The 144,179-nt window shown below is 39.8% G+C and overlaps 1 pseudogene; it reads right to left on the reverse strand.

Moving 5' to 3' along the window:
* Positions 1-7,437: 7,437 nt before the first annotated feature.
* Positions 7,438-107,810, reverse strand: LOC135464846 (cardioacceleratory peptide receptor-like; annotated as a pseudogene).
* Positions 107,811-144,179: the final 36,369 nt, after the last annotated feature.

Genomic DNA, 144,179 nt, shown 5'->3' on the forward strand with positions numbered 1-144,179 from the left:
ACTATATAACCTCGGGTCTGATAGGTGTCTGTATAGTATATAACATCGAGTCTTATAGGTGTATGTATACCATAAAACCTCGGGTCTGATAGGTCTGTAAACTGTATAACATGTGGTCTGATAGGTGTCTGTATACTATATAACATCGTGTCTGTACACCATATAACATCGGATCTGTATGCAATCTAACAACGGGTCTGATAGGTGTCTGTATAGCATATAACATCGGGCCTGAAAGGTGTCTGAATACCATATGACATCGGGTCTGTATGCAATCTAACAACGGGTCTGATAGGTGTCTGTATAGCATATAACATCGGGTCTGAAAGGTGTCTGAATACCACATAGCATCGGGTCTGTATGCAGTCTAACATCGGGCCTGATAGGTGTCTGTCTAGCATATAACATTGGGTCTGATAGGTGTCTGTATACCATATAACAACGGGTCTGAGAGGTGTCGGAATACCATATAATATCGTGTCTGTATGCAATCTAACAACGGGTCTGATAGGTGTCTGTATATCAAATAACATCGGGCCTGATAGGTGTCTGTATAGCACATAACATCGGGTCTGATAGGTGTGTGTATACCATATAGCATCGTGTCTGTATACCATAAAACATCGGGTCTGAAAGGTGTCTAAATACCATATAACATCGGGCCTGATAGGTGTCTATACCTTTTAACCCCGGGTGTTATGACTTTTAACATGTTGAATATACTAGTGATTGGACTGCTTTTGTAGGAAATCAGATAACCGTCTATCTACAGGGGCCTCCGTGACCGAGGTGGTTGGCGTGCCAACGCGGAGCAATAACCCAAAAGCCTCTCACCAATGCGATCGCTGTGAGTTCAAGACCAGGTCATGCTAGCTCTCCGACCGTATGCGGGAAAGTCTTGCAACGATGCGGATGGTCGTGGGTTTCCCGCTGTCCGGTTTTCTCCCACCATAATGCTGGCCGCCGTCGTATAAGTGAAATATTCTTGTGTTCGGCGTAAAACATCAAACAAATCAAATCGATCTGCAAATCGTCACTAATCCTATCCCCACAATATGACTGGGTGGGGTGTCATGCCCGGTGTCTTCAGCATGATACTTCAGTGACGGCAGCACTTTGGCGGCATGGACACACACCGAATAACTCCTGGTTGTCACGTGACTGAGACCTTGATAAGCATGATGAAAAAACCCAAGCATACAGATATACATACCGGTACCGAGATCCGAGGGTTACGCTAAAATCTTCCTGCCGGAAATTAACAATTAACAGAGATTGGGAGATGAATTACGAATGACGTGTCATTCGAAATGCACTATAGTGAAAGTACTTAAACATATGGCGCAACAACTGGGCGGTGGGCGATCGATGCTCCTAGACTATTTTGACGTCATGTTCATGATAAACCCGTATACAGATGTTTCTGCTGCTTGCCCTCATGCATATTGTTGTTGTTTTATCGTTTTTACTGTCCATCATTTACAAAATTAAGACAGTAAACGCACAGCTATATGCGAAGTGTCTGACGTGTGATAAAATGTAGATAACGAATTTAAAGATTTCGACAAAACGTATTTGTGTGATCGCGGCGTATGAAATTTAGCTTGATTTATTTTCATTCAACTGATCCAAAACGAGTTGACACGGCAACACGGCTGTAAAGGCAACGTTAATAGACAAGCTGTGCATGTACGGTATAGTGTGGCCTTGTAAAACCCCAAGAACCATAACTGCACTGTACATGTACTGTGCGCTGTTGTTCAATACTGTCTTAAGATTTTATACCAGATTTAATTTTAAGCCAGGTCTTCAGTTTTAATACTTGGCAAAAAATATAATTGTTTAACAGTATCTTAAATATTTTGAAAAATCCAGCCCTGACTGCGATACAAACACAGTTCACACTGTAATACGCAGCTGTGGCATGGTACTGCCCATGCAATTTTGGAACCTTTCCGACCAGTACCGCATGCACAGTTCAGAACAGTTCAGTTCCGTACAGTCACGGCTTTGTCGTACACTCGTAAAGTTCACCAGTACAACTCCTCACTCATATATAGCTTCAAGCAGCTAATTTCTTTTAATGAATAAAAATCAACATCTGGCATATGAATAGTGGCAAAATGTACATTTGTATACATATAATTTCTTATGCGAATCGCTACACACCTGACGACATTTCAGCAAGTTAGAGAAAATACGTACATACATAGATATAAAGTGTTTTACTCTGGCGTGAGCGGTTGCAGACATATTTGTAGAATCGATGGATGATGCACCGCAGAGTACATGTGAATATCTCGTTCTTGGCTGAAGATCAGTTTATAGAGGAGTAAAGTAATAAGACACTATGCAAGTTTTTTTATGCACTAAACAGATGATATTAATTTTTACATACGTTAAGATCTGTCATAATATGTTAATTTTCCACATCCCAATGATACCTAATAAAACTTATAATTATAATACGAAGGTCCGGTTTACCTGTGCATACAGTCATACTAAGGTCCCATACACTCGACTCTCCTTTTATTAACTAACCGCAATTGCTATTTGTCTTTTACTTAAACGTAGTATTTGTTGACACGCTTTATGGCAGAAGTCCTGGTCACGCCATCTGACAAAGTCCATTATAGTTACAAGCTTTCAAAAGGTTAGTCCAGTTTAATGTCTGAGTTCTCTAGTTTGAAGTAATGCTCTCACACCGATAGACCTTGGACCAAGTAGACAGCAGGTTTCACATTAAAAACTAGTCTGTTGAATTTATTATACATCAAATATGTAAGATATAATAGATCGTATCAATAACATAATAGATTCTATCGTCACTCCGAAAACATAGTATTCTATCACTAAAAAGATTAGTTTTTACAGTGTAGAATTCGCCTCTCGCTTATTTGGGTGCAACTTAAAATTAACGTCGGCCTGTAGAATAGGCCAAGTACTGTGGTCTGTTTCACACAACCATTTTCGGCTTAAACCTACAGCTTTAATCTGTCTTACAAAACCACAAAAATATTTTTTGCTGGATGTTCAAAATTGGCTTTGTACAACATATTCAACAAAAATACAAACACAGGAAGCAATTTTATATTGTTTTCCTCCCAGAATTAAATGCACTTGTTAACTCAACAAATTAGGGTAAGTATTCAAATGTGTCTACAATTTTCACCAAAAATTTAACATTTAAGGGCAATAAATAACACATTAATTAACGCGGGGAAAGCACAAAATCGCTTCGGGCGTTTATATTTTTGTTGAGTATACTTCCACAGCTTCGAAACATTAGTCAGATGTTTACTAATCGTAAGCTGAAGCCGGAAATGACCTTATGAATGGGGCACCAGGACGGCAACTTGTGTATCTAATGTCTTCGGCATGGCGTTCCAGTGATGCAGCAAGATGCATCAGTCGACACTGAGATCGATCCGCTACAATTATGATACACAGTTGATATTTGACCTAAATAACGTTACACGCATCGTTGAATCCAAACATTGTACAAAAGAAATTCCACTTCGTGACCCAAATGTAACCCAAGATAGTTCTCCTTGGTGGAGAAATATTGAAAGATGGGAATCTTGATGCTAGTGACGGAAAAAACTATATTTGATATGAAATCGTCACGTAGTGGTGATGATGTATGCAACTCTGAATCCGGACATCATAGAAAAGAAAAACCACTTTGTGGACGTTAGAACAACACGCCTTCCACAAGACAATGCCCAAACGTTTCTTCTCATAAACACGTGGAAAACACAGATTACAATTTCACAAATCAGACCACTAGCACATCAATCAACTTTGAACATTAAGGCGTTGCCAATTTTAAGTTTCAATGTAAATACTCCTTTCTTCCAAGCTTCGCACAATCATCAACCATAATTATGTTAAACCCTCAAAATAAATCGATTTCCATACCGGTGTCTTTAACAGCTATTTATTAAGTTCAACATAAATGTTTATAAGTGTGGTATTATAATCTGTTTCTTCTGGAGAGTAGCCTATATTCACCTGTCTGTAAAATCAGTCGCACTCGCTACCAAAATTGACTTAGTGTCACGTAAACAACCCAGGCTCTACACATTGATATGTTGGACGTCCATGTATTACAAAAGAAATTGCAGTTAGAATACTGTTTGAATTCTAATTCAAACTGTTAAACTCCAGAAGCTTAGTTTCGATACCAAGAACTCATTGCCTCGGGTGGGGTCATAATAATTCAAAAATAAGTTGCATGCTGGACAATGGGCGTGGAGGATAATTTGTTTAACAATGCACCAACAAGCGGTGGTGTTACGTGTCACTGACTGAAGGCAATTTTGGTATCGGGTATGAGGGATTTTACAGACAGATGAATATATGCGACTCTCTAAAAGAAAAAGACGATAGCTTACTAAAGGATCTTAAACGGTATGGTCAGGCTACAAACAATCTTCTACTTATAACTCAATTCATACATCAGAAATTGTTTGCTGGAAATCGGGCGATTTAACACGACATATTTCACACTGTTATATATACTTGTATTTGTCCAAAATACCAAGGTGAAGAAACTGCTTATGATGTACATCAGCAGTCACAATATTCAGGCACTTGGTCGATGGGTCCATGAAGAAGCTGGCAAAGCGTGAGCGATGGTCGTTCGTAAGCCACTTGAATCCTCAAATAAGCAACTAATCGAATATGGTTGAATGACGGTAAATACGGCAAATATTAATACCCCATCAGCGCAATATCCGTGGTTTAAGTTAAAAACATAAGCTTCCTTTTAATTATTATAATCCACCAACTGCAAGTCCCACTTAAACAAGCAACATTCACCAAATATCCGAACGTTGAAATATGGGCCGAGCAATTGTTTATTTTGATGAATCATATAAATAACCCGAGCAACGAACGCACACGAATTTGACCCTTTTCTCCCACTCGCAAACTTGTGTGTGTTGCCACACGCCAATCAAATTTCAATCCTCATGTATGCGAGCCCATCCCTTTGGGCGACAGGAGGATTTCATGTCATATTGCATGAGGACCAAATGTTAAAAGATAGGTCTAAAATTTGACCGACCGAACGATCGCTTGGTCGCAACTAAAACTTGACCCTTCGCTTAACTTATAATAGTTTGCTTATTCCGTAAAACACATGGTTATCAGGAATGACTCAAACTGAACAATATGCACAAATATGTGAATGCTCAGAAGCGTTGCTTAGGTAAAATTTCTGTCACATTATCGTCACAGTGTGGATTAATCTTTCTTAGCCAAACACTGTGCTGGTTCTTACATTTCCTTGCTCAAACCACCGTTAGCAAACACATACACCAATGTTGCACAAATATTTGCTTTCCAACAGAATATATAAGAAGATTGATAAACACCCTCTAACTCTCACGGCTCACCTTTGTATTCCGTAAAGTACCCGTATTGAATTTCCACAAGCAAGTCAAGGTCCAAAATCTTAAACTCACTAAAACTGGTCCAGGGGTGCTTGGAAAAAGACTTTCATCTGTTGATGTTGAAAGGGAACTGTTGATCCAACAGCCACGGAAAAGACAAGTGCACAATATAACACCTGTACGCTGCACAAAGCCTCCATTAATTCCGATCTGTCCAAAAATTGTAGTGTTCTATTGGACAGTCCGCCGTAATGGTTGACACGTACTCCAGTCTTTGTCAGCTGTCGACCATTAAGCATGTATCCGCTGATAACGCTGACATTTGTACTCTGTCAAATTAATTCCACGCTATCCAGTTTCCACATATCACCAGCAGCCGAACTGGGTTGGATAATCCTTGATACGGATTATTTGTGTACAACCCAAGCTTGAGTATGTTGCCTTCTGTCACACCATAGCTGTCCAGTAAAAGTTAATTCAATGTTCGAAGGCAGTGCCTCACACTCTCCGAGTGGGACACTTAACACTTTGGCAAACGGGAAACAATAGGTGTTTGGATAACTTCGTCGTTAGTTAATATGTACGCGTACCCAGGAAATCGTTCGCTACACACCTGATCGGAGAAGATGCCCCAATATTACCACACTGAAACCATCCACGTCACACTTGATATAGAGCTAAGATGGTACGCAATGTTACGTGTTGTACAGAACATGACGTTGTACGCAACGTTAGCCTTCGTATACAACGTCAAATTTGGTACCTAACGTTACACATGTTGCTCAACCTGACACATGGTACACAACGTCAACCTTGGTACGCAACACAACATATGATACTCAACGGGACATATAATATGCATCATTACATAGGTTCAGTAACGTTACTTTTGCACACTTTGGGCAAGGTTACTCTGAGGATTTAACGGCATATCTGGTACTTTACGATACATAACCGCATCACGTGCAGCTGACTTCGTACGATGCTTCTCAGTCACCTCTAAAACTCCTGTCTGGTTTTCGTTTTCAAGTCTCCGAGTGTCCAGGAACGTTGGATTTTAATGTTTTCAGCAAAATCTCGTTTTCTTTGTCAGAAAGACTGGTTCGAACAAAAGGCAAACCCGATGGACGACGATAATGGATCGATGATATCCGAATATTTTCAGCCTCTGTCATCGTACTGTATTCGGTAATTCCCGCATTGGAGGTCGGAAACTTCCGGAAATGTCCATCGTTACAACATGGGCAAATATGTACAGCGATCCAATTGAAGAAAGGCACTTTTCTGGAACCAAGGAAAGAAAAAAGGTAATGCCGCATAATCCAAAACAGAAAAGCCAAAAAAATACCTTCAATCAAGATCTAAAAATACAAAAAATGGGAAATTTTTTTCGTCGTAAGAGATATTCCAACTCACGCGAGGAAAACAATACTCAGACAAAAATCACTTTATTTATAATCAACTCCAGGCTATGATTTAATGCTGACGGGATGCTTACAACCCTTCGACGCAAATTAACTAAATTTCACTAATGCACGAGGCATGAAAATGGTCTCGGTGAAAAAGAGCGAAACGTGCTTCATTGGTATGAACCTTTGAAATGAAATCATGCCAAGTATGAAATCATAATTGTCAACATATTGAGTAGTAGTAGGAATGGTAATAGTTATCTAATTACCATTACTAGCTACAAGCAGTAATTAACATCCTTGGAGATTTATCGCACATGTAACTTTCCCTTTCACGGGCTTCACATGTTTTCTACTTCACATTCCTCATCATTTCGATTTGGCTTCTAAATGGACACAACAGCTCAGTGAATTTATTCGAAGAAGTGAAGGCCATTGTGAGATGTATTCTTTAAGAAAAAGTACTGACATAAAAATTAACCCTTACGGCTTATGATATAAACAGAAAGAGGAAGTAACTATTTGATAATGTCCCAGTGAAAGAAATAAACCGCGGTATTTCATTGGCTTCATTTCGTAATGACACATTTGCGTAAAGAATAAGGAAAGTGCTTCGCTGTTCACGTGACTCACCTTAAATAACGACATACCCGCGTGCTGAAGATGCCGTAAATGAGAGGATTGGCGGCGCTGTTCAAGGGGGCTAAACTTGAGATAAATGTCCCCAGAGCCACCATCTCTTTGGTACAGGGAACGCGGTTGTAGACTTGCAATAGGTTGAACACGAAGAAGGGACTCCAGCAAAAGATAAATACTGAAAAAAAACATAATAAATAATAAATATACGTAAATAAAATTGCGAGAAATTTAATATATTTTCGTTAGGTGGCCAAGGTGGTTAGCGTGCCTGCGCAGAGCAATAATCCAGGAGCCTCACACCAATGCAGTCGATGTGAGTTCAAGTTCAGCTCATGCTGGCTTCCTCTCCGGACGTACGTGGGAAGGTCTTCCAGCAACCTGCGGATGGTCGTGGGTTTCCAACGGTTTTCTCCCACCGTAATGCTGGTCGTCGTCGTAAAAGTGTAATATACTTTAGAACAGCGTAATACACTAATCACATAAATAAATAGTTTTGGTTATCATATTTAAGAAATCTGCATAAATTAACTTCAAGAATTTAGAGACACTTTGAAATGCAAAACTGAGAAAGTATATGATTTCTTGGGACATGTAGTACCGCAGGCCTAAATTGGTGTTGGATTAAGACTGGTATAAATGGTAAGCATCAGCTTTTTCTGGAGTCACTTAGTATAAATCCGGCAGTAAGGGTGTTTTTTGTTTTACCAAGAACCACATACAACTAAGAGAAGGTAGCTTGTGGACACTGCGGACAGCCATCTCGGCCACATTATAAACTTCCCGGGCCTTTTTTATTTAACTGTAAATATCACTATGACATCTATAGGTTCTTTATACGGTAAAGTTAATACTTGTCAGTTATCTTTCGATTGAGGGAACGTCATACCAAAAAACACATGTAGTTTCTCTACTGCAGGTACATAAAACATCTCTAGCCATAGTACTCTAACTATTTTCACAAATGACGTTTTCATGGCTAAAACGCCATAAGAGAACTTGATTGCGAAAAAAAGTTACCAGAAATATTTTTATTATGCATTCGTGTCAGATGAAGCCATTATTCTCAGCATATAGTGCAAAAATTCTACGCCAGTCTATCGTCTTGAAGACATGTTAAATAAACAAACAATGTATGGTACGCAATTAGGCGAGTACACCAGCCGATGTAAACTGTAATCTGGTTTGAGGGATGAGATTCGAAAAGCAAGCACATGCCGTGTAAAGACCGATAAATCAATCTGATTTAGGAGAGAACTTAGTCTCTTTGAGTAGGGAAAATCGATTTGGTTTCCGCGTTCACGCTAAGAACAGTGGGCACTGAGTGCTTAGCAGAAAGGTAGAACGGGCTCCATACTCACATTCATTATACACTCCAAATGGCTAGTATTTTATCAGAGTAAGAAACAAGCTTGAACTTATCGCAGGCTGACAGCCTCTTTTCCAGTAACCATGATATGGAAAGAAGACGTGAATACGAAGAGAAGCAATAAACGAACTGCATTTAAAAATACGTGTCACTGAACACGTATACGACTATTTTTTTTTGCGCTGAAAGACATCAGTCATATGTATGATTGTATGGTGTAATATCTGTGAACGATATTACTTACATATTATCGTTTGAAACTAAAATATGGTTACTAACCTAATACTATAACCAAGGTCATCTTGATGGTTTTGATCTTTGCCTGTGGGATAACGCCCCGGGAACTGGCGCGACTTGATCCACGCAGGTTCTCACTGCTGTTACCGTCGTAAAGGGATCCTGCAATTGAACATGATAACAATACGTAAACTGCGTTATAAACATTACAGCCGAATTGCATTAGGAATTAGCATGACTGGCTTCTTTAATTATTCCCCAATAACTATAATTAAACAAATTGACTTGGGCGTATCCATGTTGGGGAAGTACTGCCACTCCAGAAGTATCATGCCAGACATGACAAACCACAATCACATTATACTGTCATAAAGCCAATTCTCTTTCCTTGTTCTAACCTCTCAATGCTGATCGCCGAGCGAAGCAGGACGACGTGCCATTTTTATTGTCTTTGGTATGACTGGACCTGGGTTTGATTGCTAGTCTCCCGACTTGACGCGAACACTCTTGGGTAACTTAGTGGTTCAAATGGACCCAAGGTAGAACCTCGTCCTGCAGTATTTCACTTTATGAATCTTTGGCTCTGATTCGTTTGATTAACAGAATCATCATTGTAACGACATCACACCGCCCGTAGCTCCGACATACTGGCAGAATGTCATATACCTGTTTGTTTTCATCTTGGATATCCTGATCGGGGTACAATATTCTACCAACTGAGGATCTGAACTGGAATTTCCACTGGCTGATGCAAGAATATGGAGGTGGAAGCTTTTATGTATGTATTCATATATGTTTCAGGTTTAACGTCATATTTAACAATTTTCCAGTCTTATGACAAGGAGTGATATTGTGCCTTATTGTTTCAGGACGAGTCCATGTCGTAAAAGTTTTGCTGCCACTGAAGTATCATGCCGCTAGATACCAGACAGGAGACCCCAACCAGTCACATTATAATAACAATCAACCAGTCCTGTTTCCGTGTTGTAACCCTTCTGTGCTGAGCGCCCAGCGAGGCGGCGACAGGTACTATGTTCAAGGTCTTTGGTATTACCCGACACGGGTTTGATCCCAGATCTTCCGACTTCGCGGCGGACGCTCTAACCATTAGATCAACAAAGGGATTCAAATAAACACGAGATAAAAACTCGTCTTGTATTATTTCTCTCCATGTATCTTGGCTCTGGTTGGTTCGATTGATGAATCCACATTACGATCTTATACCTTTTCCTTCAAATCTGGTTTTCTTCTGGGATCTCCTGATTGGAGTCTAGTACTCTGCCATCTGAGGAGCTAATGTAAAATGACTACTGGCTGATTCAAGAACATGGAGTGGCAATCTGATACACGTGGTCCCATGGTATTTATCCCTTATATAAGGAAACGTCGCAGAGAAAATATAAAAGACTACAGATTCAAAACTAGAGCAACAACGATAGTGTTATAGCTGGCAAATAGTCGGGGGTAACCGGAAAAAAACCCCGCCTCTTTACCTTAACTTTACCGTAGCTTTACCTTAGCTAGACCCATATTCTAATTGTTCACGTAAATGCTAAAATGGTAACAAATTATACAGTCAGAGGCATCGGTGAATTAGCAGAATTAAAAAAAGTAAAAAAATAAGTTTCAGTGATATTTTGAACATCAGTTCAACATCGTCACTAATAAATCGTACCTGATATAAACTGACAAGAGGCCGGATTTCACCGGTTACCATTTGCTTTATTTGATTGGTGTTTTGTGCCGTACTCAAGACTAATTCACTTATACGGCGGCCAGCATTATGGTGGGAGACATTTCCAATTACGGCCGGAAAGGAAGCCAGAATGAATTTGACTTGAACTCACAGCGATTGCATTGATGAGAGGCTCCTAGACCAATGCGCCGCGCTGGCGTTCCAGACCCGCTCGGCCACAGAGGCCCATTTGGCTCATTTGGAAATGACATGTATCACACTCCTCTGCATGATTTTACTCTTCATGCTGTTGTTTTTCTATAGCTCCCCCTGTCTCAACTGGATCCTAGTGTCAGGAGATTTGACAAGATACCTGATTAGGTGCCATGTTTGCCTGGCATCTTTGTTTTTCACCCATAGCACTGACTATTCAAAACACATGAACAAACTCATTCAGCACTGAAACATCACACAAGGACTTTTCCATGTGACGTTTAGGTTTGTGTTTCTTCTTCAACATACATAATAGATCATTTTAATTCTTCATTTCTTCGTGGATGCATTTTGTCAGCAGATAGCATGAACTACCGGAGGGTTGTATTTTTTGTGAGTCTTTTTCCTGGAACTCAGTAAAAGGATTTTGTCCCGGCGCAAGAGTAAATCGCACATCTCCAACTAATCCTGATTAAATCTCGCTTAGACACATTGTGGAAGTTTGAAAAGGGTGCGCTGACAAAGCCTTGACTGGTTGTTAATATTTTATTAATGTATGAACAATCTAATGAATGGAACAAGCATTCACCTTGATCGGTTTATGACAAATCAGATTATCCAAAACAATTTACTGTTGCGCAATGTTTCCAGTTAATAATATAACGGTATACGTCAAGTACCTTCAAGTCACTTCACATGTAAAATCTTCCTAACATTGGACCTTTCACATATCTTCAATGTTAATCGTCAGTAAACAATAATGACAGCACATGACCTTCACATGACCTTATAAAACCAGTTGAAGGCGTGATATTTCTTAAACAATAACGTCAACCTGAGTTAAATCTAGACAAGTGGCGTCCATAAATTGTAGTTAACATCTTTTTTTACCTAATTCTGCTTAACCTATGGTGGGAGAGGCGTGCAAATTGTCCGTACTTTTGCATTTACATGAAAAGTTAGAATAAAACCCTGACTGCGGTAAGTTGGCAAGAGGCCGTATTTCACCGGTTACGTGTAACCATTTGCCAGCTATCACACTGTCGTCGATGATCTGCTCTTACTCTCTATGATGTACGTCTTTAATTACATAATTAAATTAAATTATAATTTTAATTTTTGCCTCTGTCGAGTACATTCATAACGGGCTTCATTCATCGCTTTAGTTCTCATCGTAAGTATTGTGGTAGTTTTACAAAAGATGCCAGTTTCTCTTTTACCACACAGTTTTTTTTGACGGCAAATGTCTTCCATATCCAGCATCAGACAGATTATAGCTGAAAAACTCTACTTTGTCTATATTCGAAGTTCTTTCCATACAACGTACTCAGTTCTTCAGGTATTTAACAGCGATGCTGGCGATGACGTTCTTTTGTGGGTAAAGGTTATTGTTTTAGTTCATGAAATATTGCCTACTTTATAATGTAATATGTTTATTTCTATTTTTATATAGCATTCCTCTCCGGCCGTAAGTGGGAAGGTCTGCCAACAACCGGATGGGCTCTGTCCGGTTTCCTAACACCGTAATGCTGGCCGCCGTCGTATAAGTGAAACATTCTTGAGTACAGCGTAAAACTCCAATCAAATAAATAAATAAATTATATATAGTATATTTATTAATTTAGGTCTTGTGCACAGTGTGGTGTTTACGCGATGTGGTGTTTCACGCCGCCTTTACGACAAAAGGGATAATTTCAATTTTGATATTGTAAATTATTCTTATTTGGATAGCAATATACCAAAGGATCCTGTATATGGCGTATCTCGCCTTGTAGAATTTGTGAGATCTTGCGTTAATTGTGATGACTGTAATCTGCGTCACAAGTTGCTAGTTCAAAAACTAGTTTATCAAGGATACTCCATCAAACGCCTTCTTTCTAAGTTTCTCAAATTTTACAATGAGTATAACACTCTCGTTGGCAGGTATGGACAGAGCGCTCGGAATCTCTGGCGATCTGCATTGTGATCAACTACATAGACCGCACTGTTATCCGTATATACATATCTATCACGTACATGTTATTTAACAATATAGATGGTGCTGGCGATCTGCATTGTGATCAACTACATAGACCGCGCTGTTATCCGCATATACATATCTATCACGTACATGTTATTTAACAATATAGATGGTGCTGGTTTGCCCAGTGTAACCGTCTAATTGTAGACAGCTTTTATACAGACCATGTAACATCATAGATGGCGCCTCTTGTAGTATGAGTTCTTTACATATTAATGGGAAATTTATTAATTTATTTATTTGATTGGGGTTTTACGCCGTACTCAAGAATATTTCACTTATACGACGGCGGCCAGCATTATGGTGGGTGGAAACCGGGCACAGCTCGCGGCCATCCGCAGGTTGCTGGAGACCTTCCCACGTATGGCCGGAGAGGAAGCCAGCATGAGCTTCTCTTGAACTCACAGCGACCGCTTTGGTGAGAGACTTCTGGGTCATCTCGCTGCGCTAACTCGCGAACCAACTGAGCCACGGAGACCCCCTACATATTAACGGGAAAGACGCCACCGCCCGTTACTTTTGAATCACAATCTGTTCGTTTAAGGTCAGTAACGCTCGTCGTTTCGAAGTGTATCTAATACCGCTTAATCCGGTGCTAGAGGCCGTAAAGGTAGCCATGCTCATTACATCTGCATAATGCCTGGAATATCCTCTGTCTGCCCGGCATCATTGAAAACTGATGACTGCTTCTCTCTTGTGTGTTACCGGCTTTATTTCTTATTTGTATGACTTCTTACATACCTTTGTCTTTTGGAGCTAGTGTTAAACGTTGTTTTGGAAATGGATTTTGCGATTATCGACTTGGAACGCCCTGTATGGACTACGAATGGTATATGATTGTCGGACATGACGCTTATATTTACAAAGATTTTTAAATATGTTTTATACAAAAAAAATTAGCCAATAGCGTTTTATTTTTTTTTATTTACTTGTTTGACGCCGTATTCCAGAATATTTCACGTGTTTGACGGTAGCCAGCATTATGATGGGAGGAAACCCATCACCATCCCAAAGGTTGATGACAGACATATGTTCGAGAGGCAGCCAGCATGAGCGGAACTTGAACCCATAGCGGCCGCATTGGTGGCAGGCAATTAGTAAGTCATTGTGCTGTGCGAGTACGCTAATCACTCAGTCACGCTATACTATTCTGTTTGTTTTTCTGGATGAATATGCATTCCTGAAATCTATGTCCACCAACATGTTGTTTAATGTTACATTCAGGTGGGTGGCCCTGTATACCATAAAGCGCTGTATAAAAGATATTCAAATGTTCTTTGTCGAATTTTAACTTATATTTGTCTAGAATTTGTCAAAATGATGTGTTGCCATCAGGTTTAACATACGATCACATTAAAAGCAAATGCCATGGCCCACATTTATCAAACATATTAAGAGTTGAGTCAAAAATTCTATCACAACTACAATTAAAATGTTTTGCTTTCAGATGTTTGAAATTTTCGTACTGATTCTTTACTGCTGAACAATATACTAACCACAATTTCAGTTCTTTCCTGTGCTGAGTTTTGCTTTTTAACCTCTTGTAATCTATTACTTGATAAATACCACAGCAGTGCTCTTTCGGCTCAGCTAATTTCCATCATTTATAAACTTAACCACGGTTGTGTAAGCGAAATATTTGTGAGTAAATGTACCATGGGTAATTTCAATCCAATAAATGGATAATTGGGCAGCGAATACTTTTTTTCCGACTGTTTCAGGCCAGGTGGAATTGCAGTGACGTAGGCCAACCGGTGAAGCACGGTGCCGGTTGTTTTGAGGGTAGTACCAAACATTTCCCTTAAACTCAGCTTATTTGTTGTAGCACTTGAAACATGAAATTTAACACAAACTTTCAACAACGATTACAGTAGCACCTCATAATACGGCCTCTTGCTCCACATGGAAGGCTGTTCTAATACATTAGCCCAAAGAATGAGGTAAAAGAAGAAGTGATTGATGTTACCTCCATTTTCCCGGGGTCGTCTTGAACTACGACTGCTCCTTTTTTTCGTAGGCTGTATCACCTTACTCTTGTTCCATACGATGAATATTATGACTGCGTAGCAACCACATATCATAATGGCGGGAATGATGAATACTGCCAGCGTTACCAAGGTCAGATACAGCTGTAAATACAAGATTGATTGATTTACTAATTATCCGATTATTACATTTATCCCATAATTTGCACGTGTCAGTGATGTAAATGTTTAATACTCCACGCGTTATTTAAAGAAGCCGCAGTTTTTATTTTGGTCATCTGCACTTTCATTGACAAGCTTATTCAATGAAAACTTACAACTGCATACCGGACTACTTCTGTTGTTCATTGCCGTGAGGAAATGACAGGCAGTCGATAACTTAGTACACTGTGACAGCGGTTTTTTTTTTTGCCAAAATGGTTTTTGGTACACTGGATACGAATAAAATTTATCTTCATGATATGTGAGAAATTGCTAAGGTTGCTGAAAAGAAATAAACCGCTTGACACAGTACGCCTAAAACAAGGCAGGTCTATTCACAAGCACAAGCTCAACCGTCACAGCGTCAGTTGTCAACGACATGAGGATGCCTCGGTATCAGATTTTCAAAAAATTAAACACCCACAAACCTATCTTACTAACTCCAAGGAGTTGTCTCGTGTGTATGAAATGGTGTGCAACTGATTTACCTCTAAGATTATTCTTAGATCTAGTTCATTCTATTTGCCACATGGAACAAGATAATTGGCGCTACTGTGACTTTTTGATTCAAGAACACATCTAGCGTTACACAGAAATCCCAAAACGGAACCAAAATAAAGCCTTTTGAAATATCGTAGACAGTGTTTTTTGTTGCTTTCTCCGTGATGGTTAATAAGACCAACAAATAAGTTTTGAGGTGAATTGATGGTGTTAAAAGCCTAAATTAGAATATTTCCTTCAGCATGATTTTGGAAATCACCGCTTCTCGCACCCTGCAAGTCATCGCGTGACGTCAGTTGTCACAGATATGTCACGCTTTTGGAGCCAGATGTTTCGATAAATGAGCCGTTATGAATGCTGATATTTTGGAAAGAAATTAAAGCTCGTCATCTTATCACACTAATGGACTGTGTTATGCTTTCTGTTCACAGAAATCACAGATTTCCTCAAAGTTTTCAAGAACTATGTTGTGGGAAATGTGTGGTACGGTCCCAACGGTTGCACATGCATCGATATAAATACGCATCTTATTTACGCACTTGTCAAAACAAAGAGACGCTGTCTTCTCTATCGACCAAATAAAACCGTTCAAAATAACTTATGGAATAACAAGGATATGCAATTCGTGACCTATTATATCAATTTTTTGTGTATCTTTCATGTACATATATACTACTTGACTGATTGGTACATATACATATCTACTTGCTGACTTCCTCTCCGGCCGCACGTGGGAAGCTCTTTCAGAGACCTGCGGATATTTGTAGGTTTGCCCCAAGCTCTGTCCGGTTTCAACCCACCATAATGCTGGCCGGCGTCGAATAAGTGAAATATTCTTAAGTACAGCATAAGGCAACAATCAAGTAAATAAATAAATAAATAAACAAATAAATAAATAAACATATCTACTAACTGACTGGTTAATACATATACATATCCACTAACTGACTTGCTAATATATGTATATTGTACATATCTACTAACTGGCTGATTGATACAGTGGTAAATCGACTTCATTCATTTGCTTTTCGACTGATACATCTAAATGGATGGTAATAAGCTGTTTGCGTAACTTTTATTAGACGGTGTCAGTCATTGAGTGAATATGTCAGATTTCAAATAAAAACATATTTATCAATGGAAAGATCGTTTATTTTATAAACTAATGGATGCAAAAAAAAGTGGTAAAATGAGACTTGTTCAGCGTAAAAGGCTGTTCATTATCAATAGCTTGAAAATTCTCTTAACTACACCAATCCTGAGGCGTAGGCCGTAAGAAGATAAGAAGATAATGTGATAATGCGGTCACTGTGAGTACATGCCCAGATTGTGCTGACTGTCCCTCCGGCCCTAGGTGGAAATGTCTCCAAACAACCTGCGGATGGTCGTAGGTTTCTCCCGGGCTCTACAAGGTTTCCCCCCACCATACTGCTGGTCGCCATTGAATAAGTAAAATATTCTTGTGAATGACAAATAAATAAGTAAATGAAGATAATTTGATATTCCTAAAATATTACATTGAGCTGATTTGCATGGAAATTGAACCACATTTTAAAAAGCCACAATCTCCTTGATTTGCACCCACCTGCCATTGCCACAGCTCCATGTTCATAGAGCAGGTTTTACCCTCTTCTTTGTACTGGACAAGGATCAACTTTGGCGTGGAGAAGACAAACGACAAAATCCAGGCAACAGTCACTAATATTCGGGCACGTAAGCCTGTGGGGAGAAGATTTACGGAGTGATGATTGATTGATTGATTAATTCAATCGTATTTAACGCCGTTCCCAAGGAGTGTTTCATTATATGACGGGTTGTCGGGTTTTATTCGCGATGGAATCTGAGTGCCCCGGTAGGCCAACGCCTTCGCCAGGTACTTGGCAAACCTGTTGACTTAAAGTCCCAACTGCAACAGCTGGAGCTGGACTGGAACACGGTACCAAAAGTCCACACACACCTATCCAGTGAGGAACAAACCAAGTACAAAAACTAGACAAGAAAATTGCCAGTACAAATTAACAGTGCTATTCTGCATCCACGCGTAGGGCTTCCGACGCAACCACGTCCATAAATCCGGACTTTAATGCTCGAGAAAGAAAAACAATCCAAGAGTTCAGGTCAAATTTATTAGCGCTCTTAAGACAGCCATCTCTGTTGATTTGGAAGGTTTGTTCAAAGAGAGAAGCGGCGCTGTTCTGCGACTTTCGCATGGTTAACGCCTCTCAGATCGCATCGATCAAACTTCCACAGCAACCTTATCTATGATTATGTTAACTCGTATTGCTGTCTAACAGGATAATAACTCAATTCCTTTGTCTGCAGCCAGATCAGAATACAAAACTGTCTTTAGGGAGCGTTCTCAAGTCTTTCATGTTATACCCTTGATTCTGTCTCGTTCACCTTAACCGATGCATGTGTGTACCGCCATAACACATGTATGACTTCTTTTATACTGATTATGTCAGTTTTTATTTCCTAATCCAGTTTCGTTTCGAAACAGACTTCTTAGCCTTCTGATCTCTGATGATGTTTCATGTCTGAATGATTGTGTGGGTAGATCAGCATCTGTTTGTTGAGAAGAGTGTGTACTTCACACACAGATTTGTCCTGAAACTTTCTTAATGACTATTTCCTTCATGGACTGATTAACTTAGTACTCATAATTTCTATTTGTTCAGCCCGTACAAGAATACTTTTACTTCAGTGATATCGGTTGGGCGTGCGGGCGGAGGAATTCTGTAGAGGGCATATTCTTGTTCAGACTGATCTGTATTAAAATGAAACGACTTACGAATAAGATATTTAATACTATAAAAGACGTACACCATAGAGAGTAAAACCAGAGCAGCGACAACAGTGTAATAGTTGGCAAGTGGTCACACAACCAGTGAAATACAGTCTCATGTCAGTTTACTGCAGATATAGGGTTTTATTCTAACTTTTCATGTCTACGCTTAAATACTGTCAAATTCCACCTCCCCTAGCATCGTGGCGTATTAAAACAGGATTAGGGAAAAAACATGCAGTGATGTTAATTGCAATGTATTATTATACAAGTATTTCCAACCTTTACTAGGAACGTGAGTCCATGTCCACGAAACTCTTTTGACGTCACGATCACGTAACGTCTAGACCACCAGTCATCGTAATAGTTATGTGCTTTTAACGCTTAGGGGGCTTCCTACAAAAGGACGTACGACCTCATTTCATCGGCATTGCATAATCTGTTTGCCTGTCACATACAATTATTAATATGACCTGCTTTAGGCCTCAATAACGGTTCCCTCTCAGCTAAAGCTGACTAGTAATTACGTGTTGATTGGCTTTTTATGGGCCCTATACAATCTCCATACTCACCACTGCCGCTGAAGCTCATGGGACGGGCGATGGCGTCTAGGCGGTCGATGCTCAGTGATACCAGGACGTAGTTAGAAGCGTAATAAACAACGTCCTACAAGACGTAAAATACAACGTGGCGTAACTGTGCATTGCCAGCAATCAAGTACATTGGATGATTCCCTATGTTGCACTACGTTCTACAAAGGTGACAGAAAAATGAGTAAAAATGTGCATTGCAGCCAGTATTAAAGAAATCCAGGCCCTATGACAGCAAAGTTGTCATACGCTTAGCCATATTCCTGAGATTAGATTTATTTATTTGATTGATTGGGATCTATTTGATTGATTGGGATCTATTTAATTGATTGGTATTTTACCCCGCGTGTAAGAACATATTACTTATAAGGCGGCAGCCAGAATCAAGGAGGTAGGAAACCAGGCAGACCTTGGGGAAATCCACGATTATTCGCAGGTGCCTGGCAAACCTTCTCTGGTATGACCAGAGAGAAAGTCAAACTGAACTGGACTTAGACTCACTGTGGATCCATTGGTGAGAAGTTCCTGGGTTGTTGTGCATCATGATCTTGGAGCCTCACATTAAAAAAAACTTCCCAAATCCAGGTATGTGCAAATTTTTGTCGTAAAATACGTTGTATTTGTTAGTACGCCGTAATGTGTATTGATGTTTGAGAAATGTTGCGCAAAATTTTATTCACGAAGTTTCGTGAACATGTAATACAAATAAATGTAATACACTGCGTGGTGAAAATGTAAAATACAAAATAAGTGTAATATAGAAAAGTAACACACAACGCGGTACAAAACATGAAAAAGATAATAGTTCCGCGATTTTTACACAGTATGTGAGAGCAAGAGGAGCTTAGCACACAACCTCCTGCAAAATGTAAATACGAAATTAGTTCTTCATGCAATTCATTGTCAACGGGCGATTCATATATGAGTTTTGCAAATCTTCAAACAGAATTGTGGATGTTGTGATTCAAACTATTAAAACTGCAAGACTATTTTACAAGAAGATGTCCCAGTGTGGAATAAGACCATTTTTTTTATAGTTGCTCATTTCCATGCACAAGTTAACGAGATAAATTAAAACACATGGTTACCTTTCAACACCGGCTTGATAAACCAGGCATTATATGAAAGTAACCACCACACGATGACTAAATTATAACATACATGTACCATCAAAAGGCGTTAAATCATAATCATTCATTCATTCATTCAACCAACAGACAACGTATTATATTCAACTAAGAATAATGTTGTGCAAAAGACTGAAAATACACGACGTGTTATAACATATTACACATATATACCTCTAAATATAGGACTATTTTACAAAGTACTGGTCCGCCTTCCCAGTGTACTGTAGTCTTCCAAATCAAGTCTGTCATAACGCCAATTAAACCGACTAAAATATCTGAAAAGAAAATCAATTTTTCATTCTATTTATTTATTTCATTGTTTTACTGGACAATAAGGAATGTATACAGTGGAGAAAAGCCAGATTGCCTTTGACAAGGTACTAGCAAACTTTCCCACGTATCACGCACAGATATGCACTCCATATTGGTCGTTAGATTGCACCAACGGACACACGGGCGTTGTCAACCGCTTAACACATTCTACTATCCCACTTTTCGGGACATAATTGTACGCTATAAAGTCTGATCTGGTCCCATTTAAAAGAGAGCTCTAATAAAATTCTGCTAGTACTTAGAAGTTGTTAGTAAAAACATGATTTCTGTGCGTCGATTGCTTTGTGTGTAAAGTTCCAGTATTTCATTAGAAAAATATTGAACTGAGACCAACGAATCTGCTCACTCCATCTGTGGGTCGAGGCAGATATTTGTACACCAACCGTCAACAAAATGGACGTTTGATGTTAAACACAAACCACCAGCCAACTAGGGAAGTATTTAAGGCAAGAAATTAGGATGGAATTAGAGTGAAATAATGACGTTATTGGGTCAGTATACGAATCGTCCTACAAATGTTCAAGTGCTGTGCAGTTTCTCTTTCCAAAGATGTGTTTCTTTCTTCGGGGCTAGAGTAGCGATGAATCTTTTGTTTACTTTTCCAGAGTTTGAACGCTGTATGCTTAGCACTCGGGCATTTGTGAAACACTCCTGACTATCAGTTGTGACCTCATAATGTCAGCCTCCAGTCAGTAAGTTAATCGGTTCCATCTGGTTTCAAAATACCGGAAACACGGCTCATTTTTAATGAGATTATTATATCCAAGTATGAAACTTTTTAATGGAGCTTCTCAATCTTGCAGAATGAGACTCGCCTTAAACAAGATTCACCTTATTTGGAGAGAAACATCCATGGGTTATGCAGTCCACCAGCCTAAAGTGGATCCTAAATTTGTATTTAAACAAGAGTAATTAGCTTAGGTAGAGAACCCGTAAGAAATGTACATTTGTGAATGTGAAAATGGCGTTTGACTTACCTGCGATGGCCAGCTGTATTATAAAGAATGTCATCCTGGAACGCCGCCCACCCCTTGAGAGCCCCACTGCCACCAGCACTATACTGTTTCCCGAGACGATGAAGAAGAGTATTATCCAAAGGAAGCCTCTTTGAAGTTCCTGGAGGTATAAGGAGACAGACTATTTACCTTTCTTGACGTATGTGCTTTTGTTTGCTGGCGTGCTACGACAGTTATATCCGTGATGTCACAAAGGTGGCACTTCGCTCACAGGACGCTCTCGGAGAAATCTTGTAGAACCTCGTGTGTCTCGAGTTACCGGCAAACATACAGCTAAATTTCAATTTCAGAAATAGATTAATGTGGTTGAAACACTTGTCGTGAGAAAACTTTTAATCGTACCTCAAATATGTTTAGATATTAAAGAAAGTGTGTACCTTGGGATACAGTTTCATACATACTACAAATATCTGGCTGTCAGTTTGCAATTTACTGGATATTGGAAGAGAGTAACTTCCAAAGAGTAAAATGTCAGAATGTTACAAAAATAGAAGAAAAAAAACAGAATCAGAAATAACGGCCAGAAATACACACATCACAGTCATTTTAAACTTGAAAATCTTCTAAAGTTTTAGCGGATTTTAATGTATTTTTCTTACATTATGTAACTATTACTGCTCTACATGAACATCATAGTTCAGAAGGATCTCTCAATTTGGTTCGTAATCCAAGATGACAGTCTTGTTTTGTTCGTAATCCAAGATGACAGTCAAATAGTGAATCAGAAAAACAAACCTCAAAACCCTTAAGGATACCATCAGCGAGAATTTAACTACAAACTAAAGGATCATGCTATGACAAAATTTTAATGCCTTGTATAACACAGATATATCAGTTTTTGGCACATCTATGTGCTTTTCTTTGTCTCAAATATTAGTATATAAAAACTGACACTTCATATGTTGGTGAATAAGTATTTACTGTCGTACATGTTCTAAATCAATCTCGGGGGCCTCTGAGGGCGAGGTGGCAGGAACGCCAACGCGATGCAATGACTCAAGAGTCTTTTATCAGTGCGGTCGCTGGCAACCTGCGGATGATCCTGGTTCACCTTGGGCCTGCCTGGTTTCCTCCCGCCATATTGCTGGCTGCCGTCGTATAAGTGAAATATTCTTGAGTACGGCGTAAAACATGAATCAATAAATAAATAAATCAAATTCCATGGAAAAAGTTTAGGATTTTGCATGATGAAGAAAGTTGGTGTTTAATTTTAAGTAGCAATTGTCTGGTGCAACAGATTTCCTCTTAGGCGTCTTAAGTGAGTTAGTCGTAACTGTTGATCAAGATTCCGAACAAAGACGAAAGTTAAGATGACTGTCACATAAATCCTGAAAAATAAATCAATACTAGATTAACACATCAAAACAGGTCTTTTGGCAACGAATAGAGAATTACATTGGCATGATGCGATGTATTTCCATGAAAAGAAAAACGCTGTTACACGCACCCATGAGGTTTCTTAGACAGCGAGGCTTTGACGCGGTATCTCCCTAAGCTATACTGGTAGTTAATAGATCCATTCAGCAATAATTTCTCTGTGAAACCCCACCCACACCCATGGGTGATACTCCCATCCAAAAAGGGTCTATCGAATACAAAAGAGTTGAGTATGTTCTCTATTGCAAGCGTTAACGTGTGTAAGCCAAGATAAAAAAACCCAGATAAAAAACGACAAAAAAGACGAAAGATTGGACAGCACCGTTACAAAGTTTATGATAGGTTTACCATTGTCCATAACCCACATGGATGCTTATTTGCGTAAGTAAGTTTTGTTGTTTTCAAACATTCTGGGCATCAAAACAGACATTCGTATTCCAGGCGTTAACCAAAATGGGCGTTCCAGAACAACAATTATTTCAATTAAATCAGGGCTATTGCATATGTAAGGGAAATCTGAGAGCAACGCAAATTTAGCAAAATATGTCAATAGTCGGATGTGCCGGTTAACGATTATTTCACTTGTACCACGGTGGCCAGTATCACATGTAGAACAAATCAGAGTATTAGCAATTAACTGACGAATGTTCTCTGACTTGACGACACATATGTTTACTTCATGCAAGCTCGTCTTACTAAGCCCGAATCAAAAATTAAGTACAGCGTTACCCCCCCCCCCCAAATACTTTATGTAACCACATAGCCTCATGTAAGCCCATGACCGATTCTTTACATCGGTCAAAAAGGTACTCACCTTATCTCAAACCAAGACATTAACAAGTTCTTGTGCTGATCTCTTCCGTAAGTGTTAGAGTCAAATTGATGAATGTACGAATGTTGGGCAAGCAAACCTTCTGAGAACGAGCTCTGGTACGCACCACGAATCACAACTGGCTAATGCGATAACACGGCTGACTACTTTCATCGACCGGTATTTCTTCAGTTACAGTTACTCCCCAAGGTCTGTGGGGAAATTCTTGAAGAAAAAAAGTAGGTTCCAAGCTACCATTCCTTTGATATTCTTAGCTCATTGTTTTAGAACAGGATACTGTTTGTAATACAAATATCGGCATCCCAATGCTTAAACACGACGTGTGGATTACGCTCTGGATTTTGCACACTGGAAGTTACACACGCATGCCTTACGGACATCGTTGGAAACTGTGTACTCTTTCTACTTCCAGGTATCTCCATTTTAAATTACACTTATATTTTTAAAAGATTTTGATGTTTTTTACTACTGACATTTGCTGGTCTTTGAGAATTTCACTTTGTTTACTGATAGCCTTTCTGTTTCAACTACCCCAAGCATACACAACATACATATCCCTGGCTGCTATAGGGATACTGTGGTTCAGGGATTCTCTTTATGCCTCTCATGCATTCTTTCCCCCACTCATTACATGAACACCAGGTTGATTTCGGCCTCTGTTGACCACAAAGGTTCCCCGTTACCTACCCCACTGCCCCAAGATATCCGGCGTACATGCGCATTATCACGGCCATCTACCCGAAATTGACATCAGTAAAATCAAATATGGCAGGGGTAGAGGCTGACGTCGTAATGTAATTATTCCCCGTCCCCAGTCAACCAGACGCAACACCAATCTAGCCTCTTGATTTTTTCCTCCCAAGAGAACAGGGAACCAGCGTGTAAATGATGGTGGCTGCTCTCAGAGTAAAGTCCGGAGACTGATGACAAATTATATTAATCAAAAGCTTTTGAATTTGAACCACCTAAGGCTTTAGCGCTAAAGGGACCGTGTCACATTCTCCAGTTTCCATCTATGCCTGACAATGATAGACGTGGGGCGGGTAAATGAAATAATTAAGCGAAGTCGACAGGTATTCACGGGGAATCCCCTGATTAACGAGAGGACAAAGACTCGCACGGCGCTTAATTTGTCCCGTGAGGCGTGCCATTTAGGGTTACATTGCAGAGAACTTGAGATTTTAGCGGTGGAAATTAAGGTTTATTGGGGACGCGGGTGTAGTTATTTCGTAGACATTTAGTTGCCTACGGTAAGTACACTAAGAGCACTTTTAACATGGAGTAATTGTTTGGTTGGCCTGGGAATTGCTGTCAGTAGGACCTTAATCCAGACTTGAATTACAACTCAGACAAACTGTAACCAAACAAGTGTACTTCTATATTCCGGTTTGTGTTAGGAATCTTCGGAGATGATATGGTTAGAAAAATACAATGGCCATGTGCGTAGAGGCGTAAATCTAATAATAAGCATGCAACGTCTCAATATAATAGACTACGCCATGGAAAAGGAAAACTAGAGCAGCGACGACAGCTTGTTAACAAATGATCGTAAGAAACTGATAAAATCCAGGCTAGTTCTTACACGTCTCCTAAACTTACACATGTGTTACACTTAAAAATGTTCCACACTTGAACATCTCCTACACTTACACATGTCCTAAACCTAAACATGTTCTACGCTTAAACATCTGCACTTTCACATGTCATACACTTACATACGTTCTACACTTACATATGCACTGGACTGAAAAGAATTGGAAAGAAAATACAGTTATATTAATTACATTTTCTTTCTAGCAATTCCAACAACAGTTGCATATTACTTTGATGGACTTTGTTCAGACAACTCTTGTACTGATCAAACGAATGCCTTCAGCGAAAGCCACAGTCGGCTATAAGTAAAGGTTAGACGATGCATATTTCTTACTTTATGTAGTATTTGTTTATTTGACTGATGTACTCAAGAATATTGCTCTTGTACGACAACGGCCAGCCTAATGGTGGGAGGAAACCGGACAGATCCCGGGCAAAACCCTCGACCATCCGTACGACGCAGTAAGATGCGTTAACGGAGATACGGAAATCGGAGCCAAGCATCGTTTCATGTACTTACCGCAAGTTTCCAATGCGAGGCATCTTGGTCAAGCAACTGTTAAAATATTCATTTCCGAAAGAAGGTGCTACGCGATAAAGAGCAGACTGGCGCCGTCTTAATATGTTTGTACATGAAATGTAAAGACAGTGCAACATTTTCAGTAAATCTGTGTCATGGACATTCTCCATGAAATTTTTCCTAAAGTACTGTACCTGTTTCCATAAAATACATCTTCCCTGTCATCTGAGTTTGTCCTTGCTTTAAGTTTAATTACAATCGGGTAATTATTATCATAATTACTCCTCTCCGGGTATTCCCCTTCAGGTAATGCGATAATGGATTTTCCTGTACACAGATTTTGCCCATGCAACTCCTGCTAAAGTTTCCGTGTTTTAATTTTTTCCTGTTTATATTTTTTCTATCATCTACTGTTAAATTCTTTATAATATTATCCGCCTGATTATTATTTTTATTTCCATAGCTACCCTAATTCAGATGCAATGCGTCATAATCGTTTTCATGTATACAGCTATATGGGCAAGCCGAAGACAGATTTCATCATCGTCATGTACTCCAAGCTCTGTGATGCAGAATGTATAAATATTACTATCTTTTCATTCATTTTTGGAAATTTTTGAGGGATGGAAGGGTGTATTTCAGACATCCGAATTCTAGTTCTGCTTAAATCGTGGCGTGTAATTTCCTACAATTTAGCCAGTTGAGCCGACATCTATGAGATACGATTAGTTGTAATGAACGAACACTGGCATGTATAAGTACATGTACAACTGGCACTAAGCAAACGATTGCACAACATTTATAAACATTTCTACTGAGTGAACACCTGTGCTCAGTGGGTGTGCTCACTGGTTTAGTCGTCTAGGTCTAGAGCCCTAGAGGATTTGCCCATTTCCAGTTAGACAGAGCAAGATGTTTGACAGGTGCCTTGGCGAAGGGCGCTTATTTCTGCACGTAGTTTGCTCATCAGTCAATGTACTTTTCATTCAGTCCATGTTGGTTAGCTTAGACTCAGCTTCTTTGTTGATTGTGAGGTCAAGCGCGATGGATTTCCAGTGAGTCTGTCTTGTTTCCCACGACTATATTACGCTCTTAAATAAATTTGCACAACTATCTATCAAATGAAAAGAAAGGGCGACAAACAATAAAACAACATACTTATTTGGGAAGAGGGTTGGAAATAGGCCTGAACGGCTACAGCCATTTTCTTCTATATTTGAAATCTTAATCTGAAATTTTTATGACCATGGCCATGAGGTCATGACAATGCGATATCTTGATAGGCAACATAAACTATTGTCAGCTTTACATGGGATACTTTAATGATGCATCCCGGTAAGTTGGCCTACATTTTGTATATTGTTGTCTTTTCTTTTAATTACCAAACCTTGCTCATTCGTTTTTGGACTTTCTTCTGTATAAAAGCGCCGACTGAACGCAACCCCATCCAACCACTTTTGGATTTTGTTCATCAGTTATATTCAGTCAGAATTGATGACACACATAGTAAACAATGTACACGTGTACAGAATTATCCTTAGATCATTCACCCTTGAGCTTGAATGATTGGACCCGCTGAGGACAATCGTTACTTGGCGGAGGGTTTGTCGAATAGAACGTCCCTAAACTATTATCACGATGGACGTGGATTACGTTGATAGCCTTAAATGTAGGATCGAAGTATCCGAAGCGCTGAATTGTCCTAGCATGTTGTGCCTGTGGGAACCGTCAAAAATTCCTAAACAAACCCAACGACCGCAAAGGTAAGAAGATTTGGTCTCAGCTTAACATTTATCTTAGTACTGCTCCCTCAATTCCAACAGTAAGATTATCAGTCCCCTCGATGGATGGTGTTCCTTTGGTGCAAAAACGAGACAGCCGATGTAGAACATGTCTTGGAGCAGTCCCTGGTAGCGTACTCTGACACAACCCAATGTCCAAGGCTATCGATCCCAGATTTCTTTAGAAATCAACAAAAGCACGTTTGGTATAGGCCACGTTTTTCTTCAGTGAATTCGTTGAAGTGAGAGGAAAGTGTTTGGGCCTCTCCAAAAGCTCTTGCAATGAGCAGATCTGAGCATCGATTTTTTATTAACCCGTTTGAGCCGAACACAAAACGTCGTTCGTGTAGAAAAAAAGAATATTTTAAGAGGTAACGTAAGAGGGCTGTGTCTCGATTGATCCACCGTCTGATCGCCAATTGCAGATTCTCTCGGGTGGCAATTTGCTAGGTTTGTTCCTTAACACCACATCAAGTCCGCAGGCCCGACAGACATCCAAACCCTGATGAGGACGCCAGAGGTGCCGTAAAAGCTCCTACTGAGTTCCCCAGGCATAATTTTCTCCTCGTTCCAAAGACGTTAAAATTTGGAATTTCTGCAGAGAATTTAACAAAGAGTTTCCGCTGTACATTGCCAGTTTGTTAAAATGAAAATTGGAGTTTCTCAATACACATGGTATAACTAAAGGATAAAAGAGAACGCAGTGATGAATATGTCTTGTCAAAAGTAAAAGTGGTTTTCTAAATACGAAAAGAAATTGCCGCATGGTCCTGATTTGGTTCTGTCATTAACTCTTAAGGCAATACATCAGTCAAGTGGTTAGCTTACTTTTGTGTTTTTGACCGCAAACAAACGATTTTTTGCTCTCACGTCCCAAGATAAAAGATAGCACGCCAAACAACATTATGTGCCAATGAAATAATTTGTTAGACGTCACTTTTGTAGCATTACTGAAATTTTTCACCATCTTTTAGATATCGCTTGTCTAGAATTACTGAAATTATCACAATCTATTAGACGTCACTTATCCAGAATTACTGACTGGCCCCGATAGCACAGTTGGTAGAGCTTCTGCTTCGGGAGCGGTAGATCCAGGGCGGCTTACTTGCCTTCGGCAAGGCGCTTCAGTGAAGCAGCACTAGATAAAAGAGCGGTGGAAATCCGTCCTGCAACAAAGAGGCATATTACCTGCACTCTAAGGATTCCTTCGTCGTCATATGACTGAAACATTGTTAAGTACGACGTTACACCGCAAGCACTCACTCACTCTAGAGTTACTGAAATCATCACAATCTGTAAGACGTCACTTGTCTAGAATTACTGAAGTCATCACCATCGATTAGATGTCATTTGTGTGGAATTACTGAAATTACCACAAGAAATACGGAAATTATCATAATTTATTAGAAATCAATTGTCTAGAATTACTGAAATCATCACATTTATCAATCACAAAAACATGAGAAAAAGCCTCCAGGATGTTTAATACCGCCATGCCATGGCGGATTCCTGGTGACGTCCGGCTATCCTTAATCATGAGTGAGTCAGTGCTTTAGGTTTAACAATTTTTCAGTCATATGACGACGGAATCCTTAAGGTGCATGTACGTGTAATGTGCCTCCTTGTTGCAGGACGGATTTCCACCGCTCTTTTATCTAGTGCTGCTTCACTGAGACGACTTACCGAAGGCAAGTACGCCGCACTACCAGAGCCATTATACTGATAGGGGCCAATCAGTCGTTGCACTATCCCCTTTATGCTGACCGCCAAGCGAGGAAGCTACAACTCCCTCTTGTAAAGTCTTAGGTGTGACCCCACCCAAGATTGACCCTGGATCTATCGTTCCCGAAGCGGACACTCTACCAACCATGCTATCGGACAAACGAATATAAGCGTCATGTCCGACATTCGTATACCATTTGTTGTCCGTAAAGGGCGTTCCAGGTCGATAATCGCAAAATCCATTTCCAAAACACCGTTTAACACTAGCTCCCAAAGACAAGGGTATGTAAGAAACTATAGAAATAGGAAATAAAGTTGGTAACATACAAGAGAGAAGGGGTCATCATGATGCCGGGATATTCCAGGTATCAATTCCATATCAAAGTTCAAACTGGTAGTCCATGAATGAGTTCCAGGCCAAACAACAATTAAACAAGGTATCTCAGTCGCGCTTTGATTGCAACTGAAGTTCCCAACTCAGATAGAATTACATTTTCCCAGTGGTAGGCTTGTATGTAAGTGTGTGCTTCGCTTTTTACGTCGTACTTTCCTACCACTATGAACAATATATCCAAAAATTGGGGGCATTGTGTAAGATAATCGTGTAGCGGCCTTAAACCAAATTGGACATTATACCCAAAGAACTAAGAAGGTGTATGAACTCCTGTATAGGTGTATGAAATGAGGACGGAGTTGTGTAAACAGAAACAGGCAACAGTTTTCAATGAGACCGGAAAGACGCAGTACGGATGTTCTAGACGCATAAATTACCATCATTATCCCAGTCGTAACGAGACTGACTCTGTAATTTGAACACTGGCTCATTTTTCCTCCTGTAAATAGTAAGCCCATACGTGTAGAACAAGCTGCTGTCTGACTTTCTCTATTTTGATAACATGTGGCTGAAGAGGTGTGGTTTCGGACGAGTAAACATTCTCATTATACGGGAATAGCACCAGTTTTGTGGCTTTCTTGGCAAGATAGAAGTCACGCTGCACAAAGGTGGATATTTTCGGTTTCGGAATACAAATGATTTGAAAGTTTGGTTCATTTCCTCAAACCTGTTTGGAAGTTTCTATACATAGAAAGGCCCATACAAGCTCAAAAACAACATACTGTAGTGAGTGAAAGCTGTGTACATTGATTGCTACAGAAACCTTACAATTCAGTTAAGTTTTTTTGTATAAAAACATTAACGGTTCTAACATCCTGGTCAAGAGACCCCGAAAGGACGTTTATTTCCTTCAATCAAATACTGCTCCTGTTAGGTGCAAAAAGCCATATAAATGTTTAAGAAGAAATTTCTAATGCATAATTTAACTAGCAGCTGTTTATTTATGTTTGGATAAAACACCAGTGCAAGGAAATAAGTTGTCAAACTCATAACATTTTGAACAGCTGAACATGTCAGTAGCTGGCATGTTCAGCTCTTTAAAATTATGTGACACATTTTACTCAAAACACATTAGTCAACTGGCGATATATTCGTCTCTGACGTTTTGACACTCACCAAAGTGTCATGAACAGAGAATGAGGTGACGTCTGCCATACATACATGTAGAATTTCTGCGAAATTGACATTTGACGTAGGTACAGATGATGATTAATACTCACATAATTAGATAAAACATTAAATCTACATACTAAATATATAAAAATAAATGTTAAACTTATAAATTTATGTGAGAATACACTGTTTGTTTTATTGGAGCTTAATGTTTCATTGTAGCTTGTGGCGTCACACACCAGTTACATAGATCAAATCCTTGTACTTCAAGTGATTTTTGCTAGACTTGGTTGTTGTTGGCTTGGTTATTGCTTGGCTTGGTTGTCGCTTGGCTTGATTGTCTTACTTAATTGTTGCTTGACTTGGCTGTTGCTCGACTTAGTTATTGCTTGGCTGGATTGTCGCTATTCTCAAGACGGTGGTTAGTTTTATGGATGTAGGATACTGGGGTGCTTGGTGTAAAACGAACGACCTGTGGCACGTTACTGACAAACATTCCGTCATGTGACGTACACATATACACTCCATGTGGTCTTCAACCAGCCCAAGGCTGACCTGTACGTGCCATATACCTTTTTCCTGGGCGCCAAGATCTGGTCTTTCAAAACTGTTTCAAGACTTAATACCAAATTTAACTTTAAAATTTAACCCGCGCCTCGTATGTTAGGAAATGTTAGCGCGACTAGAAAAAAATATTTGTCTGTAAAGTGTAATGTCCTACTAAACAAATATCCTAATGGTAAATGATCGATACAAATGCCTGTGGGATGAAAGTGACCGGTTCATTGAGGTCTCCCAAGCCAATATTCCACTTCCCACCCTGCAGCGACCGTACGGCGCTTTAATCTACTGATCAGTGTGTCTGTAGTGTCATATTTCATATTTATAGTTCCCGAGATTGGCTATCGTGCCACCAATCAGCGAGACCGTTAGAAATCTTATGATCACCAGCTCGCCCAAGAAATATGGCATATGTCAGATCGAAGTGATTTCCCAAAATCAACGATGTGGTTCAGTTAACCTCGGTACCCTTTGGACTAATTCGACCACTCTTCAGACATCACGGCCGCTGTTGCTATTGAACAGTTCTTTGCTACTACAATGGATTCTTTACTCATAATACGTCATTTTTCTTTTCTTCTTCATCTTAATTGCTTGGAAATTAACAAATTATATAACATATCAATTATTAATATTATAAATAACCGTACAGAGCTTGTACTTGGAAAACCTAATGGTGTGTTTATAAAGTCAAAAATTTTCGATGTGACGTCATTGTCTTTGGCATTAGAAATATGGTTCATGCAGGCAACCACTAAATTCATTTATTTATTTATTTGATGGTGTTTGCCGAGGAAAACCCACGACTCTCCGGAGGTTGCTGGAAGACCTTCTCACACAACTTAATTCATACCACTGGAATTCAAAACAAACTGAATTCGCGCCTTTGGTACCAGATAGTTTTTGAGCGGTATTTCTTTATAATGTTCATAGGCATATATTTCCCTAAAACAAAGTTACATATCCCTAATTATTTTTAGCCATTAATGTCACGGGTTTTCCTAGGCATTACAAATTTACTTATTTTATACTAAATCATTCCATATTTCTTGAATGAGAGAAGTAAAAAAATTCTTAAAATGAACGATTTTTAGCCGTGAGTTTGTCTTAAAATTTTCAGAACAAATCTCTTTTCTCGCTCTCATTCAACCATGGCGTCTATGTAAAACTCAGTCTTCATTTTGAGTGTACACCTTGGAACAACCTCTGTATTTAAGCTGGAACCCAGACTATTACAATTTCCTGTGAACTGACGTCAAATAAAACTGCGAACTGATCATTCGCGGGGTCAATCTTCGGCACGACCTTTAGATAATTGGGCACAGAAGCTCCAATGGTTGTCAGGGAAATCCGAATGGTTAGAAAGCTAGGGCCGTGATTTACACTGACAGCTCTGACAATGTCGCATTGTCCAGCATCACCGCAACACTTCACATTCCAGCCAAGCTGTGTTTATCAATCTGCCTCATGATTGATCGTTATCTTTCTGGCTGAAAAAAATGGTGAAACTGGGTCTTGTCCAAGAACTCCCATGCAGACTCGGCGTGTCATTGGCTGTTCCCTTCCAGCCTGAACCCTGTATTTGACTAAAAGCGAGTTTCATAATGTATCTACCAGCCTGGACATCAGTCAGTTTCATCAGATGAACGAAGGCAAACAAATAAAGTGAGGCTTACATGTATCGGATGCACAGGTGAAAACCATTCGCAAAATACTTTCATTTATATTTTAGACTTTGTTAAGAGAGTTAAGGACTGTCACTGTTTGAATTGTATGGTGGGGTTGATGAACCATATACCTGGTGCTTAGGTACGCTTATATCACAAGAAGCTCTTCCCTCTTTAATCTTTTGGTGTTGGAAAAGCTCTTAATACTCACGCGTAAAACGATTACTTATACGATGCTCGAAAAAATTTCTTGCAGATGAGTAAAAAGAAAAAAGGATGACGTGACGTCAGAGTAGATTGTAATTGGCAGTATGGTTTATAAAAACATCATACAATTCGAGCAGTCGACTGCAGTTTTAAAACTGATATTTTTGGAAAACATCTAAGACAAGTAAACGTATTTAAAGACATTTTCCTGATGCTCACTTGACTTTTTGCGGCCGTTTCCACAAACGTAGATTTAAGTCCTGGCATTTATAATCAATTTGGAACACAGTATCAATCAAGTACAAAACTAGAACGGATTAATGCAAAGGGAAGCAGTTAGCAGTCAAAGAGGTTGGAAATACCTCTTTAACCCTTCAAGTCCTTACCGTAAAATATAAATGCAAATTCATTTGTGTATCGAGCAAAACGGAGGTAGTTATGCTTCTGATAGATTAAGCCACGTACTGGTGAACAATGAAAGCGTGGTGGAAGGGCTTATCAGTTCTAATGATAAGGAGAAATAATAGGTCAGATCCACGCTACGGCGCATGCGCATTGGAGAAAAGACTTTCACAATCAAAAACAAAAATAACAATACCCTCAGCAAGAAGAACAACAAAGACGCCGCCTTCGCACAGAAGTACTCTCTGAAGCTAAAAAGCTGTAACTACAACAAAAATATCCTAAGGCAATGAGAAACATACGGACTTCTAGCTATAACAGATGGCTCCATTAGAATGACACCATGCCGTGTTCAGAATATTTCAGTGGGTTTTGCACATCTGCGTTGAACCAAATAACATGACTGGGACACCGCTAAATGCGAATGTACAGACCCCAGAAGCTGAAGCGTAAAACAGGAAATTTCAAGTGTATTTTGCAAAAGACTTGAAAAACACAAATTTTGCGTTTCATTTCCCTTTTAGTATAATTCATTGATTTTCCGTCAGCCTCTGTCTAGATGATCGGAAGGCTCCCAAAAGTACTGCTGGTAATAGCTGGTATTCGCTGGGGCTTAAAGCGCCTGTGCAGATACGACTTGATGAGCTGAAGTTCAGTCTGAGCACGCCGAGGAAGGCCGGCGAGATAATAGCCAAGTGATCGGCGGAATTCCTTGTAAAATAGCTGTCGCCGAGAACCGGTGCATAATAGCCGAGTTGTTAACGTTAAACCACCAGACCACGTGTGGCGCAATCAGTAAGAATGCAATAATTAGAGTGTAGCGCAATCAGTCAAGAATGCAATCATTAGCGTGTAGCACAATCAGTCAAGAATTCAATAATTAGTGTGTAGCGCAATCAGTCAAAAATGCAATCGTTTGCGTGCAGCACAATCAGTCAAGAATGTAATCATTAGCGTGTAGCGCAATCAGTCAAGAATGCAGTAATTAGAGTATAGCGCAATCAGTCAAGAATGCAATAATTAGCGTGTAGCGCAATCAGTCAAGAATGCAATCATTTACGTGCAGCTCAATGAGTCAAGAAGGCAATAATTAGCGTGTAGCGCAATCAGTCAAGAATGCAATCATTTACGTGCAGCTCAATGAGTCAAGAATGCAATAATTAGACTATAGCGCAATCAGTCAAAAATGCAATAATTAGCGTGTAGTGCAATCAGTCAAGAATGCAATAATTAGCGTGTAGCGCAATCAGTCAAGAATGCAATCATAGCGTGTAGAGCATAAAAACGTCAGGGAGACAGTCACTTTGGAGTTGCACTTAAACGTTTTTGAATACAGACGAACAAAGGAAGCCTTTCCCGCTACACCAGTAACTCTACAATCAAGGTGAATAAGAGCGCAGCTTGCTCATTTCACGGCTGATAGATTTATAAGTAAATGTTTGGCTTAAGGCAATATCGCTTTAACTTCGTTTTCCTCCTACTTTCTGAAAAAGAAATTATTTTGCAGAGATTTTTTGTTTCAAATACGTGCTTAATCTGCCTGGAATATCATTCGAAGCGGTTAAAGTAAACGGAAGTGGATGTGTTCCAGTCTTTGGCGTTTTTCATTCTGCTTCGTCTTGTTCACATGTAGGGACTTTTTACAGTGTAAAAAAAGAATCAGTGTAATCATGTTGTAGAAGTTGTGGTAAAAACAGAGCAATCACTTAAAAGGGATCCGGTTGTCAGGAAGTTGTAAAAAAAACAGATGGTTCCATTGATTACCTGAAAACATTTTATTTGTTAGCAGCAGAAACTCGCTACAACCAGACAGATGTAATTATTCTACCATACGATAGTTTGTAATTTCAATACGTATATGTAGGCCACAAACGCACTAAAAACTGAAAAAATATAGTTTTATGTTTAGCTAACCATGACAAGAAGAAGTTGGGATTAAGCAACAGATATTTAATCTATATTCAACAAATTCAAAGCCGCTGCCAATGGGATGAAGTTAGACTTGTGCATTGCGCATCGGGATTTTGCCATCAGGTCTGGCTCAACGTTGTTTTCATCAGAAAAACACGGATGGGCTTTGTGGAGCACATGGCTGCAAGTTTCATCCGCACATTTGTGTGAGCGGGAAGTAAGTCGAGGGGTAAAGGCGTGCGATTCCTAACCATAATAATCAATGCGTCGAAATAGAAATTGGTATAGCAGCCGTCAACCAATATGGATGTTCCTGGAACGGATCTCACAAAACCATTTCTAACTTAAATCAAAACCTGAGGTACGATCTTAAAGATTTCTTTTCGCTTTTGGAAATCAAAATTTTGTCCACCTCATCAATATTATCTGAAGACAACTTTCAACTTCCAGTACCAAAAGCTAAGCATTGTCAAAAAGTTTTAAATTTTGACATGTCAGATGTGCTTTGTGGAATCTGCCCTGGGTCAATTCACAAAGTGGAGTTTAACACAAACCACCAGAGAGCTAAGAAAGTACTGCGTATAAAGTACCAAATTAGGACGGAATCATGCGAAGAGAAGAAATCAAAAGCTCGCAATGATGTTGGGAGGACGCAAGGTATATTCTAGGTGAATGAGTGAAATCGGTATTCAATCATGTACCACATCGAGATGCGGACGTTGGAGAGAGATTTTGGCCCCTACCCCGCTTTCACTATTTGTAGCGGCCAAGGCGAAAAAGTAGGGCATTGTTGGAATGTGTGTTCAGTCTTACAGAACAGAGAGGAAAACTAAAACAGCGACGACAATGTGACAGCTGGCAAATGGTCACGTAAGCGGTGAAACTCGACCTCTAGTTAGTTTACCTCACTTAAGGTTTTATTCTAAGTGTTCATGCAAATGCTTAAATAGAAGCCAATTACACGCCCTTTAGCACCATGGCTTTAGCAGAATCATAGGTAAACAAAATATATGCATATATATCTACGTCTGGGCTACAGTTACTCAAAATGCTGCACGAGACTTCTTGTTTTTCGCCAATATGGAGTACATGTGTACGTACCACGTGGGGACCGTCAATAAGGTGACAAGGGTCCTTGGCTCACACCATAAAGCCAACTGTCGTCGTTTAAGTGACAAATTATTGAGTTTGGCGTTAAAGAATAATGACGCAAATAAAATAGATACTATGCAAGTATTATGTCACAGGGTTTGCGATTATTAGTCGTGGCACATAAATGATCTTACTAATGCTATATTGGAAAGCAATGTCTTTGAACATTATCGAATTTCTGAAAGAGATTGACAGCGGGAACAGATACGAATAAGCAGTATTACCGCCGGCTACCGTGTGGTGTCATCGGGGTTGCCACACATGTCATATCTGTGTCAGGTAACGTCCATTCTGTAATCACAGCATTGTATGTGCTAAAAGTCTATGTCCACAAGCGCACTTATATATCAGAAATCTGAACCGAAATCATTTTCCAGTCTGAGCATGTGACTTTGTATTAGAGCGCAATTTACGGCGAAGAAAATTAACTATGGTTTGATATCAGCTATCTTGACAGCAGTAATGTTTTCACGCGAAACCATTTTAAATAAATACCCTTTCTTCTTGGCACATATGTTGCAAAGAAGAATCCGTGTTTTACGCAGAATTCATGAAAATCATTCTGAGCATGGGACGGGATGTGAATCAGCCAGAGAAAAAAACCCACAGTAGATGGTCTTGTGACACAGCTGAAGGAGAGCGTTGGATAACTTTTCAGTCTGAGGAAAATCGGTCAAGCGATAAAAGCTCTTTACTTTGTTTTATATCATCAAGTTATGTTCCGTGAAACGTTGTTATGTGACTAAAAAGAGGTTATATGTTTTATGCCACGTTACGTAACAGTAAAAAAAAAACAAAAACTAAGTGAGGTAAATTCACAAGAGGTCGTGTTCCATTGGTTGCGTCTGACAATTTCCCAGCTATCACACAATCGTAGCTGCCCTGGTTTTACTCTCCGTGCTGCAAGTCTTTATTATACTGAAGTAAATTTGTTGACTCCTAACTTAAAATCGCAGCTGAAACAGCCAGAGTTGGATTCGAAACCTTAAACTTCTTAATCAATGGCTTGACAGTCACAGCGAGCCACAACTTTAACTGCCTGGCCAGGCCTCTTAAGAAAATTTAGGATGAATTAGTTTAAAGAGATCCCGAAAACTCTTCATCCTGACTTAAGTTCCCCGGATGTAGGTCCCGGATGTAGGCTCGACGCGCCTCGAGCAAAACGCCTGTGATAATGGCAACAAAAGAGCAAATAACGCTAAAACAGACTCTCGTGAGAGTTGGTCTCGGAGGTTATTATTTCTAACACTCAAGTCCAAACGCCAGATAAACTGGATCAAGGTCATTGTCTGCCGACAGGCTTTCTTCTGTTCAGTTTATTGTCGGTGTAAATTTGGTATATTTACACACATCCAGCGCAAGTCAATTTCGGATTACCTTGTACCAATGTCTCTAACTAGGTCAAGGTATATTGGCCTGTGAAACCCAAATCACACCGGACTCTATTCCTACAGTCTGACATTTTACATGTATAATCCATTGCAGTCATGTCCAATTCTACTAAAAGTTTTGTGCTTTAGTCAAAGTTTAAATGTCTAATACGTGTCATGTGTGTTACTATGAAATTTACCATTTATTTAGCGTAATTCCCAATGGGAAGGGGAGGTGGTTTCCTCCAAATTTAAAGGTCTGCATAGAAGTCGGGCACTGTGTTTACATTTAATATTGGGAGCCAGTGTAGAAGATAGCCTGCAGTTGTCCACGAATGGTCTCTACGCATCTGAGTTGCCTATCGAGACTCCAGTAACCTTACAAAAAACGATTTTCAATTGATTCATACCTTATATTGATACCAGCACATGTTCATTTATACATACGCAGTGCAAACAAATGGCAACTGTTCTACTCTCTGTCAAACTCTGCCTCATGCCGTGGAAGAATTTCTACAGAAAATCCCCTAAACAATCGACCGTGAAATTACGTCAATGCTGAGCTTCGGACAGAGATTATGTATCCATGGGTTTAACGCACTGCGCCATTTCAGGCTTATCCTAAAATAGTTGCGGAGATGTTAGCAAATTGAGTAATAGAAGCCTGTGCCCTTCTGGAAGCCGATGATGTGGGAACGTTTTACATGAAATACAGTAGCGGTTAGAGAAAGTCGGTCATAGTTGTCGATGAGCGGGACTGTCCGCCACTGAACCGGAAATAGAGTCACGGGGCTAACGAACAAGGGAACCTTTTCATCCACCTGTTTTACTAATGGGTTTCTTTCTTAGCTCCGGTTGCACTGTAATTACTACGGTATTTATTCACACGCTGTGTGGATGTGGTCAGTTTTAACGGATACCGTGAAGTCCCCAGCATGGAGAAAACCACTGGCGAATACCACCAGGCTCTAAGGATGGATTCATAATTCTCTCCAGTTGGGAGTATAATGAAGAGTGTAGAGTTCTGTGCAAGTGGTATCTTGTAACCCTGTTACTTTAGCTGTACCAAATGTATATGCCCTGCATGCAAGTTGTAAATATTCACCTAGCTAACCCGCATGTTTTTTATTTTGTCGCTATGAATAGATCTCTTACTGTGTATTTATGACTAGTATTTAATACTTTTCCATACGTGGGAAGGTCTGCCAGCAACTTGCGGATGGTCGTGGGTTTCATCCAGGTTCTGAACGGCTTCCTCCCACCTCATATAATGCTGGACGTATAAGAGGAATGTTCTTGAGTATGGCGTAAAACTCCAATGAAATAAATAAATCAATGTTTAGCCCTTTTCTGATGCGCGATATGATAATTAACATATTAGCTCGTCAACAGTTTTCATGATCTGTTTTGAATACAAAAGACTACAGCATAAAGAGTAAAAGTAGATCAGGATGATAGCTGGAAAATGGTCTTATGTAACATGTGAAATCCAGCCTCGTGTCAGTTCCTCTCAGTAAAAGTTTTATTTTAATTCTTCATGCAAATGCGTAGAAAGAAGACAGTCGATATTATGGGTTGTTCACGGAAACCTCTGATATCATATCCTCTGAACTTACCGCTAAGTTCAGAGGATGTGAGAGCTGCAGGTGACGAAATCAGCCACCTTTCCTCATTTGCTTCATTTGACGCAGGTATTACTCCGAGCTGTTTACTAGACTTGTTTTGGGTGGGACGACCATTCAAGGGCCGGATGTTCGTCCAAGGCCAATGTTAAGTGACTAGGGATGGTTATACATAGACCGGATATTCACACCCAGTAGGATGTGACCACACATGTCGGCGTGTTTCACTCGGGTTAATGGATTTTTGTTCCGCTAAGGAAGAATAATGCATAGCTTATCTTTTAGTCATACTGTATGTGTATTAGTCATTGGACTTATTGCGCAGATATGTAGATTTATTTAGCATTTGTTCGAAGGTCTTGCAAGAAACTTTGCTGTTCAAAACCCTAATGGGCAAATTACAAAACAGACATTTAGGAGGAAAATAAGGGTATATAGACTTTAAAATTAATTCATGTCAATTTAAGTTTTTTGGCACCCGATAAAATAGTAACGTAGCAAACACCATTCAACTCTACAGGAATAAAATGAAATCAACAGGGCATCAAGATCAAGATCAAGACCAATACCTTAACGGGTTAACCAGAATCACGCTGACCTTGTTTTAGCGTCATTTATTACGACTTGTTCCATCAATTCTGTGACATCATGCACATCCTTCTCAATCAGAATTATTTCCCTACGCCCTACTTCATAGCCGTCAATAAAAATGAACAAGTTCACAACGATGACTTTGACTAAATTTTACAACATCGAAAACAGATCGCCAAAAAGAAGTTGTTTCATTTCCGAAAATTGCGGGGTCATGCCATTTTGAGTTTAAGCGTTATTTAGCGGCTATCTGCGCTCGACGGGTTCGTAAGTACATTAGGAAGCAACTACAGTGAACATTACAGGCATGGTTTGCCAGATATCCAGTTTATAAAGAACTCGGCAGGAAAGGCGTAAATGAGCCTCAGCGGGAAGTTCACTAACGGCTACGTGGTGATAACATTTTTATGACAAGTTTTTGGGTTAACGACCATTCGACTAAGGGGGAAATTAAGGAATGATGAAATGTGCATACGAACTAAAGGAATGCAGGCTTTGATAATCTCCATGTTCAGGCGTTTACACGCGTGCCTTCCAAACTCGCGTATTTATTTTTATGAGAAATAAATTAAAGACGTTTCAACTAAATTTGTTAATGACGGATGATATCTTCTTATTGTAAAACGAAAAAATGAGGCGAATGCAATGTAAAGCCTTGAATTTGTCACCCACCACCACTTAACTTGATCAAAACTTCGCCGTGTAGCGTTGCAACGTTATCGCTTCAGAATACTCATTACAATTGCTAACACAATCCAGAGAAAGGCTACACTATACAGTACGCAGAATAGTAAGTAAGTAAGTGCCATGTTTCCCCTGTGAATGAAGCATTCTGGTTTCTGCAAAAGATTGAAGGGTTTCGAGCTTACTCAGGTGGTGGATGAAAACAGGGAAATGTTCGAAAACATCTTTCTTTCAGAAAACTTATGTACTTTGCTACATGTAATACATTCTCCTGGGCGGCGGCATTTTTCACAAAGCGGCATATTTGCATTAACATGCATATAGAATTCATACCTCTCCAACCTAATCGCCAATATCACATAACCTTACTCAACCTGCTTCGAGGATTAAAGTCTGCACGACAAATGTTCTAAAGAACGTTAGCTGCTTACCAATAGACGGTGGTCTTCGTCCTACAAATTACAACGGTTGTCCCAACCCATTTACCAGACCACATCCGGATCTGAAATTATTAGTACAATCTTTTTGTATGGGGTTAAATTCCAGTCACTGACTAATCAGTCGATGAATTAATCAATATTTATTATCAAGACAACACGAGTGACCTCTGATAAAGAGCAGTGAATATCACTGCATGCACTAGCTTCTGTGAAATACTCATCAAAAGGAAAGAGACAAATAATCTCTGTAAAAATAAACGCATCAGGAAAATGTCAATACCGCCACAAAGCCAACAAAAAGAGGTAACATGCCGTTTTGTACAGAAAGCCTCCTGTCTTTGAGCGACGCTATTTTTCGACATCCGTTAATAGCTGGAGACATTTGAGGCTAAAATCAGCAAATGTCAATGAAACCAATTCCCAGCGCAAGTCCAATTTTACTCTTATGAATAGCTGAATACAGTTCTCAACTAGATAAAAACACGGCATTATTCACAAAAAACCTAATTTGTGTTGATATTTCCAACATTATCTCTCACTATGAGAAATCATGCTGAGCGTTTTATGTACAGAATCACGTTGACGGATATTAGACGTGTTTTTAGCTACCATATGCAGCGCTTTATAAGTCGGTCCGCCTGTTCAAACTCTTGACGTGCAGCTTCAGAGCAAGATTACTTCAATTTTAGTGGGACGAAGGTGTTAGATCGAATTTGCGCTTCTTTGTGCTTAAGTGTATGAAGCACATTGGAAAATGTTCATCTCAACTAATACTTCACCTTTGAAATGGTTGTCCAGGTGGGGTTTTTGTTGTTGTCCTTGTTTGCGATACACACTCGCTGAAATTAATGCATGTATGCTTGAGGTTTTACGTCATACTTTTTTACAATTTTTAGTCACTGTGTCTTCGTGTGACTGAGCACGTCCATGCCTCCAAAGTGCTGCCTCCACTGAATTATAATTCCGAAGACACCAGACATGACATTTCGTGGAGTCACGTTATACTGACACCATCCTAAACAGTCCTGTTTCCTTGCTCTATCTTCACAGTAATGAGTGCCAAGCAAGGGAGCAACAAGTACCATTTTTAATGTCTTTCGACCCCAGGTCTCCACACTTCAAGGCGGACGCTCTAACCGTCTAACCATTAGAACAGCGCAGCGGTCACAATAATCGTTGAAAACAACGTGCTAAGAAATAGCAAAACATTTGTCATCTGTCACACTCCGTCTCATTTTCTCCCCACCTTAAAAAAATAAAAAGTGAGAAAAAAAGTTTCCCTGGTCAGACTTTTCTTCTGTCAAATTTTCCATTTTTGTCAATTCTCATTTTTTGGAATGGTTTAGTTTTCCTTTGTCTTCCCTTGTTTCTAACGTGTCCTGTTTTTTTTGCGGTTTCACTTGTGTAGCGATTCATTTCTTTCTCCGTTTCACCTATTTACAATATTCTTTTGTTATCTCTTTACTCAACATGTTCAATGGAGCGCTGTATTTAACAATAACTCGTAGTGTCGTATGCGCCTGACCCATCCGATCTTGTGGAGACACTGCCCAGTTTGGCGCAACCAGGTAAATCCGTTTTGCAATCGAATCCTTAATGGAAACCCCACCCCCTGCCAAATTAAATTTCAAGATGTAGTTTTGCCAATTTCCACACGACATGACAGCAATCCGGCCTTGTGGGAGGCATGACAAAGTCTTGCTGCAAAACATTTCGAAGTAACAAACTGTTTCCGCCACAAAAAATGGTTGGGGTTGAGTAATATACAAATTAATCAGGCATATATTGAGAAAATAAATCATTCATAATGTCAGATTCAATTTACATCAATGCCCAGAGAATAGCCATGTGTTACGAAAAGAAATGTTTTTTCTCTGTCGTATGACAGGGATTATAACTAGGTTATCCAGACAAATGGTTCCGTTAATTTGTTTGAAGTTATACAACAGACAAGATTACGGCATGGATGGAGAGCAAAATTATAGCGGCAACGACAGTCTTAGCTGGCAAGTGGTTTACACGTAACAGATGAAATCTGGCCTCTTAGGCTTCAAGAGGATAACATGAAGTCACTTTCAACATTGCTATGTTTACATTAAGATTCTTTTACTGCAGAGAAATGTATTAACCACAATTTGAGTTCTTTCCTGTTCTGAGTTGGGTTTCTTAAAGACTTGTAATTTATAACTTAAGTTGCTTCATAAATACGGGCACAGGTCAATAATTTGAAGGGTAATTCCCAACACGAGTACGTGGAAAGGTCTTGCAGCAGCCTGCGGGTGGTCGTGGGTTCGTCCTAGCTCTGCCCGGTTTTCTTCAATGCTGGCCGCCGTCGTATAAGTGAAATATTCTCGAGTACGGCGTAAAACACCAATCAAATAAATAAATAAATAAATCCCCAAAACGACGTTCTAGGGGAATGGGTAAAATCACTATCCAAATCGTGTACGATGCTGGCATATAAGTTACAAAACATGTATCTCAGCTGGGTTTTTATTGCGACAGTTCATGCATCCAACGTGACGATTTCATTCGATATCATTGATATACAGCTCGTAGCCCAGGCTTAAGCGGAATTACACACAATCGTGAAGCAGAGCGCCAGAGATTGTGGGCGCTCTGTCCATATTTACTTAAAAGAGAATTATACTCATTGTAAAACTTAGAGTGAAAGCGTATAATGGAATAACTTTGACACACCATGTGAGAATCCATTCATCGAAACAGACATTCGTACATCAGCCGTCCACCAGTGGACGTTCTGGGTCAATAATCTCAAGGACAACTTCCAAAACGACGTACTACACACACCGCCATAGAATTAAGAAAGTGTGTAAATATAAGCGTCAAGTCCGACATTCTATACCATTCGTAGTCCGTAAAGGGCGCTCCAAGTCGTAATCGCAAGATCCATGTCCACAACAACGTTTAACACTAACTCCCGAAGACAAAGGTATGTAAGAAATTATACAAATAAGAAATAAAGCCGATAACTCACAAGAGAGAAGCGGTCATCAGTTTTCAATGATGCCAGGCAGACAATGAATATTCCAGCCGAAATAGGATGGAATCATGCAAAGACAAGCAGTTAATAGTTTTCAGTGACGCAGAAAAGACTCAAGGCGAAATTAGGACGGAATTATGCAAAGAGAAGCAGAGAATAGTTTTCAGTGATGTAGGAAAGGCGCAAGGCGAAATTAGGACAGAACTATGCAAAGAGAAGCAGTGAATAGTTTTCAGTGATGCATGAAAGGCGCAAGGAATGCTGTAGACGATTGAGGGAAATCAGTATTCGAATCGTGTACCAAGCTAATATATAAGCTGTGGATAATCAAAGTACTTACCTCATTGCCCATTGATTTGCAACTGCTTTAATGTGGCGATCTAATTCAATACGATGACTATGTACTGCTCGTAGCCTCGGGTTGAGCCCAATTAGACACAATCATGAAGCAGAGTGCCATAAATTCTGGACGCTTTGTCCATATCTACTAACAAGGGAATTATACTCATTGTAAAATGTAAGGGACTTAAATGTAAAGGGTTTGATCGAATAACATTGACACATTAGTTGTTGCTGTAATAACTTGTGGCATTGATTGAAATCGTCACATTAAACAAATGATCTAACAAATGCTACCAGACGAATAGACGCCCTATGCAAGACCTTTCCGAAGGTTGTCAGCAGACCTTGGAACCTTCAGATGGAGCGGAAACCAGCACGAGCTGGACTAGAACTCACTGTGACCGTATTGGTAGGAGCCCCCTGAGTCATTGTGCTGCGATATAACATGCTGTTGTCAATTTCAAAATCCTATCCCTTACCAAAGTTTAGCTTAAACCCAAGTGTTCAGCTTAAGAATCTGACATTCAAGCTCTCCATTATAGTCGTGTGACCACAGGAATTTTCGTTTACAAAGGACACTAATCACCAGTTTACACGAAGCGTGCATCGGCACCCTAAATATTCGCTCATAAATATCATACAGCTCTTGCGTCCACTGGAAAGGCCCTTGCTATCCCGCTGCAGACACAGCGAACTGCATGAATGCATAATTGTTTCAGCTGCATTACAAATGATTTTCCTGAGAGGAAATGGTCGATATTTTTTGCCCAAATTATGAAATATATATCATTCATAATAAGGTACAAAAGGCTGCGGAATCGGTAAATAGATGTGCTTTGTGCTCGATAACTTGTATGTTTTTCCATCTTCAAGACGACATGACTTATTTTCATGACATTGAGGCAGTCTGAGGAAGATTTGCATGTGAACGATTTCTGAGAAGTCCAGTATAAAATAATTGATGCCTATATTTGTCTTGGCAAAGGCAAACAAACTACCTAGGCAATGCACGTACACTGTGTAACGGTTTTTTTTGTAACGAGACATGGCTCTATGGGTTTTTAGTGGACCAGGTAATGTAAAATCATTCATCGCTAATTGTGTAAAAACATGACACAGAGGACAGCCTGATAAGTCGTATTTCACAAGCGATCACCCACAAAAGTCAACTGTTTAGGAATATTATTTATTTAATTTTTTGGCGAATTCCAGTGTACATTCGGCTCATTAATTTTTTCCATTCGTCTTCAACTCAAAGAATTGATCACTTATACAGTAGCGGCTAGAATTGTGGTTGGAGAACAGCGAAAAGCCCAAATTAAACCACCAGCCACTGACATATTATTGGAGAACTTTCCCATAAGTTATATTGGATCAAGACATGTGATGTCAAATAAAGTTCATACAAGACCATACGAAAGCCCCACCAACCGCATACTACGCTGAGAACAATGAAACTAAGGGAATGAAGAAAACTCTAGGAGAACGGCAGTGGGCTGTGTTTATTATAAATCGAAAACTACAACAGTGAATCTGCCAGTGGAGTTTATAATAGCTGTTTAAGCAAGTAGACAAAGATTAACTAATTTATTACATGGTTGAATTATTTGGGTTTCTACGCGGTACTTAAGACTATTTCACTTACACGACGTCGGTAAGCGTTATAGTGGAAGGAAATCAGAGGAAGCAGAAATCACAGAACCGATTGCCTCTGCACCGATGGTTCCCGCCGGCTGTTTGAGAACACGGTCATCGGTGTAAAGGTATAGTGTTCAGCCTTACCGGTTGAACCAACGCTTTGAGCGGACTCGGAACTACCAGGTCGATCCCGCCTCATTCAACCGCAGGTTCATCCGCCAAGTATATTAGAGCCAGACTTTGAAACGTGTTGTTCAGAAGCTGTTTTTCTTTCCTTGAACCTTTTCATGAACCAGTTCATGCTAAAGCCATGTAGAATTAGCGTTGATTTTGACATACGGATTACAAATAGTAATTGAACTAGGGCTAAACTTGCTTGTCTTACTTAACCAATCCACTTTGCTACATAGTAGTTTGGGGCGTATAATTCACTCCATGTAGTTTGGGGCGTAAAACTTACTCCATGTACTTTGCGGCGTATAAATACCCCATGTACTTTGCGGGCGTATAACTTACTTCATGTAGTTTGGTGCGTATAATTTGCTACTATCTAGGCATTTACATGAATTATTTAAAACAAAAGCCCCGTTTGAGGTAAACTGACAGGGGAACAGATGTCAACGGTTACGTGTGACCATCTGCCAACTATCACGGTGGCTGTTCTGGTTTACTCTCTATTCTGTATATACCGTGCTTGATTGCGCTACAATGAAAGAACCCTTTCTCGTCCAGACATAAAGTACCAAAGTCAACTTTGACATGAGCTGGAGGCTCACGGAAGGTGTGATGGTTGTAATTTGTGATCCACACTGTCATCATCTGACGTCTGGTGAGACATGGGAAAACGACAAACCTAGTGGGAGTAGGACAGTCTAAGGTACAGCGTCCTAGGATGCAGACAGGGCGTGTTAAACCATTCCAAGAAATATCTATAACGCTGTCTGGCCTGCAGGCTACTCTACAGTGCAATGGTAAATTACACCAAGGTTTCGGTACAGGTTGTTCATGTGATATGTTATCTTCACCAGGAGCACACAGGGGCATTCCACACAAGCACTGTTGGAATGCTTACAGTTGTTCAGGCTTCAACACAAATCTTATCACACTGTTTCATCACACTATTTCATCACACTATTTTATCAAAATATGTTATCAAAATATTTTATCACACTATTTTATCAAATTATTTTATCACACTATTTTATAACACTATTTTGTCACACTCTTTTATGACACTGTCACACATATTGTTGTATTTTGCCTTCACAGGAAATCAAGAGAAAATAACATGTGTGACTCTAAGCCGTGACGCATACGTTTATTAAAAAAAACACCCCACAAACAAGAACTAGAAGATCAACAATATAAACAACAACGACGTCGTAGTGTAAACGTGCTGTTTACCCAGTTGAAACACGATGGTAATTGTCATAACTCCGATAAGATATCTACTAAATTGGAAATGAGTTGAAAACAAAAAACATTTACTTACAAAAAAAACAAACTCAATTTTCGTGTTTCGTGTCTAAATAAATGAACACACAATGCAGCTTTTGTTGTGTCGTGTGAATTAAAAATTTTGCAAAGTACACGCTGCAATGTACCATTAATCGTGGCCCATTTTCCTCGTAAGTTTGCGGATATCGCTTTTCATTACACGGGCCGTTACTCCGCATGCTTCTCTGTTCATATTTCAACCGGGCTTCACCGAACATTAGCGAGGATTGCCGGAGATAGCCGATGTGGATAAGGTCCACGTGCTTAAGTAAAAGAATGGAATGTTGATTAGTAGTCCCATAAAATTGTCTCCACGGGTTTTAAAAGATGAGGCTCAGACATCTACGAGCTGTTTTATTCTTTGCCAGGTGCCATTCGATATCGGTTTCGCTGACACGCCAAGATACTCTGTGGTAAATGGGAACTCAATATCGCTTTGTTCGGAGACTTAATTGTGCTAGGCACGCATCAGCAGACTATACTTTACGTACGTTTGGTAATTTAAAGCCGATGCGGTAGATTTCTACGCCGGCTCTAGCCACAATTCAACTCTTTGTCCGCGGCCCTAAAGATTCGAGTATTTCTTCAGCCCGGTGATGTGTCTTCATTTCTAAGTGACACTATGGTGTGAAGACCAGGAATTGCATCATCGGCAAGAGGCGTGTGAAGAGTGCAAAGCCCTAAACGGCGCCTGTGGATTATTATGGCGAATTACTTCTCTGGATACAATATAACATGGGACCGTCTTGAGAAAAACAAGATAACAGCTTTTTAAACTAGTACACATAACACCTCGCAGGTTTTTCAGCGTTTTGGCTAAAAGTGACAACCTAAAAACTAGAATATTGAAGTATAAGTCATGGCAGTTTTAAGACAGAGACGGGTCGGTGCCAATACACCTTCGTCAAACTAATCATTTTGGCAAACATTGCTGTCTGGAAATAAAAGACTTTTTAAGCATAAAACTAGTAGGTTGCCTCATGACCGTTTATGACAATTTTCACACCAATCCAAGCAGCTTAACATAAAAATCCATCGGTTTCTTAATTTACGGAAAGCTGCGATTTGCATTATAAACGAAAACAAGATACTTAAACCAAGTTTACTTTCGGCAAATGCATTGTACTTACGCACGTGACACATTTGTACAGGTTAAAGGCAAAAAAAAACAAAACAAAAAAACACTTAACTGAAGTACTTGTGAAACGAACAGTATACAGAACCTGCCCTTGAAACTTTGAATTCTATGGTGGCCTTTTCTGACCATATTGGCACCAGTGACTTCACATACATGGATGCATTCGCCAAGCAGACCTTAAAACGAAGAATTTCAAGCAAAGAATATGCATCGAAACCGTCCGTGTATCCAGAAAACACTGTTGAATCTGACGTTTTAAAACCAATATACTCGAATGAGGAGATTTTTAAAAAAAATAAATCAAATAATTTCTTGGACAGTGGTTAATGGTTTTTCATCTGATGCAAACTCCATTTTAGTGTTTTCTTTGCATGTAATCAGGGCCTTTAAAATAACAGGCTGCTGGCTGGTTATTTCATAGGCTCTGTTTTAACCAAATTCCAAATTACGGGTCGGTGGTAGGTGTACAAAGGGGGCTCGCCAGCCTTCTACATAGGGACTTCATCATAATATTAATGACTTCATAATAATAATATTAGTTACTTGGGATTATTCACCTGGAGCGTCCTATTTCGGTTGACGACCGGTATACGAATGTCTGCTTCGAGAACCTGGTGGTGTCTGGTAGGCAAGTGAAGAGGTTGGGGGCTCGTTGCCAGGACTAGCTAAATTTTGAAAGCGACCGTATTTTTATAGTTTTGATTCACTGCCCATCTGTCATAATTTCTGGAGTGCGAAAGAAGCGGCGATGCTGTTATAAACAGCTTGGCTTTGGGTTCAAGCAGAGGTGTAAAGGCACAGTAATAAATTATAAGAAATCTCCAACTGTTTTTTGTCCTCTGCATGTTTCCTAGCCCATACACAGATCACCGGGGTATCAGCATAGAATGACTGATTACTATCCAGTGTCCACATCAACCAAAGCCTTTTGTTACAAATACCACCAACCAACAAGTATCAGACAAGCTTCGCGGCGTTGAGACAGCACACAGTGTTTGTATAGTTTAGGTGCACCAACTGTTCAATATTTAAAAATTTTTTTGACGTTTGTATATGGTTGGTCGGGGAGAGTTTATAGCCATGAAATTTTGATATTTATCGTCACAATGGACAGCTGAGACAACCAGTTCATTTCCATCAGAAAGCAAAACAAAAAGAATATGAAAATGACGTGAAATATGGAGGTCTATACCAGCTCTACACTCTTATTGTAGGAAATGAACGCATTTTTTCTTTGTAAATAAACTATTGTGTATGTCATGGGGGAAAAAAATTATAAAATTTTGATTTATTTTTTTATTATTAGTCATAATGTCTACTGCATGTACAAGGTATAATACATATTTAGCTGTAACTAGTTATTAAAACAAAGATGTCACAATTGTTTTCTTTTTCACTTTTGGAGGTATTTTATGTATTATTAGATTTATACTTACAGTTGTATTCACACTGATAAAATGAAAAACAAATATGACCGTCAGGAGCATGTCATGCTGAAAATAATCGAGGCGTCGAAACAGACGTTCGTATAGCAGTCGTCAACGCAAGTGAAAGTTGCGGGTAAATAATCGCGAGGCCAATTTCCAGAATGACGTTTAACACAGATCTCCAAAGAACTACGAACTTCTTTGAGAGAAGAAGGCAACAGTTTTCAATGATGACAGAAAGACGCAATGAATGTTTCAGGTGAAAGCATTAAATCATCATCACCCGTTGTAATAGGTGTCACCCCATTTTCCTCCAAACACATACTTCACCGCGGTTGCACAAATAAATCATTCTTGATTACAGCGGTGTCAAATTCGAACTAAACAAATATATTCAGTGTGCAAAGTCGGCTTACCATATTTTACGAAACAAGAGGAAGGTACTAAGAGTGTAGTTTAAATGAATGTTGATTTCTTAACGCTACTTTGCCAGTATTACAGTTATATCCTAGAGAAAGACTGAACACATTCGTCAAGTTATATGCATGTTGTAAACATGGGCTCCGCGGAGCCATAACTCAGGATAACACCAATGCGGTCGCTATGAGTTCCAGTCCACTTCATGCTGGATTCCTCTCCAGTCGTACGTGAGAAGGTCTGCAGCAACCTCCGGATGGTCGTGGGTGTCCAAATGCTCTGCTTAGTTTCCTCCCAAGATTATGGGGTATTGAAAGCATCAAACAAATAAAATAAATACAAAGGGGCCAAGGATTTAGCATGTTAAGCCTCATGAAACCGCTCTAAACCGGTTCGCTCTGGTTGTCGAACAAATTCAACAGTATTGAAGCCATTCGCATTTCCCTTTTCTGTTTCCATATCTCAAACGTATAAAGAAGGTAAATATTTGAAATAATATACGTTCACCCTCTGTCTATAAAATCTAATAAATTAATCGATGGTTGAGAGAGGCTTTTTTGTGGTTGACGGCGTCCACATCTTTCCGTCATACTCCTGAAAAGCGGTAAAATTTGTACGACACTGTTTGCAGAGGTTATCGTGAACCTGTCATTTTCGTGCAAAAGTTTCTTTGGCATGACCTCCACCTGTTTTGTATGTTGCTCTGTGAAAACATCGGGATGAAAAGATATGAAACTGCTTAGTACTTGTGACCCGTATTATTTCTTTAAGAGCAATACCCTCATAGACTTGATAAAACGGCATCGATTTCTAGGGTCTAGTCAAGAGAAGTGTGATAGGTCAACTTTCCAAACCCATTCTCTTTCCTCTTCCATGAATGACTCGTAGACCTACCTAATAAAAACTGTAAGACTACAAACGTAAGCCAGGCTTCAAACCTTTAATTGCAGACGCGTACCAACCGTTATGATCTTAGTCAATATAAAAGCTCACTGCCGCTCACATCAGCGATCGCTGTTTGATTAGGACGGTCTAGCCAATAGACATATGAATACAAGATGTCATTGTTCATTAGAACTGCACTCGGAGATGTGGTGGATGAGCCTATAGGAACGAGATTAAACGATTTGCAGATAAGGAAAGTGAAATCCATAAAGGCAAGTCATAAAATGCATCAATCAAGACTGATCGGATATATATATAATTATAACTATATCTATAGACGAAATCTAACGAATGTTATTAGCGTGTGATTGGTTTAGTGGCACCGGATAAGGCATTGATATGCCGATCGACAAAAGCGGTATGCAACATTCATATGCCGACCGACAAACGCAGCATACAGCATTTATATGGCGACCGACAATCGCTGCATAAAGCATTCATATGCAGGCCGAAAAACGTCGCATAGAGCATTCATATGGCCAGCGACAATCGCTGCATATAGCTTTCATATGCCGGCCGAAAAACGTCGCATAGAGCATTCATAAGGCGACCGACATATAGCAGTCATATGCCGGGCCACAAAGTTTATCTGTTGCATCCGTGAAAAAATAAGCAATGTGACGTCTTCGTCGTATTTCTGATTCTATTCATACGCGCTGCAATTTCGTTCACGTCCACGCTTACAAAACCTTTTTACAGTTTTAAACGCTGTCTGTAAGTAATTATAATACTACAAAGGTACTTAATGCTAATGCAATATAGGCATATACGTAAATTAAGCACGTGAAGAATTTCTACTTTCTCTCTTTTTTTTGGCGAACTATACATTGCGCGGAAGTGCGCGGCCTTGTGATGCGGTCCACGAAGGGTCAAGGTCTCCAGTAGTGTAATAGCAAAATGTAATAAAAACAGTGATATCTAACTAGTGAAGATATCATTTTTATTGGTGAAGGAAATACTGGGATTTCACTGATGTATAAATAATAAATTCCCCTTCGAAACTCGTACCTTTGCTGCATCTGTGACGCGGAACCTATAGAACATTTCTCTGTGGAAGTATTATTAGCGTGTTTAAATCACAAACGAAAGGCTACCATATAAAACAGAGACAACTAACATTTATTCTAAGAACGAAAGAAATCACAGAAACATTCCATTCGTTAATGAGCGGTATAAAAAGCACACCCGTTTAAACGCTATGGGGCAAACCTCTACAGTTATGGACGGTATTTACTCAGTGTCTAAGTATACGCAATGCCTATTCCGAGAAACTGCTGTGGCTGTTTAAGCTTCCCATTGCTACACTAGCATAGCCACCCATCGATCGCTATATGCTAGGATACACAACGACAGTATGGTATGTACAGCTTGAGCGGCCAGCATGGTCAAGGGAATTAACACGCCAACGCGGTGCAATGACCCAGGAGCATCTCACCAATGTGGCCGCTGTGAGTTCAAGTCCAGCTCATACTGGCTACATCTCCGGCCGTACGTTGGAAGGTCTGCCAGCAACCTGCGGATGATGCTGGGTTTACCCCGGGCTCTGCCCGGTTTCTTCTCACCATAATGCCGGCCACCGTCGAACAAGCGAAATATTCATGAGTACGGCATATTCATGAGTAACACCAATCAAATTATGAAATTAAATTCACTCATTCGACGCGGCAAGCATTATGGCGGGAAGAAACCGGTCAGAGGACAACTATTAACATGCATTAAACTGGTACTTAGAGGAAAAATGTTAAAAATGAAGTAAACAACAGTGAAAAAAACGACCAAAATCTGTATCAAAAACACCTTATTTTCACTGAATTGAATGCAGGCAAACGTTCAGATCATAGGTTGAGCGTTTTGGATCATATTGGTTGTGTATGTCGTCAGTGACGTCACACAGCTTTTTCTACACCCTTTAGTTCATATGCTAATATCTTTTTTGTAAATTTGCTCATGATCTATAAGCCTCTCTACGAAACGTACAGCTGATATTAAACTACTGTTTTAAATAGAGACAATAGTCAGTGTGACGTCACTGATTGGTTGATTTCATTGGTGTTTTAAACCGTACTGAAGAATATTTCACGTGTACGAGGGCGGCCCGCATTATGGTGGGAGGAAACCGGGCAGAGCTCGTGGAAACCCACGGCTATCTGCAGGTTGCTGGCAGAGCTACTCAGTATGAATTGGACTTGGGCTCACAGCAACCGGTAACGACTTACATTTTCAATGTGGTCCCTGAAGGCCACTTTACGTTCCACGAATTTGACTTGCATTTAATGTAGCGGAAAAAAACTAACGAACTGATTTTGAGATACTGATGTTTTACTTCATCTTTATTTTTTCTCCAGTAACGTTTACCTACAGGAAGTATTTTCAATATGTGTTCATTACAAGAACTCTCGTACACCACTTTCAGCACTACCAGCCGAATGAGTTTAAGTAAAAAAAGAACACAGTTGAAATTCAATTGAATCAGGCTACATAATATGCGAAATTTCTGGTTAAAATATCGATTCCTTTCGAATTTTGTTGCTCAGGAGATTACGCCACTGTACCTCGTTTTTACAGGGATACGTCGATCGACATTGTCCAAACAAAGTTTCGTAATCGATTCAGCCTCAGTCTGTTTAAAAAAAGACTCCTTAAGACTGACCTCATTTATGTGGCAACGTGCGAGTCCCATATGGCTAAGCCTGTGGTAATTAGGATCGAAAACATTTGTGTTTGTCATTCTGATACTGATGAGGTAACCTATAACAGATAAACGACTTCTCTGGCACATCAAACCTGCTGTATACCACAAAATTCCCCTCATTTGAGAAAGATTTCGTAATAAAAACAATCTTCCAGGCTTCCAGGTCCGGGAAGCAGAGTCACTGATACCTTGACACGTTTCTTAGAATGAAATGATAAACAACTTTCGCAATTTTTTCTGTAGAAATAGCCAGTTTGATAAATCAGAAAAATATGTGACATATTTTTCAATGTCCCAATCCCAACTACAGCCATACAAATGTGCGTCATTCGAGAAAAACATTTATGTGTGTGACGTCCAATGTCATTTTTAAAAGAAAACGGCAAAACATTCATTTGTGACCAGTTCCCTATTAAGCTTGGTGCAATAGATCGCGCAGGACTGGGGTGTTTTAACCTATTTTCGCTCGCCACTGGGCTTCAAACTTGAACACATTCAACAGTTTATCACCTCTTAGTGTCCTTCAAATAGTAAATATTGGATGAAACAATGAGATTCCCAATCACTTTGATTAGAAAATTGGCAGATGTAAATCGAATCTGAATACTCGACGCTGAACGAAGATTCCATCTCGTGGTGTTGGCCGATATAATGCGATAGTTTTCTGGTCAGAGGTCTGCAAAACTGAAGTGAGGGCCCGGTGAAGTGGTCAAGAGGCTGTCCGGACCCTTTCACTGATAACTCTCTCCTCTTAAATTGGCAGCACTCCAAAATATTGGGGCGCCTCTCGACTGACAGAGATCTGTCAGTGCTAAGACTCCAATACCTGTGTTTCGGCTAAAATCGATGTCTCAAAACGTTGAGTCACCTGATTCAGCTGGGTCGTCTGCTACTTTCAGTCTTTTGGCAGATTTTGTGGACTGATTGTTTATTGATCAGACGAAGGCTGGACATAGCTAACTGCTTTTTACGGTAGTCTTAGTTATATACAAATACGCGTATAATTTGTTTTGTGTCGTTGATTTGATAGGTATGTGATTCTAGGTTAATGGCTGATCCAGACAACCCTGCTGTCTTTGCAGGGTTTCCAAAATTTCCAGGGTTTAAAAAATTTTAAAATGAGCTTTTAGAACCTAGGAGCCTAAGAGCCTTATATGCCAAAACTGTAATCCACAATCCATCTCTTTTCGCAAATGTTATTAAAAGCAGTATATATATATATATATATATATATATATATATATATATATATATATATATATATATATATATTCGACAACATATCATCTTCCAGTCAGTACGCACATACGCTCATGCACATTGTCATTGACTCCCTCGTTTAAAGTCTTTTCATTTTATAAAATCTTTTGTAAAATATACTTTCTTCATAAATAAATACAACCCATGTCTCAGTGGTAGTCAGCAGCCCTAATAACGTATCCCATAATATGATGATGTACCACGTGCTTGTATAATTTATCTTAATTAATTTTGTCAAACAAGTTCATTTTTCACTCATTGTATATATTACTCATTGTGTATGTACAAATATTATGTCACAGGTTATCCCCAGGGTCATCCGTTCGATGGTGATAAAGACGCATCGTCACTAGTCAACCTGCAGATAGACACTCGCAGGTACTGATTAATCTATTGTTCGCTACTTAACAGCTTTGCATATGTACGACCTTGTTCCCAGCAACAATTTATCCATGTATTATGCCATGCAACTAAACCACTGCCTGTTTTGACATGTGCATAACATGTTCCTTAGTTACTGGTAACACATAGCCTATATACAGACCACGGTGGACATTCATATTCCTTGAAAATAACATGAAGTATAACAGAATGTAAACAGTTGAGAAGGTGTTTTATTTTTTTTTCTTATATATATATATATATATATATATATATATATATATATATATATATATATAGTGCATCAAAATATTTCAGAATATTTTATATACTGTATTATAAATTAAATAATTGGAAAAAGTCTTGACCTTTGAGCTTTAAAACATTAAGATAAAAAATTGTGATTTGCCAGTCTATACGCATCAGCTCATCTGAATAATAACGCTGTACGATTACAAAAAAATCCAGGTATCATCTGCATGTGGATCCCTAGCAAGTTAAAATGTCCCACAGTCGAAGTGGACGCTCAACATGAAATATCATAAAAAGACATATCCGCAAATTTTTCTGCTCTCCATAATTTAATTTTCCGTAAATATAAAAGACTGCAGCATACCGAATAAAACAAGAGCGACTATGTTAGTGTGATAGTTGACAAATTGATTGATTTGTGGACAGCTCCACAGGCTTAATGCTTAACCAACAGAATGAATGTACGTGTGTATGCTTGGGATTTAACGTCGTTCTTAACAATTTTCAGTCATATGACGACGAGGAGTCATTAGGTGTGTGTACATATATTGTGCCATGCCGGCACTGAAGTATCTTGCCGAAGACACCAGATATGACACCCCACCCAGTCACATTATACTGAAACAGGGCTAATCAGTCATGTTTCCTTGCTCTTACCTCCGAGTGCTAAGTACCCAGTGAGGCGGAATGAATGAAGGAGTATTGATTATTGTTTTTGTGAGTATTTGTGCGTGTCTAGCTGACATGACAACCTCTTTGTAGGGGACTTATACTCTAAAGACACTTTCAAACCAGGCAACCACAGATGATTTTCTTCGGACTTGAACGCCGTTTTATATCAGGTACGGAGCCAAAAAGGCATAAAAGACCAATTCGACAACAAGTAAAATTCTAAAACGTTTTGAGCTCGTAAAACTAGTTCCTCCATAAATTTATCTGAACTTTTCATCACGAGTATTTTCTCTTTATACGAGTGACTTTGCGTGAGACTATTCCGCTAGTTACCGGTGAAGGAGATAACATGCGCTAAATGACGCCATCAACAACTGAAGCTACCCTAAGACATAGCCGTATTTAAACCGAATTTAACACGAAATGAGAATGAAAACTTTCATAAACAGTGCCATGCATAATCAACTACATTGCAACTCTGATTTAGTGCGTTTCGACTCCTGTCCGTTCATGACTCCCTGTTTTGCCCTTACCAATCCACCCCCCCCCCCCCCACCTCCTCTTACCCATAGCATAACCCATAACATAAAATACCGATGTTTGGACATCCCGTTACTGACAATCCAGATCCACGTGAGTTGAAGCCGCTCTATTAAAGCTAAGCCCTAGAAGTCGAGCATGGACTCCACGAACATGATTGACACTTCCAATTTACACAACCAGTCAAATTTTTCAGCTTGGCATTATTATGTCATCTTGATGTTATCCTTGAACTGACCTTAGGGTTAACGCCGTCAGCTGCTGATCTGATAGCCCTGATCACGGACCGGAAGCCGTAGAAGGAACTAGTCAGTCAAATGGCTCCCGGCCGTCAAATACCGGACAGTGACTGGTTTGAGTTAAGCACCTGTCGGATTTTTGCTGACAACTTGGTCTTGGCGCCTTAAACAAATCGGTATAGCTAAACCTACATGTCAAACATGACGAATTATTGAGCAGCCATGAAAGTTCTTTTACCGGCCTCAACAGCACAGGTGGTAGAGCGTCCGCGGCGGGAGCGGTAGATCCAGGCTCAATCCTGGGTCGGGTCACACCTAAGACCTTAAAAAGAGGCAGTTGTAACTTCCTCGATTGGCGTTCAGCAGGAAGGGGATAGTGCAACGTCGGGTTTACCCGTATCAGTTTAAAGGCTCTGGCGGTGCGGCTTTTTTTTGCCTTCGGTAAGTCGTCTCAGTGAAGCAGCACTAAGAAAAGAGCGCTGGAAATCCGTCAGCAACAAGGAGGCACATTACATACACTTTAAGGATTCCTTCGTCGTCATATGACTGAAAAATTGTTAAGTATGACGTAAAACCCCCAAGCAATCACTCACTCAAAGTTCTTTTTGATTTTTGACTGCTCTGGGGTGTAATTACAACAGGATTTGTTTCCCGCTGTACCTGTAAGCGGCCTCTTGCCAATTCACTTCGGTCAGCGTTTATTCCGACTGTCCTGTACAAGGATAATGCAGTGATAGCTGTAATTTATCAGACGTCACTGGCCTAGAATTACATAAAAAGTGCACGGTAAACAAGTGTTATCCACATCAAAAGATGCGGAGGGATCTGGCAGATTAATGACATCGAAGTATCAGTGTTCAGATCTGGCCAACTTTCCTCACAAGGTGACTGGCACGTTTGTTCCAAAGCTTTACCTAATTTTATGGTGTTCTTAGACAGTTCTTGGAACTGCTTGTTGGCGGATATTTTCTCCCGGAGTTTGGCCGATTTACGCGTACAGAACTGAAATAAAGTTTTGAGCAAAAGCATAAAAGTTTTGAGCATTTATTTATTTATTTGATTGGTGTTCTACGCCGTACTCAAGAATATTTCAGTTATACGACGGCGGTCAGCATTATGATGGGAGGGAACCGGGCAGAGCTACGGAACAGGAAGCCAGCATGAGCTGGACTTGAACTCACAGCAATGAAAATAAGGAGAACAGGTGTATATAGTATGGTGTGAAAGGAAACAAAGGACTGTCTCTTGAAGCCTATTATTGTTGTTTAGTCCAAAGATAATGACACAGCCGCTTGTCTGGATCCATTACTCTCAGTGAAGACAAAGATCAGCAGCGTTGCGAAGGACATGAAGAAAATGTAACATGTGCCATTCTTAACTCCTGCCTAGCATTAAGGCTGTCTGCAAAGCTTCCTCGCCAACCGTTTCCGGGACTGAAAGAAAGCTTGTTTTTATGTCACTGATAGCTGACCATCATATCCTGAAGCCTTTTTATTTTTTGAGCCACTGGACATTTCCTATCAGCGATTATTTTTCACTGCCATTTCGCTGGAGCCTATTAGTGAACTTCTTCCTATCCGTGTCATACATGACATTTGGCCCTAGCTAAATTACAGTGTAATATGGCCGATGGCTGAACAGGGATTGACCGTCTAATCGACAGGGTACAATATCACATTCAGCTGTATGACAATCAAGCTGAAGTGACAAAGGGCGAGAAGCAGTTGCGTCCGACCTAAACTGACTGAAACTATCCGACCCTTGTATCAAAGCCCCCAATCATGACTTTTGATGTGCGAGAAGATACATCCCAACTGTCTTTCATTCCAGCCCGGGAAATGCAGATCGGTGTGTTTTAATCCCATCTCGGCTGCTATGGGGTTCATAATAAAATTAAGATCTTCAGCTAGGGAAGCTCAAAAGTGCAGTATCAAAACTTTCATGAACGAGCCACTAGGAGTAACGTGTCGACATGCAATGATGGCGCTGATCGCAGGTTATTTACACAGGTAAATTAATTCTCATTAATTTATTTGATTAGCGCTGAATTTATTTTTTTGATTTGTGTTTTACGCCGTACTCAAGAATATTTTACTTACACGACGGCGATCAGCATTATGGTGGGTGGAAACCGGGCAGAGCCCGGAGGAAACCCACGACCATCCGCAGGTTGCTGTCAGACCTTCCCACGTACGGCCGGAGAGGAAGCCAGCATGAGCTGGACTTGAACTCACAGCGACCGCATTGGTGAGAGACCCCTCGGTCATTACGCTGCGCTAGCGCGCTAACTAACTGAGCCACGGAGGCCCCAATTAGCGTTTTACGCCGAAAGTAAGAATATTTATCTTATACGACGGCGGCCAGCGTTACGGTGGCAGGAAACTGGGCACTAGTATATTGTAGTTTCAACAGTTACCCCATAATATGATATCCCCTCTTGGCAACAGAATTGCTTGTTAAGTTTATAAATACAACCCAATTTCTACGCATTTCCATGTTTACGCACAAGGTGCTGTACATCATATCGAAGACAAATAAAGTGAAAGGATGGCGAGTAATTATCTACTCTTTAAGTATACCTAGAATAAAAATCTAACTGAGGTAAATTTGAAGAAGGCTGCTTTAACCGTTTGCCAGCTATCACGGTCACCGCTGCTCCGGTTTTTACTCTTCGCGCTGTACAGCTATCACAGTCACCGCTGCTCCTGTTTTACTCTCTATGCTGTACAGTTATCACAGTCACCGCTGCTCCGGTTTTACTCTCTATGCTGTACAGTTATCACGGTCGCCGCTGCTGTGGTTTTACTCTCTATGCTGTACAGCTATCACAGTCACCGCTGCTCTTGTTTTACTCTCCATGCTGTACAGCTATCACGGTCACCGCTGCTGTTGTTTTACTCTCTATGCTGTACAGCTATCACAGTCACCGCTGCTCTTGTTTTACTCTCGATGCTGTACAGCTATCACGGTCACCGCTGCTCTTGTTTTACTCTCTATGCTGTACAGCTATCACAGTCACCGCTGCTCTTGTTTTACTCTCCATGCTGTGCAGCTATCACGGTTACCGCTGCTCTTGTTTTACTCTCCATGCTGTACAGCTATCACGGTTACCGCTGCTCTTGTTTTACTCTCCATGCTGTACAGCTGTCAGAGTTTGCCGCTGCTCAGACTTTACTCTCCATGCTCTACGGCTATCACGGTCACCGCTGCTCTGGTTTTACTCCTCTATACTGTATGTCTAATGGCATCATTAAAAAAGGAAGGCTAAACATGTTTGTATTTCAATCTAATTAAAATACAATAATATTCATTGAAAAACCCACAGATAAATCTGTGGTACAAAAAATGGGTTGTAAACCAGAAAAGTTCATCTCACTCAGAGTTATGTAGATTTCATAACAAAAACAATCTTTCAGGCTTACACGTCCAGGATTGATATCTTGACACGTTTCTTAGAACGCAATATTTTTCCATAGAAATAATCATTTTGATAAGTTCAATATACGTTACATACGTATCGAATAAATTCTGTCAAGAACAGCCATACGTATCGAATAAATCCTGTCAAGAACAGCCATAAAAGCTTTTTGGAGTGTGAGATCTGGCATTTTATTTCGAATCAAACTGCTAAGCACACACGCCAGTCTGTTGCTCTAGTCAACACTATTAAGCGTGATGCAATAGATCATGGAAAGCTGGGATTTTATTAACCTGTTTTCGCCAGCTCCTGGGATTGACAGGTGAACAGATTGTACTGTTAATCATCTATCAGCGTCCCTTGAAAGGGCAAATGTTTGATGAAACAATCCAGATTCCACGTTGTCTCTTTTATTAGAAAATTGACAGATATAAATCGAATCTGAATACTCGACGCTGAACGAAGATTCCAACTTGGGAGTCGGCCGATATAATGCGATAGTTGGCTGGTCAGAGGTCTGCGAAACTGAAGTGAGGGCCCGGTGAAGTGGTCAAGAGGATGTCAGGACCCTTTGACCGATAAATGTCTTCTCTTAAATTGGCAGCACTCCAAAATATTGGGGCGCCTCTCGGCTGACAGGGATCTGTCAGTGCTAAGACTCCAACACCTGTGTGTCGACTGAAATCAATGTCAAAACGTTGAGTCACGTGAATCGCTTAGGTCGTCTGCTACTTTCAGTCTTTTGGTGGATTTTGTGAATTGAGTGCTTATTGATCAACCGAACGCAGGACATAGCTAACTGCTTCTTATTGGAGACGTGGTTATATTCAAATGCACGTATAATTTGTTACAAGACGTCGCATTTAAAGGTAGGAGCAGGTAGTCTGGGGTGAATGTCTAACGTCATGAGTAAAGAAGCATTTGATCAAGGTTCAATTACTGTCTTGCGCCGATGGAAAACTGGGTCAACATTTTGATTGCAGACAAAACTGTAAATCTTTACGGAACTTTTATACTTGCTTCCTGCGTAAAACCATTATTCAAAGAGTCAGACCATAGTACCAATTATGTTAAGCACACATTTTTTCATTTGAAGAAAGTCAGTAAAATTTATTTGGTTTCAGGCATCAGAATACTTGGCATATAAACGTTCACAACAGAGCACAAATGGCTATTACTTTGTTTGAAATGGACTAAACAACCAGATTTGATATGTAATTTGTCATAGTGAAGCTAGTTATCAAATTCCAACTCTTCACACTTTTGTTACCTCTTTAATATACTGAACCGTTTTCACAAGAAACTCGGAAATATTACGACTGATGATGGCGTGTTAATTGCAATTAACATTACTGCATTTTTTTTACCTAATTCTTCTTAAGCCGTGGTGCTATGGGGCGTGTAAATTGCTACTATCAATGCATTTACGTGCAAGTTAGAATAAACCCTTACTGAGGTAAATTGACAACAGGCTGTATTTTACCGCTTACGTGTGATCATTTTCCAGCTATCACACTGCCCACTGCTATCACTGCTCTGGTTTTACTCTCTATGTTGTACGTGTATCACACTGCCATCGCTACTCTGGTTTTACTCGGTATGCTGTAAACCTATAGCCCCACCCCCCACCCACCCTCCGAGCCGCAATGGTGCTACTCTGATATTTAGCCACAGTCGGTTTTACTCTGCCGTGTTACTTGTTTCACGTTTTTTTTTAGACATTACATATTTGCATAAATCTACACACAGTATTCCTGTATATATACACTTATCATTGGAACTGCATATGGAAAAAATGGTGAATTGTTAAAGGAAAAGACACCTAAAAATCGAAGTAGGCATCACTTAGCAGACGACTTAAAACTATGCATAAAATACTTTCATTTATTTTTTTTGACTTTTGTAAAGAGAGTTAAAGGGGCTCAAATAAATGACTTCTGAGGTGTGCTTTATTGGACCATGCTATCAGAGGTTAGGACGTCACAGGAAGTTTATCCAACTCTTATCACGACACTGAATGTTGGAATAACTCTTTTTGCCCATGAGTGAAATAATGTTCCCAAAAATTCCTTCCTTCTGGTGAAGATCAGGAAAAAAGGTGAAAGTGACGTCACAGTTCATTTCTACTCTCAGTACGTCTCATCAATTTCACTATAGTTTTCAAATATTTAGATGCCTTTCAACACTTTGAAGAAATAAATGAAAGTATTTTCACGCATGGTTTTCAGTTGTCTTTATGATGAACCTTACTTTGTATTTTAGCTTTTTTTACTTTAAAGTGAAAAAAGTTTAGAAATCAAGTTTAAGGGGTAATTCGCCGGTTGTTCTGACCTATATGCTTGTGATTTACAACCATTAAGACAGAAAAAAAATGCCATCTACCACACTTACATACTTAACAACTTCAAGAGTCCCAGGAACAAACTGCAACCCCACAATGCATACAATATAAAGACGTATTCATTTGGGATTTCTCTGCTCTCTACACAATAATACGCTATCAATATGGAAGTTTAGGTTATACCGAAGAAAACCAGACAGCGACATCAGTGTGACAGTTGGTAAATGACCGCAGTATACTACCCTGGGGTACACCGATTTCTTTTTTATAACAGTCAGAATGAGAACTGTCGATCTACTGATCCGCTTTTGACAGCTTCCGGTCATTCTGACACCAAAATACCTGACTTCCGGTGTAATGGCAAAGGGTCATTTTACAAATGGGTTGTGCGGAATCCCACTTCCGGGTTGAGCAGTGAGTTGTTGTAAATATGAGTTCATAGACGATTTGGAATGATATGTTGACAGGCTGGAAAATTTAATATGGATAAATTGTATGGTTGATTAACTGATCGATCGATCAATTCATTGATTAACTAAGGGCATGTTCGACAAATTCATGTATTTATTCACCTTTAGACTTATTTGCTATATCCCGGACTGATTGTATATATTAAAGAGCTAAGGAAACCCTACATAGGTGGTTCGTAGAAAGCTCTCATGCTGTTACCATAGAATGATAGGAATGACTGAGTGGGTGATTATGGCTTGACGCTGCTTCGGTAATGTTCAGCTGAAAGTCAGTGTAGCACATTATATCGTTCGCCAATGGCAATTGTGCTTTTTACGCATATATGTGCATTGCAGTGCTTTTGCGAATATATGTGCGCCTTTGACTGACCTAACATCTGTACACGTTCACATTATGTGCGTATGAACTATACCCTAAATCTATGAAAGCGTATGTTCGTATCACTGGCCCAGAAAATCTACTCAGGTGCAGACTATTCTATTGTTTTTAAAAGCGCAGGTGTGAAATCTTAATCAATGGATCTGATGAATTAAGTACAGCACGTATCCTGTCTTTTCATGTGTGCACCGTTTCATTTTCGCAACGAAGCGCTTTTTACAAAAGAATACCTGAGTTTTCCACCTATAGTTTCACATATTTGCTCCCGGTGTTACTCATATTTAATATGTTTTAATATGTTTTGCATGTTCCTGTATGTGTACACTTGTATACCGGAAACAAGTGCATATATATATATCAGTGTATGTCTTATACTTTAGAATAGTTGTATTTGCATTGTACTTTCTTGTGAACATATGTATGTCAGAGGAGATCTCCTAGTGGCCTATTGGCTGTGGGTTATCCTCAGGAAGTAAATAAAGACTTAAATGAAATGAAATTTAAATTAAATATGCGTTGAAACAGGCATTTGTATACCATCCGTCAACCAATAAGGACGTCTCAAGTCAATAATCGCAATGCCAATTCCCAAAACGGCATACAACACAAGCCACCAATGAACTGTGAAAGTATATGAAGTAGGAAAATCGGACGGAATCATGGACGGAGAAGCAGTCAACAGTTTTCAGTGATGTTGGAAAGACGCGAGGTATGTTCTCGGCGAATGCGAGAGACTCTTTGAAAGTGGTCAAGCAAGGCACTATTGACTATAGAAGGTTTTGCCAGTTTAACAAGGAAAAAAATTCACTCGTAAAACTAAACAAATGAACCCCTTCTGCAACAATTCTGTCTGAAATGCTCATCATTAATTTTTCTTCTTCGCATACCTTACCTACAAATAACTGTCTGTGGTCCATCCCAAAATGTAAGAAGACTATTATATTGTTATTATAACATTCCTGCGGTACAGTGAGCAAGTGGGTAAATTTACTGTCAGTGGGTCTCCAGCGGTAAGTGTAATGGGTTATTTAGTCAGGGATAAAATTTTCGCAGTCATTCTTCATACAACAGCTGATGTGTAGCCGTGTTTCATAGGTTGACGGAACTTTTAAAGATTCATGTCACAGGGAATTCCCCAAGTTGACCTATAACGGAGAATGGATCTATATATATATCAGTGAGTGATCGAGTAAAGAATGACGAGATAGGCCTCTGATATCATGAATGTAGCGTAAGCCACAGCCGTCAATCTGACACAATCGAATTTGAGATAATACATTTCATGAGCTATACACAATCTCCAAATTTTGCAAGTCGGTTTACTCTGGTCTTCTACTTGCCGTCTGCTAAAACCCCTTTTAGGAAGGCTCAGCCCCAGGTACCTAGTATGGATTCCGCGAACATGAATGACACTTCCAATTTACACAACCAGTCAGGTGTTTCAACTCGGCATTGTTATATTATCTTGACGTTATGCTTTGAATTGACCTTAGGGTTATCACCGGCTGCTGCTAATCTAATAGCCTCTCAGTAACCTGCGGATGGTCGTGGGTTTTTCCCGGGCTCTGCTCGGTTTCCCCCCACCATAATGCTGACCGCCGTCGTATAAGTGAAATATTCTTGAGTACGGCGTAAAACACTAATCAAACAAATAAAATAAATCTAATAGCCATGATCACGGACCGGAAGCCGTAGAAGGAACAAGTCAGTCAAAAGGCACCCGGCAGTCAAATACCGGACGGTGACTGGTTTGAGTTAAGCACCTGTCGGATTTTATGCTGACAACGATATATGTACACACATCTAATGACTCCTCGTCGTCATATGACTGTTAAATTGTTAAGTACAACATTAAGCTCCAACCATTCATTCATTCATTCAGTCACTTCTCTCCGTTTTACCAGCCTTCAAATCGAGCCTGTTTGAGATTTACAGTGCATTTCTTTTAGAGCGTCGGCTAGATTCAGCTGTCTGTAAAAACAGTCATATTCGCTGCAAAAATTGCCTTTAACCAGTGACACGAAACAACCTAAGTTCTACACAATGATATGTTGAACGTCCATATCATTACAAGGAAAATGCAGTTAGAACAGTTTTGCTAATTCATAACACTGTACCCCATAAGCTTAGTTTCGACACCAAGAACTCATTGCCTCGGGTGACGTCATAATTATTTGAAAGTAAGTTGCGTGCTGGGCAATTGGCGTGTAGAGCGATTTGTTTTACAATGGCTGCACCACCAATCGGTTAGAACAAACTCCACGCAGTAACACAGCCCACAATACTATCTATGGGAATAGGCTAAATAGCTTGAATTTCCAAACTCCCATCTATAAGTCAACGCTGCCGTGAGATCATATGCTACAAGAGATAAAACAAAATCCATTTATTAAGGTTATACTAAAACGTGAAAACAACTTTAAATATGATTGTGTCAGTAACAGGGTGTAAAGTTAAGTCGATAGCAGTTTAGCTAAAACACGTTAAATTCGCCCAATATCCACCATGCCACTGGTTTTCCAATATTTAAGACGTCACCCGAGGCAATGGATTCTTGACATCGAAACCGAGCTTATGAACTTTAACATTATTAATTAGAAAAGGTGTTCTCACTTCATTTTCGTTGCAAGAATATGAACTTCCAACATATCCACGTGTAGATCTCGTGTTGTTACGTATCACTGACTAAAGGCAATTTTAGTAGCGAGTATGATTGAGCAATGAATATAGGCGACTCGCTAAAAGAGATAGACTATAGCTTATTTTAGCGATGTTTCCAACTTACGCGTGGCTGGTTGATTACCGACATCGCATGAAGTCGACAAATTATTGTTATAACACAAAGAAGTTCAGTTTTGGAAAACTTTGATTTTAGATGTATCTTATCAACAAAATCCAGGGATCACTATCCCGTAAGCGAGTACCATATGGTCTGGCTAGGCGACGTGGCATTCAGAATGACGATAACTGTGATGTACCGCTGTCGATATTGGATCCCACAGAACAGCGCACTTTGTCCATGCTATGCGTAATCGCGCTGTTCCAATCTTGCGCATTGTAATGATACTTTCTGAATACATTAAAATAGTCAGTGACTGAGGTTTCCCGCCAGGTCGGTCTGCCTCCCTCACTTATCCAAACTTGGCACAAGCCGCACAAGCGGAATAAATCCACGAGAAGGTCACAAACAACAAAATCAATAAAAAAAGGGTTAAGGTAGATGTTAATTCCTGTATAATAAAATCTTATACTGTAAGAGATGGCTTGTTCTTCCCAAACTATATGTTTATTTACTTGATTGGTGTTAACTGCTGTTGCAGGATTTCTCCCCTATATAATGGCGGTAAGACTTGTAAGTGGAGGAAACCAGAGTGCCTGAAGTCGACCAGCGCCCTTTGCCACGAATGTGGGAAACCTTTTGACGTAAATCCGCAACTAAATTTCCGAGAGTTGGATCTGAGCCCCTCGAACCCTTTGAGCGCGTGACTATTTTTTTAATCGACATGTGACATATGTGTGACAGCCTAACAAATGAGGATAGCCCACTACATTCTGTAGAGTGAACTTGGGCATACATAACGACTTATCAACTGATCGTATTGGGCTGGTCCAAATTGCTGATGGTCATACAATTTTAAGATTCACCAGCATACTAATAATAATAAGCTACAAAGTTACAAAACCGATCTTCTTTGAGTGCCTCATTCATACACTCATTCAGACAAAAGGTTATTCACATAGTCCATACAGCTCATATACATGTAGCTGAACCGGATATAAGATACTCAAAGATTATAAACAATGTAGTGCATCATAGACATTTTCATACTTAATCGTATACACGTGATTTCAGTTGAGTCGCGTTGTTATTTCGCATACCCGAGCGTTTAGGACGCGACGCAACAGTCGAGCTGAGTTGTGTTGCGTTGGGTGTTAAGCTACTGTATGCCGACCTGCAATATAACAACTGAATTGAGGTACTTTGTTGCTGTTTTATCAGAAGATATTACTATGGTTCTTACCCTGAATCCCTTTTTATATTAAAGGCATGAATCGCCTAAGTATGACAAAAACATTCAGATGTTCCATTTGGCGCTTGTGTCTGGTCTCAAGGCTGTCTGCCAAGCTTCCTCGTCGATGGTTTCGGCCACCGAGTCCACTTATCAGTTGTGACGAGACGAATAGCTGGCCATCACATCCTGTGAGTTTCGTTTGTCAGAGCCTCCAGGCATTTCTTATCAACGATTATTTTCAAGTGACATTTTGTTATTAGTAACCTATTAATAAACCTCTTCCTATCCATGTCATACATGAACTTTATGGCTCAAACCGAGTTGAATTTTAAAATGGCCGACAAGAGAACAGGGATAGTTGTCTAATCGACACGGTGCGCAGCGAGGAGAATAATGAAGGGTCTCCAATGCGTGACCTACGAAGAAATGACGTTTGAAAAATGGATATCATTACCAGAAATCTGACAATAAAGTTGAGGACAAAGTGCAAGCTTCTACGGGGTAATTGAACGAAATTATTCGACCGTTTCATCTGATAATGATACGTATTCTACCAACAAAAAGCCCGCAATTATTCATTACTAAACTCCGGGACATCCATCCGCTGCTATGAGATTCTTGATGAAAGAAGGATAATCCACAGCGAAAGGCCAAAAGTTCCAGATTAAAACCCATACGAGGTGCAACGTGTTGACATTCAAGGTACTGATCGTAGGATTATGTTGTTCACTCCTGCCTTGAGGAAATGATACCAAGGCTGTGTGAAGTATGTTGTTCACTCCTGCCTTGAGGAAATGGTACCAAGGCTGTGTGAAGTATATTGCCCACTCCTGCCTTGAGGAAATGATATCAAGGTTGTGTGAAGTATGTTGTTCACTCCTGCCTTGAGGAAATGATACCAAGGCTGTGTGAAGTATATTGCCCACTCCTGCCTTGAGGAAATGTTATCAAGGCTGTGTGAAGTATATTGCCCACTCCTGCCTTGAGGAAATGATATCAAGGTTGTGTGAAGTATGTTGTTCACTCCTGCCTTGAGGAAATGTTATCAAGGCTGTGTGAAGTATATTGCCCACTCCTGCCTTGAGGAAATGTTATCAAGGCTGTGTGAAGTATATTGCCCACTCCTGCCTTGAGGAAATGATATCAAGGTTGTGTGAAGTATATTGTTCACTCCTGCCTTGAGGAAATGATACCAAGGCTGTGTGAAGTATATTGCCCACTCCTGCCTTGAGGAAATGTTATCAAGGCTGTGTGAAGTATATTGCCCACTCCTGCCTTGAGGAAATGATATCAAGGTTGTGTGAAGTATGTTGCCCACTCCTGCCTTGAGGAAATGATATCAAGGTTGTGTGAAGTATATTGCCCACTCCTGCCTTGGGGAAATGATATCAAGGTTGTGTGAAGTATATTGCCCACTCCTGCCTTGAGGAAATGTTATCAAGGCTGTGTGAAGTATGTTGTTCACTCCTGCCTTGAGGAAATGATATCAAGGTTGTGTGAAGTATGTTGTTCACTCCTGCCTTGAGGAAATGATACCAAGGCTGTGTGAAGTATATTGCCCACTCCCGCCTTGAGGAAATGTTATCAAGGTTGTGTGAAGTATGTTGTTCACCCCTGCCTAGAGGAAATGATATCAAGATTGTGTGAAGTATGTTGTTCACTCCTGCCTTGAGGAAATGATATCAAGGTTGCGTGAAGTATGTTGTTCGCTCCTGCCTTGAGGAAATGATACCAAGGCTGTGTGAAGTATATTACCCACTCCTGCCTAGAAAAATTGATATCAAGGCTATGTGGAGACTATTGTTCATCCTTGCCTGATGATAGTACATGATACCAGCGCTGGTTTTTGTGTGGCCTGAATAGAAAGAGTATCATCTCGTAAGCCTCAAGCCCTCCCTCCAATCACGATATAGCGAATCCTAATGCTTTGACTGAAGCCGGTCATAATGCTGAAGGTCTAATTGTCTCATGCTAACGGGAAGGTCTGACAGCTATCTGCGGATGGTCGTGGGTTTCCGCGGGCTCTGTGAATTTCAAGATGCCAACTGGTATAGACTTGCCCATTATTTTGTTGAATTCAATGGCAAGTGTTCTCGGTCTACCAGTAATGTTTATGTGAATCTACTGGTTCACAATTTTCCAAACAACATTGGTTTAAGTAATTTAAGAAGTGTTTCTCCTGTTGGGTTAATGATTCTTCACAGTTTTCTCTCATACTGCTTAATACAACTGGAGGCAGAAGTACCTAATGAAATCTTAAAATATTTTCAATTTCCGAAAGAGCATCTACATGAACAAATTTTGTATTTAGATGTACATTGTAAAATGTTCATTTACGACACCCTACTACATTGTGCGGCCACGTAGATAGGGGGAAAATCAAGAGCAATCTGATTTTGAACTGCCTGGGAAAATCTGGGACATTTTAGATGGAAATGCAGCAAAACTACTATCTGAGCTAGTTCAGTGTGAAGTTGTAATTAAGATTGATTGAAGTTGTTTCCCTCGTCGATTTCTATCCTCTCCATAAAAAAAAACAAATATTGTTTAAGCATATCACGTGACCAGTTAGAATAAAAACTTGACTGAGGTAACTTGACAACAGGTGGTATTTCACCGGTTATGTGTTACCATCTGTCATCTGTCACACTAGTTTTCGTCGTTACTCTGGTTTTTACTCTGTATGCTGTACACTTTTATATTACAGTCCATTTCCAAAGTTCAACTCAGGTACCTTGTAGGTTTTAGATGGTTCATAAACAATGGCGAATGTAGAAGGGACACAATATAACACATTATATACATTCACATTCATTCAGGAGAAAGAGAAACCAAGTGCCAAGAGTACCCTTACATTTCCAATTTGTGACGTCCGACGTGAAGACTAGCCGCCTTCAACTGAAAGGATACAGCTCTTTTATGACCGTCAAGCCTTTTTTTAATCACTAAGGCTTCAAAAACACTGAGATGGGTTGATCTAGAAATTCCCTGCTTTATCAGGACTGAACCTGTGCCTTGTGCACCCCGTGGTTCTATCGCATCGGGTAGCAATCTATGTGTCGAGTCAAACATTTGCATGTCAGCCGTCAACCAATAAGGACGTTCAGGTCAACAATCGCCAAGCCAAGTCCCAAAACGATGTTTAACACAAACCACCAAAGAACTAAGAAAGTATATAAAGTACGAATATAGGACGAAATCATATAAAAAGAAACAGTCAAAAGTTGTCAGTCGTGTACGAAAGATTCGAGGTATGTTCCAGGCGATTGAGTGAAATCAATATTCAAACTATGTACCATGCTAATATATAATATGTTGAAAATAAAGTATGTATCTAAGCTGCGATTTGATTGCAACTGTTCATATATTTAAAGTGGCGATCTAATTCAACACGATGAATATAAAGTCCCTAGCCAATGCAAATCAACCGCATCCCTAGATCAAAGGGTTCATTGTTCATTTGCGGGCTTATTTGTCTTATAGAGTGCTACCTGCAATAGATCAAATGTACATGATGGAGTAACGCAATTGATTTACTGACAAATACAAAGGTTTACATGTTAGCAGGTAGACGTTTTACAATCTTTATTAGTTTCAGCCTAAAGTAAAACATAATGTGTGAAAATCACACTAAATGAACCCCAACGTTAAACTCAATCTTGATGGCAACTGATATGTGAATATCGCAGTTCTTGTACGAATATCCGGGCGTTTTCAGCAGAATTGACAACTGAACACCTTCACATTATATGCCCATATTATTGTCCTTTACAGGCTCTTTCAAAGCGGACAAAAATGTTGTTGGCTAGGGACGATTTCTCTTAATCACAACGCCGTTTGCATTGATAGACATTGCCACAAAGAGCCATAAACGAACAATTTAACAACAAAAAAAGATAAAATTCGTGGCAGTTAAGTTTGTATAAGTCGTTCCGCAGAAATTCCATCAGAGAACCTCAGCATGAATTCTTCCTATTAATATACCTGACTTAAGAACGACGTGGAAATGGAGTCGTGGGAGATGACATGCGCCAAATCCTCTTATAAGCAAAAATCGAATCTAAAAATAAAGTCCGATATTCGTATACCACTCTTACAGCAGCGTTCCCAGTGGATAATCGCTAGATCGATTTCCACAACAACGGGTCCGAATGCAGTACATAAGAAATAATATATATCAATAAATAAAACTAAGATGGTAAGATGTGAGAGAGAAGCAGTCGTCAGTTTTCAACGCAAGGAACAGGCGATTTTCTAAGCGTGAAGCCACCTAAACAGAGATCCGTCAATCTGACACAAACATATTCTACACGAACAGCGAATGAAAGCTTTCATAAACAGCGCTATACTGAATCAACCATTTTGCAAGTCAGATTCGGTGCGGTTCGATTCCTGTCGGTTCATGATTTCTTCATGCCATATAGATTTGCAGAAAATAACGAAATTTTGCCTTCACCAGGTTATCACCCGTGCAGGGTCACGTGAACTGAAGCCCGTCTTTAGAGGCTAGGACCGTTGCATCTGGAATGAAACATGATTAACGCTTCAAATTTACACAACCAGTAAGGTTTTACAACTCGGCATTATTTTGTCATCTTGACGTTATGGTTAACGCCGGCAGCTGATGATCTCATAGCCCTGATCACGGACCGGAAGCCGTAGAACGAACGAGTCAGTCAAGTAGCTCCGAGCGATATCAGTCAGTGGCTGGTTTAAGTTAAGCACTTGTGCAGAGAGCGTGAGTTTTGTGACTCTTCAGGAGTAGTTAGGGCCTGAGGAATCACTTACAATTATCGAAGTAATTACCATCTGTCAAATGTCCCCTCATCAGAATAAAAGTCTTAGAAGATTCTTTCTAACATCACTGAAAACCATTGATTACTTCTCGTTGCAAGGTTTCGTCTAATTTCGTATTTCGCATTGTTTTAGTACACTGCATTGTAATTGTATATTACATACAACTGTAAACGACAACACAGCAACTGGAGTAATTCTAGACCAGCGACATATAATAAATTGCAATTAAATTCAATGCATTTTATCAAATTCTGTAGGGGTGTAATGCACAGTCAGAATAAAACCCTAACTGAGGTAGATTGACAAGAGGAAGTATTTCACCAGTAACGTTTGACCATTTATCGCCTATCAAGCTGTTATCACTGCTCTGGTGTTGGTCTCTGTGCTGTACGTCTTTATTTACATTCCACAGGTTTCTTTTCTTTATTTGGTAGTTTGTTTGTTTTCTTTCTTTTTAGTGCTGTGGGATGTATTACAACATACAACTATACTGACTCCAGATTATCATTCTCAATTCTTGCCAATTCAATGGTTCAGCTAACTCCATAGGAGCTGGTTGATCACTTAGAATTCATGTTTTCCAAACTTGGTTTTTCCTATGTATTATATGAGGGTAAACACATATTTCGGTAATTTTTTTATCAATAATACAAAAAGATCGTAACAGTTTTGCCTTAAGGCAATTTTATACGGTCAAAATAAACAGGCTAAAGTTATTCTGGCTGATAATAATTCAAGAGCATTGGTGCCATATCGGATCCCATACACCAGTACACCCACTCAAAGCCTTATATGTCTGTTCCACAGTTTAACCCACGGCATTGATGCTACGTGTGTAGTTCTTGTTTCAATGTTTTAATGTGATTGTATGTTAAATGTGATGAAAACACAGCGTTTTGAGTATTTCTATACAAGTGACGTGTAATAAATTGCCATTAAAATCACTGCACTTTTTGACGTAATTCTGCTGAGGCCACGGTGCATTCATGCACCAAGATGAACAGTTAGAATAAAATCCTGAAGGATTTAAACTGACCTTATTACTAACTGGATTTCACCGGTTACGTGTCATCATTTGTCACCTATCACACTCTCGTTGCTGCTGTGGTTTTACTCTTTATGCATGCTGTACGTCTTTAATCGTATTGTTACTCGGGTAGAATCTTTTTAAGGTTCGGTGGGGTTTATCCATGCATCTTGAGCACAGTTGCAAATAAAGAACACTTATGTATATAGTACTTATATTATAAAACTGAAATGTTGATACGAAGCCAATTATTGTTGTTCCGGCAGGAGATAGTACCGGATCTGTCTGCACGAGTTCTGTTTTAACGCTGAGGGCATAACTCTTCAAGGTTTTTTTGAGTTTCGACACTTTCGCCTGGTTGTGAAGTTGTCTGCAAAACTTGATCGTCGGCTATTTCCGGGATTAAGAAAACGCTTGATGGTTTTGATGTGACTATTTCCTGGCCGTCACATCGTGTGGAATTTCTTTGTGAGAGCCACAGAACATTTCTTATCAACGATTATTTTTCAGCTCCATTTTGCTGGAGCCTATTAGTGAACTTCTTCCTATCCGTGTAATACATGGCATTTGGCTTCTATATGGCAATATGGCCTATGACAGAACAAGGTTTAGAGCCTAGTTGACACTATGTAGAAGGTGACTAGGAGACGGTTCACAGCAGGTCCAGCAGCGAGGTGACGTTTAGAAAGTAATATAATCAATCTGACGATAAAGACTTAGTCAGGACGAACAATATGCATCTCCAACGGCGTAACTGGATGAAACTTTTTGACCGTCTCACCAAAACATCAGATAATGATATATGATCTGTCAACAGATGTCTCGTAATTGTTCTTTACTGCACCCAGGAAAATGAAGTCATTCACTGTTCCGTCGCTATTGAGTTTACTATGAAAACACGATCAACTGCAGCGGAAGAGCAAAGTTCCCGTATCAAAACAGATACCAGCAGTGTACGAGGTACAGTGCGTTGACAATCAATTATGCCACTGACGGTAACCTTGCTTTAGGTTGACGGGTATTTTCCACATCTGCTATATGATGTCCAATAAGCCTATAACCGATAAGTGCGGAAAACATTTCCGGTCTTGTGAGATGGCCACCAAACCTGTATGCGGTGATGACTTGTAACGTAGATAACTGGTAACGTAGATATTTCATGAAAACAAGACTCTATGCAAAATCATGCGCAATTTAAAAACGCACCTCACGGTCAAGACAAGCAGGTCAAGTAAGTTAAGCAAGACAAGCCAAGACAAGCAAGTCAATCTCCAATGAAAAGACTCCAAAGAAAATGAATTATGAACACAGCTAAAAACTTTGTAAGATTGACTTAATTTTGAGAAGTGATGTTTAGGAACTATGTGAGAAGCATGGTTAATTTTAACTTACCACAGGCTGTTCAAAGAACCCAAATAAATCTTACATAATATTTCCCGAGATAAAATCCTTGTTATTTCTAAAAAAAACACCTGGAGATATTTTAGCGCTGAATGCGTTGACGAAAAAAGGAAACACAAAATTGTTTCTCAATCTTTCTCAAACATCGCCAACGGGGCAGTTGGGAATCCTATCGGGATCAAATCAACCTTGCTTGTGATGAGATGCAAATAACGTACGCACGTATGACCATCGGCAGTTGTTATGAAATGCGAACATAATTAATGTTTTCGGTCATAAAATTAAAAACCTTTTGATTTAGCTTATTATTATCAATTAGATATTTAGTGGTTGAGGTTTTGTTGAAGTTTCACGCTTCCCCAGAAGGCCAGTCTGCAGGCAAAATAATAAAGAGAAGTTGGAGTGTTTTTGATTTCTATGCAGAATCACATTAGCAGATGCTCTTTGATTTAATTATTTATTTTTTTGATTGGTGTTTCACGTCGTCCTCAAGAATAGTTCACTTATACGACTCCAGTCAACATTATGGTGGGAGGAAACTTGGCAGAACCCGTGTGAAACTTACGACCACCCGCAAGTTGCTGATACACCTTCCCACGTACAGCCGACGAGGTAGCCAGCCAGAAAAAGTTTCACGGATTTAATAAGTGAATTAATTTTATTTCTTTGAGTTTTAATGTAGGTATATTATGACAAGTTTTAAAACGTCTTGATCGTTTAAACAAACGGTCTGTTACTTGAATTTCGTGTTTAATTTGCTGAGTTTTCAGATTGTTTAGTCCATAATCGTAGTCAACCGTTTCTAATTGCTCAGACCTCACAAACAATCACAGACCTCACAAAACAGTGACCTAGAATTCCCTAGGATCGCTTATCCGGCTTGAAGTCGGGAGACCTGGGATCAAATATGGGTCGGTCATGCCAAAGACTTTAAAAATGGTACTTGCTGCCGCCTCGCTCGGCGCTCAGCCCTGAGAATTTTGAGCAAGAACACAGGACTGGTTGGACTGGTGTCAGTATAGTGTAACCGGTTAGGGTGTCATGTCCGGTGTCTTTGGCGGCATGGACTCGGCCCGTCACAAGACACAATATAGATGTACACACATACATATCGAATAACTCCTCGTTGTCATATGAATACGAAACCAAACCTAAGCATATATACACAGAAATTCCTGCTTTATTTGGACTAAACCCGCGCCTTTGTGTCATACAGGGAGACTATGATTATCAACAGTCGCATCGGTTTGCAAGTAGAGAGCATCCCTCTAGCTGTGTGCTTATTCGAACGAGTTTCCAAAGCCAACGAGTGTAGAGCGACTGAGACAGATTCATTCACAAAACTGAAGATTGTGTTGGAATTTGTTTCTTGAACATCGACAACTTGTTCATAGTATCCCTTAACATGAAATGTGATAGACTGTTAATGAACATCGACAACTTGTTCATAGTATCCCTTAACATGAAATGTGATAGACTCTTAATGAACATCGACAACTTGTTCATAGTATCCCTTAACATGAAATGTGATAGACTCTTAATGAACATCGACAACTTGTTCATAGTATCCCTTAACATGAAATGTGATAGACTCTTAATGAACATCGACAACTTGTTCATAGTATCCCTTAACATGAAATGTGATAGACTCTTAATGAACATCGACAGCTTGTTCATAGTATCCCTTAACATGAAATGTGATAGACTCTTAACGAACATCGACAACTTGTTCATAGTATCCCTTAACATGAAATGTGATAGACTGTTAATGTCAAACCCAACTTTCGTATCCCATTAGTATACTACAAACGGACATTCACAGTCGATAATTTCCATTTCCAAACCTAATTAAGAACATCAACACCCAAAAGGAATATGCATAAATAGTAAGTAAAGCTGTTACAATTGTAAGAATTGGCAAGAAAGAAGCGGTCATCAGTTTTCAATGATGTAAGAACTAATGGCATTCAATTCAAATTTCCAGACTCGAAATACAACATATGGATATCTCCGTTGAGCTTTGATTGCTAGGCACGTGAACTCTAATGAGGTTTATAAAAGGATACACAAAAGAGCGGGTACGTCGGCTTAACGCAACCAAGACAGCGTAATCTGAAGAATGACCTTGAACTCCCGTCTTGTGATCAAATAACACGGACGTTAATCACTCCGTTATGACCCCCGCAGGATAGTAGTTCAAGGAAAAGAAAAGATAAAAATGATGCCAATGTCACATGAAAAAGCGTCAAAACTTATCTGCAAATATGGTCTTTATTATTTTTCTAGATTTTTTTTCAGGAGAAATAAATATTTAACAATATGTTTGTATGGTGGGTATTTGGGACCACCTTTTGGTATTTATCATTAACTCTAAATAAGGATGTGATGCATATCTAATGAATTTATTTAAACGTAAATTTGTTGATTATATCCAAACACATGCATTTTATCTGAATATGGTAATAGCTATGAATAAATAAATACGATAAAATTCGAAGTTAGACACATTTTAGTTGAAAGGATCAAATTCTGGTGTAAATATGTTTATTAAACATGTGTTACAGCCTTATTTATAACATTGCCATACAAAGGGTATATATGCCAAAAGGTCGTCCCAAATACCCACCTTATAAAAATTATTTTCAAGTATCTTTTTCTCTTCAAAGAAAAATCGAAACAAATACTGAAGATACGATTTAATTCAAGTATCCATCAACAGTTGTTGTTGTTGTTTCCATATATTAAATTGTGGAACTGCAGTTTTGAGATCGCCAAAATATTCGTCTTGCTGCTGAAGCTGTAATATTTTGCAAAATATTTTAAATCAAGAAATATATCAAGAATCGACACACAGTAACTTCCGGGTAACTGCTTCCGGATGTTGATGGCGTTCATGCTCCTGAATACTTTCGCCGTGTTTTTTTTTTTAAATTTTCTATCCATCTCGCAAGAACAATGCCCGAAGGTTAAAGACTATATTTCCTTCTATTGCTTATGTCGGATCCTACCCTCTGAAAGGTAGTTGATGACCTTCAGAGAAAGTACGTTATTGTTCCTACAGATCCTAATAATATGCTACACGTCGTTTTGGGAATTGACATTGCAATTATTGACCTGGAACCTCCATACTGGTTGATGGCTGGTATACAAATTTCTGTTTCGACATGCAGATCGATATGGCAGTACTATCTAGTGATTAAAATTCAGACTACAGAGGGCTCACTGGAAAACCATGACACCTGTGTGTATTCTTATACCAGATTATATCTGATTAAATTTTAATAATTTCAGTCTTTTCTTCAAGGCTATAAATTGATAGAAAGGCTGTGCGCCTGTGTTAATCTTGCCTGGTAGCCATTATCAACCTATAGAAACCTCCTCTTTTGTCTGGGCAGTAGTATATATATAAGAAGAGTCAACTCATGTGGCTGTGTTAATCTCACTTGGACAGAGAATGTTTTTCATTCAAAAGCAGACTTTTTATGTTGTATTAAATGTCATGAGATGGCAAGCCTTTTAGGGAGTTTCTACAAAACTGACATATAATACACTGCTATTAACATCGGTGCATTTTTTTTTTCATTAGTTAGTTGCTTCTCTTAAGCATTTACATGACCAGATAGAATAAAATCTTATCTGAGGTAAATTCATTAGAGGTCGAGTTTCACCGGTGACGCGTGACCATTTGCCAACTGTATCACAGAGTCGTCGACTCTCTGGTTGACACTCCATGTGGTTGTCTTTTGTATTAACTTGTATCGTTTATACATCTCATGGTCTGAACTTAAATGGCTTGTTTAACTTAGACCAAACGTAAATTACAGTTTGTTCTGCCTGTAAAGTGTGAATCATGCAATTATCCGTCTTAGCATACATGCAACTGACTTAACGCGAGATTGCCCTTTAGGTTCCTCAAAATTCTGCTTTGGCATGGATGCCACAAACCAACGTCAGAGCATCAAGCCTCATTTAAAAACCTGATGCACTTGCAGTGACAGTGTGAGAAAAAATTATGTGTCAAATACGTCTCCACGGCCTTAAATTTGCAGACACTTATGTTCCTTACTTTTTGTCTGACGATTTATTGTAAGCACAACGTCGGTCTGTTATTTCCTAGGCCACATGTGCCCGGGATTCCTTGGTGATGTTCAAAGCGAACGGTTGTATTGACAGCTTCGACGCATTTGACAAAGATATGTTACTCCATTCGGTTTATAAACCAAATTTTGCCAAACCTAACGTTAGAGTGAGTGAATGAGTTAGTGCTTGGGGTTTAACGTCGTACTTAACAATTTTTCAGTCATATGACGACGAAGGAGTCCTAAGAGTGCATGCAATGTGTTTGTCCTGTAACACGTCCTTGTTACAGGACGGATTTCCAAAGCTCTTTTATTTAGTGCTGCTTCACTGAGACGACTTACCAAAGTCAGCCTCCCCGCCCGAGGCATTATACTGTTACGAGTAAACCAGTGGTTGCACTATCCCTTAATGCTGAAGGCAAAGCGAAAAGTTACAACTTCCTCTTTGTAAGGTCTTAGGTGTGACCCGACCTAGGATTGACCTTGAATCTACCTCCCCCAAAGCGGACCAACTGTTCTATCGGGGCCGGTCATAACCAGATAGGGGATGTATAACATAACACAGTTTTAACATGTATGATTCTAAGAGATTGTGATCGATAAATTATTGGAGACTGGTCTTTGGGAATTAAACTTAAGATTATGGTTCACCTGTTGACGGCCTGAACTTTTGATCAGTCGCCTATTACGGTTAATGAGTACACACATATAACATTCTGTTCTAAAAAGAACCACAAGTTTTCTTACAAGAGTACAAGTGAAGATGAGTTCATCGTCCTAAAAATACACATGTTTTATGTCGAAGTTATAATCACTACAAAGCTCCCAGAACATTATATCCAGCCTGGCTCCAGAAGACTCGGCACAGCCTAGTCATCTACAAAGGGCTTATTAGCACAGGTCAGATCATTGGTGAACGGTGTCCTGTGGCACCGCGCATCAGCTTTCCTTTTTGACGTAAGCCGTCTTCCAGAACATGGTGACGTCAGTATAAGGCACGTGCATACGCGTTTTGTCTCATAGGACATGTACATTGTTAACAACACATTGTGGGCCGTTTACTAATGCCCTATGAAACAAAAGCTGTTCTGCCTTTAATCTTTACGCCTCTTAGATTTGCATCTTGAATATAATGGTTCCGTTTCTTCCAGCGGCTAACTTCTGTAACTGGTTATTAAACCCAAATCCAACAATGGCGCGTCTCTGGTTTCAGATGCTTTCCGTCAAAAGCTTCTGTGCAATCTCGGTTGAAAGAGTTCGGTCCTTAATTAAAAATGAAACTGTTAATTGACGGATTAACTGATACGTGGTAAGTGAAAAGGACGTAAGATGATGATGCAAGATATATAAATCTCTTAAGATTTGGCCGAGGTGGTTAGCACGCCAGCAGGGTGCATTGACCCAGGAGCCTCTCACTTATGCGTCGCTATGAGTTCATGCTGGTTTCCTCTCCGGCCGAACGTGGAAAGATCTGGAGCAACCTGCTGATGATCGTGGGTTTCCTTCGGGCTTTTATCCCACCATACTGCTGGCCGCCGTCAAATAAGAGAAATATTCTTGAGTACAGCGTAAAATATCAATCAAAGAAATAAAAAATAAATAAACCTAACGTTCCCAGGAGACAACTTCTATAACATATGGAATGAAAGTGTCATTTATCTCACGGAACCTCATTAAAGCATACTGCTAAGTATATTTAATAATACATGTATACATAGTCCCGCTGCATACCCTCGGTAACACGTTTACCTTCCTTTGGCGATGGCTAGAGAATTCGTTCTGCGATATTGTTAACCCCAATTAGTGGGAAGCAATTTGCCAATGCAAAATCTAGTGCCAAGCTAGATGAGCAAAACCACTGGTTTCTGTAGGATCTCTATGTGCTTCTGGATTTACTTACTCCGGTACAAGGAAAACCGCAATATAATTGAAGCAAGCATCCATAATAATAAATGCAGTCAATTGTTTGGATAGTGAATTGAGCTTTGCGAAGAATATTGCCAGTTTATGTCGTCAGTGAGGTCGCAAAACTTTGCTTCACCTTTATTTTCATGACCAAGTATAATTCTTTTTCACTTCACTTATATAATGTGCTCCTGTCGACTATGACATTGTGTTTTCGGGATAGAGAACAGTCGGCATATATTATCACTATGTTGTACAAAACTTACTTTAAATACTGACCGCCGTTGTATAAGTGAAATATTCTTGGGTACGGCGTAAAACACCAATCAAATAACTAACTAACTAACTAACTAACTAACTAAATAAACATCCACTTTATAATGCAAACATCACAGCGTACAGTTAAGTAAAACAAAAATCCAAAAACAAATGGTAAAGGATTTGTTGGTACAGCTGTACTAGAGTCTTTCTACCGAAGTTTACTTTAAGTAATTCTTGACAAGTAACGTCTAAAAAAATTGCAGTTAATATCAGTGCGTTTTATTTTTCACTTAATTCTGCTTAAGCCACGGTGCTCGGGGCGTGCAATTTGTTACTCTTTACGCATTTACTTAAACAGCTAGAATAAAACCCTGACTGAGACAAATTGACAAGGGGCCGTGTTTTACTCTCTATGCTGTACATCTATCATACTGACATCGCTGCTCTGGTTTTTCTCTCTATGCTGTACGTCCATCTCACTGTCGTCGCTGCTCTGGTTTTACTCTGTGCTGTGCGTGGTTATTTATATTTCTATATTGTCATTCCCTCTACATAACACTGTCTCCTCAAGAGAAGATAGCACCCAATTTGGAAGGGGCACAGTTTGTATATCACAGCTAGGGTCAAATCCTTTGTTTTCCACTCGTGACTTAGAATTAAACATTAATATTTAATGTTTGGCTGGATGCATGAAGGATTAGGTCTCCCCTTAGATTCCCAGCTGAGCTGCTCCGGTTAATACTAAAGTGACACTCTTAAATGTCGTCTCTTGGCAGCACCTACCTTCACCCATGAAAGGCTTTCGCCGTTGAATGCTTTAACTGACACAAACGCCTCAAACGCTAGACGGAATTGTTTCGAGCAAAAATGACCGCTTCTACCAATCGAGTTTGAAGTTCGTCAAAGCGAATGTATGTCATCCACATCGTGGCGATCTATTTCAACACGATGACGATACAATTAAGCAGAATAAGACTACAATTATAAAGCGGAGCGCCATGGATTCTGGGCACTCCCTCTATATTTACACAGACTGCACTACGGGCTGATTCCACAAGGACAGCTCTGATTTAAGTCACAATTTCACACGTTGTCAAAATGATTTGTTTTCGGGAGTGGGATTTGTAATTTTGGCACATGTGTCTTAAGATAACCTTCTTGAGCTGGTGAAAATTTGAATGTACAGGGCCCAAAAATAAGCTCTAAAATCACATTTCAAATTTTGACTTAAGTCAAAACTGGCTTTGTGAAATCGGTCCCAGTCTCCTCATTAAGGAAATGGGTGAAGTTAAAAGAATGTCAAAGATTTGACCGATCGACAAACAGAAAGAGGGAATTGCCGAAGCTCAAAATGTCCTTCGACGCGTTAATACCGTGACTATTGATCGACCGACAAACAGAAAGAGCAAATTACCGAAGCTAAAATGTCCAGCCACGTGTTAATACCGTGACTGTTGATCGACCGACAGACAGAAAGAGCAAATTGCCGAAGCTCAAAATATTCTGCCATGCGTTAATACCGTGACTGTTGATCGACCGACAGACAGAAAGAGCAAATTGCCGAAGCTCAAAATATTCTGCCATGCGTTAATACCGTGACTGTTGATCGACCGACAGACAGAAAGAGCAAATTGCCGAAGCTCAAAATATTCTGCCACGCGTTAATACCGTGACTGTTGATCGACCGACAGACAGAAAGAGGAAATTGCCGAAGCTCAAAATATCCTGCCACGCGTTAATACCGTGACTGTTGATCGACCGACAGGCAGAAAGAGGAAATTGCCGAAGCTCAAAATATCCTGCCACGCGTTAATACCGTGACTGTTGATTGACCGACAGACAGAAAGAGGAAATTGCCGAAGCTCAAAATATCCTGCCACGCGTTAATACCGTGACTGTTGATTGACCGACAGACAGAAAGAGGAAATTGCCGAAGCTCAAAATATCCTGCCATGCGTTAATACCGTGACTGTTGATTGACCGACAGACAGAAAGAGGAAATTGCTGAAGCTCAAAATATCCTGCCACGCGTTGATACCATGGCTGCCTCTCACATTGTGACAAATCGGGTGCCATTGAATATTACGAATTGTTTCCTGCCAAAAACGTTTCCGTCAGTTTAAGAGGATTTGAATATTCATAACACTAACTTCTTAGAAACAACCCATTTTCAATTCATTATTTATTCAGATTAATATGGCATTCTCCATTTTTCCCCCATTCATACCGAGCTTCCAGGTGATTTAATCCTTTACATGGCGTATTGCATTTCAAATAAGTACTTTTTTTAAATATAGTTGTTTGTTTTTGAAGGAATTTGGGGGGGGGGGCGATCTTCCAAACATAAAATAAAACATAAATGTGTTTAACGTGATAAACTTGTCATCTCGGACTTGATTCATCTGTCATCTTTTCATAGCGCAACCTAGGATTTTCCTGATTTATACATCTAATGTGACATCTCCATCCGACCTCAAGTGGACTTGGCGACCACGATCTCAACTGCTGTCCTCCAACGTGTCACTAAACATCCGTTAATACCCGCCTACACTTATCACTAGACGGATTCTCCACCTTTTTGCCCAGCGTTTTGTTTTCTCATTTCTCTCATTGTTTTTTGCTATCACTACGAGATATTGATTCTTTAAACAAGAGGATGTCGCAAAACAAAAGTATATTTCTATCACATGCAAATGGTGGAACATAGAGAATCTTAAAATCTCTTTCGACATCAGCGTACCACAAAACAAGTATAAAGAAATAGGTGACGTTAGATATTGATAAATTTGTATTTTAAGATCCTTTGTAAAAAAAAATGCTAGAAACAATGTTGGTGTCAAGTATCTTTTTAACAACAATATCACTACAGTTCATTAATAATGATATCACCACAGTTCATTAATAATGATATCTCAAAAGAAAATTTATAATATCACTACAGTGCATTAATAATATCACTACAGTGCATCAATAATGATAACTCTACATTGCATTAATAATGATATCACTCAAGTTCCATAATAATAATATCAATACAGTTCCATAATAATTAACAATGATATCACTGTAGTACATTAACAATGATATCATTGCAGTCATTCTGCAGTGTATTCTGGGCTGCTGGAGATATATTGTTATATTATTATATTATATGAATGATATATGAAATTTTATTAAATTTTAACTGCAAATTCTTTTTTTGAGTTACAAGATTACGAACTGGTAATCATGTGGAATGAGTATCAGAAATGCACATTAAACGCAACCCTAGATGTACCCATTTGGTGTAAAGCTGTGACACATGCATATTTCGCGACAGCACTGTAGAGGTATTCTCACAATCCCCCACATCACACCCCCCCCCCCCCCCCCGCCCGCCACACACACACTCCCTCTCCGCCATTTAACGAATGCATGTAGGTGATTCCATAGCAGAGTTTTCATAAGAAAGCCAAAATTCAGAATCCCAGCACAATTCTGTAAATTTCCGAATTAGAAGTATAAGACTTGGTCGAATCACTCGTGAAAGCTGTATGGGCATAAAAGAGATGATTGCTTAGTAATTACATCGCCAAAAATGCACTCTCAATCAAAAATGCCAATTTTCCGTTCTAACGAGGCACTGTGTTTTAGTGTACAGTTTGAAGATCGACGTTAACCAGAAAAATAGCTTTACTGAAAATTTCCTATGCGTATTTCCACGTGCTGTCAAAGTTTCGTTTTGGTTAACATTTGTCTTCACTTGTAAAACATAAACTTTATAATGTGATTAGTTTTGTCATATTTCGACAGGTTTAAAATCCTTATTTCTGCCATGGGCGTTCTTCATAGAACAGCGGAATAATGAAATAGCTGCGGAAAACAGGTTACACCTCGACGAAAGAGTTCGAATCTTTGCGGATCTTTTTTGTGTGAGTAAAGACAAATGCATTAGGTAATTCTTATCATGAATTAGAATGGATAAGCTATAGTATTACGTAACATTTGGCTAATATTTATTTATTTATTTCTTTGATTGGTGTTTTACGCCGTACTCAAAAATATTTCTCTTATATGACGGCGACCAGCATTATGGTGGGTGGAAACCATCCGCAGGTTGTTGTCAGACCTTCCCACGTACGGCCGGAGAGGAAGCCAACATGAGCTGGACTTGAACTCACAGCGAGCGCATTGGTGAGACACTCCTGGGCCATTACGCTGCGCAGGCGCTAACCAACTGAGCCATGGAGGCCTCCTCATTTGGCTAATATGCCGATATCATACGTGAATCTTGGTTGTGAGAACGTGTGGTCATCTAGCTATCATTAACATAATCCTGTTATGTGTAGAGTTATGTATAAGGCTGAAAGTTACATTTGTTATGTGTTTATTTAATTGACTGGTTCATAACGGCGTGTTCAAGAATTATTCATAAAGTAGCATTACGATTTTCATAACTCTACAGCCTTATGCCAGAAAAAATATCTTTCAGTGTGACTGGAGCCGTCTACAATTTTTCGATTTTATAATCTATACATCGCTTCTTTTCTTGTTTGGAGCTTTATAGGTCGCATGCTTGCCATATAACAGGAAAAGAAGAGTAAAACAGAAATGAAAAAAGAAGAAGCTTTGCGGTTGTGTCAGCAACTGCCGCTCAGAGCTATAGTCAGTTTCGTTGTTTGAGTTTCTAGCTGTGTGGCCGTTTCCTCGCTTCACCATAAGGTCCTTGGTACTGTAGTATAGTTCAGTGTGGCTTAGTTTGCTTATCATAACATCCGTTACAGGCCATCTGGTTTGTCGCGATTTTTATCGCTTTTTTAGGATCCATTATAGTATTTAACCTCAAGCTTCTCTTAAACGTGGACAGCATCAAGGCCGGGTTTAACGCAACATTTTCGTCACGCACAGGTAATTTATGTAATGATTGGCTTCTTTGTCCACTGCAACACTGCCTGACTAACGGAATTTATGTAATGATTGGCTTCTTTGTCCACTGCAACACTGCCTGACTAACGGAATTTATGTAATGACTGGCTTCTTTGTCCACTACAACACTGCCTGGCTAATGGAATTTATGTAATGATTGGCTTCTTTGTCCACTGCAACACTGCCTGACTAACGGAATTTATGTAATGATTGGCTTCTTTGTCCACTGCAACACTGCCTGACTAACGGAATTTATGTAATGATTGGCCTCTTTGTCCACTGCAACACTGCCTGACTAACGGAATTTATGTAATGATTGGCTTCTTTGTCCACTGCAACACTGCCTGACTAACGGAATTTATGTAATGATTGGTTTCTTTGTCCACTGCAACACTGCCTGACTAACGGAATTTATGTAATGATTGGCTTCTTTGTCCACTGCAACACTGCCTGACTAACGGAATTTATGTAATGATGGGTTTCTTTGTCCACTGCAACACTGCCTGACTAACGGAATTTATGTAATGATTGGCTTCTTTGTCCACTGCGACACTGCCTGACTAACGGAATTTATGTAATGATTGGTTTCTTTGTCCACTGCAACACTGCCTGACAAACGGAATTTATGTAATGATTGGCTTCTTTGTCCACTGCAACACTGCCTGACTAACGGAATTTACTGAACATGCATGGAGAACGTTTTGTGAAATCCGAACCAGAAATCTATCCCGACTGAATCCGTACGCTAATGCTCTGAAGAAAGCCTATCTGTGTCTCCCGAGGGGCTTAATATAGATAATGACACACCTGTTGATATTATAACACACAACACGATTTGTTCTTACCTATTAATTTTCCCAAAAATTTGGTTGTTTTTTTTATGATGATCAGTATACATATGGAGACAGATGACCAGCTTTCTCATGTCCCTGCCTGCGGGGCAAATCCAAAAACGACCGAGTGAATCTTCTCTTTGTTCGTTCAAAACTTTTGGAAGAAGTTTGGGGTATTAATATTGATAATTGTATGTCTGGGAGGAATAAAGCGTTCATGCATTTCAAATAAGCGGTGTGTATTCAGGTCACTCGCATCCTGTAGTCGCTTGCAACCGGCCCTATGGTACAGTTATGAGAAACAATCAATATTTCATTGTTCCCTCCCACTGAAATTAATAGCGATATTTTCTTATGCACAGAGAGGTAGCAGCTCTATTTATTTTTATTCTAGAAACCCGTTATGTATTTTGAGTTTGGATCGGCAAAAAAATGGCTGTTTAGTCCATGTGTATATATTTCTAAAAGCCCTGGTTGCAATCAGCGTTATTCATTTATACGATGAACGACCTGACAGAATGGGAAGGCGGCTGCTGTGTTGTGCTGTCATGTGTCTTCAGCTGCTGAGCCGGAACATCTAAATACGCGCATATGATGTTTTATTTCATGGATTGATGCCAAACGTCATCATGAAAAATAATCGAAGTATAACCGAACTGTCAAGGGTAAGCCACCGGGCTTTGACTTGTCAATAACTTTCCAGTCTGACTTACAGATAACAACACCACATGACCTTCGGTGAAGCAATGTTGCAAGTTGATCATGTATTTCATTGGTGTTGTAATGTCACACTTTTGAATTCTTTTTATTTGTACGAAGGCGAACAGGAAAACGGCTTATCCGCCCTTTTTTCACGTAATCGCCTTGGCTTAAACTCGCAAACAAACCGTCTGGATACGGATTCGAACCTATGATCTCATTTAATGATCGATCAGCTCTGACGAGGCCTTAATCCGCGTTCGTCGAATTCGAATCGACAAGTCGAATAAAAGCAGCATAACTTTATTGTATAAGCCGCTTTTCAGATGATGCGATTTTGTCAAATGCTACAATTGCACGAAATAGCGGATATCCTATTTTCATTGGGCTGGTTAACTTTGTTTATTTCTTTGGTATTTTACGTTTTACTTAAGAATATTTCACTTATACGTCGGCAGCTAGTGTTATGTTGGGAGGAAACGGGACAGACCTCGGGGGAACCCACGACCATCCGCAGGTTGTTGAGAGACCTTCCCACGTACGGCCAGTGAGAACGGTAGCATGAGCTGAACTTGTACTCAAAACGAACTGATCTGAATCACTGTACAGCTCCACTGTAAAGATTCAAATGTTCCAAAAAAGTCATTAAATTAGTTTTTAAAGCTTAAGGTACGCAGCTGTTTTTTCTTATCAGGAGAGAAATTAAGACATCTAACTAAAGTTATTTTAATATATTTAAAGCCGAACAGCATAGAGAGTAAACCCAGAGCAGCGACGACAGTGTGATAGTTGGCACATGGTCATACGTAGCCGGTGAAATACAGTCTCTTGTCAATTTACCTAAGTCAGGGTTTTATTTCAACTGTTCATATAAATGCATAAATAGTAGTCCCCTAGCAACATGGCTTCAGCAGAATGATGAAAAAAATTCAGTGATATTAATTGCAATTTATTAGACGTCACTGGTCTAGAATTACTCAAAATGCTGTGTTGTCATCCCATTTAACATACAATCACATTAAAACTATGCAAAGGGACCACGCATCGTGGATGCTTAGTTCACCAGAAACGTCCTGGTTTATGCAGGAATACAACATATTTAAAGGCGTGCAGCATAGAGAGTAAAACCAAAGTACCGGCGACAGTGTGTTTTTAGACGAATCAAAATGGGTCAGAATTGGAAAGTTTTGGACGTTTAACAACTGGACCTGTACTGAAATTTAAAATGTAATAAAAAAAATTAATAAAAACTGTTGCGATGAACTATAGCATTTCGCCAGCTAACAAAATTATGTAAAATGTTAGTGTGATTCAGGCATCAATCCATATGCACCACAAAGTCAGTGAGGCAGTCTAAATGCCTGATATTCCATGAAGGTCAGCGTGTGCTACACTCATCAAATTGTTGTGATCGGAAGAAGTCTGTTTGCATGTATACACAATAGGTACGAAACGTCCGATGGGTACTGATATTGATAATACTACTGAAATGGCCTGGGTGATTGACGAAGCAGTCAAAGGAATCAGGCAGGAATCTCGTGCCTCGGAGCTTTTCCTTTTGCTTTCTCCTCGAAACTTTATCGATGCCTTATTTTCCCTTGGGCAGTGTAGATCAAACAGACGTCGTACACCTCACAGAGATGCTAATTTCAGAGTGGATACCATTGTCTGTTGTCATGTCCGTTCGTCGCTTTGATTTTGCACGCCAATTGTCCGCGACTGACATGATAGCCAAGATGACGGCGTTTTCTGTTGATCACGCAGATTTTAATTGGTCAACCTAAGCCACGGCCCCCACAAGAACAGAAGCTGTTTTAGCCACGTGCCACATGACTCACCTTGAAACATTCACACTTTCGTGATCCTCCGCCCAACTCAGTGGTCGTTCCCACGTTCGATGACCCACGGGCTCAGGCCATCAGTCTCAGGCATCCACATTAAATCTTCAGCTCATGTCACAAGCCAGACTCTTATTTATAATGGATAAACACAATGGTAAATGGTCAAGACACGAGCGACAACCAGACATTTGACGCGGGATTTGTCGGCTGATCAGAGCCCTCTTAGGAAAATATTCCCCCCCCCCCCTGCCATCTCCATCATCAAAGAAACCATGGTCAAGCCGAAAGAAGTAACTGCTTTACACCTATCTTCAAACACCACACGTAAAGCATCAAACGGAATGCCCTATCACTCAGTACATATCCACCGGACTACAATGTCGAAATTCGTCTATCCAGCTGTAATTATTAATGGATGTTCCCGATCAATATGAATTCCGATGTCACCAAACGTCACAACCATATACGCAGGGCCAGTGTTCATAGTCTTGCAGCGTCATTTGTCACCTGCAAAAATCGCAGGCCTGAAAATTCACAGTCCGAGACATTGGAGCGGCATGAATATAAATGGTCTTCAGCGAACAACTTATATCCCAGCACGTATTGTTTTTTGGTCGGATCGATGATTGTAGAGCAAAGGTTAAGTAAGCGGAAATATCGATCGTATCCTATTTCAAATTACAATCAGCAAATTACAGTTAGCCTTCTGTTTCAGTAAACCTCCTGTTTCAGTAAACCCCTATAGTCATTCCCGTTGAATGCGTAAAAAACACAAATGCCGTGACTGCTATGCATGTGCAATGATGATAGCAGGATGCAAGCTAGCTTTCTCGTCAGTCTAAGATATACGAGCTCAAAGTGCTTATAACACCTGAAAAGAGGCAGTAAAAACCTTTAAATATAGCTGACCGACTAAAGACGAAACCGATCGTCTTACATAAACGCAGCTAGCATGCATTACTGTATAATTAGCTACTTTATGACCGGGATAGATATTCAGGGATTGGAATTTTGCACTGTCAAACAAATAGCTTTTTGTATTCCAGGCTCGAACTCTTTTATCGTGGAAGGTAGAAAAAGTCCAATTGTATCATGTGACCTGTCAGATATGTCACGCAACTATTTTTGGTCCCATTCACTATAACATGCGCGTCTGTTAGAAGTGTCAAAAAAGTAATTTAGTGTACACGAATGAAAGACAAAATTGAGAATCTCCACTTTTATGAAATGGAGAAATTCCTAGAGGAAAGAGGTGTCATTTGTGCCTCTGGAAAAGGGTGAGACAGTAAATCAATTTCAACAAGGCTGCCTAACATTTTTCACAATTCACATGGCACAATAGGACTGTTTTCACCTTTGATGACAAAAGAGTTCCAACTCAAAACTCCCCTATTCCCTGTCAGGGAATTTGAATTTTTGCACTGTTAAACAAATAGATTTTTGAATTCCAAGCAGGATTTGGTGCCATGAACAGTTGTCTGAACACTAGAATGGATTACGTTACGATTACGTTACGCAGTTGTCTCATAGGTTCAAATGGTGATATGGAATGCGTAACAGACTTGGTGCCGTGGACCCGTATGTTCGAACAGTGATATGGAATGCGTAACAAACTTGGTGCCGTGGACCCGTATGTTCGAACAGTAATATGGAATGCGTAACAGACTTGGTGCCGTGGATACGTATGTTCGAACAATGATATGGAATGCGTAACAGACTTGGTGCGGTGGACCCGTATGTTCGAACAGAGATATGGAATGCGTAACAGATTTTGCGCCGCGGACAATCCCGCACAGCGATACCGTGGACTCTTATATTCGAACAGTGATAAGAAATGCGTGACGGATGTGGCTCCGTGCTTGTATGTTAGAACAATGATATGGAATGGGTAACAGATTTGGAAAAAATTTGGTGCTCGGCACTCACTATGTCCAACACTGAAATGGATATACTGACTATGTATTTCCGGCAGCTGACAATCCTTTCGATCTATAGTAACTGTGGTACTAATTTTATTAATGAAGCTGATGATTGTTGTTCCATTGTATGCGTTGAAAAGCATACTAATGAATTTTACACTTTTACATTTTATACGACAGCGGTCAGTTTCATGAGTGGAGGAAAAAGAAACCACCGACAAGCAAGCTACTTTCCTGCGAATTTTCTCACATCTAACGTCCAGAAATGCACACCATATTGGTGACGACAAAATGTCTTCATCGAACGGTACAGTACACAGACGGACACATAAATGTCGCCAATTGCTTTTCGTCACCAAGGCCTCTGCAACATGAGGAGCGGGGAAATATATAAATCCCTCGGCCAAGGTTGGGTTTTTATACACAGCCCGTGCCTCGTATTTCCCTGCGATTAAAACACGTGCATTTAACCACTAAACAAGGTCCTGATCCCCGATCTGACGTTTCAGGCTACCATGGATGGATCCAACGCATCCGATGTCCCACCATCCCTTCTCGAAACAACGTTACTTTTCATTCTATTCCCGGTGAAAGCTATTGTGACGTCTTGACGTCGCAGAAAGATTGAACATTTGTAACCAGTGGGTGGGGCATCCGATTGACATATGCAAAAATACTGCTTATGATTGGTCATTTGCGTGTTCTTGATAGAAAGTTTGGAAAGGTCTATACAGAGACTACAGGCGTCGAAAAAAAAAAACATTCGTATATTTGTACCAATGGTCATGCATGCTGGACGTTCCAGATGAATAATGGCAAGAACGATTTCCTGAAACAATGTTCAAACCCAACCAACAAAGCACGGAGAAAGAATATCAAGTAAGAAACTAGGGCGGAATCAATAGTTTTCAATGATACCAGAAAAACTCGTTCTGCAGAACATAATTTGCTGTCTGATGGAAGCATTTTACTGCAATGAAAGCGATGAAAATGAATCAAAATTAAAACAGTGGTAATAAACTTCAAGTATAATTATCAATGTTTCAACTGATTCAAAGATGCGTATCTGACATCGGACATCTTCTTTTCTTTTTGAACACATTTTATGTTGACTTCAATCAATTCTTATCGGCAGTTTCTTAAAAAAAAAGACATTATCAGTTTCCACGGATTGGATGTTGGTACGTTTGAGAAATTAAGAAAGGAGCCACCATACACGAAATGACAAAGGTTTACAGGGTCATGACTGAAATACTGGCCACGTGGCGGTAAGTCCAAATCAGGAATTCCATCTGGGCGTACCGTTATAGAGCAAGTTGTGTAATTACTTCAGGATTGTGTGCTTCGCTTCCATAAATCCTGAAGAGACTCTTGATGAATTTGTCTGAGAATGGCCAACTAATTAACTGTGGAGCGACAGAGAAAGAGTGCCGAGTAGACTTCATTTTTCTTCTCTCACCTAATAAAGAATTTGTGGGGGCGGGGCGGGCAGTTTGAAAACTTGCTCTGCACAAAAACGACTGGGTTCAAGACCAGCTCATGCTGCCTTCCTCTCCGGCCGTACGTGGGAAGGTCTGCCAGCAACCTGCGGATGGTCGTGGGTTTCCCCCGGGCTCTGCCCGGTTTCCACCCACCATAATGCTGGTCGCCGTCGTATAAGTGAAATATTCTTGAGTACGGCGTAAAACACCAATCAAAAAAAAAAAAAAATCAAAAACGACTGGGAGAGTTGGGGTTAATTAATAAAATGTTTACAGGCCTTTTTCTTTTTCAATACCTGTCACCAAATAATGAACAGCACATGTCCATTTATTATGTAACGTTAAAGGAAAATGAATTTTCCCATGCATTAAACATAATAACAAACTTTATTTAGACTCATCAGTCCATTCACGCAGTAAGGCTGGTCTTCCATTGAACTGAGAAATATAAACAGTGCATCAAAAATAAGTCCCCCCCCCACCACCAAAAACAATGATTGACATTTACGAAGATATTTGCCTAATCGTTGTGAAATTTTGTGCACAGCGTCTCAGTAATCATTTTGCATGACACCAATTTTTATTAAACTTACCCTAATTCTTCCAAAATTTGGGACAGATATTAGCAGTGTTAAAAGTAGAATATTACATTTCTTTACTAGCGTTTTGGAAAATGTTGTTCACTCCATGGTCTAACTAAGTGAGAAAAAATAAACTCAATATTCCTGCTAGAATTACATATATATTAGCTACAATGAGCAGACAAGGTGTCCCAAATTTTGGAAGCAATAGGGTATGCCATTGTTTTCAGTTGTGCGACACGTCCCTGTAATATTACCCCATCTATCATGCTCCACGTCATATAATTGTGTATCCTTCAAAAATTGATTATGGATTTCTTTTCATTTACTTTGTTATGAGTTTCGGCAAGTACATTCCTTGATTTTGCTTTCCTTTCCTGATACGACACACATATTTATGCATATTCTTTGTAGATTCTCTTGAAGCCGTTACAACCTTCTGAACGTGAGAGCTATTAATTCCATATTACTACGTATCGCGCCCGTCTTGAGGTTCGTATTAGCCATTGGACGTTTTTGCTTTCAAAGGTCGAAATAGTTTATAACCCCTATTGTAGCATTTTACTTTGTTTGTTTATTTAACATTGGAATTCTCATTCATAAGGTCATGGTCATGCCTTTACCATTACGACATCTGCTTTCACAATCGGTGAAATAACACATAAAATAGCCATTTTTATATCGCATGCTAACAAGGATAGTTGTATCTGGGCTGTTTGAAAATAAAAGACATTCATCTTAAAATGAGTTCAGTTAGGTCACGTGATACGTTTTAATCAATCGGCAACAATCGGGAGAGAAGCAGATGATGTATATCCGATTTTCGATCATTCAAACTTTGATAGTATTTGAAAAACATGATTTCTCTGTTCATCTCTGCACTAATCTGGTATGTTAATCAATCATATCCCGTCCTATTGTCTCGCCACGTCTTTTACTGTTTCACACAAACGCTTACACTCTCCAACTTTCTGTTTGTTTATCCTCAGAGCTGATATTTGATATCTCATCCTGTCTCATTTCGGGTATCAAATTTTAATCATTCGAGGCCAATCGACAAGAAAACGACCGTGGCATGTGAATTTTCTGACCACGGAAATTGTTTACGTTCATGCGAAGCCACGGGTTCTGTTATTATACAGCCATTCAGCGCAAAAGCATGTCACTGATGGATCATCGCTCAAGAATTAATACGTTTCGAGGAAAGATGAAAGTTTTTTAACGGTAGCCATCATGATTTTTACCATGAATAGAACGGACAAACGGACAAATGGCTAGGAGGTTTCCTCTTCCTTGATACAGTACCCTTGTTCTGTTTAAGCCACATAATTAGCCGACGTAGATGTCCCGAGAACAGACAGCCGTTGTGCAAAGTGGGAATCAGTACATAATAGTGGCTATTATAGCCTGGTGAAATGGCCCATGTTCGATGTTTTCGTACGCTAGCTGTATATGCAAACTTCCGATTGCCATAATTTTTCTAAGAAACCAACTGACACATAACCTTTTGTTGAAAATTAGATCTTGTCAGTAGTCAATTTATCATAAAAAATAGTAAAGTATCTCCTCGGACAAAATATTTTTGGTATCCAGTACTTAATGGATGTATGTCATTTTCAAGAATTATTCCCATTATGTTTATGTCGTTTCCAAGAATTATTTCCATTATGTTCATGTCATTTTCAAGAATTATTCCCATTATGTTTATGTCGTTTCCAAGAATTATTTCCATTATGTTCATGTCGTTTTCAAGAATTGTTCCCATTATGTTTATGTCGTTTTCAAGAGTTATTCCCATTATGTTTATGTCGTTTTCAAGAATTATTCCCATTATGTTTATGTCGTTTTCAAGAATTATTCCCATTATGTTTATGTCGTTTCCAAGAATTATTTCCATTATGTTCATGTCAGTTTCAAGAATTATTCCCATTATGCTTATGTCGTTTCCAAGAATTATTCCCATTATGTTTATGTCGTTTCCAAGAATTATTCCCATTATGTTTATGTCGTTTTCAAGAATTATTCCCATTATGTTTATGTCGTTTTCAAGAATTATTCCCATTATGTTTATGTCGTTTTCAAGAATTATTCCCATTATGTTTATGTCGTTTTCAAGAATTATTCCCATTATGTTTATGTCGTTTCCAAGAATTATTTCCATTATGTTCATGTCAGTTTCAAGAATTATTCCCATTATGTTTATGTCGTTTCCAAGAATTATTCCCATTATGTTTATGTCGTTTCCAAGAATTATTCCCATTATGTTTATGTCGTTTCCAAGAATTTTTCCCATGATGTTTATGTCGTTTCCAAGAATTATTCCCATTATTTTTATGTTGTTTCTATACTTTTTCAAAATTAAATAAAGGTATTAAAGTAGTGAGAACTGGAACAGCAACAATGACGATTTTTTCCTGCTACATTGTCTAAAATTTGTCGAGGAATATGCTGGACTACATATGTTAATCCTGTAAATTGTCAACATCTTTTGTCACTTTTCACCACCTTCATTTATATATTATATTTAATTGCTGTTAATAACCTGCGATGGTCGTGGGTCTCCTCAGGGCTCTGTTTGATTTCCTCCCACCATAATGCTGGCCAAAGAACCGCAGCCCAATCGGCAAAAACCGGGTTCGAACGCGTGACCTCACTGTTGAAGTTCTATTAGTATGAACGTAGTGCGCCAAGATCACTCCACATATTAATTGTGTACATATGCTTACACTAGGATAACCGTTAATTCTCGTATCTCTTTTCACAGGACGCCATGGGTACGGAAAGATGAGAGTGACAACATTTCAAATCTTATACCTGCCCTGAATGGGAATCGAACTCGCTTAGAGACAGACGCTGTAACCTAATCGATCATCTCAAGTGACTGATCTTTGTTTTTTTGATACAGCATCATACGATTGAATAGGTCTGTGAAAAATACCGAGTACAAATATGATTAAGATGTGGCAGAAAGGCATTCTTGCCAAAAAAAAAAACAGTCAGCAAGACGTGTGTGATTCAGTATAAAAAATACATCGTTGACAAAAAATAACGTCAAGATGAATGGTGGAAAACTGAACTTCCTCGTAGCTGTGACGGTTTTTGATTCATATCCTTGTTCTCCCCTCTCTAGCTTTGTAATACGGCTGACATATTGAGCTATATCTCCCTTCATCTAGGAAAAAATGGTTGGCTGACCCAGTATTATTGACCTGATAAATACATATTTGCTATCTTCGCTACACCACACGTTATTCAATAAGTGTAAACAGCCTGATTTTTTCCAACGACTTCTTCTACCTTTACACCCTACTTAACTAAAAAAAAAAAACACTATCTGTGCACAGCCTTTTTAGGTTTGTCAATGACGAATCAATAATAATCGATGTAACATGATAGATTGTAGGACAGCGGTCAATTTAAGGATTTGGAGAAAATACAAGGACGCTGGCGAGGTCTTGTTTTGTTCTTATATGTACATGAGCGTTTAACTTATAACCATGAACTGGGCAATATCTAGTAGAGACAGGTACAGTACGGTGATTCATGGAAATTTAAATCGATAGAATACGGTGTATTACTGGTTGATTGGATTGTCAGATTTGAATCCTTGCTGTCATACTTTATAATTAAAGACATACAACATAGAGAGTAAAACAAGAGCAGCGATTCCAGTGTGATAGCTGGCAAATGGTCACACGGTGAAATACGGCCTCCAGAACCATGTCTACCGATCGGCGTGTTTCCATGAAATACGCGTTAAACGATTTCGCTTTGGCAGAAAAACATGAGATTGAAAACCGAAATGTTGAGTCTTAAAAGTTTTTTTAACAAGAGTCGGCTGTCAGTTCGTCGTCTGTCATTAAATATGGATGCGTACATTATAAATGAAGTATAAATAACACATTTATTCGTTTTTGATTTAATTAGCGCTTAACGACATAATCAACATTTTTTCACCTCTATGACGGCTGTCGGGTTTATTGGTAGAAGAAGCTAACGCTTCCAGAGTGAAAACACCGCGTATCGCCGAATTCTCCTCACTTCACTGCATTTGAAAATGCCAGAGCTGGTAACTCCCTTCCGCACGAGTCAACGGTCTTGCAGTTGCAGCCAGCCACCAAGAGCCAATGACTATGAAGGGGTTGGTACATAATACACAGCTGATAAATCCCAGAGAACTTTATATCCCTAACCAGATAGATACGATCAAGTTCGAAGTCGTGGACAGTTGATAATGAGTTGCAATAGCAGAGTTTAGAGTTCGTACTCTTTTGTCAGTAAAGGTAAAAACACTCCTACTACATCATATGACATGTGAAAAGTGTTGGACAACCTTTGTTGACATTCATTTATCGGTCACCTGTCTCACCACTTTTCAGAGGCACAATTGACACCTCTTTCATTTAGGAACTTCTCCAGTTCGCAAACCTTTATCTCCTTAATTTTTTTCAACCGTTTTAAAATCAAAAGGTAGTTTATAAAGAGAATGATTTTTAACGAAATTATTTAGTTGTTTTCTATTTGAAAGAAATGTTAAGTGCTTCATTTTGAAATTATTCGAATATATTCTTGTGTCTTTAATGAATCTTGTTACTTCCTGTCTGTCTCTCCACAATATGGCTACATAAGGGCCTAACAAGCGTCAAATCGTAATCATTCATCCATTCTTCATCTTTGAGATGTTTCCAAAAAACCAATGGAGGATTATAACATTCATGAATAATTTAAGTATGGCTGGATAATTATAAGCAAAACCAGACAAGCAGGCGTCGATAACGTAACACGGATCAGAATTCAGACAATTCGGTCTTCAAAAACATGTGAAAATGTTCTTCAGTTCAGTCCAAAATGATATTTAAATGTTAATCAATCCTACAGTGGCTGGGGAAATTGCTGGTCTTGCAATTCTCAACGTTGATTACGTGTTCTTTATGAGCTGACGGATGGTGTTAAAATTTTGAAAGACTGCCCCTTAGATTCCAATTTATCAGATAAAAAACCCTTGCACTTTTCCCCCAACTCTGATGTCAAACAGTTTCTACGAATGGATTGATACTTGATCTCATCTAACTCTGCCGAACTTTCAAATCTGTATTATGTGAGGAAAATCATTACAGGGAGAAAAAAGACCGCTTTATTCCACAATGCAGACAACGGTAAATTTTCCGTATTCATGTGAAGCTCTAACGAGGATCTTGCCTGTTACTCAGCTTTGTCCGAATAAAGAAAAACTCTGTGGTTCTTTTTCACGAATGTCTTGATATTGTCATTGATGGATGTGCTCGTGAATATGAACAGTATAGTCTATTTCTTGTAAAGAGTGGCCTAGATTCAGCTGTCTGTAAAATCAGTCATACTTACTACCAAAATTGCCTTTAGTCAGTGACACCTAACATAAGCCCCAGGCATGGACATGTTCAACGTCCATATCATTGCAAGGGAAATGAATATTTTTTTTTAAATTCATAATGTTAAAGTCCATAAGTTCGGTTTCGACGGCGAGAACCCATTACCTCGGGTGAAGTCATAATTATTCAACAACCAGAGGCATACTGGATATTGAGTGGGGTTTAACGTGTTTTGACGTAGGTCGACACCAGTTACCTAAACTGCTATCTGTTTGACTGTAATCCCTGTTTCTAACACTGCCATATTTGAAATTGTTAACACCTTTAGTGTAATATAAGCTTAATAAATGAATTTTATTTTACCTCTTGAAGTATATGATCTCATGGCAATATGATTTTAAAGTTGGATGTTAGAAAATTGTGTTTTTAAACACAATGTACTCTGTTCGCTTAGAGTGTGGTGTAGGCTGGAGTTTTTTCTAACGGCATGTTGGTGTACCTATTGTAAAACAAATTAGTCCCCACGCCCATTTCCCAGCATGCCACTGTCGTTTTTTAAATAATTGTGACGTCGCCCAGGCAATGAGTTCTTGGCGTCGAAACTGAGTTTATGCAGATTAACGTAAAAAATTCGAAAAAGTGGTCTAATTACATTTTCTTCAAAGGAATGTGGACTTACCCATGTGTAGAGCTTGTGTTATTACGTATCACTGATTGAAGACAATTTTGGTAACGAGAATGACTGATTTTACAGACAACTGAGCATAGATCTGAACATATATTTCTCTGAAAGAATTATACTACAGTCGTGAAGCCATTGTACAGTGTATGGCTGCTTCCCTGCGCCAGTACATATCAAGGAAGCTCTCAAAAGTTTACAATGAGTATAACACTCTCGTTGGCAGGTATGGACAGAGCGTTCAGAATCTCTGGCGATCTGCATTGTGATCAACCAAATAGACGGCGCTGTTATCCCTATGTACATATCTATCACATACATGGTATGTACCAACATAGATGGCGCTGGTTGCCCAGTGTAACCGTCTATCTTGTATGTCATGTGTAACATCATAGACGGCGCCTCTTGTAGCATGAGATCTTTACATATTAACGGGAAAGACGTAATCGTCCCTTACTTTTGAATCATAATCTGATCGGTTAGGGTCTGTAACGCTCGTCTGGTAATACCGCTTAACCTGGGGCTAGGGGCCGTAAAGGTAGCCATGCTAATTACATCAGCATGATGCCTTTATGAACAGTTGCAATTAAAGCGCGACTGAGATACTTGTTTAGCTGTTATTTGACATGGAACTCATTCACGGACTACGAATTTGAACTTTGATATGGAATTCATGCCTGGAATATTCATTGTCTGCCCGGCATCATTGAAAACTGATGACCGCTTCTCTCTTGTGTGTTACCGGCTTTATTTCTTATTTGTATAATTTCTTACATACCTTTGTCTTCGGGAGTTAGTGTTAAACGCTGTTGTGGAAATGGATCTTGCGATTATCGACTTGGAACGCCCTGTACGGACTACGAATGGTATAGGAATGTCGGACTTGACGCTTATATATATCAATACTGATATATGGGGCCAGACTAGGTCGGATGTCAGTTCGTAGTGTCCGTCTAGTGTGATTAAGTTGTGGGCTTCTGTTTGGTGTCAGTGTATTGTGGCAGGGACGGGTGTCATGTCTGGTGTCAGTGTATTTCGAGCGCGGCATGGGTTATGTCTGGCGTATGTGTGCTAGGAGCCTGCTGGGTGTCATGCCTGGTGTCCGTATGCTGAGAACGTGATGGGTGTCATGTTTGTCGTCCGTGTGCTGGGAGCGTCTTGGGTTTCATATCTATTGTCCGTGTGCTGAAGTCTGTTGGGAGTCATGTTTGGTGTTCGTGTGCCGCATGGGAGCCTTTTGGGAATCATGTCCAGTGTCCCTGTGCTGTGAACCTGTTGGGTGTCATGTCTGGCGTTCGTGTGTTGGAGGCCTGTTTGGGAGTCATGTCTGGTGTCTGTGTACTTGGAACCGTTGGAGTGTTGGGTTGTTTTTCGTATTGTTATGGCCACTTCATCTTTTTCCACATCGTTTTCTTGTCAAGGGAATTATCATTCTTCGGTCGAATTCTACCTGTTGTAATGAAATTCCACTTTGCACGGATGAGCGGAATTACCGATTATCTTCGAACGTGTCATTTCTCTGACATACACAGCTTTTATAATCGAGATCAAAGGGGCTTTCACCTTGAAATGAACGCGCAAAAGCACCTAAGCACTGCTCGATTGCACCATCGGTGGTTGTTTAACGGAGATGAGGGCCAGAGGGTCATAAGTATAAGCGTTATGTCCGACATTCGTATACCATTAGTAGCCAGTAAAGGGCGTTCCAAGTCGATAATCGCAAGATCCATTTTCCTAAACAACGTTTAACACTAGCTCCCAAAGACAAAGGTATGTAAGAAATTATACAAATAGGAAATAAAGCCAGAAACACACAAGAGAGAAGCGCTTTGGGGACGGACAGATGTATTGATGAATCACTTGGTCTCACCTGGGTATTTTCTGTGAAAAAAGGGATAAGACATACACAAGATAACATTGTCGCTTCCCGTGGGGTGAAATACAAGGAGACGTCTATCTGGCCTCAGATCATATTCCAAGCAGCGCTTTTCCTCAAATCGCCAATCTGGTTCACGAGTTCATTGATCTAAAAACAGCATAGTGGATGGTTTGAAAAAGCGACCGGAGTCTAAGTTGATTGTAACTACCACGACGACATGTGTTAACAACATATGTTGCCATGGACGTTACAGTCAATTTGGCTGCGATCGCTTTGTACAAGAAATCCCTGTGCTATAGGTGCCACATCCTGTCACTGACCAGACATCTGTTATTTAGCCATTTACTCTCCAGAAGAGAATACTCTAAAAGAATGTGAAGCAGTCTAACTGACATTAAGAGTAAACCTAATCAATTTATTTATTTGATCGGTGTACTGTGTTTAACGTTATACTCAAGAATTATTCACTTATACGACGTCTGCATACTGGCTTTCTCTTAGGCCGTACCTCAGAAGGTCTGCCAACAACCTACGGATGGTCGTGAGCTTTACCCGGCTTCTCAGCGGTTAGCTTTCACTATAATGCTGACCGCTGTCGTATAAGTGAAATATTCTTGAGCACGGCGTAAAACACCAATCAAATAAATAAATAGATATATGTCATGTGTCATGTGAATGGGTGAAGGAAAAGCGGGGTGCCCTGAGTAAACCACCCAACCTTCAACAGACATCTTGCGTGCCTTCGAACGAGAGAATTGGATTCGAACATGTGCCCTTACTGGACAGAGGTTAAGCGGCTGCGGAGCCAACAGTGCTTTAACCAAGTGGACCAGAGAAAGTCCTAGATCACTTGATAATAGAAGCAATTCTTAAAACTGCTTTTTCCTCGATAATTTAATGATTTCCAATGAAAATAATCGACTGAAGTAAGCTTTGGTTCAACTTGCAAGTAAAACCTAAAATTTTATAGCATATGTAGATCAACAGACAACGAATGTGGGTCTCGAATCTGCCTTAACCAACAATTAGCTTGTCGTACCAAAACTGATGATAAGCCATCTTTACCTAGCATGTGGGGAGAAATTCGTTCATATTTCATCCGATATGTAAGAAACACACCATGTGTGTTGTGAACGTTGCTGTGAACTTGCTAACAATGCCATATAGAGATGGAGATAGTTCGTGAATTCTAAACACCGTGTATGTCTTCATTGCAAGAGTTGTTATCCACCATCTTCACGCCGTCAACCATTAAAACAATATCCAGCTTCAAATTTCCAATGGTAAGCCCCACGAAAAAGTTAGTTATTACATTAAAATTCAAATGATTACTACCAAGGGGAAAGGGACATTACCTGTACGCTTTAGAAGTAGTCCCAGCGGTCGCATAAGAAGTAGTCTCTGGGGCCTGGCCTAATGCTACGCCCAGGGCGTATAGTATAATATTTTGAGTAGCGCTATGCTTGTAATCACTAGTACATGGTAATACACATGTCCAGTATGTTTGGACAGGCGAAGTGATGGATGTGCATGGTATGGGCCGAATGCTTGCGAGGCTTTGTTAAGCACTCTACCGCTCGGAGTAACCAACAGCTAAATGGAGCCTCATCACTGTCTGACCAACCAACATCCGCTCAAGGAGGGAGCTGTCCAGCAACGGAACTCTTCCGTGAAAGGCCCCACTCGGATCTGGACTATCCACACAGGCAAAGATGTCAACAAGGTCGGCTGAGTGCGGGAACAACATTTCCTCTTCACTGTTGGAGAGATAGATGCCACCGACTCACGTCACTGTGCGCATCATTGAGAGAAAAGAAGGGTGGGTATAGTCTCTATAGTGACGCCCACTCTCACACTTGTTACTTGCGGACAGAAGGTCACGTTGGTCAAAGGCAGCGATTAAAACTCGCGAAGATGAACTGCTGATAGTTTTTTTTGCATATATATGAACAGTTAGAATAAAACCTAAAAACAAAAACTGAGGTAAACTGACAATAGACCCAAATTTTAACGGTAATACGTGTGACCATTTGCCAACAATCACACTGTCGTCATTGCTCTGGTTTTACTCTCTGTGCTGAAGTCTTTTATATTGATTGATTGGATGAGTGAGTGAGGGATGAATGGGCGCATGGAAGGATCGATAGATCGAAAGATACATGGTTCGATCAATCGACTGATTGCCTGCTTGATTGATTGGCTAATTTATTGGTAGGTTGATGGTTTAAATAATTAACAGATTGACTGATTGATCGAAAGGTAAGTTTAAGCGCCCTGGTTAATATGGTCAAGTGATTTAACTTATTACAATGTCTCAAGTAACTTAGAATTAAAAAGATATATAGCTAAGACGAAACTAAAACACCAACGTATTGAGTAAATTAGTCATTGAGAGCCACCAGACTGTTAAATAGACGGGTGTGTGGCTCATTGCAGCTTTTAGGACTACAGTCTAACAAAATATTGAACCTTTCCAGGCATGAAACCTAGTTAAAGAGGAGATATAACAGGTTGCTCTGTCATAGTAAGGCCTTTGAAATCAGACGTTTTGCCGTTGTTGACAGCGTAAACATAGAGCCCGGATGTTACACCAATAAGCTTTTCAAAGTCTTCGAAACTCCTGAGACTTGTTATCAGTTAATCAATAAAACAATGAATGCTTTCTGTGAAATTTACTGAGTATCAAAAGAGTTCGGCAAATGCCATCATTGGGGCAGACACTTAAGAAAACGACCCAGAGGATCAACACTGTTGCCTACAAGGGACGGCTATTAGGCGTCCGGCGTTTTGGAACTAACATGACTCTTCCTGGTTACGAAATCTTGATGTCTTTAAAATCACACGCTTTTGTCAGAATTATCTAACACGGATTCGAAAAGTACTTTTGGGTTCTAATTTATGACGCACTCTCTTTACTGTTATGGAGATCAAAAACTTTCGTTGACTGGGATAACGTGAGCGAAAGTTTACACTGTAAATATAGGCGTTGTAACAGACATTCGTACACATTTAGTCAACAATAATGGACGTTGCAGATCAATAAACCTTCAACACAAACAACTTATATAACCTGTATATAGAGATACATAGAAAAGAGAATTAATGGAGAGTTTTCAATGATGCCGGAAATAGTTAAGGAGTGTTCTGGGCAACACGATGTATAGAAGCTCTTAGCGCTGTATTAAGAGAAAGTAGACACAATTAAAGGAAGCACAGCACCATAGATTCTGGAGACTCCATATTTACTCACAAAAAATTGGAGGAATTTGATAGAATATCCTTGACACAGTGTTGTCTGCATTAATAACTTGTGACCTTGACGGCAATTTGTCACATAAGGTACAGCATCTATAGACAGGCTATATGTCGAACCCTTGCTTTTGATCTGATCGTAAGGATAATTCAGAAATTGAAACTATCCCCAAATGGCATCTGAAAATTCTGTGGTTGTTTAGACGGTGGTTAGGGTATCAGAATGGTATTTGACTGGAAATAATTGGGTTGGATTTTGATGCTTTATTGCTGTCAGTCTCATCTTAATTTTGACCAACGAAATTAAAATGGTTGAAGAACGACGTTACGTAAAAAGCTTTAATTTGAATTTAACCAAAGTCGTTTTTAATTTTATGCTGAATGAAAGAACTATCAGTGGTTCAAATTCTTAATAACACATTTTGTTGACTTATCTACTGAATTTTTCATGGTTTGTTTGTACTAGGTACTTTCGTTAGCCAGTTATTGCCTTCATCGGGAATATTTTCATTCGTTACGAACATCATTACTATTGGTTTTTAAGATTACCATTTTTGATTGTAGACAGCCGTAAGTGACGGTTAAACAAAACATGTCGACATTGTGATGAATTCCTTTATTCCGGAGACATCTGGTGAAATCATTACCTTTGTTTACACTCCTACTGTTTCTCACAAAACACCTTGTCCTGCCTCTCATAACGCCAACATCAATATTCATGTAATATATCGACCGGGTTGCCGTGGCGTTGTCACAGGTTGCCAAGCAGTTTGATGCATGGACGTTGGAGATTCATCCCCGGTTTAGTTGTTCTCGAAGGCTGTGTTTGACAGTATTGTCGACACAGACACTCAGAGTATGTGGTGGGAAGAAGAGAAGGCAAGGGGTTTGTGGTCAGTTAAAAGTTCATTAGTGTTTCCTAAGCTATCTTACTGGCGACGGAGATTTAATGCTTCGAACCACTTCACTACGGCTGTTGCGAACACGGCATTGGAGAAAAGAATACGGCTGTGATTCCCTCACAGTAGACTTACACACGAAAGTCCATATATTGCCTTCACCAATAGCACTTGTCTAGCACCGCTGAAATTAAATTGGAAAATTGAAGAGAACAGAAGAAAAACTCGCTTGGCGATGATAACCTTGCACACCCCTGTTGACGCCTCATTAGATGTCATTAGCGAGAATACATAGAAGTCAGAACTTTACTGCCTGTAGCAGTTTGCTCATATTTTTCATCCATCTGGATTTCGTTTTTGTTGAACCAATTTTAATAACTATATATAATAAGGTTCTAATGAGATTTCCTATAATGCTTGACCATTATATGCGAATAGCCTGAGGGGGCAAATGTTAAAACAAAAGAGAAATAGGCGGGAATTTCTCTCTCTTATTTAACGTATTGATGTTAAAAATGTTTTTTTCTGTTTTAAATTATGAGTGCAGCGCCCGTTGAAAATGATTCTTATCATTGCATAAATATCTTTACTTCATTTTGTATTCATTTCAGAGCTAAAGAAAGTATACATGACGTCACCATTGCCGAATTTGCATACGCAATGTTTCTAATACTCGACCCTGCACGTCCTTGCGTCCTCATCCCAAAAGTTTGAAGTCGTTAGTTTGAATAATTGGTGAGAAAATCGAAGAACATACACATGTACAGGCAGACATATCTCTTCCTTTATAGTTAGATAAGAAAGTAATAAGACAAAAGATCCGGTTTCAGGTAACGTCTTAATTAATAAACCTATAAACTATGAACTCTGTAAATGTCTTTTGCCATTCAAACAATTGAATTCTTGTTGATGACTACCTTGTTTTCGACAGCACAGAATAAGCAAGAGAAATCGTGTATAACATGAACACTTTATATGTATTTAATGTAGGGTTAGGACACTGAATGCTAGATTTTCGCCAATGTCATTTTCCAGTATATCGAAGAGACACTTTGGAAGTTTGGCAATTTGAAGACACATGTGTTCCCACAGAAGCTCACCAACCTCTGAAATCTGCATTTAGTGTAGGTTTGTTTATGGCTTACTGCTCTTGTCTTGTGGAGCGCATACGATTTGGTGAACTGGGTACAAATACATGTTAACAGCAATCATAATCTGTAAATACCTTTTCTTTCTTACAGAAAATAAAAACATGTAGACACAAAAATCAGGTTGTGACACGATAAAACGACGTTGGTATTGGTCCAAAACCAAAACAATGTCTACAAGGAAACGTATATGTAACACTGGAATGAACGAAACTTAGTAAAGACAGAAAGAAATAAACTTTGGGCTTACCTCGTAGAAATAGGTGTTGTCCAGGCTTGCACACTCGTCGTAGGTGGAGTTGAATAGGGAGGGTGAGGAATTTGCCACTGTATGTGGTGGGTGAAACAGTAATCCGTCTTCGCCCGCTTCCATTCTGGCTCTCAGAGGATTTCCACTTTCTGGGTTAAGTCTTATTTTTCACTGCTGATTTAAGCTTAATGGAAAGCGCGGCAAATCCGTACAAAATTACTGTATTTTGAGGAAAAATGTGTGAGCCCCTATAATGCTAATATAAGCCAGAGGAACTTGTGAAACACCAATTGCTGAGACAGTTAAGAAGCTGGGGTCGCAAACACGGCTTTCGTTTTGGCAAACCATCGCAAGACCATGACGGACAAACTCATGGCTTTCCACCAGGCACGGTGAATACACGGTGTAGCTGACATCGCTGAGGTCGCCCTACGGCCCAAGAGAAACTCTGGATTTTATTGGTTGATAGAGAAATCGGCTCTGAGCGCGTATCTCCTCTTCCAGGCGGAAGCGAGCCTATGGCACACACGTAATCCAGAGGAAAAGTACCTTCAAAAGATATTTGTCGATACTATTTTTCAAGTAAGAGTGCCTGTTAAAATAAAATCGCTTCAGGCCAGAAAATTTGACGAACTGAACTGGTACACAGGTTATGTGAAACACTTCGACATTTCTGAACACTGGACAGAAATCCGACCCTAGGAAAATTCCGGAGAGCAGCTACCTAGCTTTCAAGAATTACAGTTTCTGCAAACGTAAGACATTAATCATTCAAAAAGTTTTTTTTAATTGAATCCATTAATTTCTGTCTGTTTTCTTCATAACACTGGCTTAAATCACTTCCGGAATAGACTAACTGATCGGTCCGGCGACTGCCTTGGACAACCTTGCAAATCCAGACTGTAGGCTACAGAAACGCTTTTATACCAGAGAAAGCTGATTTGCCCGATAATACATCTGAGCTCAGGCGGCTTGATCTGGAGTCAGCCGTCAGTGGAGTCTATGGCAGAGGCAGTCATGTGGAAATCCGTGGATAAATGTACGAGCTGAGTCGCACTGCTGTCAGCGACCAATCGTTCAAAGACTCGTGCATAAAGCTACGGGCTACAGCATGTATTTCTTTGTATGAGAAACAATACAACATCTCTGGCCTATTGTAGCACGAGGCATACCCTAGAGGAAAGAAAGGGGCAAAGCATGTCGTACTATAAAAGATCTAAGCAAACGTTCATGCCTTTTTTTAGTAATGTCACCTTTCCCTAAATGCAAATGTTGCAAAAGGGCAAAAAGCATCCTTCACTAATGATCATTAAAGGATTATAAGTCATTAGGCACCTTCAAGTCCAGGACAGTTCAAATGTTTTTCCGACGGCAAAAATCAATTTGAAAGCTACGAGTGCTGTTTATTCATCTCTGCAAACACAAGCCACTTAGCCTAATATTCAGGCAGGTCTATTATTCAGCGTATTTCATCCGTATTTAGGGTGTACCAGCCTTCACAAGCAACCTTATTCATTAACGCTAATAAACGTTATAGAGGTAAGAATGCTTTCTCTATACCCAGTAGCAATCTGTGTAAATATCAAGTTTTTCATACTCCCTTTGGTGACTTGATGCATAATTTGAGCACTTTGAAACACTTAAGTTTTTCAACAATTATTAAACACGTGAACAATATAATAACAGTCCATTTTCTTTCCCCTTAAATCGAGGGTGCCTAGTTCGGTCGTATAATGAGTTTTAAGCACGATTTTGCTTCGAGGACAATGTATTATACCGATGGTCCAGCGAATTCCCCCGTTGACATATAACAGCTTACTCTAAACATAGTGTATTTTACTGATTGACTGATTTAGTCATCCTGATTCAAGGCGTAATTCGTCATGGGTAAAGCTGTATTAAAGTATGCCACCTTATTTGATAAGTTTTCCAGATACTTAGTGACGACATACACGAAAGAGAAGTTTCTAAAAACAGTATTATCCTTAATAGGGATTACATGTTCTGAATACGGGATAGATTTTAGTGCTGAAATTTGGCTGAGACCACTGTGGGTTTCGAACCAGTGACCTCAGAGTCAGGCAACAAATCGCCTGATCCAAAATCGAAAAATTATAAATATGCAACCGCTCTGCTGATTGTCATAGTTTACACTTTTTTCACCAATCGGAAAACTAACATCTATATGAAACAACCATTCTTTCACCCTCATTTCCACTCGTAATTGTTATACAATTTGTTCTTCTTTGAATACCGTGTAGCACCTACTCCTTTGGTCTTTGAATACCGTGTAGCACCTACTCCATTAGTCTCTGAATTCATTTTCCATTCCCGTCATTTTGGCAATATACTCTTTCATTCTCAAGCATTCAACTATTTATTAAAGATATTTTTTAATGTAATTGTCTTTAGTTTTTCTTTACTCAAAAATCCATTTTTTGGCTAGTACATGTATAAGTAGAGCGTTTATTATGGTTTTTCGTTGGCTGTACCTAGAAATACTGGAACATTATTAAAGTTGCACGTAAACTTGAATTCTTGCCTTAGCCACCTTTCGAAAGAGGACAAAAATATTTTAACCTTTTCACATTGGAACAATAGGCTTCAATGTTCAATGGTTTCCTTTTGGTTTACAGTTTAAGAACATGCGTTATAAACAGTACGGTTTCTGTGCTGTAGCCATATTTCACCGATTACCATTTGCCAGCTATGCATGCTGTCGTCGCTGCTCTGGTTTTACTCTCTATGCTGTACGTCTATCACAGTGTCTTCGCTACTCTGGTTTTACTCTCTATGTTGTACATCTATCACACTGTCATCGCTACTCTGTTTTTATTCTCTATAACGTGCGTCTATCACACTGTCATCGCTACTCTGTTTTTACTCTCTATGCTGTGCATCTATCACAGTGTCGTCGCTGCTCTGGTTTTACTCTCTATGCTGTACGTCTATCACACTGTCATCACTACTGTGGTTTTACTCTGTGCTGTACGTCTATCACACTGTCATCGCTACTCTGGTTTTACTCTCTGTGTTGTGCGTTTATCACACTGTCATCCCTGCTCTGGTTTTACTCTCTATGCTGTACGTCTATCACAGTGTCGTCGCAGCTCTAGTTTTACTCTCTATGCTGTACGTCTATCACAGTGTCGTCGCAGCTCTGGTTTTACTCTCTATGCTGCACGTCTTTAATTATATTTCACTCCAGGATCTCCATTTTTGCGAATACAAATCTGACGGTTGTACATATCAAACATTGTGAACGCTGTTGTTGTGACCCTATATCTATAGTTAAGAGTGAACGTTCACGCAAGGTACGAGTGGAACGTTCACGTAACGTAATTAGTGAATGCACTTTTAAGTAACATCCCGGCTCCTTTGTGGAAGTCGCCTCAAAATGAATTACTTTTGCGGAAAGAAAAGCTGTAACGTATGCTGTTTCCATTGTTAAATTTCAACTGCGATATGAAAGCCTTTTTTGTTGACAGCGCGCTCTTTAGCGGATTACACCGGCCTGTTCTGAAACAATGGCGGCTACTACACATCCCACTTAAGTGCCTGTCATTAGATCTTACCACGACGTCGAGTGTATCCATGTCGTGTAATGGAAGAATTATCACTGTTTAGTAGCTCTACCATCTAACCTGTCAACTGGTTATTATAAAAAGCCGCAGGAGGGAGATGACTGGAAAACAACAAGATTGCTTCTGGCGAATCTGTTTAATACGTGAATAATCCACAGTCTGATCAGAGAAGATGACACCGGATAATATCTCGTGTAACCCGAGTCCACAAGGGGCCGTGTGGAGGCGTAGATAATAGTCATCTGAGTAATATATTGGAAGATTGCGCTGACCAAGTCGACTCGAGAATGAACTTGTGTTAAAATCGGTGGAATGACACCAACATAGAACAAATGGACCGTGTGAACTCTTATTGAACCGGAAAGCCCATTTAGATGGACGGCTGGTATCCGAATGTCTATTTCTGAATGGTTCCCTCTGTCAATTTCATCTTATTTTGGGCTATAAGTATAAGATTTGCTTATATCTGTAATTTTTTATCAGAACGGCGAACTTTACTCATGTGCTGTTGATGTGTATTCTTATGTTTCGCTGTTTGTTCATTGTGTAACGTTTGTTCATTGTGTGAATTTTCTGATAAATGTGATATTTACAAAATTGTGTGATGCTGATTGAGATGAATCATGTTTGTTAATTTCTGCTATCTGTGATATATGTTCATATGTTTACTTGGTTACTATTTGCTCATATGTGTCCTATCTCCTGTATGGTGGAAAACGAGACATTTACTGTTTTTTCTTGGTTTGTAAAATTTTGTGATGTTTGTTCATTGTAAGGTGTTAGTTTACTGGGTGACGTTTGTCCATTGTGTGACATTTGTTGAATGTGTTATGCTTGGTCATTGTGTGGTATCTATCCATTGTGAGACGTTTGTACATTATATGTACATAGTGTAATGTTTGTTCAGTATGCGATGAGTGTTCAGTGTGTGATGTCTGTTCACTGTGTGACGTTTGTTCACTATGTGATGTTTGTACATTGTTTGATGTTTATAATATTTGTCCATTGTGTGACGTTTTTTATTCTCATGATGCGATGTTTGTTCAATGTGAGATGTTTGCTATTTGTGTGACGTTTGTTCACTGTGTAATGTTTGTTCACTGTCTGTTTGCTCATTGTGTGCGCGTTTGTTCATTGTGTGGTGTTTGTTCACTTTCTGATGGTTGTTCATTTTGTGGTAATAGTCAATTATGTGATGTTTGTCCATTGTGGAACGTTTGTTCGTTGTGTGACTTTTGTTCATTGTATGACGTTTGTTCATTGGGCGATGTTTGTACATTGTGACGTTTTTTAAATGATGCGATGATTGTTCAATGTGTGATGTTTGTTCATTGGGTGACGTCTGTTCATTGTGTTATGTTTGTTCATTGTGTGGTGTTTGAACAAAGTGTAACTTTTGTTCATTGTGATGTTTGTGCATTAAGTGAGTTTTGTTCATTGTGATGTCTATTCATGGTGTTACCTTTGTTCATGGTGGGATGTTTCTTTATATTTTAACGATGCGATGTTTGTTTAATGTGTGATGTTTGTTCATTGTGTGATGTTTGTTCATTGCTTAACGTCTGTTCATTGTGTGACATTTGTTCACCGTGTCATGTCTGTTCATTTTGTGATCTGTGTTAATTGTGTGATGTTTGTTCATTGTGTGACGATTTTCATTGTGCGATGTTTGTTCATTGTGTGATATTTGTCCATTGTGTCATGTTTGTTCGTTATGCGATGTTTCTTCATTGTCTGGTGTTCATTGTATGATGTTTGGTCATTGTGCAATGATTGTTCACTGTCTGGTGTTTGCTCATTGTGTGGTGTTTGCTCATTGTGTCACGTTTGTTCACTGTGTGAGGTCTGTTCACCGTGTATCGTTTGTTCATGGTGATGTTTGTTCATCGTGTAACGTTTGTTCATTGTGTGTTGTTTCTTTATTGTGGGACATTTGTTCATTGTGGGACGTTTGTTCATTCCGCGATGTTTGTTCACTGTCATGTTTTTTAATTGTGTCATGTTTGTTCATCGTGCTGTTTATACAGTATGTGATGTTTGTTAATTGTGTAATATTTGTTCATTGGGTGATGTTTGTGAAATTGTGTGATGTTTGTTCATTGTGTGGCGTTTGTTCATTGTGTGATATTTGTACATTACGTGATGTTTGTACATTGTGATACATTATGTTTTGTGTTGTTTTGTGCTGCATCCCTCATGTCCTTGTGACGGAAAGAAATCGCCTATAACCACTAGACTGAGGCTCGTCTAGTAGTAGATGATTAGTAGATGTCTAAGTCATCTATAAGAAGACTGCTCACCAGAGCGTTCCGGAGATTGCTCACCAGAATGTACGCTAAATGGAGAGTGGAAATTGCGTATGTCAACTCTGTACTCAGTGAGCAGCCTTTTTCGCTAAGGCAATGACCAGGCCATCTCGAAGTACAAGAGTGTATATCTGTCGTTAATAGCCTTTTGAACCCACCGTGCATTGTCCATACATCTCTTTGGGGGTGGGGGGCTGGGAAAGGGGCGGGAGTATGAGTGAGTATGAGTTTGGGGTTTTTTGTCTCACTCAACAATTTTTCAGTCATATGACGATGAAGGAGTCCTTAGAGTGCGCATAATATACCTCCTTGTTGCAGAACGGATTTCCAACGCTCTTTTATCTACCGTTGCTTCACTGAGACGACTTGCCGAAAGAAAGGTAGCCGCTCCACCCGAGCCATTATACTAATATGGGTCAAGCAGTCGTTGCACTATCCCCTTAATGCTGAATGGCAAGCGAGGAACTTTCTCTTTTAAGGTCTTACGTGTGACCCGACTCAGGACTGGCCCTTGATCTGCCGCCCCCGAAGCGGACGCTCTAGCAACTGAGCTATCGGGGATGGTAGTGGAGAGGGGTGTTTAACTGTTCACGTGGGCACGAGAAAGGGCTGCGTTTCCAGAAAGCCAAATGAAGCTAGATAACGTAAGTTGCGTTTATATCGATTTATACAGGCGGTATTATAGGTGTATTGCTAATGCAACATAAGAATGTCCTAAAGAAAACGTGAGCGTTTTCTCCGTGGTGTATACGTTGGCATCGCGGAGAAAACCTTTTCACTGCAGAGAAAACCTTCCCACCGCAGAGAAAACATTTACGCCACAGAGAAAACAGTTACACGGCGGAGAAAATGTTTCTTGCTATTTTCAAATTATTTGTTCATAATGATAAGTTTAAATTTTTTCTTTATAATGATAAGTGTTATGTGCACAACTGCCGCGAGCTTCTAAATTTAGCTTGCCACTGTTTACATATGCTGAGATCAGGGTCTCCTGTCTGCCTCTGCCTTAGAATGTTCCAGAATACGCTCAGTTCGGGGCCTGTTTGTTTACAACAAGTGTTCAAGAATTTTCTTATTGTAGAAAACTCCACCAGTCTATATAAGACGTATGAAAGCAGGTCAAAGGAGGGAGAAAGGAGAATTATTCAGAGTTTTGGATGCTTTCGCTTTTGTATAACTTTAGTAGGCCTTTTGTGCTGAACTTTGGTGTCTTTATAGCCTCTGGCTTTGTTATATCATATTTCCACCGAACACTTGTTCAGTTTGAACTTGTATATTTAATTTGTGCTCTTGTGTACACAGTGCTTATTAGTACACGGATCCTGTCTGTGGAATTTGGTGTATATTTCGTCATACACTCAATTATGCTGTGGATTTTTCCTCTTATTTGTGCACTTATGCCTGTATGGTTTTCCGCATTGTGGAATATATGCGTCCGTTTGGACTTGACACCGTGCAACTTTAGTATTTGTATAGATACTGCTATCCTTTCTTGTTAAACTTAAGGACTTTAGTATTTGTAAAAGTCTTGTTATCTGTTCTTGTTAAACCTAATAAACTGTTGTAAAATAAAATCTGCTGGTTTTGGTTACTTTTTTGGACGGTTAAACTGTCATGTATTTCGAACAGGCCATCTCTTTATAATACAGACAGTTTGGGTCGTAACATAAGTTTCGTTAGAAAGTCCTCTGAATTGTTGTAAATCATCAGAAAATGCTAAAAATTTGGAATGTGACGAACGTGCCACTAAAGTAATGTCAAATGCATACAATATTCATATTTTCAACATCATTGAAAACTGGTGAATGCTATTTGCATAAATCTGCTTTAATTTCGCACTTCATGTACTTTCTTAGTTCTTTGGTGGTTTGTGTTCAGCGTTGTTTTGGGAACTGACCATCTTCTGGTACTGACCTGGAATATCCATTTTTGTTGACGACTGGTATACGAATGTTTGTTTTGACGCCAACTTTTACCTGACATCTCATAAAGTTGAAATTCCTTACGATAGCGTTTCCGAGAGTGATAATACTTAAAGTGACGTGCCACTGACGTATTCTTAGAATCTATCCAAGTTATAGGCAAGAGAAGGTCCATAATTTAGCAATCAACGTATGTCAAGGTATTCTATTTCTGCTTTTTCACACGTGCAGGACGGTAGGCACCAGTGTCTATTGGCCATGGAATATTTATGGCTGAGTTGCAGCTCTAAACGTTAATATTCAATGCCAATTATCACACTGTCGTTTTAGTGTAACTCGCTTAGTCTTGCTACTTTTTCTGTACCAAGAACCATTAACCACCTATGCACTCTTGAACATTATATCACACATCCTTATCAGCTGTCAGCACTAAACTGAACATTTCGTGTGAATGAACAGACCAATTGAATTACGGAGCTAGGTGAATTACACGAGATGTATATATTGGATTACTTATGGAGATGAAGGCAGAAGGTCACTGAAAGTGAGGCAAGGTACGAGTTGGTGTAATAGATTGGGCCTGATAATTACATGTAACCGCTTTGATGTTAGTCGTTCGGTCGTTACACCTCAGACCCAGCGAAAGTCTTACGTGTGAGGGCACGGATACTAAAAGCTGAAAATAAGGTCACTAACAGGAGGACTCTTGTAAAATTCAGGCTTACACATTTTGTTCTAAAATATAATTAAAGACATACATCACTGAGACAAACCCAGAGCAGTGCCCACAGGGTGAGAGCTGAAAAATGGTCACAAGCTACCGATGAAATTAGACCTCTTGCCATATTACCTCAGTTAAGGGTTTTATTCTAACTGTTCATCGAAATACTCCAATACGTGTAGTGACAATTTACACATTCCTGCAACAGAGAGGCATATTACACGTACAAGTACTCTAAAGACTTCGACTGAAAAATTGTTAAATAACCCCTGAGCACTCATTCATTCACTCACTCACTCACTCACTCACTCCACTGGCGCATGAGATACAGACATTCATTATACAACAAGTTGAATTCACTTCCACTGACGCATGCGCAGGGTTTCATTATCCTCCCACTTATCACAAGGATCTCCTTTCTCTTTGTGGTGTGTAATCAATATGTAAATGGACAGTGCTTTTGAAAATGACTCTTAAGAAGTGTCAAATGAGACAAAAGATATGTTCGGTGGAAAAAAAAACGCACATTTTTTGGCATAATTGTTTTCCGCGACACATTTTCTGTACCTATTCAACGCCTTTCTTACGGATGAAAGACCATCAGTTTTTCGTCTCAGCCCTTTACTCAAAACACCTTTGACGCCTTTCTTATGGCACGACCTCACCAGTAATTTTGTGAAGAGATTGTTTGCTCAAAACGTTACAGTTTTGAATATGTTTTGTACCTCAATTTGGAGCAGCAAATAAGGATGACCTCTAAATGACAATTGTCACAAGCAAAATTAACGCGATAAAAGTCATGAAGAATATTTTTTGTGTGTGTTGTTTAAAGCCATAATGGGGAGCTCAGGCCTCCGTGGCGAAGTCCAACAGAATAAACTAGAGGACTGAAAGTTAGTTCAGTACAGTTGGAAATCAATGGAGCCATGATTGCCAACGTATGGTTATCTGATGAACCCTTGGAGCGGCTATTTGAACAAGTAACCAATGTCGACTTTATTATTGGTTAAATGAATACATAAACGTACAGCGTGGCAAATGGTTGCATGTAACCGCTGAAACCGACCTCGTCTTCATTCACCTCCAGTAGGGTTTTATTTAAACTGTTCATGCAAACGCTTAAAAGTAGCAGTAGTAGAGGTCTCCTTTATCGGTAAACAACAAGAAAAATGTTCCTGCAAACCAAAATGACAAGTACTGGTCGCCCCAATGGCAGTATACTGTGACTGGCTGGGGCGTCGTGTCTGGTGTCTTCAGCATAGCGTTACAGTGAACATCGGCATTGTGTCCAGTCTACTACAAGGAGACACTGTCGAGATATGACTGAAGTAATGCCAAAGGCGACGTTAAACCCCAATCAGTGAAATAAATATACTGCTATTTACCTTTTGTGTGTCTCTAATCATTTTTATCGGCACGATAAGTCATAATCAATTATTATTCCTATCCAGAAGATGGTGGGTTTTACCTCTATATAAATGACACTAGTTTGGTTAGTGTTTTGACAGGCTGCTGATAGCGAGAATACTAATTTACTGATTTCTTTGTTCATGAATTTATTAATATGATTTCGTTGAAATATTGAATTCATTGAGTTCTTTTAAAACTAGATCCATCTTTGCTTTGCCAAAATGTCCAAACCCAACGATTCGCTATGTGATGGCCTAACATCCTCCATCCTGGAAGCTATACACCTTCGTCATTGCGGTAAGGGCAATTCAGTCTTCTATTATTTATTTTATTTATTTATTTGATAGGTCTTTTACGAGATACTCAAGAATATTTCATTTATGGTGCATTACTGTATAAGCATTACGTTGGGAGGAACCAGGCAGAACGCGGGGGAAACCCACGACCACCCGCGGGTTGCTGGAAGACCTTCCCACGTACCTTCCCAGTGAGGAAGCCAGAATGAGCTGGACTTAAATTCACAGTCAGTTTTCTATTCATGCAAACCTTTAAACATTAAAATGTTACCCAAATCACTCGATATTCTCAACAGTAATAAAGAAAATAAACCTTCCAATTTGTCAGGTTAGATCGCGCAGAGGACCATCGCCGTCCGCTGGCTTTTGGAACAACGCCCTCTATGTACCGAAAATATCAACATTAGAGTAAAAGCCAGCAGCATATAGGCAAATATGGGTCTGAATGTTGTGTTGTATAATTCGGCGTCAACTTCACCGAGATAACTATAAGATACGCATCGTGTTAGAATAAGAGGACACCGTGATACTGGCCTCTGGAGTGAAGGAAAGATCTCTCGAATAAATACACAAGGCTGTTATGCTTCATGACCCCCGGGGATGAGAGAGCGTGATTATCTGACCCAGAGCGACGAGAAATTGATCTGACCCTGGGTGCTTGCATAACGACAATGACAGCGGTTCCCGTTCAGGTCCGCGAGTTTGGCTGATGATATGATTGGTCATCACGTCGAATGCCTCTGGCGAATGTAGCCTAACGATCACAAGGAGAGTCCATGTACGTGAATAATACCAGAGAGGCTATTGCTCGACTCTAAGGGAATGATTAGAAACAGGATGGAATAAGCCCATGGGATAGGGTATGAGGTTGTTGGGTAAGGTGATTCTGATAAGGCAATCCCATGCGGCAAAATATAAACATCCATGGCAACAGTTCAGCGTCCCTCAATATTTCTTGCATTCACATCCACCATATCTGAAGGTAGTGGTGCAGCGCTTTGATTAAGACGTAATATAGATATAAGGGCACTGATACCAGTTAACTGGCGGATAGCTTTGTTACATGACAATATAATTCAGACGTACAGCATAGGGAGAAAAAGCTGAGCAGCGACGACAGTGTGATAGTTGACAAATGTGCCCACGCATAACCGGTAAAATACGGCCTCTTTTCAATTTACCTCAGTCAGTGTTTTATTCTAATTGTTCATGTAAATGCATAAATAGTAGCAGTGATGTTAATTGCAATTATTAGAAGACACTAGACTAGAATTTCTCAACATGCTGTGTTGTCATCACATTTAACATACAATTACATTAAAACTATGCAAAAGGACCCGGCCTCAGGGATGCCAACAAAAACCTTGTATCAGGCAATAATACATTACAATTAACAGACATACATGTATCCATTTAAATGATTGGAGTCTATTGCCATACTCAAGAATATTTTCACTTATGCTTACACAACTGTGGGGCCCAACCCTGGGCTTAGGCAGTGAATCTGAATTTTTCACCCGTATAAGGCATCGTGGGGCTTTGGTGACAGTAAGCGATCAACGACGATTGTGGGCATGTTTGCACAGCCTAACGTTTGCCGACGGCCTCTCGTCTCAGTTCTTGATTCGAACCTGTGACTTGGCTGGCCTGGAGCCGGTGGACTGAAGCGAGAAAAACGTTTAAGGCGAATGAGCCAGCAATGTCTCCGTGAACGAAATAATATTTAAACCGACGGTAAAACTCAAAATATAAAACAGAAGACAAAAAAAAAACACAAATAGGAAATGTTCTATTTTTCTGCCTAAAGTTAACAATAATCATCTAGTGTGCAGAAAAGAAAGAAACTAATGCATATCCATTACACCTATAGTTCATCGATGCGATGAAGGGAAATCATTCCAGTCAAATGGGTCACGGGTTCTTTTAAAACCAATTTAGTTTCTTCTATGTTTCACTGAAAATGGCAAAACAAGGTTTTCATAAAACAAGTCCTCAACACGCCTCGGACTGAATTTACCCAGTTTCGATTCAACCAAATGGACGGAATGCCAAAATACTGGGGAACTACATGTAAAGAAACCATCGAGGTTTGAGTGGTAAATTATTGCAGCCACGATGTGGTAATGATCCAGTCCGATCCTGTCTGATCATTTGTAATAATAAATTTCAGATAGTTATACGCACTTGGCAATTTTTCAATCATATGACGATCTGAAGCCATTAGGCGTGTGTAAGTATGCTGACTCTTGTGACAGGGCAAGCCCGTGCCGTCAAGGTGTTGCCGCCACTGAAACATCATGCCGGAGACACCAGATATGATACCACACCCAGTCACACCATACTCACACAGGACCAAACAGTCCTGTTCTTACTTTAACCTTTCAGTACTACCATTTTTAAACTATCATCTTTAAAGACTTTGGTACTTGACCCGGGTTTGATACCAGGTCTGACGACTTCGAGATGGACGCTCCAACCATTAGGTCACCGAACTGATTCAGGCAGTGTATATATCTGGCAAATTAAATCATACAAGCAGTGCACTCGTGTCGTTAACATCTGGTATGCAACGTATGTACCTAATTATTGCGGCCGCGAAGTGATAATAATTCAGTCGGCCCCCTGTTCACTTGGAACACTGACGATGCATTTCAAGTTGTTGTAAATATGTAGTAAATGAAGTCATATAAAACAGTCGTGTGGTATGTTGTGCAGTCTGTCCAAAAATTCTCGAGTGTTTGGGGGGGTAGGTGCGGTCGCTGACTCGGGTGATTAAGTGGCTGGTTTGCTGGCACTTGACCAATTGCGTGTCGTGTTCGCATCCAGTTCTCGCTACTTCAGACGTGGTTCTAAATCAAAAGGTTTGCTAGGCATCTAGCAAAGGTCAGTGGTTTACTACAATTTCCCTCTACCCATAAACCCTATTGTCATCGTGTAAGCACCAACGAACCAGTCAATCCAGTTGTAAGGCGCTAAACTAAGACGGTCACGATGTGATAATGGTGCATATAGGTTCCTCATAATAACTTCGATTAAACAACGTTGCATTTCCGGTATCCTTAACAGGTGGGAAATAGCACCATACACATGTAGTCATGACATCTTATGATGGAGACTTGGCGGGGGCGAGAAAACTGCAGCTGAATTACGTAATAAATCAGCAAGCTGTTTAGTCAGCCATCGTAGCATCCACAGAGTGATCAATGATGCAGCTGGGTTCGTAATCACTTTGAATAATGACGCTGCCTGTCAATTAGCTGTAAATATCTGGTAAACACCATCGTATCAACAGTCACATAGTGTTAACGACATAGTCCATCATGGCGGCGAGGACTGTTTGCCTCCTAGCAGAATAACACAGCTTTTGCAAGATTTATCACAAACATCTATTGCCCCATGCTTCTGTCTTTTATGATGATATTATCAATTCCGTATGAGTTGTTGCGCACGTCGGTGCGGCGTCGGTAAAGCTTTCATAGTTATGCCGAGTGTCTTATCTCGTATGTCTTCCTGTATCATCACCGCTGTAGAACACTGGTACAAGTCTAATGTTATCGTACGTCATAAATACAATTCATGCATAGCGTTATGTTTTATCACATAAATCGAAGCATAGCTTTCCTTATCTGTTTTAACAGTCCCCAGTAGCTTCCGGTGGAACACGGAAGTGGCCTTCTGATTAGAGGCAACATCTCCGCACAAGATGACTTTTTTTCACGTCTTACAAAAAAGAAGAACAACACCTCCCCCCCCCCCAAAACAGCCGCATTCGATTATTATTGTCACGAGATTTTATGTCTTCGCTTCTTCTTGAAATAATATCAGCTGATGTTTTTGTGTACATTTGTCTTTTACAGAAAAAGGGCCAGTTTTATATCCAGGTGTTACACCGTCTTAAGAACATAATGGCAAATGGAGAAAATGACTTATGATTTTAAGGGAATGAGATACACATGATGTACATGAAACTTCGAAATAGTACACCTAACTTTTCTAATTTTCGATCAACGATTTCGATCAAATTTTTGAACACTAAACCATTTAAACAATCCACACTTCATAGTCGTCTAATTGTCCAGGTCTTTTCGTGTACATGCTGAAATCCTTGCTTCAGTCAACTAACTTCTCCGCGGTTATCATAGCGGTGTTACCAGAATCTACATCGTCATTTAAATTAATGGTTGTGGCTCTTTCATTGGTTTCTAGTTACGAGGAATTACAGGACATGAATACGTCTGTGATAATAACAGACGGAAAGTTCATAGAATTTGGTACCTTAAAAAACAGAAAATAACATCTATGTCCAAAAACCTGAGTTTTAAAATAAATAACTTATTATCATTTCAAAATAAGACTTTTTTTGCAACGCTTAGTTTATTTTCTTTGCAGTTTAACGGAGACAGATAACATGAGACAGTATATTTAGAATTTTAGTATACACGTTCCGAAAATACGTGCTCAGATTTCGTCTAAATTTGTTGCATAATAAACACAACGTTTGCGGAATGACATCTGTCTGTCTGCAAGTCGTTCACCCCATCACGTTAAATCTGACTCACCTCACCACACCTGGAGGCGATTTTTAACCTTTCGTGATATTTCAAACGTTGTTATGACTTTTTGCCTGTGTAGCCGACAGATCAAAGTAAGACAGATTTGTCTTCACATATAATTTGATGTAAATCAAAATTTCATTGAACAAAGTGGGCAATATGGTGAAGCTTCTGATGTCCACATTTTGAACGTTATTGGCTAAGTATCCGCCAGTTCGTTTATTGATACTTGGCCAGACATGACTACCTCCTACATTATAGTTCTACATGGCACTCTTTGCACACTGCCAAAGCGTTTCAATCCAGACTAGTCTTGTTCAATTCCCCGGACGCCATGCACACAGTACTAACGGCACTTTCCACGCTCCACCCGGCTGATGTCATTTTATTGTATCTAATCGCTGGTTATTTGATCTTCTTGTTTCCAAGCTTTGTGCGGAGGATGACTTATCGCGCTTGTCCATTATCGGGTCTAAAGCATTATTAGATCCCCACAGAGACGACATATTCCCACTAGTACAAGGACAGTAGACTCAAGCCTGGGTAAATATTTGCCCCGACACACTGGCATCGAATGTTCTCTACACAGGGTTCGATTCTCGTCTCTGGCCCAACAAGGGAATCTGTGCCTGAGGATGGACGTCCACATCGCCTCGTGATCTGCCAGACTGTTTTACCAGACTTTTACTTGTGTGTATACCACGCAGATGTGTAATCCCCGTGTGTGTGTGTCTGTATTTCTGGTTCCAGCAAACTTTTAGTGCATTCCCAAACAAAAACTTTGAAAAGTTCGGTTCTTTTCAAATGTGATAGATTCTGAACAACAAACAGCTACAGACATAACATTATACGACAACATTATAGTCGCCATACTTCTTTTCTCTCTGGTAATTTACCTGGTGAATACCAAGTATGGTTTGATTGCTCAATTTATAATCACACTGGCAGTGTAATCAGACGACAGAAGCTAGTAGTGTGACTCTATAAACACAACAACTGCGGAAATGCAACTGGCAATGTATTTTGAGCAATTCCTTTTTTATAAATTATTTAGATCGAATTAGATCAAGGATTTCCAGACAAAGTATACATAACTAGTAGGTCAGGCACAAAGATCGGGAAAATCAGGCCGATCCCATGGGGAAAGCTAGACCGATGCCATGGAGAAAATTGGGCCGATCCCATGGTGAAACGACCACCAATCAAATTACAACAGTTACAATCAAATTACAGGGAGGTGTATTCGAACCTATGCAATCATTCACCAATAGTTTGTGGACTCTTTTGCAGAGATCTCTTGTTTGCTCGGTCAGTGAGAGTAGGTTCAGACAATTTTATTTATAAAATGTACATATCTCTGTCCGGGTTCCCTCGAACCATAATGATGGCCGTAAGCGTAGAAGTGAAAATATTCTTGACTACGTTGTTAGGCATCGATCCAATAAAACATTGATTATATTCTGCAGTGTACAATGTAGACCTGCTCTTGTTTCATGGTGTTGGGTCGTAAGTCATTGGAACCCCCTCTCTCTCCCCACATCTGTACTAACACATATACATAATCTCCCAGGCGCTTTCAATGACACACCAAGGCTACAGTCTTCAAGTGTGTCTTTGCTGGACGCCGAAATAGACACAAAGATCGAAGTGGATTATCCTTGAATATTGGATTGGGTTAAATTTGAACATGCCTGATATATAAACCATGCGCTTCAGGGCTGTGAAATGAACGGCGTTTTATTCGAGTGAAACCGGGTTTGTGGAATAGCACTGAGTGCTATTGCCCTGATTGTCTCTTGAGAAATGAATGTATAGAAACACAGACTCCGTTTCAGCAGAAAAAGGAAAGTTTGATAATTGAACAAATAATTTTCTCTAAATTAAGATTTAAAAAACAACAGAGTTTCGCAGAATTTCTCTGCCGCTGTATTCTGGCTGTCATTCCCAGAATCGTCAAGACAAGACATTCTTTCCACATGAACAAAAACTATTAGTGTATTTAATGCATTTATTGATTCTGTATTCTGTTTTTCTGTCACATGACCTGGTTCATTTGGCTTTACGTGGGCAGTATACGAATATATTAGACCGGATTATCCTCGCTTCCCTGCATTCGCCATCTCGTGCTATCCCAGCCGCTAATTACACACAGGCTTACCTCCCTTTCTTTTTTTGTTAACACCGTCGTAGCGGTGTTTGTTCTGTAGCCTGATACGGCTGAAACTTGTTTCGTAGTAAGTTCAATCCCAAGAATGCGCCGTATTCGGGATATGAACTTCGCCCCACCTCTATCATGCACCCCTCACCACTCGTTACCATACTCTCAATCATCCCTCAGCCTCTTGCCATGACACAACAGAGATGAAGTTAACGTGTGCGTCTTTGAGTCAACCTGGAATAGATGCAAAGATCGAAGTGGATTATTCTTGTTCTGGTTCAACTTACGGGCAGCCTATAGCAGGTGGTTCCTGGTGCAGATGCTTGCTGTCCACACCTACTTAAAAAATCATTTACATGCTGCTGCTTCGGATCGTCAAATTCTTGAGGTTTTCCTGTGGCTTAATTCGCTTTCAATATTACTTATCACGCCTGAATCTGACTGCTAATCCAGCATTGAAACATTTGTTGCGCAGCCTAGTTCGGGGCGCTATACCAAAGTCGTCTCACCAAGTAACAGTATACTGATACGTTGATTGGTGTTAACGCTGTCCTTAACGGTTCTTTCGGGTCATATCTGCACATTTGTTTCCCACCATATGTTGGTTTATACTAAACGTAGCCCAACAATAAAAAACTCAGCTCGATGTGAGCTCAATGTAGTTCCCGAGAGATATGGTTGTTCTACCCGGTGTTTTCTCCATGGGAATAAGTTTATTTGTAAGTGTACACGATGTAGTTCCCCAGATACCTGGTTGTTCTACTGGATGTTTTCTCCATGGGAAAGACTTTATTTGCAAGTGTACTCGATGTAGTCCTTCATATACCTAGTTGTTCTACGCGATGTTTTCTCCATGGCAATACGTTTATTTGTAAGTGTACTCGATGTAGTTCCCCAGATACCTGGTTGTTCTACTCGATGTTTTCTCCATGGGAATAACTTTATTTGCAAGTGTACTCGATGTAGTCCCCCAGATACCTAGTTGTTCTACTCGATGTTTTCTCCATGGGAATATGTTTATTTGTAAGTGTACTCGATGTAGTCCCCCAGATACCTAGTTGTTCTACCCGATGTTTTCTCCATGGGAATACGTTTATTTGTAAGTGTACTCGATGTAGTTCCCCAGATACCTGGTTGTTCTATCCGATGTTTTCTCCATGGGAATACATTTATTTGTAAGTTTACTCCATGTAGTTCCTCAGACACCTGGTTGTTCTACTCGATGTTTTTCCATAGGAATCAGTTTATTTGTAAGTGTACTCGATGTAGTTTCCCAAATACCTAGTTGTTCTACTCGATGTTTTCTTCATGGGAATAACTTTATTTGCAAGTGTACTCGATGTAGTCCCCAATATACCTGGTTGTTCTACCCGATGTTTTCTCCATGGGAATAACTTTATTGTAAGTGTACTCGATGTAGTTCCCCAGATACCTGGTTGTTCTACTCGATGTTTTCTCCATGGGAATACGTTTATTTGTAAGTGTACTCCATGAAGTTCCCCAGATACCTGGTTGTTCTACCCGATGGTTTTCCTGGGGATAACTTTATTTGTAGGTGTACTTGATGTAGTTCCCCAGATATCTGGTTGTCCACCCGATGTTTTCTCCATGGGAATACGTTATTTGTAAGTGTACTCGATGAAGTTCCCCAGATACCTGGTTGTTCTACCCGATGGTTTTCCTGAGGATAAGTTTATTTGTAAGTGTACTCGATGTAGTTCCCCAGATACCTGGTTGTTCTACTCGATGTTTTCTCCATGGGAATAAGTTTATTTGTAAGTGTACACGATGTAGTTCCCCAGATACCTGGTTGTTCTACCCCGTGTTTTCTCCATGGGAATAGGTTTATTTGTAAGTGTACTCGATGTAGTTCCCCAGAATCCTGGTCAATCTACCCGATGTTTTCTCCATGGGAATAAGTTCATTTGTAAGTGTACTCGATGTAGTTCCCCAGATACCTGGTTGTTCTACCCGATGTTTTCTCCATGGGAATAGGTTTATTTGTAAGTGTACTCGATGTAGTTCCCCAGATACCTGGCTGTTCTACTCGATGTTTTCTCCATAGGAATACATTTGTTTGTAAGTGTACTCGATGTAGTTCCCCAGATACCTGGTTGCTCTTCTCGATGTTTTCTCCATGGTAATACATTTCTTTGTAAGTGTACTCGATGAAGTTCCCCAGATACCTGGTTGTTCTACCCCATGGTTGTCCTGGGGATAAGTTCATTTGTAAGTGTACTTAATGTAGTTCCTCAGATACCTGATTGTCTTACCCGATGGTTTTCCTCGGGATAAGTTTATTGTAAGTGTACTCGATGTAGTTCCCCAGATACCTGGTTGTTCTACGCGATGTTTTCTCCATGGGAATAAGTTTATTTGTAAGTGTACACGATGTAGTTCCCCAAAAATACCTGGTTGTTCTACCCGGTGTTTTCTTCATGGGAATAGGTGTATTTGTAAGTGTACTCAATGTAGTTCCCCAGATACCTGGTTGTTCTACCCGGTGTTTTCTCCATGGGAATAGGTGTATTTGTAAGTGTACTCGATGTAGTTCCCCAGACACCTGGTTGTTCTACCCGATGTTTTCTCCATGGGAATAAGTTTATTTGTAAGTGTACTCGATGAAGTTCCCCAGATACCTGGTTGTTCTACCCGATGTTTTCTCCATGGGAATAGGTTTATTTGTAAGTGTACTCGATGAAGTTCCCCAGATACCTGGTTGTTCTACCCGATGTTTTCTCCATGGGAATACGTTTATTTGTAAGTGTACTCGATGAAGTTCCCCAGATACCTGGTTGTTCTACCCGATGGTTTTCCTGGGGATAACTTTATTACTAATATAATTAAGACGTACAACATTGACAGGAAAACCAGAGCAGCGACGAGAATGTGATGGTTGGCAAATGTTCACACGTAACCGGTGACGTACGGCCTCTTGTGGGTTTACCTCAGTTAGGGTTTTAGTTTAACTGTTAATGTGAATGCACACATAGTAGAAAATTACCACTACAAGTCTACTCCATGCAGTTCCCTAGAGACCTGGAAGTTTCACCCGATGGTTTTCGTGGAGAAGCTGAAGATTTAAGCCCAATTCTGCTGGCCGGGATTTCGTTGTTTTATCTTAGTGGTAAAATCGTGACCCAAAATTATCTAAACAGTCTGTTTACGTCCTTTTGTGCTCGTGTTAATAAAGTTTTTGTTTTCATAGTTAAAGAGAGGATTATTGGAATTATGCAATAATGCCTAATCTAAACTGTCCACAGGGGTGGCATCGGGTGGAACAATGTCTCTCGGGAGTTGCACTGAGTAGACTTACAAATAAACTTATCCCAGGCAGAACAACCATTTGTCTCGAGGACTACATCAGGTAGACTTTATTGTTAAACATATCCCTCAGGAAAACCATCGGGTAGACAAACCTCCCCTCAGAAATGACATAAGATTAATTTGTGAACTATATCCTGGCTCTGGCTAACTAAAACAATGAAAAGACTTCAACATCACTGTCTATAAAGTTGGCCAGTTCCCAATTGGATTATATTCTAAAGAATATCATTTCCTACATCAGACAAAATATTGCTCTTTGCGTGTAACTGAATTATGTTAAATACTATGCCTCCAGGTTTCAAAACAGTCGCCCCGACAAACAGATTTACACGTTTCCAAATTTGGTCTAGAGTACAACTTGGGCCAGATTATAGTCATGTTTGGCATATTTCTGCTAACTGTCCCAAATCTGGTATGATTTCGATGTAATAACTTACTGCATTTTACCTGTACCAGGTTGTTGGAGCTTAAATTGATAAGGTAAAATGGTGGAGGTGGTAAGTTTAGTAACTTACCCTCATTTAAAGAAGGTAATCTGACCCACCTCATGCCCCGTGAACTGAGCCAAGGAACTCTTCCACCTCAAGGCTACCCATGCCTAGATTTTTCGCCATCGCTGGGTATGAATGAAGAGCCGAAAATCAAGCTGTCTATATTCTGATGTTAACAAACTGTCTGATATATATATATATATATATATATATATATATATATATATATATATATATTCTGTACTAGTTTATAGCAAGGTTAGTATTGGTATACGAAATATTATATTAATTATTAAAGAGCATCAGATGACTTTTGATATATACTAAGCTTCACATGAGTTACTTTACTTTATGTTCCAAACATACCCATAGAGAACAAAGCATGTTGCTAGTGATTACATCAGGTTTATGAACGCAATGAGCGTACATGCACTAAAATAAAAACAAGGTTAAGCATTAAGGTACTCTTTACGCACCCTCCCCAGTTAACACTAGCGTAATACGACCATTTATTGACTTTACAGGCAGTACTCATGTGTATTAGAGCTTGTTCAGTACCGCCTTTGACCCTCTCGCATTCACAACAGCAAGACAACGTTGTTTCATTGACTGCTTAACACTCGTGAACACAGCATTAGGAAGCCCGCTTCATTGCTGTACCAACATGGCGCCAGGCTCACGGACATTTTCGTGTTGACGATTCAAGACACAAAGACTTCTTCCAATGCCCAATGCTCGCACTTTTCCGTCGGCAAATCGCAGCGTAAAACGTGATTCGTCCATAAACACAACCCTATTTCACTGTCTCTGGTTCCAGACCAGGTGAAATTGTGCACACAGTAGACGTTCATTTACGCTGTGTTTGTGTCAGAATCGAACCCACCTAAGAACGTCAGGCACGGAGATGGGCATCCAGCAAGCAGATTCATATGGTCTGGGCAGTTACGCGACTCCTAAACACAGACCAACATAAGAACGTCAGGCATGGAGATGGGCATCCCGCAGGCAGATTCGTATGGTCTGGGCAGTTACGCGACTCCTAAACACAGACCAACATAAGAACGTCAGGCATGGAGATGGGCATCTCGCAGGCAGATTCGTATGGTCTGGGCAGTTACGCGACCTCTAAACACAGACCAACATAAGAACGTCAGGCATGGAGATGGGCATCCCGCAGGCAGATTCGTATGGTCTGGGCAGTTACGCGACCCCTAAACACGGACTAACATAAGAACGTCAGGCATGGAGATGGACATCCCGCAGGCAGATTCGTATGGTCTGGGCAGTTATGCGACCCCTAAACAGTGCGTTACCGGTGTGCCTTGCGGTCCTGAAACGATAACGCAAATGGCGTAGCCGAATTTGGTTGCCCTCTTGACCCCGGCACTACCAGAGTTCGTACCCGTTTGATGCACACGTGTCGTTAGGTTTTGAATTATTCGTCCACTGCATCTAATGGACGTACAACAGCCACAGTAGACTGGTTAACCAGGAGCATGGCAACTGGACGTTTACGGTCAACATTTGCCAGGCGCGGCGTGAGAATTGTGTATCTCCCGAGGATTGTTAGGGAGTGTTTTTTTTCCTTTCTAATCGTCAACAAAGTCTTAACACGTCTTGGTTTTCACCCACATGAATTTCTGTTCACATGACCTTGCACAAGGTCTCGTTTTCACAAAAGAGCGTTCTGCATGCATCCAGAATCACCGTCAGGTTAGGTCGGATATTATGGTATTCGCTATTTTCAATATAATTTATTTCCACAAATGAGATTTTTTTGTTGAGTATATCAAAAATTTATTTGATTGGTATTTTACGTCGTACTCGAGAATATTTGACGGCCAGTATTATGTGAGGAAGAAACCCGAGTAGAGAACGGATGATTTGCTATAGACAGAAGATTTCCATCTACCCTAGCGCTCAGCAGTCTGCTCAGAGATGTTACATCTAGCATGTAACATCTAGATGTTACATTCTGTAGCGAGAGGTAAATCTATGAGTTTTATAACTCAGAAAAAGGACTGCTTTCGAGAGGAGGGCAATAAACTGGTGTTAAGTTAAATTTGAGCCGTCCTGAGCCGACAAAATATGTGATACCCACAGGATGATCTGTCCTTTAATTACTGAGTAGAGTAAATTACTGAGTAGAGTAAATTACTGAGTAATGTAATTATGTAGGTATTCTCAGGTTTTTTTACGTCGAACTGAACAAGTTATCAGTCATATGACGACGAGGAGTAATTAGGTGTGTGTACACGTACTGTATCTTTAAGGGAGACAGAGATTAAAGTAATGCAATTGGCAAATACATCTACATGTAGACTATCGCCATTTAGCAAACAGCATCCACAAAGTCAAGTGGTCGATGTTCATGACCCTTACTCATGGGAACTAGTTACCCGACGCTAAAGAAACCCCAAAACGCCAAAGTTTGTGCTGATTTAAAATTGTGAGATGAGAAAGTATTTCCAGATTTATGAAAAAGCGCTGGTCAACTTGAGGTTTTAATTTCCTTATTCCTAACCACCACTTTACGAAGCATAAATGTCTGAGTCGTATCGGGAACACTTAACAACTTCATATGCTGAGAGCTAATGTCCCATGGAAAGGACGACACAGTTGATGGAACCTTAGACAACTAAGGTATATACAGAGTTGAATAGTCTACAGGGACTGGCCATGAATTTTGAAGTTCGTATTTTAACTAACCTAAAGCTGTTGATATGACCAATGTCCTTTGCATAAACAGCTCCTTAAAGCGCATGTGCCGCTGTCTACACTCTCGCTATACATCACTGCCACCACTATAAGCTTGGCAGCCGGAGCATGCTCGTTGTACTTAGGCTTTATTAGGCTTAGCCTCACCACTGATGTCCCCTTACCGAACTATTTAATCAGCATACATTAATTAAATTGTTGCAGATATTGGTTGGAATCATGTTATGGATACTCTGGCTAAATAGAACGCTAAATAGAACGCATGTGTGTGACGTAGACTATTATTTGAAAGAAAGTCTGATACAGTGTTTGTGTTTTCTGACGTCACTTTCAACCTTCACCGTGACCCAAGTGACCTCGGCGTTGTTCAAGGTTTCTGTATAAAATTGGCTAAGATGTGGCAGTGGTGTGAACGAAGGTTAGAGAGCATGGTATGATCTGTAAGGGGTATTAAATAGCCCTGGTGTTCTGAGCCATACGGGATCCATTAATCCGCCGGCCTCATCTTGCAAACCTGCACAGCTCTTTTGGTACTGAAGTTGGTTGCCACTTCCCTGAAAGTTTTTCATTGTAAACGTGAAATTGTATACTGGTAATTACATTTTAAACTCCTGCTATGTGTTTTGCCTTAAAGTGATACAGAATCGTCGCTGAATGGCTGGTGTGAGAAATAGGCCAGTCTAGACTACGCCTAGCCTTAAGGGATACATAGTGGACGCTGACTGGCTGATGGTGAACATAGCGTTTCCTGGGTTAAGTCTTGCAGCCTTGATCACGCTTGAATGACTGTCCCACACCTAAAATTTAGCTTAGAATGGACATAGCCAGGACTTCATCTCTTACCAGCGAATCAGAAACGATTCTGTATCACTTTAAACAAAACGCTGAACTGCTTAGTGTGAAACGGTGGACAGGGCGCATAACTCTGATTGAGCAGGCGGTAAGTGTGTTGATTGTATTAGCCATTGACTAATTGTCGGATCTAAATAACGCCTTCTTGTTGCTTAGACTATCCACTCAGATATATACGGCCAGGGCAATTGGGAAAAAATTCTGGAAATTTTATATCTGTAACAATGTCATCGGTGATCCATTTCCCAGGCTATACCACCCACTTATTTCCAAATATGGCCCCAAAACCTGACCCCAAAGCCTTACCCATAACAGCCAGCACTGTCACTCGGACATTGTACAATTTTTTGTCGTAAATAGAATCTTAATCAAAGTCTCACGGTGGTTTCCTGTTCGGCCGTGTGTGGGAAACTCTTCCAGCAACCTGTGAACAGTCGTGAAATTCCTCCTGGCACAGCCATGTTTCCTCTCACCATAATGCTGGCCTCTGCGATATAAGCAAATATTCTTGAATACTTCGTAAAACACCCATGAAATGCAGAGAATAAAGTAATCCAAGGCTGCTCGTCCTAAAGTGGATCTTCATGCTACGCAACTGAAAGACAGTGATCTGAACTCTTCGTTTGCGACCAACTCCCCCTGTCAAAACTAAGCTTGCGACCACGGTTTGTAATACAGCTGCAAAAAAAATAAGAAATCAAAAAGAAAAGCATATTGCCTGTTTGCACAACTGCAAATGCTTTGGACAGCTGAATTTCCATGACAGTGAAACATCTTTGCGTTGGATATCATTTTTGTTTGGCACGGTCCATTCTGTCTCTTTGTTTATCGATCGAGGATAAGGCGGAGAAAAAAACCCCATCACATGTGTAACTACGCAGTATATTACTGCCGGCGGCACTGGATTAAATAGTATCAATTTCTCAAAACCATGGGAAATGGAGAGCCTGGAGCTGTCTTCACGTTTTCAGCATTCAAACCATTGTTGCAAGAGAGAGCTTTTTCACAAAACAACACAAAAAATGTCGGCTTTTTTTCTGGCGCATACTTGAAACATGGAAGAGTATTTTATGTCGATGAGTACAAATACACTGAGCTTGAGCCTAAATGACAACCGCCATTACAAACCTGTAAGAAACGATCCAAGGGAGGCAACAAATGGATTTAAATATAAACTCCATTCAACAAGCTGTCACTGTCACCCAAGCACGAGCAATAAACACTCATACAAATTTATTCACATTGTCTTATTGAACGTTGAGGTCAGTGTATTTTCTCTGACAATAGCATATTTGTGTGTACACCTACACTGCTATTAGATACAATCATTAGTTAACAGGGGCCTCCATAGCCGATGGGGTTAGCATGCCAGCAAGGCGCAATGACGGAGCAGCCTTCCACCAATGCGGTCGTTGTGAGTCCAGCTCAGGGCTGATTTCCTCTCCGGTCGTACCTGGGAAGGTCTCATCCTGGATTTTCCTCAGACTCAGCCCGCTTTCATCCCACCATATGTCTGGCCACCGTCGTATAAGTGAAATATTCTTGAGTACGGCGTAAAACACCAATCAAATAAATAATAAATAAATCATTAGTTATCATAATGAAGAAAATAAGCAAACATAAAAAGTCACACACACCTTAACGCCCGTGTATATAGCCCTCTACAGTCTCTTAATTTATTGATTGGATTGGAGTTTTGTGATGTACTAAAAATATTTCACCTACACGACGGTGGCACATGATGCACTCAAAAAACTAATCTGCTCAATTTAAGAGAAAGTCTGTTGTCTGAATGATGCTAGAATGTATTCTGCAATTGCAGCAGATTATTCTGTTAAATGTAACACACGCATTCTATTAATTCAGAATAAAGACTGTATTAGACGAACGGAATGTTATGTTGAATATCTATATTGTGTTATAATTACAGAATATATTCTAATTTAAAATTAATTTGGAATTTATTTTTTCAGCTAATATTATTCTGGGTGGAAGAAACCCGAGTGTTCCCATTGGAAAGTTACATCCACGCACATTCCCACGTGTGAATAGATACGAACATATTGGAGAAAGACAAGTGGCCTTCGCAGATGGCCACACGAGCCCCGGGGAAAGGCACGCATTCACTGTCCAACCCAAAGCATTCCCTATCAAACTCACGCCTTCCCTGGCCAATTCACGCATATCCTGTCCAACTCACACATTACCTGACCAATTCACACATTTCCTGCCCAACCCACGTATTCCCTGTCCAAGACCGGGATCGAACCAACATCTCCAGTAAAGCTATCGAATTACATTATACTTCGCCAGCCACCAGATAAATACTTCCTCACCAAAACAGCACCAATTCACAGGACATACTTTATTGTCATCAACTGCATATATATCAAATATAGTTTGTATAAAAATAGTTTGGTAAAATGATGTCGGGTTTAATCTTGATTCAATGTGTATATGTAACAGAAAATGGTAAATGACGTCAGATTGAAACCCTTTTATTTGGTGCAATGTGTTTGTATCAAAGACAATTGTAACATAATATCGATTTGATTAGATATTTGCTATTTGATACAGCACATTCGATATGTGCGGAATGTCTTTCAATGGTGGTAAAGAAAATTATGTCAAAAATTCTTTCGCTACTGCTTGTCTTGTATGCATATAGCATTGTGTATCATATACATTACTGATGCTTCGGCTACTGCTTGTCTTGTATAATGCTTCGGCTACTGCTTGTCTTGTATGGATATAGCATTATGTATCATATACATTGCTGATGCTTTGGCTACTGCGTGGCATGTATGCATGTAGCAGTATGTATCGTATACATTACTGATGCCTTGGTTACTGCCTGGCATGTATGCATGTAGTATTATGTATCGTATACATTACTGACGCTTTGGCTACTGCCCGGCTTGTATGCATGTAGCATTATGTATCGTATACATTACTGATGCTCTGGCTACTGCCTGGCTTGTATGCATGTAGCATTATGTATCGTATACATTACTGATGCTTTGGTTACTGCCCGGCTTGTATGCATGTAGTATTCTGTATCGTATACATTACTGACGCTTTGGCTACTGCCCGTCTTGTATGCATGTAGCATTATATATCGTATACATTACTGATGCTCTGGCTACTGCCTGGCTTGTATGCATGTAGCATTATGTATCGTATACATTACTGATGCTTTGGCTACTGTCTGGCTTGTATGCATGTAGTATTATGTATCGTATACATTACTGACGCTTTGGCTACTACCTGGCCTGTATGCATGTAGTATTATGTATCGTATACATTACTGACGCTTTGGCTACTGCCCGTCTTGTATGCATGTAGCATTATGTGTCATATACATTACTGATGCTCATAAACAACCTCACACCAAAAGATAATCAGACAAAAATTAAACCACCTTACACGAGAAGAACAATGAGTTCCGCCGAGATAAACTGCAAGAACCACTTTACACAAAATCACCCGAGATAAACCACTTTACACAAGATCACCAGAGATAAACCACTTTACACGAGTTGATCACCAGAGATAAACCACTTTACACAAGATCACCATAGATAAACCACTTTACACAAGATCACCAGATAAACCACTTTACATAAGATCACCAGAAATAAACCACCTTACATAAGATCACAAGAGATAAACCACTTTACACGAGATCACAAGAGATAAACTGCTTTGCACAAGATCACCATAGATAAACCACTTTACACAAGATCACCAGAGATAAACCACTTTACACAAGAAGATACCCGAGATAAACCACTTTACACGAGTAGATCACCAGAGATAAACCACTTTACACAAGATCACCATAGATAAACCACTTTACACAAGATCACCAGAGATAAACCACCTTACATAAGATCACAAGAGATAAACCACTTTACACGAGATCACAAGAGATAAACTGCTTTGCACAAGATCACCACATATAAACCATTTACACAAGATCGCCAGAGGTAAACCACTTTACACAAGAAGATCATCAGAGATAAACTACTTTACACAAGATCACCAGCGATAAACCACATAAAAAAGGACCGTCTCTGAAACCACTTATACATGGGAAATCTCCAAAAACACGTGGAATTACCAGAGCTGTTTTCGTACACGACGCTCATATTCTCACACAGGGATATGAGAATACAAATTACCTTGACATAGCCGATATCTTCCTACATTTCTCCTTCTCCATCATTTTAGAAATATTTGTCGATATGATAACATTAACTTACACCGACATTCCCCCAAAAAGAAAGTTGGTTTCCTCGCTACAGATGGAAGTCCATTCTATGGCAGTCAAAGAGCAGTTATCCTTACGTTTTGATCTTTGCCTCAACATTCACACAGTTACTTCCCTTGTCACAGGTACAATAAGTACTTTGTGTAGGCAGGCATACCTCCTATATATGGGGTATGCCTTTATAGGTATATAACATCACATGACATTTGCCTATATCTAGATCTTACATTAAATTGTCTCAACATACCAGAGGTAATCAGACGCTGACGAATGTTAAATGCGGTCACAATGAATTAGCGTGTACCAGCAGTTCCAAAAAGTTTATATAGGTTTAATTTTGGATATCACTACATGGATAACTTTACGAAATAGTATAAAAATCTTTCTTGCATACATAAAAAGAAAAAAGAATTGAATTTTAAATGAAGGCTGGAGATAATCTGAAAGTAGAAATCTGAGATTATTTACACATTCACCACAAATGTACATGCAAATGTATGCGTTCATAGCCAGATGAACTGCTTTTAAAAAGACTGACTTAACCCACTCCCCCCCCCCCAAAAAAAATTCCCTTCTTTGCCCCCCGACCTCTGTTCATGCAGTTATTAATCAGAGTACCGGCGACCGTGGTTTGGGAGAAAGCAGAACAATCTTGCTAGGAAGGAGTAAATTCTTTCCCCACAGGACTTCTTTGCTTGGTCTGTCAAATTAAACAGAAGCATAATATAAATAAATAAACAATAAACTGATAATTATATCTTGGTTTTCAACAGGGTACTGAATTACTGACATACACACTGAGGACAGGTGCCCATGTGGATTCATTAGCTGACCGATTATTTCAGCGAAGAATCTTGCATTCTCCACAACTTCTCTGGGCCAACGATTTTGCTGTTCTGAAGTTCAGTAGCAATGGTCTCGGTATCGGTCAGTTTCACAGCAGTGTCAAAAATTTCAGCAGCATCGCTGACAGATTCACTGACCTGTACTGGAGCAAAGTGTACTATTAGAACAGAAAAACATGTAGTTTAATTTTGCTAAATCCATTTCAACGAATCAGGTTTGCATACATTCTTTATCTACTTTAATGTGGACCGTGTATATTGCCTTTACCTCATGCATCTGAACTTGTTTCCTATATCATGGCTACCGTGTATTTTTCTACCATGTGCATGTTTTTCAATTAGAACTTAAAGAACAAGCCACCAATCTGACTGGAGTGTTAGTCACAGTTAAAACCCTCAATATAAAGTACTTTAAAACACAGATTGCTCCACAAGAACACAGATGTATGTGGTCGTCTCCAGAGCTTCCTTCTTAAATTTCTTGGGACGTATGTCGTGAGCGTGTAACGGTAGCTGGGGTGCTCCCTTCAATCGCTACACTGTAATAACTGCTAAAGTTTTACATGTTCAAGGTGTGTTTATTTTTCATATACATGCATGGATTTATTTTACAAATACCTGCAGCGTTTTATAAATACTTACAGTTTTGTATAACTGATTTCAACTGATGCTTCTGTTCTTCTGGGAGCCTTTGAGGCATGAAGTGGCGGATGCTGTTCACGTGCGCTTTTACATGAAAGATGCTTCCAATTCAGCAATGCAAAGTATGCCACACGTGAGAAATTTCACCATTATCTTGCCAAAGATCGATGGTTTCTTATGGCAGATTAGTTGCACTCTCCCCCACCCCCTCCAATAAAAGCGATTACCATGATGTGTAAGGTGAAAAAATCTTGAGAATGGCGGTAAACAACCATCTAACCAAAAATTATATGTTAATTTCCGTTGATCTTTATTATAACATGCAAAATAATTTGTATCCCTAGTTTTTCTTTTGTTAATTAGATTTAACTCACCGTGGCAAACAAGTGACCGTCTGATCTAGACTTCATGAGATCGTAGTCGCTGTTTACTGGCTTAACCTGACTGCTAAATGTCTGCCGGCCATCAACCAATACATGAGAAGGACATGTATTGGTTGTATACATTGTTGCATAAAAACATAATTGTTTGTGGTTTAACGCCATGGTTGCATAGGTGATTGTATAGGTGGCTGTACTCAACCCCTATTGAAATAAATCACCCCTCTTGAAACAATTACTTCAAGAAGGGTTGCATTTGAAACCCCTAATGAAATAATATGACATTAGGGGTTGCACTTCCAACTGCCGTTGCAACCCCTATTGAAAAAATATTTCACTGTACAATGACAGTATTTCAATTGGGGCTGCGACGGCAACCTTTATTAAAGTAAAGAAGATTTATTTCAATGAGACACTTTTGCGCATACTCTACTCGCCATTTGAAACAGTTAACACCTTTGTAATGTTATAGTTTCAAAGGCATTATCTCTCTAATTGATAGAATACCATGTACTCAAAATATCAGAAACTGTTTTATTTCTACAACTATTTTGAGTTGTTGATGATTTTTCCACGACACGTTAGCGGCATTGGGGAGGGGTGGCTTAAATATTACTGAAAATCCTGCTTTATGGTAGTTTTGCTCTGAATTCAGTGTAACATGTAGGGACCTCATAAATCTGATTCAAGAGACTTCTGATCAGTGCTATCTTGAGTTCAAGCCCAACTCACGTTGGCTTTCTTTCCGGTTGTACGTCGGCAATCTGCGGATGGTCGTGGGTTTCCCCCAGACTCTGTCCGGTTTCCTCCCACAATAATAATGGCTGTCGTCGTATAAGTGAAATAATATCTATAAAAGTGAGCACAGCTTTGCGAGCGCAACCCCTACTGAAGTAATTGTTTCAGCAGGCGTAATTTACTTCCATGGGGGTTGCGACATCCCCTCACCAGGTTTCCCTACCGATCCCTCCTGATATTCCCATAACCCTTCATGCCCATGACCTCCCATTAGCGGGGCAAACCTCCGTCGTACCGGTCACAGGTCAGCTCTGAAACACAAATTTTGTTTATATAACATCTTCAATGTTTTCACCTGATCAGCCAAATACATTAGCGAGTGAGTGAGGCTTTTAGGCTGTATGATTAGCAGTTCAGTATCCGTCTTGCAAGACATCCTAATAATTCGTGGTCTACTGTCAATGCGGAACTCTGGCTAACATATATGATCCCATCTCAACCTAAGGTTATGCATGTGGCCACTTCACAACCTCAGTGTCAGCTTTGGGTTGATAAAAATGCCAGGTTGTTTCCCGACTGGCGTATGTTATGATTATAATGGTAAGGGCTGTTCGGGCTTGCGCTGCAAATTTCCACACAAGTGCAGTAATTGTGGTCACTGCCACCCACAGTCTCAGTGCAGTGCTTTTCGTTTCTCACATAACACGAAACAAGCCACCCAACAAACTGTTTCAAATGATAAAACGTCCATTTTGTGTAGACATTCTACATTACAGGCTAAGGAACTACCCACTTTCAGGCATCAAACAAGAGTTACTTCAAGGTTTCCGATCTGGATTCATTTTGTGCTATACTGGGCATAGAAACTCCAAAGAATCACTTAACTTCGGCAAGGGAGAATACAGATCAAGTTTAAAAAATAACAAATAAAGAAACAGAAATGAGAAAAATAGCTTGCCCATTTATGAATCGACAGATTAACACTCTTCGAATTTCCCCACTTGGTCTTGAAAACAAGGAATCTGGTAAATTTAGGATGATCCATCACTTCCGATATCCACAGGGCGATTCAGTCAAGGATTTTATAGCTCCTAAACTCCGCTATGTGGAGTACACAAAATTTGATAGGGCCGTGGACATTATTCAACAGCTAGGAATCGGTTGTATATTTGCTAAGGCAGATATTGAGTCAGCCTTTCGCCTGTTACCAGTTTCCACTGGCGACTTTGATCACCTTGGTTTCAAATTTAATGACTTTTACTGTGTTGAAAAATGCATGACGATGGGATACTCTATTTCTTGCTCTATTTTTGAAAAAATTGCTACGTTTTTAGAGTGGAATATTGACCATAGACATCCTACGGAGTACAAGATTCATTACATTGATTGTTTGATTGGAGATAGGACTCTTTCAGAATGTCAGCATTTGTCTGACGCATTTTTAACTGAATGTTGAAAACTCCTTGTGCCAATTGCTAAAGGAAAGACAATGGGTTCTACTACATATATCCAATTTCTGGTTCTGCAGCTTGATACTGAGGCTATGCTTGTCCTGGGAGTAAGGTATCTAAAACTTGTGAGAAAATATTTGTTTTGCTGTCGATGAAAAAGGTGCAGCTTCGACATATTCAATCACTCATGGGCTCCCTGAATTTTGTCTGTTGGGCAATAATACCCCGGGCCTTCTGTTGTAATTGTAATTGTAATTCTTTATTTGTTTATTGAAGATTTCCCACGGCTCTATAGCCACGATGGGGATCTTCTCAACATAACATCAACGTATTTACACCAACATAGAAAACAAAGAGTACAAATGACATGTACATGTACAGAATAAGGTGATGGGAACAAAGAAAGATCAAAATCAAATCATATTACTGCTGGGCTTGGATAGTGAATCTATTGGACATGCTTATAAAATTATGTACAGATTTTAAGATCAACTGATTATTATTCACGCTTAGTTCAGGTGAACCAAATAAGAGTAAAGTACAAATGTGTTTAGAACAACTAGTCAAAAATACAGAAGGGTGATCTCCAGGAGATATAATTCTAAAGATGCTTGACGGCTTATAGACCTTGCTTGACGGCTTATAGACCTTGCAATGGGATTAGTTCGACCTAACCACTTTATCAGGTTAACACTGGGGTTAAGGATGATCTCTGTATGTGGTTACAATTTTTTTAGGGATTTAATGGTAAGTGTACATTCAGCGACAGATTTTGGTTGACATTTGATTAGTTACAAATTTTCACGGATACCGCGGGAGGGGGGGGCGGGGTGCTGGGGTATTTATTTTGCTGGTAGCTGGTCTCAGGGATGTTGGCCTTCTGATTGGTTGAAATTGGGTGTGGGCTCGGACATTACGTTTCTGGAGTTTTTGCCCCAGGTCTTTTGTCCATAATTATCTGGGGTGACAAGCTGCGAGACAAGAAGCTAATTGTAAGATCTGACAATACAGCGGTTGTAGCCATTCTAAATTCTCACACATCCAAATCTAAACGAGTGATGCGCTTTTTGCGGTGCCACCACGTCAATTTAACGGTAAAAGGTATGCATATTGGTGGGCGGAATAACCACATTGCTGATGCTTTATCCCGTTCACAGTGGTCCCGTTTCTGCAATCTGGCATCGGGCGGTGTTTAGCGCACTCCATTGCCACCCTCAGTTTGGCCTCTCTTCAGGGTGAGGTAGATCGTTTGATGTGCGCCTCAATGCCTGAAAACGCCAAACGAGTTTGCAGAACAGGGGATCGAGTTTTATCTGCATTTTGAAAGGAGTATAATCTTCCGGAGGAATGGTTTGTGCCCATTTAGCTGCAAAAACTTGCGCCTAGTACAGCATCCACTTATTTATCAGCTCTGTCTTACCGGCATAAAACCGCAGAGTGGACAGACAACTGAATATTTCATTGTCCGGAAAATGCTCGGAGGCATGCGTAAGCGTAGTCAATCTAAAGACGCGCGCTCCAGTTACACTTGGTATTTTGAGTTAACTCCCCTATGCTTTACACCATTTTGGCCAGAATACGAACCCATGCTTTATAAGGCAGCCTTCAGTTTATCATTTTTCGGTTTTCTCAGAGTCGGCGAACTAGCATACACGACCGCTGCTAATGCAAAGCACCCACATAAACAGGGGGACATCCAGGTTTTACAGGGACCACAAGGCAGTTATCTCCAAGTGGTTATCGTTTTTCTAAGACTGACCAGTGTGGGCCATCAATAGCGCTACATATTACGACTTTACCAGACTCACATTTATGCCCTGTGAAAGCAATTTTGAATTACTCCACACAGCGCCCCGCTCATGCTGAGAATTTTGAGAGTCATTTGAATGGTTCTCCTTCGACAGCGTACCAATTTTCTGTTGTATTGGGTAAGGCCATTCGTTTTTTTTAGGCATTGCGTCAACTCATTTTAAAACCCATCGCATCGGGACGTGTACCACAGCTTGTATGAATGGGATATCTCCTGATGTCAAACCAAACATACTAGTTATCCATTTGGGATCGAACAATTTAACGCCGTGTGGAGATTTATATCACGATATTACGGCAACTCTGAGTTGTATTAAATTACTTCTCCCTAAAGGCATGATTATCTGGACATTCTTACACGGTTGTACTGGCATGGAGACCGGGATCTGCGAGCGGGGGATCGACCCTAGTGGTATAGGGAACAGGGGTTCTGGCGCACCCCCCCCCCCACCCCTTGAGGCCCTCCCCATACCAAATAGAGGTTCCCAGCCCCCATTCCCTACCCTGCTTCTGGGGGGTAGTATACACAATGCCGTTTCTGGCGCACCCTCCCCTTGGGGCCCTCCCCATAACAAATAGAGGCTCCCACCCCCCTTTCCCTGCTTCCCCAGCCAAGGCGTACACGCTTATTTACAAGTCTAGCCTACACACACACACATTGATATGAGGCGACCTAGTTGGCATTTAATAGATAAGGCGTATAGTCTATATATAGGCCGACTGTGTTGTACAACAGGGTGATTCAGCTGATTTTCTCCCCAGGATAGGGCTTAAACTACGGGTTTTTATGAAAAATAAATGTGACAGGCTTTTTCAGCGTATCTTGTTTGATAAGATCCAGTATTTTTTTAGGAGGATTGAAGATATTTTGTTTATGCGGAAAAGTCCTTCCAATTTAGCCCATGTTTCGTGGGTCGTGGGATATAGCTCAGTCGGCTGACAAGAGGTGGGAAAGGCGCTGTGTGTAAGGGGTGTATTCATATACTGCATATATAAGGGGATGTTTGCTAGCTCAAATCCGGATTTGGTCTCCTGTATATGTAGTATATGAATACATTACCTGCATATGGCGCCGGGCTGTACGCACTTCTAAGGAATCTCTGCAACTTTCGACAGTTTCGGAGGCAGAGGGACCTTACCAAGGGGTGTTGTAGATGGCCCAAAGGTAGTGGGATGTGTCAGCGCCAATTACCCCCCCTAACGGCGGGTGGCTAGCGCAAAAAATCCGGAGCCCGCCGTTAGGGTGGTGATTAATTGGTAACAAGTTGAGCTATAAACCAGGCCTTTTGCTTTTTTGGACCATGGGCTCGTGCCCCACACTGGGCAGATTTTTTTTTACCCCCCGTCCAACTGGGCGGGCAATCCAGCCAACGGGCAAAATTTTGAATCAACATTTTTTTTACGGCTAGTCCCAGCCCACAGGCCAGTACACTGTTTCAAAGTGTATTAACATCATATGTATGTATACTAGATTGTGAATATTTTTCTAACATGTAAGTTTTCAAAGTGTATTCATATATGTATTCAGATAACAGAAATGATGTTTGACATGCACTACTGTGTCACTGTGCCAAAAGTTAATTTCTCGACATAGATATGTGACTGATAGTACATGTATTTGAATTGTTTCTTGTTTTGTTTTTTTTTATTTTACAAAGTTTATTTCTACCTACTTCGCTGCTAAAATCGTATGGTGATTGGTGACACTACTCTTTTTAGTGAGTGACAGTCACAGATTCAGTGGTGATAATTTTGCCTGTTCTCAGTCTCAGTTGTAAGAGCTATGTATACTGTATTCTCATTTGGTTCCATTGCATTTTAATGTAAAGTAGTGTAACTGTGAGTGACATGCACCTGCTGTGCCAAATTACAATGCATTTTGATTGTTTTCCTTTTATATGTATTTTTGTGTATTTTAATGTTCACAGTTTTTTTATTTCTACCTCCCTATTCACAGCATTCACACTTGAACTGTCAGAACTGCTGTGCCAAATTGCCATTGTTTTCCTTGCATCT

Source organism: Liolophura sinensis, chromosome 4, assembly GCF_032854445.1.
Source record: "Liolophura sinensis isolate JHLJ2023 chromosome 4, CUHK_Ljap_v2, whole genome shotgun sequence".
Taxonomy (NCBI): domain Eukaryota; kingdom Metazoa; phylum Mollusca; class Polyplacophora; order Chitonida; family Chitonidae; genus Liolophura; species Liolophura sinensis.